The following is a 144,179-nucleotide window of genomic DNA, read 5'->3' as shown; positions in this document are numbered from 1 at the left end:
ATATATATATATATATATATATATATATATATATATATATATATATATATATATATATATATATATATATATATATATATATATATATATATATATGTGTGTGTATATTAGGGCTGTCAAACAATTAAATTATTTAATCGAGATAATCGCATTGTTCATAGTTAACTCAAATTAATCGCGATTAATTGCAGATAGGTATAATTGTTCTTCATTAATAAGTGTACCTCAGACAGATAATGTTCAGTGGGGTGGCTTCATATTGCTGCATGACTATGTTTTAACCTTTCCAATTATTTAATAAAATGTAATATTGCGCCTGCTAATCACTCTGTAATTGAGGACTCGACCACAACATGTTATAAAATAATTTACACAATATTTCAGCCAGTCAGACCCCCCCCCCCCCCTATATTCCTAAACTGATGTACTATAATTTCTTTAGGTGCAAATATCCCAAAATAACATTACAAAACATCTCTGACAAAGCATGATCATGATGTAAGACATTTTTATTTTCTTAATATAAATTGCCAAAATACCTGCGGTGTGGGGGCGTGGTCGATATGACATCATCGCATGATTTGCTTTGATCCATATATTCCTTAGAAAGGCAAAAAAAAATTGACTTGACATTTAAAACAAATCAGTTATTATTAAGTATAGTATTAAGATACCTTTGGAAGCTGATGAAGGTAGCATGGCAGAAGGGAGTGATACCGAAAGCTTGGCGAAGAGCAGGAGGCATCCTGATCCCCAAAGAGAAGGACTCGTCATCCATAGGCCAGTTTCGCCAGATCAGCTTGCTGAATGTAGAGGGGAAGATTTTCTTCAGTGTCCTTGCCCAGAGGCTCTCTACGTTCCTGCAAAGAAACAGCTTTATTGATACATCGGTGCAGAAAGCTGGGATCCAGGGTTTCTCAGGATGCTTGGAACACGCCAATGTGATCTGGCACCAGATACAAACTGGAAAAAAAAAGAACGGAGAGACCTACATGTGGTGTTCTTAGACCTTGCCAACGCCTTTGGGTCAGTCCATCATAAGATCTTGTGGACGGCCTTCAAGTTCTTTGGTGTACCTAACCAAGTCACTGAACTGGTCAAGAGTTACTTTCAGGATCTCCAGTTCTGCGTAACAGTTGAGGGCAACACCACCTCCTGGCAGCATCTGGAAATTGGCATCATGGCGGGCTGCACAGTTTCCCCTCTGGCATTCGTCATGGCAATGGAGCTGGTCATACGGGCATCCCAGTGGGTAGTGGGAGGTGAGAGGACCAAGAGTGGCCTACGTCTTCCGCCAATTAGAGCCTTTATGGATGACATGACCGTCATTACAACAACAAAACCATGCACCAGACACTTGCTGCAGAAACTCCAGGAAAACATTCAGAGGGCACGGATGGACTTCAAGCCAAGCAAGTCACGCAGCATCTCCATCATAAAAGGCCAACTAACAGGTGAGCGGTTCCACATCAGCGAGGAACCAATTCCAACACTCCTAGAGAAGCCCATCAAGAGCCTCGGAAGATGGTATAATGCAGATCTCAGAGACACCCAGCAACTTGAACAACTGCGGCAGGGCACGGCTAACGGCCTCAGGCAGATTAATAGCACTGCACTACCAGGGAAACTGAAGCTCTGGTGCCTGCAGTTTGGGTTGCTACCCAGACTCCGGTGGCCGTTAACTATGTATGAGGTCTCAATATGCCATGCTACTCGCTTGGAAAGGCTAGTGAAATCGCATGTAAGGAAGTGGCTCGGACTTCCAAAGTGCTTCAGCAGCGTTGGACTCTACAGCAACGGAGCCCTGTCGCCGCCAATTTCTAGCCTGGTCGAAGAGTTCAAATGTGCCAAGGTGAGGCTGGAGATGTCCCTCACTGACTCCCGGGACCCTGTAGTGAGAGCCGCCGCTCCTTGCCTCGTTACAGGGCGGAAGTGGACCACAGTCACAGCTGTGCTACAGGCCAAATCAGCTTTGCTCCATCGTGACGTATTGGGCCATGTCCAAGAAGGCAGAGGAGGCTTTGACCTTGGAACCGTAACTCCTCTCTGGCAAAAGGCATCTGCAACCGAACGTCGAACTATGGTTGTAGAGGAAGTGCGTCGTCAGGAGGAAACAACCAGACGTTCCAAAGCCGCAACACAAGCCAAACAAGGCCGATGGACAAGTTGGGAAGGTGTTGAAAAAAAACCTCACGTGGAGCGAACTTTGGGGCATGGAATCCAACAGGCTGAGTTTCATCGTTCGAGCAACATATGATACGCTACCATCTCCCATAAACCTACAACAATTGTTTGGAAAGGACCCATTCTGTCCCCTGTGTACAACCCCAGTAGAACCAGCCTCACTCAAGGCAGATATACGTGGAGACATAACCAGGTCCTCAGATGTCTAGCTGACAAACTTGAATGCAGGAGGATTTCCATCAATGCCCAACCCATCAACAACCAGGATGTGTGCCGACAACTACCAGCGTTTGTTCAGGAGGGGGAAAAGCTGAAGACGAGACCTTCAAATCCTGATCTCAGCCCATTGAATGCAGCCAGTGACTGGCAGATGCGAGTCGACTTAGATCAGAGGCTCATTTCCCCCCCGGCGATCGCAACGACCACCCTGCGTCCAGACCTCGTCCTATGGTCTGAAACATGCCATACAGTCTATATTATTGAACTGACAGTTCCGTGGGAGGATGCCATCGAAGAAGTGTATGAACGCAAGAAGCTGCGGTACTCCAACCTTGCAGCTGAGGCAGAGGACAGAGGCTGGAGGGTAAGGGTGCGCCCAGTGGAGGTGGGCTGTAGGGGCTTTGTAGCAAGCACAACAGCAAAGCTCCTTAGGGAGGTTGGAGTCAGGGGGCAGGCTCACAGACAGGCCATTAAAGAGTTGGCCAACACAGCAGAGAGGACGAGCCATTGGTTGTGGTTGAGGAGGAGTGACACCAGCTGGGCTGCTAAGGCTAACACCTAATGGGACGCACACACCCAGGGATTTGATCACCCTGGGGTGGGTCCTTCCTCGGCAGAGGGTGTCTTGTGGTAAACCCCGTGACGCTGAGGCACACAACTGAAGATGTGTCCCAATGGTGGAAAAGCCTCCCAGCAGTGTCACCTAGCCTCATTTAGGTATGCGGTCAGGTGCAAGCCTGGCTCAGGGAGGAGGATGCCCCTGCCATGCAGAGTCCCCAGGGATTGTACCAACTAGTCCTTTCAACGAAAAAAAAAAAAAAAAAAAAAAATATATATATATATATATATATATATATATATATATATATATATATATATATATATATATATATATATATATATATATATATATATATATATATATATGTATTGTTGCGTTTGACCAGATGTTCCTCCAAGTGGGATGTAAAACGCTGGTCAGTCCCAAGTTACTTAGATGACACATAAACTGATCTCCAATATACACCAATCACAGAATAGGTATTTTACAAATTTTATTGTCAAATATTTGAGAATAGAGACCAGCCTCGAACAACACATCCAAATGCGTAGCCCAAGTTGATCTGGCATTCCACAGGCCAAAAGCAACTCTTTTCACACAAAGAAAGCCCGCCTTTCCCCTCCCCCCAACACTGATAAGAAGAGAGACTTGGGGGTTGTGTTCACATTCCTGATGGTTTACGACCCTATCTAACCAGGCAATCTGAAGACAAAGAGAAACTAGTATACAGAGTAAAATTAAGGAAAGAAATGAGCTGATTCAAACATGATTATGAATAAAGAAATAGCTCTTAAACATATGCATTATCTACAATCCCCCTTCAGATCTTATCCAAAAGATCTCTCCTACGAGAGCAACACCTCTAAAGCACGCCCCACATTAAAGTAGGTGCTGTAGTTTTTTTTTTTCTTTGAGCAAGCTAGCAATAAAACAACAGCATATTTACATGGATGACAGATGGAGGGAGTCCACGTCAATGTCGTCATGGTCAGGGAAGGAAATCAACAATTCTCGAAAGTCTCCATTTTGCTTGACCCCCTTCAAAGACATAACGAGCCCAGAAACAGGGTGGGGTTGACCTTCTACAGCTCTAACAATGATGCGGGTGCATAGAGACTTAGCACAAGGGGCGATAAAGCAACCGCAAGAGGCTATAATGGCCAAGAAAACTCCAATGGAGACCAGGACAGACTTAATTAGGTCAGTCCACCTGCCAAATGTGCTTTGGAGCCAATCTTTAAAGGGGTCAGAGACCCCTGAAACTTCAGTAAGTTCCTTAGACAGGGCCTGGAGGCCCTCTAAGGCCCTCTGAACTGAGCCATCTGGTGCAGTGTTGTTAGGAATGAAGGTACAGCATTGGTCACCAAACATTGCACACACGCCTTCTTCCTTGGCTAGGATGCGGTCAAGGGCTATGCGGTTCTGGATGGCCATGAGAGAGGTCGGGGCAAGTTGTTCAGCAAGTCCCTCAACGGCGTCACGAGTCAGGTTGGTCAGTCTCAACAGATTATAAAAAACATAGTTAATGCGTTCAACATTTTTAGTAGCAGTCACAGGGAAAATAGCACCAATGATAGGAAGGTTCTCGAAACCTGCACAGGATTCACACCACAATTTGTGTTGTGAGGGGACCCCTCTTGGTTGTCCAATTGCATCAAAGTAAACACCATCAGGGTTTCTCATCAGATCAAAGGAGCCCTTTACACTCCTTCGAGATAAAACATGGCGGCGTCGGCGAGAAGTTAGAGAGGCCGCTGAGACAGGAGTTACAAGGGGAGTTAATTTGGTACCCACTAGGGTGAGTGGGGTCACCAGTCTAACCATAGCACAAAGCCCTACGGATGACTTTGGGATTCTAATGTACAATCTGTGCTCCCCACAATACCAGAATAAGTCAGCTCGTGCCCAAGGGCCTATCCTTGAGCCATCTATCAGTGTGGTGCACCAGGAAGGGTTAATATCACCCAATTTGTTGGGGGACGAAGAGGGTCCTTTGAATTGAAAACACGTGTAATTCAGCTTTTGGGCCACAAATGGAAGAAGTCGGGTGGAATTGTCAACAGGAGGGTACACACTAGCCAACAAATCGCACCCTGGTGGCGTGGGTTCAGAGAACAAGGAAATAAGACAGTTTGAGCCATTTATGTCAGTCAACTTAAAAGGGGCGGGGTAAGTGTGGGGAAAAGAACGTCCGGCGGAACAAGCAACACAGTCACCCAGGTTTTGGCATCCACCTGAGCCACAGGTTTACCTGTACCCGCTCCTAAGGTCAAAGTTACCAGGCCTTCGGTGGTGATGTCATTAGCACGCACAGATGTGAGAGCCTTTGAAACACCACCAAGGTGGGGTGGTACTTTAGGTGCTACAGAGGGTGTAGAGGTAGTTAACGCCCTCTCAAGGACATTAATTTTAATAATTCCTTTAGAGTCTGTATCAGTCAGGTCAACCCCCAAAACAACATAAAAGGGACGATGGGCACCACTTACCAGCGTATGTTGTCTGCATCCGACACCAATGGTTCAGGGTTGAGTCGTCACAAATATAGAGGTTATTACCACGGTAATAGCTATTGTGTACCCCGTAATTAATCACACTGCACAGGTCAAAAAATAAGTCTTGCTATCCCCTTTGATCCAGTCTATTTAAAGTCCGCTGTTTGTTCTTAGACACTTGTCAGTCACTGTCGTCAGGAAGGATGAACTGAGACACAAAAACAGTAGAACACGCCCAAGCACCAGTCCGTCAGGGAACACTACCGGGTGTAACCCTGCCTTTCGTCTATCAAAATCAGAGTAATTCAGGTAACGAAACGGGGATAAACATCAAACTTTTCACTTAATATAACGACACAGATAGTTATGCTGAAAACAAGCAAGAGAAATTGGATAACTTCGAGTATAAAGGCTGGTCTCAAATAAGGATATACAATATAGAAGTTAAAAAGAGTAATATAGGTAGAAAATCTCTCTCTCAGCGTCGTCTTCTGGGCTGTAAGATTATGTGTGTGTAATTAAAGCCTCGCTCTTCTATGACCTAGAGGGGGAGAGGTTACTAGCACGGTCACCCCTTATGTGTGTTACTTCGTTAACACACACACTAAAAATGAGTCGTTTTCTGCTCCCGTTCTTCTTCAGCTGCCTCAGGCTCAAAAGGCACTGCTAGGGGGTCGAGTGGGGCAGATGATGTGGCTATGTCAGCAATGACATCCGCTGGTGATCTGTCAGGTTCTTCAGCAGGAGTGCAGAGGGAGAGGTGGTACCAGGTGTCCCCTTTACCAGCTAGTCGAAGGGCGTGAGACGTCCGTTCCACGACCTTGAAGGGACCACCTGGGCTCCGTCCACTTGCGTTTGATGACCTAGATCTTGACCCTCTCAGCGGCCGGAAGGGAATCTGGAGTGGCGGGCTGTCATCCTCGTATCTGTACAGAAGAACTGGCACACAAATTCTGCATTTTTTGTGTAAAATACCATTTTGGTTTTACGCTGAGTCCTCCTTCCATGGCGGCTGCTGGTCCTGTGAATGGCTGACCTGTATGCAGCTCATAGGATGAAAAACTCAAAGGGCGGTAAAACAGTTTTATTCACGGACCTTCGAATGATCATTAACGCTAATTGCAACATGTCAATCCAATTAAATTTGGTCTGTGCACAGATTTTAGCCAATTAGTTTTTAATATTCTGGTCCATCCTTTCAACCTTATCTTGGGACTCAGGATGGTACCCCAAACCTGTGTTCTAGTCCGAAAGCCTTTTCGACCAAGGCTAAGTGAGGTTTTTTTTTGTTTTTTTTTAAATGGTTGCCGTTGTCTGACCTAATCTTTTTGGGGAAACCATGTCGGGGTTCTAGGTCATTCACAAGTCATTTAATTACTGATATTGCATCCTCTTTTGAGGTTGTTGTTGCTTCCGGCCAACCACTGTGATTGTCAACACAAGTCAGTACGTACCTTTTCCCTTGTACCGTATTGATCATATCAGTGAAATCAAAGACTATACATGGTTCACCCTCACCTCCTCCATATTCTAAATTTGATCTACTAAACTACTATCGATGTGTAAAATTGTTATTTTCAAATGAAAATTAGTTATAACTTCTTACCCACGGGAAAAACGTTAAAACTATGGAATGTGTCAGAGTCGGATTATTGTCGATTTTGTTCCAAGGAGTCTGTATCCACCCTCACTCACCCCCTTCTGTTTCTGAAAAAGGACTGTGTTAGTCATACTATCACTTTCAGAAACATCTAAGAAAAAGGTCAGCTAATAGTCAAGTAGCGGAGGACAAGTCATGTTTGAGGTCAATGATAGTCTCTTTAGCCTCTGTGGTCCACTGGGGGGTGGTGTTAGGGTAGGGGACCCCTTAGCAATATCACAAATAACTCAAACTCAACTAAACCCTAACTTTTATGTAACTTATTCAATATGGTGAAAGTAACAACATATGCTCATATTTATATTGTCACAAATACAAGAAAAATACTACCCGTATGGCGGATGCTTTATCAATAGTATTTTGAAATTTTACCACACCTGGTGGCCCCAATAATTCATTAAGTCAAGCTCATGTTGTAGAAAGTTGAATGATGCGGACACGTTTGTTACTGAATACTTTCTATCAGACTTCTGCCATGGCAACTTTGTGTATGTAATGAGCAACTATAATTATTTGATATGCTTAAATGTGTAATGTGTCGTTTTAGCTCAGCTGTTGTGTAGCTGCTAGCTCCTCGTAGCCTACAGGTGTCTAAAGTGCAGCCCATAGTTATGTGTTTAACACAACTATGTGCTAAACCTAAACAATTGAAAAAGTGGTATTTGGGTGTCGGTGTAATGTTTGGCAGCTACGCCGTGTCTTATCATTGCACCTAAGTTCTTTGGTTTTGTAGGCGAGACAGAGAGCAAGTGAACAATGTGGGACACAATTGTGTCCATCTTATACCATGCTAGTTGTTTCAAAGATAGGTCAACATGAGCAACCACACCTTGAGTTCCAACATATATAAATATACAGAGGAGTTAAAGGTCTCCTGGTATGAGTGTCTAACTGGTGATCATAACATATGGCGAGTCGGGTGGCAGAACACACGGAAGCATCTCAGTCAGTCAGGGTTTTCACTGTTAGAGCAGTTGGATGTCAGCCATTCCTGTTGTTTCAGGCTGTGGTATGAGCTCATGGAGGAGCCTTGGTAGTGGTGTCGCAGCTGGGTGGTTGAGCCGTCAGGTAACACCAGGAAGGTTCCTTCTGTGCGATATTGAATGTCAGGGTACAGTCTGTAAAGGAGGTCATTACCAATCTGGCAGGGTGTGTGCAGGTCAATCACGAAGGGGTGCTTTAGTGTGTGTCCCGCAATCTGAACCGGAAGTGGTTTGGTGACAGGTAACCTTCTTGTGACCCCTGCGAAGCCTTTGACCTTTAAAGAGGAAGCACACAGTTTCTTTGGTACCTCTGCATTCAGAATCGAATGGGTGGCACCAGTGTCAATCACGAACTGATAACATTGTCCGTTGACACTCATGTCCAGCAGGGGGCCAGTCTGTATCTCCTGCTGGGGCTCCTGCGGTGGGCGTCCTTTGCCACGCTTTTGTGTTCGTTTGTTGGCACTACGGAACATTTCCTGTTCGAAAATGTTCGGACAGTCACGACTCCAGTGACCAGGCTGGTCACAGCCGAAACAGTTTCCACCCCGGACTGGCTTTGAAGCACCGTGTTGTCCACCACCCGAGTCCAACCGTCTGGTCGCACGTCTGTTGAGGATTCTTTCCTCCACCTGTTGGAACTCAAAAGCAAGTTCACCCGTTGCCGAATACACTTTAGCAGATTTGTGACCTTTAGGGTCTTTAGACATTTTTTCTACATCAATTTGTAAATTAAGGAGTTGTTTCCTTACTGCTCTGTCCTCAGCCTTATCATTTTCATCTTGCTTAGTCCAATTCTGCATGTGGTGGATAAGGTGCCTCTCCCAGGTAGCACCGTCAGCTCCTGGTATATCAGGATTAGCGTCCATCCTTTTTTTCACCACAGTTGGCATTGCGTCAAGTACGGCCCGTCTAAAAAACTGTCGGTGTTCCCCTTCTTTACTGGGGTGCACACCTGTAGCACGTGACCATTGCTCTTTAGCTTGGCTTATGAATACATAAGGTGACTCACCATCTTTCCACTGATAAGTGGGTGTGGCATTTTGACACGGAAGAGGAAAGAGACTGCGCATAGCAGTAGCTATGTCGTGAATGTATGGTGTTATTGGCAGGGTCTGAGGTTCAGCCATTAATCCTGCTTGTTGTTCCATATTTTGGCCATCTTGTGTGGAAACACAACGATACAAAATGCCCCTAAAGTCTCCTACTGAGAGTGTGTATCCTGCTGTTAGTTTGTCTAACGTATTAAGCCAAAGACTCCCACCTTCAGACACCGGTGGAAGTTTGTCAACAATGGCTTGCATGTCTGCCACAGCAAAAGGCTTATATTGGAATCTGCCGCTATTATCAGGAAAAAGTGGATATGCGTGTCCCTCCAGCTTTTTTGAGCGTATGTTGTATGCATGTGGTTCATGTGGGTGTTGGTCAATGTAGTCTTCCATTGAGCCATTAACAGTTACAGGAGACCACAAAGTCTTGCTCTGTTGTGTATTGTTCAAGAATGTCTGATGTGCACGTGAGAGACTGTCATCTACTGGGGGAGGGCATTTGTTTATGGCAACAAAATGGTCTGGCGTGTAAAGTGAGGAGTTTTGCGTTGACTCATGCATTATCTGCTGTCTAGTAAGATTAGGCATATTCGGGAGGTTTTCCGCTGGGTGGCTGTTATTTTGGGGCTTAGGCACCAGAGGTGATTTACACTCAGGAGACAGCATTAGTTTTGGAGGAGGGTTCAATCTTAGAGAGGCTGTGTGAGCACCGCCCTCATTTGTCACAGGAGTAGGGGGTGGACCAGAGAGCTTTGTTTCTGTTTCGACCACCAGGGCTCCTCCTGTGACTGTCAAAAGTGGGTATAAAGACGCCTCCGGCTTTACGTCATAGGGCGGTGGCTTAGTCAAAGTCTGGGCGGGTCGTTTGAATTGTCTTACGCATGCGCGGCAGGCAAAAGACCAATCAGTCAATTCTGTCATTAATCATCGGTTCTTTCGTTGCATTTCGTTTTTCCACGTAATCCCCGTTTACTTTTATCATACGCCAAACTCTTAAATTCTCGAGCACCAACCCTGCTCTTTTTTCCTCTTGACCATTTTCACCAGTGCACACACACACACACACACACACAAGCACTCTCTCTGCGTTTCACTTTACCATAAAACTTCCAGTTACTTTTTTATTTTATTTTTTATTTTACCAGACGTTTGAGGTCACAACTTTTCGAGTATTGTAAACTCCCTCTTAACCCTTTCAAGGAACGTTCTCTATTCGACAACCGTCCATTCAATTGATCATTACAAAGTAATGACTAATCACATTTTCCCCAGCCGCCATCACATTCTTGTCTGTCACACTCCTTGGCCATTGTGTCCATTTTTTTTTTTCAGGGGCCTCAAACCCCTGAACCATACGGCGGCCTTTAACCCCGTACTTTTATCATACAATACGCAGCTAGAGCCTCTAACTCTAACCCGTGCAATTTATCGTACAATACGCAGCTAGAGCCTCTAACTCTAACCCGTGCAATTTATCGTACAATACGCAGCTAGAGCCTCTAACTCTAACCCGTGCAATTTATCGTACAATACGCAGCTAGAGCCTCTAACTCTAACCCGTGCAATTTATCGTGCAATATGCAGGCCTCTAACCTCCATATCATACGAGGGCCTTTAACCCGTTACTCTTTTAGGCGGCGACCAACTACCCAGGGTGAGCCACACCCAACTATTAGTTCACTCGTCAATGAAACTGCCCGTCACGGTAATCGAGACACAATGACGTGAGTGGTATTCACAACTTTTATGCAATGGCGGCTACGGCAAAATGCAATCAATCTATCAAAATCACCATTCTGTGTCTGGGGTACAAAGCAGTGTTTAACTTACAGACTTCTGGGCAGACTCCTAATGCAGATTTTATCTAAAAAGAAAGTTTCTGCTTACCTTGAATTATGTTTTGGCCATGTGAGTCTGTCCAGAAGATTGCAAGAGAAGGTCCAATTGTCAGCGTGTCATCCCGGACGAGCCCCCAAATTGTTGCGTTTGACCAGATGTTCCTCCAAGTGGGATGTAAAACGCTGGTCAGTCCCAAGTTACTTAGATGACACATAAACTGATCTCCAATATACACCAATCACAGAATAGGTATTTTACAAATTTTATTGTCAAATATTTGAGAATAGAGACCAGCCTCGAACAACACATCCAAATGCGTAGCCCAAGTTGATCTGGCATTCCACAGGCCAAAAGCAACTCTTTTCACACAAAGAAAGCCCGCCTTTCCCCTCCCCCCAACACTGATAAGAAGAGAGACTTGGGGGTTGTGTTCACATTCCTGATGGTTTACGACCCTATCTAACCAGGCAATCTGAAGACAAAGAGAAACTAGTATACAGAGTAAAATTAAGGAAAGAAATGAGCTGATTCAAACATGATTATGAATAAAGAAATAGCTCTTAAACATATGCATTATCTACAGTATATATATATATATATATATATATATATATATATATATATATATATATATATATATATATATATATATATATATATATATATTTGTCTTACATAATATCATTCTGTTCCATTTTGAAATTGTTGCTGCCTATTGTACTATGTACTTTTTTTTTTTAAAGATATTTCTCCAATCCTTTTTGTCACTTTTCTCTAATAAAAACGATTGGTAAAAAATTTAGCATCTATTTGTGGGTGTTATTGGCGATTTAGAGACTCTGTTTAGATTCTATTGCTCCATGTCCGGGACAAAAAGCGAGCAGAAAATTGGGTAGAAGGGTCAGTGTAAATAAGCACAGGTGTGCCGGTAAACAGATCTTTAAGTAAGCAAAAGGCATTTTCACCACACCACTTTAAAAAGGTATTTTTGTAGAAGTGATCACAGTTAGAGCGTCTATAAAAATGTGCTAAACTTTTGCAATTGATTTTTATACTTAGGCGAAGGCCACTAGACCACAGCCGGGATTTTGGCTGGATCAGCTCTAAATTGGCCCTTCTCCACAATGTAACCCAACAATTAAACAGAACTCACATCATGGTACGGGTGCCTGAGAATATATTTTCAGGCCAAAACTTAACAGGTTGGTGTCGGTAAAGAAACGGCAGAGCGAAGACACTGTGAATGACAATATGGGCTCCAATTAGTTATGACGGGATTAATCAATCAATCACCAATCAAAGTTTATTTATATAGCCCTTAATTAAGTGTCTCAAAGGGCTGCACACGCCACAACGACATCCTCGGCTCAGATCCCACATCAGGGCAAGACAAAACTCAACCCAATGAGATACAATGAGAAACCTTGGAGGGGACCGCAGATGTGGGGACCCATCGCCCCATCCTTGTTTGTGAATGACTGAGCATTTTATGGAAGCTTTATTTTATACCCAATCATGGCACCCACCTGTTCCCAATTGCCCGTTGACCTGTGGGATGTTCCAAATAAGTGTTTGATGAGCATTCCTCAAATTTCTCAGTTTTTTTTGCCAGCTTTTATTTTTAAACATGTTGCAGCCATCAAATTCCAAATTAGCTAATATTTTCAAAAAATGAAAGTTTTCCAGTTCCAACAATTAATATCTTGTCTTTGCAAGTCTATTCAATTGAATATAAGTTGAAAACGATTTGCAAATCATTGTATACTGTTTTTATTTATCATTTACACAATGTGCCAACTTCACTGGTTTTGGGGTTTGTATAATGCTTTTACTAGAAACTGTGCTCCCAACAAAGACGTGCGGTGAACTATACACCAGGTGAGGCAAAGATACTTTTAGAGGTTTTTTTTCTTCTTTTTTTTACTTAAATTCATATGTGTAGCTCTAATCATTAGGTTGCACATTAGAATAACAAGAAAAAGAAGGGATTTATTTGCTTTCATAAAAACATTATTATAATGATATTATGATATGATAAATGGGTCCAAAAGTAATTGATAAAGTTGTTATTAAATACTTTTTGGTCCCATTTGGTTTTAACAAAATAAATTAAGTATAGTGAGTGTATCTTACCTTTCTGTACTTGTATCTGAAGCAGCAATAGCTATCATCCATGAAAACCTACTTTGTATGATCACATTCATTTTGCCTTAAAGTCCAGTTTAGAGAAGTATTTCATCTTGGATACAGTATATAATCCTCCATATTGGCAGACACATTCATTTGATTTAATGTTATGGGTGAGGGCCGACATCCGGGCAACTGAGCTACATACGGGTTCTTCGAGCCATAGCAACCAGACTGGCGTTGAAAACAAACCGTTGCCATTACTCTTTAACCTGTCGACCTACGCTGGTTAAACCCGTCATTCTGCCTCCAAAATGCCGAAAAACTGTGTTGTTTTTGGTTGTGCTAACCACAACTGGAAACAGGGAAAACAGAGGTTGTATTTTGTTCTGCCAAAGCGCGATAAAAGCCCACAGAGACGAGACAAATGGCTCGCAGCTTTACACCGGGAAAACGAGGACGGTTCTCACTGGAGTCCCCCAAAGTCCCGGGTCGTGTGTTCGGATCACTTCGTTTCTGGTAAATATAAGGAACAAAAATCCACCTTCTTAACCACAACTTGGCTATACCGTCCGTGCTAATGTTGTACTTGTTGAATTTTTACCTTATAACGTTCGACAGCTGAAGTTGTTGTTGTACAAAAATAACATGCGGTATATACTATATAGTCTATAGCCTAGCTAGCTATTTTCGAAAACCGGACAACGAGAGGATACCAAAGGCAGCGTTAAGATGGACACCACCGGGAAAACGTAAGCCAGGGCGGCCAAAGAACACCTGGCGAAGAACAGTTGTACTTAAACAATACATGTAGCCCTCAAATCTCTCAATATTTTATACACTAACACTTGATCTTGTTGTTGATAACTTCCGCGTCTCTTTCTTAGTAGCGCGCAGGCTAAGCTAACTAGCAAGCTAAGCTAAGCCTGAGAAGCTTTAAAGTTCACTGAGACGAGTCTGACGCAAATAATACATTTTCGTTTTTTCACACGATATGCGAATAAGTAAAAATGCGTAAATGAAGGATTTAACGCCGACTTCCGAGCCACAACGCTCGTTAAATGCTTTTTCTGTCAATGCTGCTTTCGCTGTGAGCTGGTTTGTTTTCAACGAATTCCCGGTTGCTAGGGGATTGGTAGGCGGAAGTGACGTAGGTCCGCCCTCACCCATTGCAAGCAATTAAACAATATTTTTGCATCTGACAAAACACACCCACAAACGCTGGTTTACTCTAATAAAAATGCCATGTTTGTTATAAATAAAGTTTTGAAAAAAATGAAAAAAAAGGCTGGCTTCCCTGGAGAGACATGTGTCTGCTCGCACTTCTCCCAGTGTGGCGAGTCAGCGTACTGCTAGCTTGTTGTCACTTATTCTGCAGCCGAATAGTCTCAAGAATGATCCCTGGGATCACTAGCGCCCTCTACCATGAGGCGGGAGAACTGCGTGCCTCACCCAGTGCGTCTTGGCAGCCGTTTTATGATTGCTCAGCACAAGAAATACGTTACACACATACAGTTGTTGACAAAATACACTGTACATTATATACCTCAGCTAACTAAACTATGGAAATGTATAATATAATTCATATAGCAATACGGTCTCACTGCACAGCAGGCCAGCAGTTAGCCGAGTCATTGCGCAATCCATGGTGAGGCTCAACTGGCTGCTGACTCACCGCAAGTCTCTTCTCAGTATTTGAATGGCAAATGTGAAAATTCAGCGATTTTGAATAAAAATAATCTAAAACTGGTGAAGTTAAATGGAAAATAACTTTATAGTATAATCACTGTATACATATAACAATTTAATTGTTTTTTTTTCTTTTTACATTTTTTTTCTTTCCATGATGGCACGTGAGGCACTGCCTCACCTGCCTCCCTGACTGCATGTCACTGGCTCCCAACTCCCATAACATCATTAACCAACTGCTCCCTTGTAATTCTGGGCCAAACCCTCACCTTTTTAGATTAAATCAACCAATATTCTTTACAATTACCAAGCCCAGTCTTTTTAATTTGCATAGTACAGTAATGCATTACACAGAATTTAATATGTATTACTCAAGTCTGATGAGTCAATTGTTTACCTTGGTTTTAGATATTACTATTATTATTATTATTACTCCCACTATTGGAGTAATAATAGAGGATGGTGCCTTCACTTATAAATTGTACACCTTCTCTCAAGGACTTTCTCCCCATCAACTAATCTGCATGGTGTCCACTTTGGCGCCATGTTTTACATCAGCTGTCTTATGGTGTGTGAAGAGAACAAGCTCTGACATGAACCTCCTTCTTGTATGCAGCTGTCACAGACACGGCCTGTGTGGACTGAATAAAAGGTGGGTTGAAAGCAGACCCAGCTGCAGAAAAACATTCATGGGGGGGGCATTACATTTTTTTCCAAAGTGGCCCCTGACCAAAATTAAATCCCGTTGCGTGAGCACACAAGCTTGTTAAAGCTGCACTGCTGGGGCTTTGTCTGTCCACAACTGATTACTACATGTAAAACACTTATATTCGTGCTTATTGTAGTGATATGTGTTTGGGATTATTTAAGCCTTTATCGTGTCCAAAAAATTGAAAGAGTTGGCTATTTCTATGGTATTAATGAGATTGTAAAGGACTGAAAGTGTTTGCATGTATTCATTAAATCAATGTATTCTTGGTTGCCAAAAAATAATTCAAATAATATTTTGATATTGACCCATCTCGTCATCTGTGCATAGATTACTACAACACCACAGAGTGTGCATTATACATATATTTTTATTTTAAGATTTGTATTTTTATTATTATTATTATTATTATTATTTGCACTGACGTATGCATTGACCGGATCACTGACTGTATAAAAAAACCTGTGACGCCTGTCAACTGACTATTTGCGGTTAAGTTTGTACCATTGTTAGTATTTTGTCCCTTACCATTGTTGGTATGTTCATTCTTCCGACATTGTTCATACACATTATTGTTACAGTGTAATAATTATTGTTACCTGTGTTAATACCACTATGATACAACATTTGTATTATAATCCTTAAACAAAGTAACAGTGAAACTCAATTTATTAATCACTGAATTGAGAACTGGGGTGGGATTAAATAAATTATCTTCTTCCCACTCCCTTTCATGCTTACATACTGTACATTACCTTTTGCATTATATTATATTACGTGCTGTCTACCTTGTACTTTTTTTTAAATGTCATTGCCTAAAAAAATTCATTAAAAAAAATAAAATAAAATTTAAAAAAAGTTAAAATAGCATGTACTAATATATTAATCTGTGTATATACTTGATTAGTACAATAATTTTGTGTAATTAATCACACTGGTTAACTCTTTATTTTTGACAGTCCTATTTTTTTTTTTTTTTTTCAAATTAGTTTTTCATTAATTTATCCAACAAAGTCAGTTTCAAAACTGGTCGACCTCTGGCTCGTTTACTCTTAAAAAAAAATCTTAAAAGACGTAATGGAAATGAAATAAATGAACTGCTGGCAGTGAGGTTAAGAAGTTCAAATTAAAGTACCACTGATAGTCACACACACTAGGCGTGGTGAAATTATCCTCTGCATTTGACCCATCCCCTTGTTCCACCCCCCCGGGAGGTGAGGGGAGCAGTGAGCAGCAGCGGTGGCCACGCTCGGGAATCATTTTGGTGATTCAACCCCCAATTACAACCATGCTATGGGCAATGTGGGTACCTCACCAAAGTCGGCATTTTTTATATAACGTTTTCATGTTTTTCATCGGTTTTCTAATGCCCATTTGCAGGGGCAAGCACCCCTTTCTGTTGCTGCTGCTGAACTGCATGCTGGCGTTCAGACAACGAATGTCCTGTTTCATACATTTCTAATGAATATCAGTGGAGCTTGGCTGAAAGTGCAGGCTGCCTGTTTTGCTGGCCCGTCCAAACTAACAGGCAACGGCCTTCCGCTCTGCAAATATGCAAATAGCCTTTTCCTTCTAACGAGGGCCACAATGCATTTTGCCGGATGACCCTCTTCCCCTCGACGCTCATTATAAAAGTTGTGCACAACTGCAAACGTTCACCTGGCAATTAGGGTGACCTGCCGTTCTTAAGGGGAGGACTGAAAATCTCAACATTTTTCCAATCCCGCCATACCTTCATTAATTTAGAGTCTAACCCCATCGCTAACCCTAATTCACAGGTTTAAACTTTAACCCCAATTGTGTGTCTTTTGTGGCAATATTTAACCGTAACCCTCACCTTCATTCCAATCCTAACCAGTAAGGTTATATGCTAACGTCTTCTTAAAGGCCAGAGCCTAACCAAAGGTGGTGCACATGCCTAACCCGAACAACCGTCTTGAATGATCCAGAGAAGGCTTGGTAAAATGAGAGACCAAAATGGAGCTCTTTGGGTGCTTAGCAACCCCAAATATGAGCCTCAATAACTTTATCCCTACTGACAAACATGGAGGTGAAAACATTTGTGCTTGGGGCTGAAGGATTTGAATATTTGTAATCCTAACTACATATAATGCTAGCATACACATAAACCTAATGAAATGATGCATTGATATTCCCGTCATATTTCTGCATGCTAACAATCATATACGGTTATTATTATACAAAATCCAGAACCAGTGAAGTGGGCATGTTGTGTAATTCGCAAATAAAAACAGAATACAATGATTTGCAAATCCTTTTCAACTTATATTCAATTGAATAGACTGCAAAGACAAGATATTTAATGTTCAAACTGAGAAACCAATTTTTTTGTGTGCAAATAATCATTAATTTAGAATTTAAAGGCAGCAACACATTGCAAGGAAGTTGTCACAGGGGCATTTTTACCACTGTGTTACATGGCCTTTCCTTTTAACAACACTCAGTAAACGTTTGGGAACTGAGGAGACACATTTTTGAAGCTTTTCAGGTGGAATTCTTTCCCATTCTTGCTTGATGTACAGCTTAAGTTGTTTGACTCAAATTTTAAGTTCGAAAAGCGTCGTACAAAAAAGCTTTTATCAACTACGCCAAATAGCGGAAGTAAAATCCGTTTCTGTCAGGACATGATCTTGAGAAATTAATCCACGCCTTTATCTCGACTCGTCTTGACTACTGCAATGCCCTGTACGTAGGCATTAGCCAGGCCTCCCTCGCCCGCCTGCAGCTCGTGCAGAACTTTGCTGCTCGTCTGCTAACACAGACCCGCAGGCGTGAGCATATCACCCCTATACTAGCGTCCCTTCATTGGCTCCCTGTGTGCTACCGAATCAACTTCAAACTCCTACTATTTGTTTTCAAATGTCTAAACACCCTCACTCCCACATATCTCTCCGACCTCCTTCAGCTTTACTGCCCCCCCCCCCCCCCGATCCCTAAGATCAGCCGATCAGCTGTTGTTGACGGTCCCTGACACAAGGCTGAAGCTTAGAGGTGACAGAGCTTTCGCCGCTGCTGCTCCCAAGCTCTGGAACGACGTACCTTTGAGTGTTAGACAGGCCTCCTCTCTTCCTGTTTTTAAATCGCTCTTAAAAACACACTTTTATTCCATGGCCTTTAAACATCTGTGATCTCCATCCTGCTATGGCGTCCCATAATGCACCTGCTGTGAACCTGTTTCTATGTTTTATTTTTTTATCGTGCTCTGTTTGTGTTGTGTTGTGTTTGCTCGTTTTTTCTTGTGTTATCTTTTAACCTGCCCATTGTACAGCACTTTGGCTACCCCTCTGGTAAATTTTAAATGTGTTTTATAAATAAAGTTGATTTGATTTGATTTGATTCAACAGTCCGGGGTCTCCGTTGTGGTATTTTAGGCTTCATAATGCGCCACACATTTTCAATGAGAGACAGGTCTGGACTACAGCCAGGCCAGTCTAGTACCCGGACTCTTTTACTACTGATGACAGAGCTTCTCACCCTATCTCTAAGGGAGAGCCCCGCCACCCGATGGAAGAAACTAATTTTGGCCGCTTGTACCCGTGATCTTGTCCTTTCGGTCATAACCCAAAGCTCATGACCATAGGTGAGGATGGGAACGTAGATCGACCGGTAAATTGAGAGCTTTGCCTTCCGGCTCAGCTCCTTCTTCACCACAGCGGGTCGATACAGCGTCTGAAGACGCCGCACCGATCCGCCTGCCGATCTCACGATCCACTCTTCCCTTACTCGTGAACAAGACTCCGAGGTACTTGAACTCCTCCACTTGGGGCAATATCTCTTCACCAACTTGTGTAGCAGCAGCAGTTGAACTGAATACGACAGCGTGTCATAATTACGTCAGTCAGCTGGATAAAAAAAAATCCAGAATCTTCACATCTTGGACGTATCCTTGCTCATCCATGCGGACTGGACACTGGCCGAAAGTTGGTGGGCGGCCGAGGGTGGAGTCGGCTCTCTTGGTTGCTTTGTTGGGTCTGCTCCTGTCTCTGGCCATGCTCCCCCCACCCCAGCAGACGATGGCGTGGAACACCGCAGAGGCCACCAGTTGTTGTTGTTTTACTTTTGTGGCTGTGTGTAGAAGTGGCTGGTTGCATCAGCTCTGCTCTTTTAATGTCTTTAATGTCCTTTGTGTTCTTTGATGTTTCCCTCTCACACACATGTTTATCTGTGCTATGGCTATGAGGTTTTTTTTCCCTTGGCCTCAGTCTGGACCCCCTCTCCAGGTGCCCACGCTTAGACTGACAGCGTTTACCTGTTTCTCCCCTTTTTTGTAAGGGGCGCCGGATGTTGGCAGACCCGTCAGTGATCCTGTTCAGTCTCCCTGTAATGTTTGTCTGCTCTTGAATGGGATTGTGCTGAAAATCTTAATTTCCCCTCGGGGATTATTAAAGTATTTCTGATTCTGATTCACGGTCCTCATGGACCGACCTAATTAGGAACTGGGACTCGGTATACATCTCTGGTCATCACCCGTTAGGACGTTTAAAAGTGTAAAATACGGTCCGCCTTGAAAACAGAGTAAACCGGATCATTTATTTTGTGTTTGTGCATGACTTCCTGTCCAACACAAGCAGATGTTTTCTAAATTGAACAGATTTTTTGTGGCGTCCGGCAAAAAAATAGAAGCTCTGCGCATATTCAGCGCTAGGATGTGGAATGTCAACGGCATGTCGGTGACGTTGCACAGGCGGTGGAAACGGACACATTGACTTGAATGAAAATGTAAAAAGTCCGCCGCCGTGGCGACGACGTTAAATGGGTTATACTTGTATAGCGCTTTCCTACCTTCAAGGTACTCAAAGCGCTTTGACACTATTTCCACATTCACCCATTCACACACACATTCACACACTGACGGCGGGAGCTACCATGCAAGGCCCTAACCACGACCCATCAGGAGCAAGGGTGAAGTGTCTTGCTCAAGGACACAACTGACGTAGCGAGGTTGGTAGAAGGTGGGGATCGAACCAGGAACCCTCAGATTGCTGGCACAGCCACTCTCCCAACTGGGCCACACCGTCCCCCGACCAAGAAATCCGGTGTTAGGAGACACGCTTTGATGAGCGGATGGGCAACTTACAAATGTTGGAAAATAACTTCCTGGCCTCAGCCTGAAGATGAGTCGTGGATTGTGCTTCCAACAGGACAATAAGCCAAAGTATGCTGCCAAATCAACAGCAAGGGCCTCAAAAAGAAGCACTTTATTATGCTACTGCACTTTCTGACAGCATCTATTGATGCTATTGAGCGTGTGACTTGAAGTTCTCTGCCTCAACGCTTAGAGACAAGGTTTTCTTGACAGGGTAACAACCACAGCTGTTGTTGACCAGATATCTTACTTCCTGTTGTGACTAGCAATGTGGACTGCGACATCAGGATTGTTGTTGGTGCTGGAACTAATAGTTCAGAACTAACAGTTACAAAGGAGGAGGCGAGGAGACAAAGAGGACAGTCGAATCAGGAATCCTTGTAATGAGGCAAAGAAGTGTTTTATAAGTGAGAATACCAGCCGATGTATTTAATGAGACACTCCTCAATTATCTGTTTGGTGGGTTTAGAAATGGTGCTTATGGGGGCAGAAAGGAGATACCCGGAAATGACGTGGCTAAAAAAAATCAGACCAAACAACTCTGCGAGGTCAGAGTTTTTAAGGATGTGCACATCAAGGTTCGTTGTAGAGGTTTACAGGGGGAGGAGCAAGCTGGTGTTGTTTTGTAGAAATACTTGAGTATCTGAACAAATCTCTAGGCCTTAATCTCATTAAAAAATATGTGGAGGGTGCTTGAATTTTCAAATTACAAAGCGACAACCTTGAAACCTTCAGGATTTGGAGACTAGCGCATTGGTCGCAAGACAATATCCTACGGATCCACTGATCCAGAAACTGTTTGATTATACCGGCAGACTCTACCGCGTTTTGTTGAACAGTCAAGGATCGGGTCAACTGGGAGATTGATTTAAACCTGGTCACCGGTAAATGTTACAGCGTTGGTCTCAATACTGCATAAGCATCTATCAGTCAGTCAAGAGCACGGACGAGCCTCTGCAAGAATGAGCGTTGATAGGGAAGCATTCATCCTCTTTATGGGACAAGGGCAGACAAGTCCAGTGTGTACAAAGTTCAGTGATGGTGGCGACTATTTCTGGAGTTGGGGGGATGCAGCTGGAAAGGTTGAGTTGCTTGGTGATTTTCAAGGTTTATTTTGGAAATAAAGATGTGCATTTAAAACATTCCTGATGTTGAATTTTGTATATATTTTACTATGACCTTTTTTTTTTGGACACATGTGAACTTTGTTATTGCAATTTAATGCTATTTAATCCCTACAAGCCTGTTTCTCAGGTTTCCCTGCTCTTCAGAGGATTTTATTAAAATATTTTATTAAATCCCCTGAAGAGCCGGGAAACCTTGTAGGCTTGTAGGGATGAAATAGCCTCTGTGTTTTTTCCTGACCTAACGTCAGGAAATATATATATATATATATATATATATATATATATATATATATATATATATATATATAAGGGGTGCGGGAACAAATAGATTTGAATTCAAATCGTGATTCTCACGTTGTGCGATTCAGAATCGATTCTCATTTTTAAAAAATCAATTTATTTATTTATTTTAAATTTTAAATTTTATTTATTTATTTATTTTTTTTAATTAATCAATCCAACAAAACAATACACAGCAATACCATAACAATGCAATCCAATTCGAAAACCAAACCCGACCCAGCAACACTCAGAACAGCAATAAACAGAGCAATTAAGAGGACACACAAACACGACACAGAACAAATCAAAAGTAGTGAAATAGAAATGAATATTTTCAACAACAGTGTCAATATTAGTTACGATTTCAACATAACAGTGATTAAAAATCCTTCATTGACATTATCATTAGACATTTATAAATAAAAAAATTTAACAATAGTGTCACAGTGGCTTACACTTGCATCGCATCTCATAGGCTTGACAACACAATGTGTCCAATATTTTCATAAAGATAAAATAAGTCATATTTTTGGTTCATTTAATAGTTAAAACAAATTTACATTATTGCAATCAGTTGATAAAACATTGTCCTTTACAATTATAAAAGCTTTTTACAAAAATCTACTACTCTGCTTGCATGTCAGCCGACTGGGGTAGATCCTGCTGAAATCCTATGTATTGAATGAATAGAGAATCGTTTTGAATCGGGAAAAAAATCGTTTTTAAATGGAGAATCGTGTTGAATTGAAAAAAAAATTTTTTTGAATCGAATCGTGACCCCAACAATCGATATTGAATCGAATCGTGGGACACCCAAAGATTCACAGCCCTAATATATATATATATATATATATATATATATATATATATATATATATATATATATATATATATATATATGCAGGTGCAAGCTCTCATAGGATGCGGTAAGAAGGGTGAGGGGTAGAGGTTATCTTGCACAGGCGACCTAAAAGTGGCTGTGAACGTGCTCCTTTTGAACCCACTCATGGCAGCAAAAATTAAGTCATCTATCAAAAACACAAACGACAGGGTTGGTTTGGAGGGAGCTTGAAAAGAGGCAAAACTTCTCCTCGATTCGGCCATCAGCGCCAGAATCCTGTCAAGCCTCTCCGCCATAGAAATCTTTGCGGGGTTCGTATTTGGCTTGAGGATTCTGTCGGGAATTGTTGGTGACGAACCCCAAGATGCATAGACAGGCGTGATGCGGGAAAACATGACTTTAATGTCCCAAGGAAATGCAGGAAAACAGGAATCAAGAATCAGGAACCAGGATAACAGGAACACAGCATACAGGATACAAGGAGAACTGGTGACAGCAAACAGCTAACAATCCTCAAGCACTGACTGGAGGGCGAGGCAGGCATAAATAGCAGCCGGCTGATTGACACCAGGTGTGGCCCGGCTGCCAATCAGTAGCAGGTGAGGGGACACAGAGCTCAGGGAGACAAGCAGGAAACAAAACCAAAATAAGAGCGCTGACAGGAAATAAACACAAACACAGAGAACACCAACAAAATGACATGATGCAGCAGCCATTTCTACATTCAGCTACAAAAGTAAAAAATAAAAATAAAAATTAAAAAAAATTACCAATAATATATATTGCACACACACGATTGCCCCATGCATAGACAAGCAACCAAACAAAAACATGATTTCAACACCCACACACACTGTGGTGGCCTCTGCGATGTTCCACGCCATCGTCTGCTGGGGTGGGGGGAGTATGGCCAGAGACAGGAGCAGACCCAACAAAGCAACCAGGCCGTATAGTATACAGTACACCATTCTAAAAAATATGTATAAAGCACATAGAAAGTCTACCAAACAACATTTAAAACAGTTTTTTTTAAAGAGAAAATAATTTAAATCTAAAAGGATCTGTTATTTTTAATACATCTAGTTTTAGTAGTGACAATGGAAAGATACATTTCAATCAAATGACAGCGATACAAAACAATGTAAATCTCTTTCTGTATTGTTTGTTGAAAAACAATAAAAAACATAATGATGATGATTATGGTGAAAATATATGAGTTTAAGTAAACTGAAGTTTAAAAAAAAAAGGTGTATGTTATGAAATAGAAATATGGCCTTAATACAGAAGTCTTCAGAGTTAAACAGCGAATGTTGTGTTTGTTTGTTTTCTTATTTATTTTGCTTTTAAGGGAACTGCAGTTTAATTAAAAACAATAAATATTTCATTCACAATTATTTTGTGGGACAAGCACACGTTTTTCTTTTTTTTAATGAATTCTAACTCGTAAATAAACTGAACAAAAATCAGCTAACAATGGAGCCAATAGGAGTCTCTCTATTCTGCCTATTTAACGCTCTAATAAACATCCGAAAACCTCCATCAACGTTTTATACACACGCTGTAATGTAATGTAGTGACAGGAACATTCATAATAACATAATAGCACATTCATTTCACCGACGCATCACGTTTGCTTTTCACTTCAACAATAGCAACTATTACTAATTATTGCAGACTTCATGAGAGCCAACAACGACTACTTTGAGACAAATGACGATCCAGAACATTACACTTATGAGCCTGAATATACGGAGGATGAGCCACAAGTTTTAGACGCTATGTGCTAAACAGATCAAGCTTCAGTGAAACACTAAGCATAATGCTGCAGTATTGCTAAATGCTTAACAAGAAATACAAACTATGGATATAATAAAACAATCACTTACTGTACAATGTCTGCTCTCACTTGGATGCCGACTGATGAGATGTTCATATCACCCTGTTTTATATGAAGAATAAATCATAATCCTCATGCAGGTTTTTTTTTTAACCCTTGTGTGGTGTCCGGGTCTGTGGGACCCGTTTTCGATTTTTATTCAAAGAAAAATGATACAATTATTAAAATTTTCAAACTGAGACTCACTGGCTTTGGCTCATTTTCTGTGAAGAACATATATCAGAATACATATTTAATGAACACACACCATACACCCCCCCTACACATTTCTATTACATATAAGGTGTTCGGGTCCACTGGACCCGGGGCTAATAGAAGTGTGGAAATTGATGTTCTGTGTACCACACACACACACAAACACACAGCAGGCCTAGACAGGAGGAGGACAGAGTGTAGGTACACAGAACATAAGAGGGTCAAATGTGCGAGAAAATAAGAGCAGACAGTGTTGACAAACAATGTTGCAATCTTGTGTGGGAACCGCAGGTGCACAAACACAAAAGAAGAATCCCTGTGGGATGCAGAAACTGGCTGAGAAATTTCCATGCAACGTTCATATTGTTGTTACTCAGCCAGTGTTTGTGGGTCTTAGACTTGGACTTAGACTTACTTTTTATTGTCATTCAAATTTGAACTTTGCAGTACAGATAAGAACAAAATTGTGTTGCATTAGCTCATGGTAGTGCAGGATAAAAAAGCAATAAGGTGCAGATATAAATAAATAGATTACTGTACAGATAAATATATTGCACTTTTGCATATGCATCCAGGTTTATGGATGTATGTTATATTGTCTTTATATTCCAGTGAGTTAATCCATTTTTGGGGGGAATTGAGGGGATTATTATGATGCGTTCAAGAGTCTTACGGCCTGAGGGAAGAAGCTGTTACAGAACCTGGAGGTTCTGCTTCGGAGGCTGCGGACCTCTTTCTAGAGTCCAGCAGTGAAAACAGTCTTTGGTGGGGTTGGGAGGAGTCTCTGCAGATTTTCTGAGCCCTGGTCAGGCAGCGGAATTTTGGGATCTCCTGGATAGGAGGAAGAGGAATGCTGGTGATCTTTTCCACCGTCCTCATCACTCTCTGCAGAAACTTCCAGTCTGAGGCATTGCAGGCTCCAGTCCAGACAGAGATGCTGTTGGTCAGCAGGCTCTCTATAGTGCCTCTGTAGAATGTGGTGATAATGGGGGGAGGGAGCTTTGCTCTTTTCATCCAACGCAAAAAGTGCATGCGCTGCTGAGCTCTTTTTACAAGGGACCAGGTTATATTGTCAGTTATCTGCACCCCCAGGAACTTGGTGCTGCTTACCATCTCCACCGCTGTGCCGTTGATGAAGAGTGGAGCGTGGCTGGACTGGTGCTTCCTAAAGTCGACCATGATCTCCTTGGTCTTGTCGACGTTCAGGACCAGGTTGTTGGTTCTGCACCAGTCAACCAGATGTTTCACCTCCTCCCTGTAGTCCATGTGGTTGTTGCCACGGATGAGGCCCACTACTGTCGTGTACTTCACAATGTGATTAGTAGTGGACCTGGCGCAGCAGTCATGGGTCATCAACGTGAACAGCAGCGGACTCAGGACGCAGCCCTGGGGGGAGCCGGTGCTCAGGGAGATGGCACTGGAGGTGTTGTTGCCCACTCTCACAGACTGTGGTCTGTCTGTGAGGAAGTCAAGCAGCCAGTTGCATAGGGGGTACTGAATCCAAGGGGGGCCAGTTTGCTCACCAAGTGCTGCGGGATGATGGTGTTGAATGCTGAGCTGAAGTCCAGAAACCACATCCACACGTGTGTGTCCTTTCCTTCCAGATGTTCTAAGCTCAGGTCGAGTGCAGAGAAGATGGCGTCCTCCGTGGAGCGGTTAGGGCGATAAGCAAACTGGTATGGGTCGAATGTGCGGGAAGTCTGGAGACAATGTATTCCTTTACCAGCCTCTCGAAGCACTTCATTGCAGATGTTTTTTGGGATAAGGTAAACATCTGTTCAGTATTTTAACATAAAAGTGTTTGATTGTGAGGCATTAAAAGCCACAAAATGCAACGGGTCCATCAGACCCACAAACACTGGCTGAGTAACAACAATATGAACACCACACAAGGGTTAAGTTGCCGCAAACGAGCATCTTTTTACGCCATCTCCGTGTCTGATTTGGATGTCAAAGTTGACCAACTTCTCAGTTTATGGCCACAACCCTCTACTATCCAGGTGAAATGCCTGATTTATAATCTATAATAAACTTTCCCCACATCAGAGGCGATGCAGCAGCTCATGTGTAAATAGCTGCATAAGATAGTTAGCTTTCTGTGGTAAAAAAAAAAAGTAGTTCTTCTGCATAAGCGCTTATAATAACAAATATCGCTAATACTTGAATAATATTCAGGTCACAAGATGTAAATGGAGTATTGTTGGCAGTCTTTATGTTCGGAATAGTTTACTCCTGTTATATACATTGTTAGCCACCTCGTACTTGCCATACTTTACGACTCAGAATGCATGGACCCCCCCTTCCCAAAAACAAAATAACAAACAAAAAAAACCCGTAAGTTTTCTTGTCTTACATAAGGATTGAAATTGACATGCAAAATAAAAATAAAAAAGTGCAGTTCTCCTTTAAATATACATTTCTATAGTCTATATTCTAAAATCTCCAATACAAATTAAATCTAAAAAATAAATCAGATTAATCACACTTTCAAATTTGGATTAATCACAACTAATCACAGTTTATTACTCTCTGGCATAATTTTAATTAATTTAAACTGCATTTAGTTTAGGTAATAATGAGTCATATATTGGAATATGGGATCCATTATTTAAATTTGTTTTAACTAATAACCTAATATATGACTTATTGTATGTTTGTGGAAAATATTGGCCACAATGGGTTGTCAAGCTTATGAGATGTGATGCAAGTGTAAGCCACTGTGACACTATTGTTCATTTTTGTAATGTTTTTATTTTATTTTTTATGAATGGCTGTGATGATAATGTAAATGAGGGATTTCTACTCACTGTTATGTTGGAATTCTTATTATTATTGATACTGTTGTTGATATTATTCTTTCTTTTTTTTTTTTTTACTACTTATGGATTGTTTTGTGTCTTGTTTGTCCTCTCAATTGCTCTGTTGATTGCTATTCTGAATGTTGCTGGGCCGGGTTCAGTTTTGGAATTGGAATTATATTAATATGGTATTATTGTGATTTATTTTGTTGGACTGATTAATTTAAAAAAAAAAAATCTAAAATCTCCAATACAAATTAAGTCTAAAAAAATAAATCAGATTGATCACACTTTCGAATTTGGATTAATCACAAATAATCACAGTTTATTACTCTCTTGCATAATGTTAATTAATATAAACACAAATTTAATGTTATTGTCAGAATGTCATACTGGAACATTTTTTAAAATGTTTTACTTAAATGCACGTCATTGCAAACTTGGTAACAGTTGTATCTAAAGCCCAGTATTTTGGAGTGAAAAAAAAGCATGTACGGTCAAAACAAATTGTACAATTAATCTGCGTGTGTACATGATTAATCACGAGTTAACTCGGGGGTCAGCAACCTCTTCTTTAGTGCCGCCCTCGTGGCTCCCTGGACCTCTTTCAGAGATGTGTGAAAATGGGCAAAGATGAAGAAAAAAATATATTGTTTGTTTTAATATATTTTCTTTAGGAGAACAAACATGACACAAACCTTCCTAATTGTTAGAAATCCCACTGTTTATGTTACACATGCTTCACTGATGAGAGCATTTGGCAAGCACCGTTTTGTCCTACTAATTTCAGCGATCCTTGAACTCATTGTAGTTTGTTTACATGTACAACTTTCTCCAACAATGCCACAGAAAGACGTGTTTTATGCCACTCCTTTTTTGTTTTATTTTGGCCACCAAACGTTTTATGTTGTGCGTGAATGCACAAAGGTGAGCTTTGATGATTTTATTGATTTGCTGGAGTGCTTATCAGGCATATTTGGTCAATCCATGACTGCAACCTAATCGATGCTAACATGCTATTTAGGCTAGCTGTATGTACAGATTGCATCATTATACCTCGTTTGTAGCTATATTTGAGCTCATTTAATTTCCTTTACTTATGTCCTCTGTGTATTTAATTTATATTTGCATGTCTCATGACACATTATCTGTATGTAATATTGGCTGCATTTCTCATAGTTGTTTGTGTGCCATGTTGTTCCAGACCACGGCAAACATTACCTAACTTGCCAAAGATTGTAATAAATCCATTAGAAGAAGACAGCCTGCCGTTTCCTTAAACTTGGACACACACATCTAAACCTTTGTCCTATTCTGAGCCAGTCATTTCCAGAAGTTATCTCATCCTGTGAGAAGCCTCCATTTTACTAATGATTTCCAATGTTGCAAAAATGTGTAGAATAAAAATTTAAATACAACATTTCTGTCAACAAAGATTTGATAGTAGGCTAATATCAGAATCAGAATCAGAATTAGAATCAGAAATAAATTTATTTAATAATACCGAGGGGAAACTAAGATTTTCAGCACAATCCCATTCAAGAGCAGACAAACATTACAGGGAGACAGAACAGGATCGCTGACGGATCTGCCAACTTTCGGCACCTCTTACAAAAAAGGTGAGAAACAGGTAAACGCTGGGGGGAGGGTATAATCGGGGGGTGAGAAAAAAAAATGCAGTCTAAACCTGGGCCCCTGGAGAGGGGGTCCAGACTGAGGCCAAGGGGGAAAAAAAAGCCATAGCACACATAAACATGTGTCTAAGAGGGAAACATCAAAGAACACAAAGGACATTAAAGACATTACAAGAGCAGAGCAGATGTAACCAGCCACTTCTACACACAGCTACAAAAGTAAAACAACAACAACAAAAACATTTAAATAAATTTTAAAACAAAACATATACACTGTGGTGGCCTCTGCTGTGTTCCACGCCATCGTCTGCTGGGGTGGTGGGGGGCATGGCCAGAGACAGGAGCAGACCCAACAAAGCAACAAGACAACCGACTCCACCCTCGGCCGCCCACTAACTCTCTGCCAGTGTCCAGTTCGCATATATGAGCGAGGACGCGTCCAAGGAGACAGAGATGTCCAATACATGCTCATTCAGGCTGATATAATATAGCTAATATAGACACTTACATCATGTGTTGCCTTCATTATAACACTTGAATAAGGCTTTTAATTTTTTTGCGACTCCAGACAGATTTTTTATTTTTGGTCCTATACGGCTCTTTCAACATTTTGGGTTGCCGACCTCTGAGTTAACTTGTTCTTTTTGACAGCCCTAATGTATCTACTGTTACCAAGCGGCCCCTCCAAGGGCAGCAATAAACTGCAATAAAAATGCGTTTTGACACTACTTTCCGTTATGATCATAGGCGCCGATCCCGACAATGCCGAGCACCCACGTGGGATTGATGGCAACTTTCATTGTTTAAATAACTTTTGACAAATCAATGTTGATGTTGTTAATTTTGAGACGAGTTTGGTCAGATTTACATAATAATCATATAGATTATCAAATACATTAACAAAGCCTAAGCAAAATTTAATTGCGCACAATATTGAACAAATGACACAATCATCATGACCTAGAACATACTGCACACGAGCGAATGAAGGGCATACTTAGTCAACAGCCATACGTCTCACACAACACTGTCATATACATGTGCCATATAGTGAAACCACACTAAACAACAACGACAAACACATTTTGGAAGAATATTTGCACCGCAACACAGCATAAACACAACAGAACACATTCCCAGAATTCCCTACAGCACCAACTCTTTTGGGACGCTACGTATCTAGTCGATACTACTATGATTACATCCATATTTTTTAACATCACAAAATCTTCTTTCGTTTAAAAAAAATATATATTATGTTTATGAACTCAGGAAATATGTCCCTGGACACATAATGACTTTGAATATGACCAATGTACGATCCTGTAACCACTTGGTATCGGATTGATACCCAAATTTGTGGCATCATCCAAAACTAAAGTGTCAAACAACAGAAGAATACATTATTATTACATTTTAACAGAAGTGTAGATAGAACATGTTGAAACAGAAAGTAAGCATATATTAACAGTAAATGAACAAGTAGATTAATAATTCATTTTCTACCACTTGTCCTTAATAATATTGACAAAATAATAGGTAGATAAATGACACAATATGTTATTGCATATGTCAGCAGACCAATTAGGAGCCTTTGTTTGTTTACTTATTACTAAAAGACAAGTTGTCTTGTATGTTGACTATTTTATTTAAGGACAAAATTGCAAAAAGAAACACATTTTTAATGTACCCTAAGATTTCTTTTGTTAAAATAAAGACAATAACGTGGTCCCTTTTATTTAGAAAAGTACTGAAAAGTACCGCAATACTTTTGGTACCGGTACCAAAATATTGTTATCGGGACAACACACACACCGAGCACTCATGAATTGATTAAAGTGGACCCCGACTTAAACAAGTTGAAAAACTTATTCGGGTGTTACCATTTAGTGGTCATTTGTACGGAATATGTATTGTACTGTGCAATCTACTAATAAAAGTTTCAATCAATTAATCAATCAATCAATCAATCAATCACTCAATCAATCAATCAATCAAAAAACCCACAGGCAGAAATGTAGATCGGCGCCTATGGTTATGACCACATTGTGTGAGTGCTGCTGTAATAATACCCTCCCTCACCCCCTCCATAGTGTTGGCACCAACAGAAGACAGTGAACGCATCACTGGCAGCGAGGAGTGCGCAGGAGCGAGCGCGCAGCTGAGCAGAAGTCAGATGGAAAGAAGGAGCCCCAAAAGGGAGGCAGCATCCTCGGATATTGTGACGGTGTCGTTTGCCTGAAGGAAGAAAGTTTTTTGTTTTTTTTTATGTTTCTTTATCGCTGCTCGGACACGGAAGAGACTCCTCACTGCTTCCCTCCGCCCGTGGGAGGAACAAAAAAAAGCTTTTATTTTCTATAATGATGGAATTTAAACTTGCGTGCTTCAACTTTCTGAATTCTCGCAGGGCTTTTCAAAGTAGGCGCACACCGGCGGTTGTTTAATGGCTGAGGGGCGCAGCCGCCAGAGTCGTGCGTGGAGGAAGAGGACAGAGTGAGCGGGAAAACCGGCGCCCTTTTTTTTTTTTTTAATTTAAATTTTATTTTTTTTAGCATTATTATTTTCCTCCCTGCATCTTGTTTCTTCCGGAGTATGTCTGCACTCCGAAAGAAATTCGGGGACGATTACCAGGTAGTGACCACCTCATCCAGCGGCTCCGGCTTCAACAAGCAGGCGCCCGCGGAGAAGAAGCGCAAGAGGCAGCGCTTCGTGGACAAGAACGGCCGCTGCAACGTGCAGCATGGCAACCTGGGCGGCGAGACCAGCCGCTACCTCTCCGACCTGTTCACCACGCTGGTGGACCTGAAATGGCGCTGGAACCTGTTCATCTTCATCCTCACCTACACGGTGGCCTGGCTCTTCATGGCGTCCATGTGGTGGTGCATCGCCTACATCCGCGGGGACCTCTATCGGGCGCACAACGACAAGTACACGCCGTGCGTGGCCAACGTCTACAACTTTCCCTCCGCCTTCCTCTTCTTCATCGAGACCGAGGCCACCATCGGCTACGGCTACCGCTACATCACGGACAAATGTCCCGAGGGCATCATCCTCTTCCTCTTCCAGTCCATCCTGGGCTCCATCGTCGACGCCTTCCTCATCGGCTGCATGTTCATCAAGATGTCGCAGCCCAAGAAGCGGGCGGAGACGCTCATGTTCAGCGAGCACGCCGCCATCTCCATGCGAGACGGCAAACTGACGCTCATGTTCCGGGTGGGCAACCTGCGCAACAGCCACATGGTCTCCGCGCAGATCCGCTGCAAGCTGCTCAAAGTAAGTTGGGCGCAACATGCACGCATCACACCTGGCTCCTGTTCGGAACTGGCTGCACACAACCCAAAATGTTGAAAGAACCATATTGGACCAAAAATACCAACTGATGGCAATAATAATACAACAATAATAGTAAAGTAGTAGTAGGGGCGGTATAGCTCGGTTGGTAGAGTGGCCGTGCCAGCAACTTGAGGGTTCCCGGTTCGATCCCAGCTTCCGCCATCCTAGTCACTGCCGTTGTGTCCTTGGGCAAGACACTTTACCCACCTGCTCCCTGGTTTAAATGTAACTAAGATATTGGGTTTCACTATGTAAAGCGCTTTGAGTCACTAGAGAAAAAGTGCTATATAATTATAATTCACGTCACAGTAATATTCAGGGTTCGTACGGGTGCTTGAAAACCTTGAAAATGCTTGGACTTTAATGTTGTGTTTTCAAGGTTTGAACAATGGCGCGGTATATGGCTCGGTTGGTGGAGCGGCCGTGTCAGCAACTTGAGGGTTCCAGGTTCCATCCCCGCTTCCGCCATCCTAGTCACTGCCGTTGTGTCCTCGGGCAAGACGCTTTACCCACCCGCTCCCAGTACCACTCACACTGGCTTACATGTAACTTGCCTTCAATGCTTGGATTTTGGGTGAAGTGCTTGTCCACCCTGAGATCAGTAGGTTGTGAGTTCAAACCCCGGCCGAGTCAAACCAAAGACTATGAAAATGGGATCCTGATGTGGGATCTGAGCCGAAGATGTCGTTGTGGCTTGTTGAGACACTCGTGATTTAGGGCTATATAAGTAAACATTGATTGATTGATTGATTGACCCATTGGGGTCTATATAAATATAAAAATAATTTAACTTCAATGCTTGGATTTTGGGTGAAGTGCTTGTCCGCCCTGAGATCGGTAGGTTGTGAGTTCAAACCCCGGCCGAGTCATACCAAAGACTATAAAAATGGGACCCTGACTTGTGATTTAGGGCTATATAAGTAAACATTGATTGATTGATTGATTGACCCGTTGGGGTGGCGTGACTCGTCTGATAGAGCAGCCGTGCAAGCAACTTGAGGGTTCCAGGTTCGATCCCCGCTTCCGCCATCCTAGTCACTGCCGTTGTGTCCTCGGGCAAGACGCTTTACCCACCCGCTCCCAGTACCACTCACACTGGCTTACATGTAACTTGCCTTCAATGCTTGGATTTTGGGTGAAGTGCTTGTCCGCCCTGAGATCAGTAGGTTGTGAGTTCAAACCCCGGCCGAGTCAAACCAAAGACTATGAAAATGGGATCCTGATGTGGGATCTGAGCCGAAGATGTCGTTGTGGCTTGTTGAGACACTCGTGATTTAGGGCTATATAAGTAAACATTGATTGATTGATTGATTGACCCATTGGGGTCTATATAAATATAAAAATAATTTAACTTCAATGCTTGGATTTTGGGTGAAGTTGTTGTCCGCCCTGAGATCGGTAGGTTGTGAGTTCAAACCCCGGCCGAGTCATACCAAAGACTATAAAAATGGGACCCTGACTTGTGATTTAGGGCTATATAAGTAAACATTGATTGATTGATTGATTGATTGACCCGTTGGGGTGGCGTGACTCGTCTGATAGAGCAGCCGTGCAAGCAACTTGAGGGTTCCAGGTTCGATCCCTGCTTCCGCCATCCTAGTCACTGCCGTTGTGTCCTCGGGCAAGACGCTTTACCCACCTGCTCCCAGTGCCACCCACACTGGTTTAAATGTAACTTAGATATTGGGCTTCACTATGTAAAGCGCTTTGAGTAACTAGAGAAAAGCGCTATATAAATATAAAAATAATTCACTTCAATGCTTGGATTTTGGGTGAAGTGCTTGTCCGCCCTGAGATCAATAGGTTGTGAGTTCAAACCCCATACCAAAGACTATTGTTACATACGACAAGGGGAAGGAGACGGCACAACAACAGGAGGTCTAGCTCAACGGGTTTTATTTGAGATTGATGATTACGTAGGGTGTGTATACTACTATGTGTGTGTATGCAGGGCTATGTGTGGAAGTTAACCAAATATAAGTTACCAGCGGTTGTTGTAAGTGCGTGTTGGTTGTGGCAGCAAACAAGTCCAGAATGGGCGAAGCAAAAGAGGTTTGGGATCCAAGCGAGGGGTCGAAGGTCGAGGAAGGCAGTCAGAGTCCAGGGGGAAGATCGGCAGGTGAGGCGCACAGCTCACTGCGGAGACACGGAGGTACTGTGGGAACAGGAGATGACAAGGACAAATAAGGACTAGGCACGAGGGAGACAAAGTGAGCAAAAGAGAGAGACACAGGTGAGGAGCCAGAGACGTGAAGCTTACTGAATCAGAGCTTATCAAGGCAGGTCCTTCATTACGTGCAGGTGTGCTGAAAGCCGGTGATCGTTTGCAGCTGGCGTCTGTCGCGGGGCGGAGACGCGCACGACGCGCTCCTGGATGTGCGCGCTCGTGGGCGTGTCCCAAGGTGCGCTCGCTGGAGCGCAAAGACAAATGGGAGGCGTTGGCAGGAGTCTGAGCCGTAACAGTACCCCCCTCCTTATGGACAGCTTCCAGATGTCCTACTGGTCGTACCACAAACAAAAACACAGAAACAAAAGTCAAGGGCGGGCGGAGGGGTGAACTGGTGGTGGGTCGCCGGCCCAAATGTCCCCGAATCCACCGGGGACGAGTCTGGTGGCGGCGGCGAGTAGAATGCCGCTGAGGCCGGCGAGGCGGGCGACCAAGGTACGGCCACCATCTTGGCCGTCGGAAAGGCGGACGGGAATGGCGCCATGGTGCGTCTCGCCGGAAACGAGGATGAGACGTCATCGGCGGCGTGGAAGCGACAGACGTCTTCGGCGGCGTGGAAGCGGCAGACGTCTTCGGCGGCGTGGAAGCGGCAGACGTCTTCGGCGGCGTGGACGCGGCAGACGTCTTCGGCGGCGTGGACGCGGCAGACGTCTTCGGCGGCGTGGACGCGGCAGACGTCATCGGCGGCGTGGAAGCGGCAGACGTCATCGGCGGCGTGGAAGCGGCAGACGTAATCGGCGGCGTGGAAGCGGCAGACGTCATCGGCGGCGTGGAAGCGGCAGACGTCATCGGCGGCATGGAAGCGGCAGACGTCATCATAGCCGGAGACGAGGAGGGCAGCTGAGGAGCTGGCCGAGGTGCAGAGGTCGGCGCTGCAGGCCGAGGTGCAGAGGTTGGCACTGCAGGCCGAGGTGCAGAGGTCGGCGGTGCCGGCCGAGGTGCAGAGTTCGGCGCTGCCGGCCGAGGTGCAGAGGTCGGCGCTGCCGGCCGAGGTGCAGAGGTCGGCGCTGCCGGCCGAAGTGCAGTGGCCGGCGCTGCTAGCCGAAGTGCAGTGGTCGGGGCCAGCCTGGGAGCTGGAGGAGACGTGGGGGTCAGCCTGGGAGCTGGTGGAGATGCGGGGGCTATCCTGGGGACTGGTGCTAGCTCGGAGGCTAGCGAGGGACTGGTGCTAGCTTAGGGGCTAGCCGAGGGGCTGGTGCTAGCTCAGGGGCTAGCCGAGGGACTGGTGCTCGCTCAGGGGCTAGCTGAGGGACTGGTGCTGGCTCAGGGGATAGCCGAGGGACTGGTGCTAGCTCAGGGGCTAGCCATGGGTCTGGTGCTAGCTCAGGGGCTAGCCAGGAGGCTTGTGGCTGTGGCTGGGAAAAACAAAAAATAGGTGGAATTAGTCTGGCCGGGGGTAGCCCGTCTGGTTGCGGCTGCGCCACCCCATCAGCACAGCCACCAGTACTATCCCCCCCCTCCGAAAGCGGATGCCAGACGCTTCTAGCTGGCTGAGGAACAGTCACTAAGGGTGGGAGAAGGGTGTCCAGGCGGCGGGTGAATTCTTCCCTGCTGATATCGCTGCTAAACATGCCTTTCCATGACATTTCAGCAGGACACGACAACTCCTCAGGTGTGAAGCGAAAAAAAGAAAAAGCCATGGTGAATGGGGCAAAACGGAGGGGGAAAAAAAACAGGTTTTATTTGAGCTTGATGATTACGTAGGGTGTGTATGCTACTATGTGTGTGTATGCAGGGCTATGTGTGGAAGTTAACCAAATATAAGTTATCAGGGTTTGTTGTAAGTGCGTGTTGGTTGTGGCAGCAAACAAGTCCAGAATGGGCGAAGCAAAAGAGGTTTGGGATCCAAGCGAGGGGTCGAAGGTCGAGGAAGGCAGTCAGAGTCCAGGGGGAAGATCGGCAGGTGAGGCGCACAGCTCACTGCGGAGACAGGGAGGTACTGTGGGAACAGGAGATGACAAGGACAAATAAGGACTAGGCACGAGGGAGACAAAGTGAGCAAAAGAGAGAGACACAGGTGAGGAGCCAGAGACGTGAAGCTTACTGAATCAGAGCTTATCAAGGCAGGTCCTTCATTACGTGCAGGTGTGCTGAAAGCCGGTGATCGTTTGCAGCTGGCGTCTGCCGCGGGGCGGAGACGCGCACGGCGCGCTCCTGGATGTGTGCGCTCGTGGGCGTGTCCCGAGGTGCGCTCACTGGAGCGCACAGACAGATGGGAGGCGTTGGCAGGAGTCTGAGCCGTAACAACTATAAAAATGGGACCCGTTGGGGTGGCGTGGCTCGGTTGATAGAGCGGCCATGCAAGCAACTTGAGGGTTCCAGGTTCGATCCCCGCTTCTTACATCGTAGTCACTGCCGTTGTGTCCTTGGCAAGATGCTTTACCCACCTTCTCCCAGTGCCACCCACACTGGTTTAAATGTAACTTAGATATTGGGCTTCACTCTGTAAAGCGCTATATAAGTATAAAAATAATTCATTTCAATGCTTGGATTTTGGGTGAAGTGCTTGTCCGCCCTGAGATCAGTAGGTTGTGAGTTCAAACCCCGGCCGAGTCAAACCAAAGACTATAAAAATGGGACCCTGATGTGGGATCTGAGCCGAGGATGTCGTTGTGGCTTGTGTAGCCCTTTGAGACACTTGTGATTTAGGGCTATATAAGTAAAAATTGATTGATTGATTGATTGATTGACCCATTGGGGTGGCGTGACTCGGCTGATAGAGCAGCCGTGCAAGCAACTTGAGGGTTCCAGGTTCGATCCATGCTTCCGCCATCCTTGTCCCTGCCGTTGTGTCCTCGGGCAAGACGCTTTACCCACCTGCTCCCAGTGCCACCCACATTGGTTTACATCTAACTTAGATATTGGGCTTCACTATGTAAAGCGCTTTGAGTCACGAGAGAAAAGAGCTATATAAATATACAAATAATTCACTTCAATGCTTGTATTTTGGGTGAAGTGCTTGTCCGCCCTGAGATCGGTAGCTTATAAGATCCAAACCCCCCGGGCCAGTCATACCAAAGACTATAAAAATGGGACCCTGATGTGGGATCTGAGCCGAGGATGTTGTTGTGGCTTGTGCAGCCCTTTCAGACACTTGTGATTTAGGGCTATATAAGTAAACATTGATTGATTGACCTATAGGGGTGGCGTGACTCTGACTGAAAGAGCGGCCGTGCAAGCAACTTGAGGGTTCCAGGTTCGATCCCCGCTTCCGCCATCCTAGTCTCACTGCACCGCTAGCACCACAGCTAACGTTACCCATGCAGCTACCTCTCTGCTCCAAGAGAGCGTATGACGTTCCACGCGCGACTGTATGTGACGAATGTAAGAAGGTGTGCTTGTTTTATGTCTCTGTGATATATCGAGTATATTCGATATATCGCCCAGCCCTAATTGCATCATATTTGCACATACCTATAGATTAAAGTAATTTATTATCAACTACAAAGTAGTCAATGCGGGTTAAAGTGTGATGACCGTTAGAGAAGAAAGAGTATAGCCTTCTAGAGGGATCAAAAAAACGCCAGACATCTGAAACAAAAAATTATTCCATAATCGACTGTTGATTGACACATTCTTTTTTATATCACAAAAGAACAAATGCATTATTTCCTGTGCATACGCTCTTCCTCATGGAGTATAAATGGTTAGGACTTTGGCACCAAGCACTCAGACTAGATCTTTCCAACAAAGTCTATGAGCATGAACTGATGAAAACTACTCGGATGAGAGGCTAAATGTTGGATCAATTGAATGGCATGAAAATAACAATAATCTGATAAATGAGAACGGCCATAGGCACATTCATCGTTAAGTATAAATCAAACCCATTCCATAAATGTGACATGCTTCCAGTGTTTGCACATTTGTAAAACACAACATATATCCCCAAATATACGAAATAAAGTAAAAAGGCAAACACATGTCAAATGTCAAATATATTTATTTTCCGCAAGTCAAGTCAAGTGCGGGTTCTCGGCAATGGCTTGACTGGGGGGCGGGACTTCCGAGACAAGAATGAAAAGTAACGTGTGTTGTGGAGGTGAAAGGTCATTTAAATGTTGCCGCAAATGAGAGCAGCACATAGAGATTGAGCCCGTTGTATGGGAATGTTGCGTTTTGTGAAATAAACGAAGACAAACTAGGAATCTGTCTGAGCTTGCATTGCCTGGGATGTTACAATATTGACGGACAGGACGGCACAGCACAGAGACTGTTCGTGGTGTTGACGTTATGTATCTTGTGGGTAATTATTTGTTGGGCAGCCGAGACTCGCGCGTTGTTTTAAAGATAAACTGTCTACTGATTGCTAGTCTCGCGCGACACCCAGTCCCTGTATCTACAACTATTCATGTCTCCAATTACGTAAGTAACGTAACAAGCGCTAGACTCTTTTTACGGACAACCCTGGCTCTTGTGTTGTTTTAAAGACAAAAACCGTCAACGGATTTGTAGTTCGGCACAATAACCTTTTTTGTGTCTATACTCAATAAACCTAAGGAATCAAAGCTGAATCATATCGATTAAGACGGGCTGGTACCGACGTAGCCGAATCGGCCACTTCTCAAACCTGATATCCGGTCGCATCGATTTATTGTTTACAACCCTACTATTAATGAACATTTTTATTATTTTCATCACTTATCCAATTTTAAAAAAAGAATAAACCACATTGGAACGTACCAAAGAAGGTTATTTTTTCTAAATACATATGGTACATTATCAATAAGCATTTTTTTTATTATTATTTGCATCATTTCACTCAAATTTAAAATTATCCAATTAAAAAACGAATTGACCAAATTGGAAACGTACCTAAAAAGTTATAAACATATTTTGCATGACTATTTTGTTATTAATAAGAATGATGTTTTATTATTATTTACGTTTCTTATTCCATTAAAAAAAAGAATCGACCAAATCTGACCTAAAACATTGTCAAAATAGTTTCTAATAAACATTTTAAATGATATCAATTCATGAAATACATGATAGATACAAATAATACATTTTTGGGGATATTTTTTTTAAATTATTTGTGTTATTTATCCATTTAAAAGAAATAATTAACCAAATTGGAATGGACTAAAAATAATTGTAAACATGTTTTCATACAAATGTTATGTTAATAATATGATTTTTTTCTATCATTATTTGCAGCACTTCAGTCCAATTTTAACAACGCTCAATATTTTGAACCTATTTTGTATTATTAATATTATTATCCTTATTGTGGTCATCATCATCATAATCATTATTAACATTATAATTAGCATCACTTATTAAATTAAGATACATAATCAACCAAACTGCAAAGATACCTAAAAAAGGTTTAAACATATTTTTAATAAATATTGTATGTTAGTATTAAGCATGTTTTTAATTATTATTTGCATTACTTATCCATTTTTTTTTTAAATCGGCCAAATCTGACCAAAGCAGTTGTCAAAATAATTTTGTTATAACATTTTGTAATTTTTTTAATATTACATTTTGTTTTTAATGCCTCAACACTGCCTTCACCATGTTTGACACATGACACATGGCCTCTAACATGTGTTGCCGTATGCTCCCTCAGTCTCGTCAGACCCCCGAAGGCGAGTTCCTTCCGCTGGACCAGTTGGAGCTGGACGTAGGGTTCAGCACGGGAGCCGACCAGCTCTTCCTGGTGTCGCCGCTCACCATCTGCCACGTGATCGACACCAAAAGCCCCTTCTACGACCTCTCGCAGAGGTCCATGCAAACGGAGCAGTTTGAAATCGTGGTGATACTGGAGGGCATCGTGGAGACCACAGGTGAGGGACCTCGAAATGTGCTAAGTGTGCCCAAATCAAATCCCATTAATGCATTTTTTTGTTTTGTGGCATCTATTTCTGACTGTTATGAATGGTATTGATCTTTTTCATCTGTTAACAGCTGACAGCCAAATGGGCTCGTTATTGAGCCCCTGATTGCGTTTTATTGATTGTTGCTTCTGCGGCAAACATAGCTTGTAATAGTAGCAGTTAGCCTTTATACATCACAGCCCATTGATTTTTGGTGAGTAGTAACATCATATGTATTTCAACACTAGTGAGTGATGAAATGGAGCTCAGTGTAAGTGGACACTCGAGGGTGGGGGGAATATCGATGTAGCGGTATATCGCGTCGGTATAATGTTACACTATGAGTGATGGAAAATGATGATTGTTTTTCTATTAACATTGCAACTTTACTCGTTTAAAATTGATTGAAAAAATATTGTTTTTTTACGGGTAATTTAGTTATTTTACTCTGTCGTATACAGTGGTACTTTGGGTTTTTGTCAGGTCAGGTGAAGACCGAATTGTGCAAAACTGAAGGAATAGTTGCAGAAAACAATTTGATATATATATATATATATATATATATATATATATATATATATATATATATATATATATATATATATATATATATATATATTAGGGGTGTAACGGTACGTGTATTTGTATTGAACCGTTTCGGTACGGGGGGTTCGGTTCGGTTCGGAGGTGTACCGAACGAGTTTCCACACGAACATATTAAGCTAAGCTAAAGTCTTAACAAGCTGCTCCGCTTCATTCTGCCTGTCTCTGTCAGTACACAGCACCCAGCATTGTCCCACCCACACAACCATCTGATTGGTTACATACAGAGCGGTAGCAGCCAATCAGCAGTGCGTATTCAGAGCGCATGTAGTCAGTGCTTAGCGTTTAGCAGGTAAGCATCAGGCAGCAGACTCTCCCCAAATGATAATAAACAACGCCCAGTCAACTACTAGTAACATCACTATGAGCCCGTTGACGTTCTAGAAATATAAACTGCAGCTCAGCTAGCTCGCAGTCCTGGCTTGAGGTGAAGGCTAATTCGCTTTTAGCGTAACGTTAGCTCATTTTGCGGTGTGTGTGTGTGTGTGTGTGTGTGTTACGGACAGCAAAGCCCTGTCTCTCTGTTATTTCACTTTACCTTTTTCTGTGTTGATTGAGCTGTGTTGAAGCAGCAAAAAAGGACATTATGTTAAATGAAGAGTTTCTATATCTGATAGTTGTTATAATAATGTAATTGCATCATAAAGCCTACATGAAGTCCAACGACCATGCAGCCCATTTTTTCTTCAAGAGCCTCCTTATTGTGCATCTTGAAACAGCGACACCACAATTTTTCAGAGAGTCCTGTATTTCAGCTGAAGTTATTTGTGGATTTTTCTTTGCATCTCAAACAATTTTCCTGGCTGTTGTGGCTGAAATCTTTGCTGGTCTACTTGAATCCCTCATTGTCCACTTCTTAATCAGCGTTTGAACACTGCTGATTGGCATTCTCAATTCCTTAGATATCTTTTTATACTCCTTTCCTGTTTTATGCAGTTCAATTACCTTTTCTCGCAGATCCTTTGACAATTATTTTGCCTTCCCCATGACTCAGAATCCAGAAACATCTGTGCAGCACTGGTCTGTCAGAAGCCCTGAAACTTACTGACCTTTTATACACACACATTAATTACAAAGAAACTTACTGACCTTTTATACACACACATTAATTACAAACAAACAGGTCACAGGTGAGGATTGGAACCTTGATTAGCCATTCAAACCTCAACTTTTGTGCATGTTATCAGATCAAAGTCACTGGGGTGTGTAAACTTTTGATCAGGGTCATTTGGGTACTTTCTTTTGTCATTTTGATTTAATAAGAGTAAGCACAGTTGTTTGCAAGCTTCACACAAGTAAGAAAAAGAAGAAGAAATGTGAAAAACAACACAAATGGAGACACGTTTGCAAACACCAATGACATTGTATAGTCTACAGAAACACTGCTTCATTTTATATGCCCCATTAAAAGCTTTTAATGCCTGGTATGAAACCCTGTATGTACTTTACCTTAAGACGTTATTTTAAACTTGTTGTGCGCCAATGATGACAATGTTTTTCACTGTAATGCCAACAAATTACCTCAGTTTGATTTTAAGTTCCATTGGAGTTTGTTTTGAAGTGAAATTGGCTGCCTCTCATAACTTTTCTTTGCACCATGTAAAAATAGGCGCAAACTTCCGGGTTTACGTGTGGTCATAACATAACTTAGTTCACTGGAACTAAGGGGCCAATCCCAACTCCTGAAAAACCAACCCTACACCATAATTCCTCCTCCACCAAATTTCACACTCGGCACAATGCAGTCTGAAATGTAGCGTTCTCCTGGCAACCTCCAAACCCAGACTGGTCCATCAGATTGCCAGATGTAAAAGCGTGAGTCATCAGTGCAGAGAAGGCGTCTCCACTGCTCTAGAGTCCAGTGGCAACATGCTTTACACCACTGCATCCCAAGCTTTGCATTGGACTTGGTGATGTATGGCTTAGATGCAGCTGCTCGGCCACGGAAACCCATTCCATGAAGCTCTCTACGTACTGTACGTGGGCTAATTGGAAGTTTGGATCTCTGTAGCAACTGACTGTGCAGAAAGTTTTTGCACTATGCGCTTCAGAATCCGCTGACCCCTCTGTCAGTTTACGCGGCTTACCACTTGGTGGCTGACTTGCTGACTTGCAATCAATCAATGTTTACTTACATAGCCCTAAATCACGAGTGTCTCAAAGGGCTGCACAAGCCACAACGACATCCTCGGCTCAGATCCCACATCAGGGCAAGAAAAAACTCAACCCAATGGGATGACAATGAGAAACCTTGGAGGGGACCGCAGAGGGCGACCGGTGCAATGGACATCGAGTGGATCTAACATAATATTGTGAGTCCAGTCTATAGTGGATCTAACATAATAGTGAGAGTCCAGTCCATAGTGGATCTAGCATAATATTGTGAGTCCAGTCTATAGTGGATCTAACATAATATTGTGAGTCCAGTCTATAGTGGATCTAACATAATAGTGAGAGTCCAGTCCATAGTGGGGCCAGCAGGAGATCATCTTGAGTGGAGACAGGTCAGCAGCGCAGAGACGCCCCCAACTGATGCACAGATGAGTGGTCCACCCCGGGTCCCGACTTTGGATAGCTAGCGACTCATCTGTGGTCACCGAATCTGTGCCCCCCTCTCCTTCGTGGGGGGCAGAGCAGAAAAGAAACGGCAGATCAACTGGTCTAAAAGGGGGGTCTATTTAAAGGCTAGAGTATACAAATGAGTTTTAAGATGGGACTTAAATGCTTCTACTTAGGTAGCATCTCTAACTGTTCCTGGGAGGGCATTCCATAGTATTGGAGCCCGAATAAAAAACGCTCTATAGCTCGCAGACTTTTTTGGGCTCTGGGAATCACTAATAAGCCGGAGTTCTTTGAACGCAGATTTCTTGCCGGGACATATGGTACAATACAATCAGCAAGATAGGATGGAGCAAGACCGTGTAGTATTTTATATTATGAAAAATATGTAACTGCCAAAAAGCAGAGGACTTAAAGGGGTGACTTGAAGAGCGCCTCAGTTATGTAAATCACAAGTTTGGACCCCAGTGTTCTATGTTTGCTAGCAAAGTTAAAAAGTCAATGCAAGGATCTGCCAATGTGTTAACAGTAATCCAAGTTCCCCTATAAAACAGAGCACTCTAGTCTTTTTAGGAATTTAAATTCCAAAATGTTTGTCTCCCAAGTTTTGAACTGAACTTGGGGGCTGGTATGGTGTCATTCCTGGGCCAGATTTGACCCTCCGGGCCGTCAGTTGCATAGTTCTGCACTACAGTATCGATATCCACATGTACACACGTGATCACTATTTTTTACAGTTCTGGACTATAAAGCGCACTTAAAATCTTTTTTTTTCTCAAAACTCGATAGTCCGCTTTATAACCCGGTGCGCCTAATGTACGGAATAATTCTGGTTTTGCTCACCGACCTCGAAGCAATTTTATTTGGTACATGGTGTAATGATAAGTGTGACCAGTAGATGGCAGTCAAACATAAGAGATAAGTGATAAGAGGTATGATGGCAATATGACTCAAGTAAACAACACTAACATTTTATATGTTCCATTAAAAATATAGATCATTACACACGGCGCTCAAAAATCTTTCAAAATGTTTTAGTACGACTTTGGTAAGTTATGAAGCCGCTCCGTTTGGTGGACTGTAGGCGCATTAAACATACACTATATTGCCAAAATTATTTGGCCACCTGCCTTGACTCACATATGAACTTGAAGTGCCATCCCATTCCTAACCCATAGGGTATGATGTCGGTCCACCTTTTGCAGCTATTACTGCTTCAACTCTTCTGGGAAGGCTGTCCACAAGGTTGCGGAGTGTGTTTATAGGAATTTTCCACCATTCTTCCAAAAGCGCATTGGTGAGGTCACAGACTGATGTTGGTCGAGAAGGCCTGGCTCTCAGTCTCCGTTCTAATTCATCCCAAAGGTGTTCTATTGGGTTCAGGTCAGGACTCTGTGCAGGCCAGTCAAGTTAATCCACACCAGACTCTGTCATCCATGTCTTTATGGTCCTTGCTTTGTGCACTGGTGCACAGTCATGCTGGAAGAGGAAGGGGCCCGCTCCAAACTGTTCCCACAAGGTTGGGAGCATGAAATTGTTCAAAATGTTTTGGTATCCTGGAACATTCAAAGTTCCTTTCACTGGAACTAAGGAGCCAAGCCCAACTCCTGAAAAACAACCCCACACCATAATTCCTCCTCCACCAAACTTCAGACTCGGCACAATGCAGTCCGAAATGTACCGTTCTCCTGGCAACCTCCAAACCCAGACTCGTCCATCAGAAATTTGACAACTGGATTTGTTGCACAGGTGGCATTCTATGACAATTCCACGCTGGAAGTCACTGAGCTCTTGAGAGCGGCCCATTATTTCACAAATGTTTTAGAAACAGTCTCCATGCCTAAGTGCTTGATTTTATACACCTGTGCCAAGTGATTTATTTATTTATTTACATATATTGATTAGGACACCTGATTCTGATCATTTGGATGGGTGGCCAAATTCTTTTGGCAATATAGTGTATGAGTATTATTATGGTGTGTGTATAAGGTAAGACATATTATCTGGCGTTTTGTTTCGCAATATTATGCAAAAGCAACTTTTCTTACCTTCTGGTACTCGCTGATCTGTATTTGGAATCTGCATAAATCCTGAAAATTTGCGCGTGTCCGCCTTTGTAGGTCGTGCCGACTCCGTAAGCTTCTTCTTTTTCTCTATCTTCTTGTTATGTGACATTCATCCTCCACTGTTGCCATTTCTAATAAAAAGTAGTGTAAAGTTCTTACTTATATCTGTCAGTAAACTCGCCATGAAAGCGCTAAAACATACCGGTGTAGTGAGTTTACATTATTCACCCAAGGAACTTTAGTTATCAGAGTTCCGGTCGGACGTTTTTTCACGGGACACATTTCTGGCCTTGTTGTTGTTTCCGGATGAGGAGATCCTGCTCCGTTATTGATTGAAGTAAAGTCTGAATGTCATTAAAACAGTTAGCTCCATCTTTTGACACTTCTTCCACACCCGTCCTTGCACGCTACACCGCTACAACAAAGATGACGGGGAGAAGACGCTGTCGAAGGTGAGCCACGTAAATAAGACCGCCCACAAAACGACGCATCCGGAAGCGACTGTCAGAAAGTGGCTTGAAGATGATCTGCAAAACATCATCTATGCAACTATTTGACCAAAGAACCACCATTATATGTTATGTAGACCACAAGGAAGTGTTTTACATTTAGAAAAAAAAAAAAAAGACTCCTTTAATGCGCCTTATATGAAAAAGGATCGAAAATAGACCAATTCATCGGCATAATAAGGTGCGCCCTATGATCCGGAAAATACGGTAGTGTAACTGTTTGTTTTTCATCTTCTTGTGCTCACTTAAAACACATCCTCCAGTCATGGTGGTTGTTTTCACTGGGGGATAATTATTTACTTTCTCAGGTCCCTTTGGAATAAGGGGTTTCCTTTTCTACAGGATGAGTAATACCTCAAGTGAAATTCTCCGCTATGGTCCCGTTATACTCTGTGTGTGCTGCAAGAGTGTGAGGGAACACTTTAAATGCAATAGCTTGATGATGAGGAGATGGGACAAGAAGGCTTACTAGCAGACTTTTTTAAATGGAAATTAGCCATTCAATTCCTAATGGAATGTTTTCATAGTAAGTTAATGCACTTTCATTAGCACCCGAGACAGCGTGCACTCCCTTTTAGGGATGATACTCGTAACCGGTTTTCTCGGTTGTTCGATAAGAAAAGAACCGAGTCCTCGGACTCGAATCCCTTTTTGAGAACCGGTACCCGTTATCGAGACCACTATAGTAAAGAAAAGAGTTGGTTCTTTATTCGAATCCCTGGGAACGAATCCCGTCCCGACCAGAAATGCTCCGTGTGACATCACAAGAAATGGCGTCACGTAGCTCAGTCATTAGGCGCAGATAGGGAAAGCAGGAAAAAAATGGACGGAAAAAAGCGCTCCAAGGTGTAATAAAGTTCAAAACAAAAGGTATAATCCAATGAATAACTTTACTGAGAGATTTGAGCAGGGTACAAACACATGACCAACACTTTTACGACCAACCGGAAACATAGCAACCAGGTTAGCAACGCACCTCCTTTACGGCAGCTGTCACAACGTTCTTAAAGCAACCGCAGCACATACATATATGACATCTCCCTTTTTTAACTTTTGTTTTTCTTTCCTTGTAAACAAAACAAAATCACACTGTATATGTGTTGTCTGTCTAATTATAAATAATGCAGACGAGGCGTGTTGGCTGAGTTCTTGACGTTTACTTTCACAGCGTGCTCATTCTTAGCTGCCGGGTGACGATATGCAACAACACTTTTCGGGGCTATCGCCTATCGCGCATGCTCGTCACTCCCGTTGCATGCTGGGTAGTGTAGTTGTTATATTTGCAAACAACTTTTCTCTTCATAGAATTTTCTTTCAATAAAGATATAAAGTGCAAAAATGTCAAAGCATCATAACAAACAGTTATGTCAAATAGCAGCAGAAGTGCACTTTTTGGAAAGCTGTATTATTTTCAGTTTTGTGCCCAAGGGACTGATTTTATTTAACACTATATTATTATTTATACACCTATAGTGATCACAGAGACAGGTTGTTTTTGTGTTACTGTATATATTTGTTTTTCTGAAAAATCCCACTTAATATACTTTGGGTAACAACAGTCAATATTTATTTATTTTATTTTATTTTTTTAGGGGGGTAACAGTCAATATTTATTTATATATTAGATTAAATTGTTTTCTTATATAATAAAAGTGAGCTTTTGTTAAACCAAATATTGTGTGTTTTTTTCCATATACAACCACCTATCTGGACTCGATAAGAGAATCGATAAGGAATCGGTTCGATAAGAGGATTCGATAATAGGCTCGAACTCGATAATTTCTTATCAAACATCATCCCTACTCCCTTTTATTTGCACCTTTTACACCTCAACTTGTTTGTGTGTGCTTGTGAGCGCGCGCATGCGCGTGTGTGTGTGTGTGTGAGTGTGTGTGCGTGTGCACGTGTAAGATTGTGGAATAGCACTGTAATGAGAAATGTCACACGGTCAGTGGGGGGTGTAATATGTCAGATAACTTGCAGCACACTTCCTGTTTGAAATAAGGAAGACTAACATAAATGTATTTTGTACACCTATGTGTTATCCTCTCAATCTAAACATTGTGTGACCTTTCTTGTAGAGGGCTCAACTTCATTACAACCTCCACCCCGTCAGAATACAAATAATGACCATAATATAATGATATAGTAATTATATAATATTATATTATAATTAAATTAATACTAATACAAATAATAATAAAGAAATGCAATTAAAATGCATTTTTGTACTTTTATTTTTGATAAATCCAAAATGACAAATGACATTTGTGAAAAAAACCCTGCATATTACAAAGCCTAATTTTACACAAAGTGTTAAGTGAGAAGCATTGTGTGAAGTGAAGTGAATTGTATTTATATAGCACTTTTCTCTCGTGACTCAAAGCGCTTTACATAGTGAAGCCCAATATCTAAGTTAGATTTAAACCAGTGTGGGTGGCACTGGGAGCAGGTGGGTAAAGTGTCTTGCCCAAGGACACAACGGCAGTAACTAGGATGGCAGAAGCGGGAATCGAACCCGGAACCCTCAAGTTGCTGGCACGGCCACTCTACCAACCGAGCTATGCCGCCCCAAACTGTCACATCAGGTCTCACATGTTGTCATGTTTCCTTTATTGTTTCCTACTTCTTGGCGCTCCGAGTTGAGCTCTACTTCCTATATGTCTCCCTGAGCGCTTTTCCCCCCTCACCTGTCGGTGATTGGCAGCTTTGCACACCTGGATGTAATTGCCAATAATACTGTTATAAATGCCTGCTTCGCTATCTCGTCAGGGTTTGAGCATTAACTTGTGTGACGGACTTTACTTTACAGTGTGATAATTAAAATATTTGTCTTACCTGCACGTCGTCCACCTGTATCTGGCATCTTGGGGTCACAACTACCGCTGACATGCGAGTTTGTCTACAGATAATTTATTGGACTTCATTCTTGGTTTGTGCTCTGCCATGCACTGTCAAGGTGGGACCTTGTATACAGACACACACTATATTGCCAAAAGTATTTGGCCACCCATCCAAATGATCAGAATCAGGTGTCCTAATCACTTGGCCCGGCCACAGGTGTATACAATCAAGCACTTAGGCGTGGAGACTGTTTCTACAAACATTTGTGAAAGAATGGGCCGCTCTCAGGAGCTCAGTGAGTTCCAGCGTGGAACTGTCATAGGATGCCACCTGTGCAACAAATCCAGTCGTGAAATTTCCTCACGCCTAAATATTCCAAAGTCAACTGTCGGCTTTATTATAAGAACATTTAAGAGTTTGAGAACAACAGCAACTCAGCCACAAAGTGGTAGGCCACGTAAACTGACAGAGAGGGGTCAGCGGATGCTGAAGCGCATAGTGCAAAGAAGTCGCCGACTTTCTGCACAGTCAGTTGCTACACAGCTCCAAACTTAATGTGACCTTCCAATTAGCCCACGTACAGTACGCAGAGAGCTTCATGGAATGGGTTTCCATGGCCGAGCAGCTGCATCTAAGCCATACATCACCAAGTCCAATGCAAAGCGTGGGATGCAGTGGTGTAAAGCACGTCGCCACTGGACTCTAGAGCTGTGGAGACGCCTTCTCTGGAGTGATGAATCACGCTTTTCCATCTGGCAATCTGATGGACGAGTGTGGGTTTGGAGGTTGCCAGGAGAACGGTACATTTCGGTGTGAAATTTGGTGGAGGAGGAATTATGGTGTGGGGTTGTTTTCCAGGAGTTGGGCTTGGCCCCTTAGTTCCAGTGAAATTAACTTTAAATGCTCCAGGATACCAAAACATTTTGGACAATTCCATGCTCTCCACCTTGTGGGAACAGTTTGGAGCGGGCCCCTTCCTCCTCCAACATGACTGTGCACTGGTGCACAAAGCAAGGTCCATAAAGACAGGGATGACAGAGTCTGGTGTGGATGAACTTGACTGGCCTGCACAGAGTCCTGACCTGAACCCGATAGAACACCCATACTTGCCAACCCTCCCGTTTTTAGCGGGAGAATCACGATATTCAGCGCCTCTCCCGACAACCTCCCGACAGAGATTTTCTCCCGACAAACTCCCGGTATTCAGCCGGGGCTGGAGGCCACGCCCCCCCCAAAAAAAGTCTGCCGCAGCTGCGATTGAACCTGACCAGCCTCCGGGTACAAGTACTGGAGTACCAATTGCTTGCCAGGGAAGATCTTCCCCAGGAAGCAAGGATTGACCGGTTTTGGGCCATGCTAGGGAGAGATGGAAGATTCCACACTCTCGTGCATTTGATGAAAGCACTTTTGTGTGTGCCACACAGCAATGCATCATTAGAGAGGGTGTTCAGCATGGTTAGAAAAATAGTGACAGAGAATAGAAAGAGGATGGACAATTCAACCCTTAACAAAGCATTGTACTTTCAAGTACAACAATGAGTAGATGAGTGTTGTGTGTGTGTGTGTGTATGTGTAAATAAATGAACACTAAAATTCAAGTATTTCTTATATATATAATAAAATAAATATATATATATATATATATATATATATATATATATATATATATATATATATATATATATATATATATATATATATATATATATATATATATATATATATGTAACGGTGTAGAAACAGACGTTCATTATGCTTGATTAAATTATGAATGAAGTGTTGCAACAGCGCCTGTTGCTGGCGAGAAGTGGTATGTACTTTACCTGCGGGAAGTGCTCAGAACTGTGACGCCTTCCAACTGATAATCCCGTGACCCAAGTGGACTCACAGTCTCACAATTTGCACTGTTGTGCAGGACACTGTAATATATATATATATATATATATATATATATATATATATATATATATATGAAATACTTGAGTTGGTGAATTCTAGCTGTAAATATACTCTCCTCTTAACCACGCCCCTAACCACGCCCCCCGCCCCAACCACGCCCCCCCCCCCGACCAAGCCCCCCCTACCTCCCGCTATTGGAGGTCTCAAGGTTGGCAAGTATGAGAACACCTTTGGGATGAATTAGAACGGAGACCGAGAGCCAGGCCTTATTTGTATAATACATTTGCAAATATCCATAAAACGTTTTGTTTTTTACATTGTCATTATGGGGTATTGTGTGTAGAATTTTGAGGACGGAAATACATTTCTTCCATTTCGGAAAAAGACTGTAACATAACAAAATGTTGAAAAAGTGATTACTTTCCGGATGCACTGTATATTCGGAGTTTTTAGATGCAAGCTTATATCATACTCCTACTTGTATTCAATACATTTTGCCTGAAAATTAGTGACACATACACACGTATAGTAACATCACAACCAATCACCGGTGCTTCATTTGCCAGTGTGACCAAAGGCAGTATAAAGGAGGACTGTGGTAATGAAATCCTGATCTTAGTTTTTGAAAATGTCAAAGTGTGCGTGTGTGGACCGATTTAGTAACTGTGATGATGTCATTAAACTTTGCAGGCAAAATCAATATGAAGGCTGAGCTAAAAGATGGGTCAAAAGGTCCAAATGAACATTTACTGTAAACTTGTGATTCCTTTTAGGATCGTCTCTTACAATTTAGTCACATTGCTTCTTTGTTTGTGTATAACGCAGGTGACTAAATGCTTTAATGATAATAGACCTGACGGTAATAACATGCTATGCTACTGTTTTATTTTACTGTGGTTTAGTGTTATCTGTGGCTGGGTGATGAAGTGTTGCCATTGTTGTCATTTTTTACACAGTACATCTCAATATTACTAATAGTAGTTTTTACACAGACAAGGCTATATTTTTCATAAAAATTGAAAGTTGACAATACATGAAAGACCCAGATGTCTCAGCTTAGCTCCCAGGCAACTCAAACATGAAAACTGAAAATAAGTAATAATAAATACATACATAAAATATAAATAAAATAAATTATAAATGATAATTGAATATCTGAAATCTAGGTCAAAATACTTAATTTTGACTAAATAATATTTCATTTCTCACTACATAAATGTTTGTAAGTATTGGAGTACAAAAGACCTAATATAAGCAAATTGGTCTGACTTTTTATTAAAATATTTCTGTTTTACCTTGGGATGAGTACCTTTCACATTTGAATCGATATGGTACCAATTCCTGGTACGTACGAATTGATACTGGTACCTCATTAAAGGCCTCACCTTTTCTCCTCCAAACAGCTCAATTTGTGTTTTATCTGACATCACATGGACAAAGATTAGATCTTCTGGAGGAAAGTTCGGTGGTCAGATGAAACAAAAATTGAGCTGTTTGGCCACAATACCCAGCAATATGTTTGGAGGAGAAAAGGTGAGGCCTTTAATCCCAGTAACACCACTCCTACCGTCAAGCATGGTGGTGGTAGTTTTATGCTCCGGGCCTGTTTTGCTGCTAATGGAACTTGTGCTTAAAATGGGAGAATGAAAAAGGATGATTACCTCCAAATTCTTCAGGACAACCTAAAATCATCAGCCCGGAGGTTGGGTCTTGGGCGCAGTTGGGTGTTCCAACAGGACAATGACCCCAAACAAACGTCAAAAGTGGTAAAGGAATGGCTAAATCAGGCTAGAATTAAGGTTTTAGAATGGCCTTCCCAAAGTCCAGACTACAACGTGTGGACAATGCTAAAGAAACAAGTCCATGTCAGAAAACCAACACATTTATTTGAACTACACCAATTTTGTCAAGAGGAGTGGTCAAAAATTCAACCAGAAGCTTGTGGATGGCTACCAAAAGAGCCTTATTGCAGTGAAACTTGCCAAGGGACATGTAACCAAATATTAACATTGCTGTATGTATACTTTTGACCCAGCAGATTTAGTCACATTTTCAGTAGACCCATAATAAATTCATAAAAGAACCAGAATTCATGAATGTTTTTTGTGACCAACAAGTATGTGCTCCAATCACAAAAATATGAGTTGTAGAAATGATTGGAAACTCAAGACAGCCATCACATTATGTTCTTTACAAGTATATGTAAACTTTTGATCGCGACTGTATATGTATGTATTATTATATGTATATTAGGGGACGGTGTGGCACGGTTGGGAGAGTGGCCTTGCCAGCAACCTGAGGGTTCCTGGTTCAATTCCCACCTTCTACTAACCTAGTCACGTCCGTTGTGTCCTTGAGCAAGACACTTCACCCTTGCTCCTGATGGGTCTTGGTAAGTGCCTTGCATGGCAGCTCCGGCCATCAGTGTGTGAATGTGTGTGTGAATGGGTGAATGTGGAAATAGTGTCAAAGCGCTTTGAGTACCTTGAAGGTAGAAAAACGCTATACAAGTATAACCCATTTACCATTTATAAGTGTATTTATGTGTGTATTATATGTATATATATATATATATATATATATATATATATATATATATATATATATATATATATATATATATATATATATATATATATATATATATATATATATGAGTGTGTGTGTGTGTGTATATATATATATATATATATATATATATATATATATATATATATATATATATATATATATATCGATTTATTATACTCTTTTTGTCAGTTTTACCCCATAAATACTACTTTTTTATTTTATTATTTAAGTAATATCTATCATATCTGCACTTACGTATTAATGTACAGTTTTTTTAGATTCAACATTTTTACTCCTTCATTTTATTATGTTTTTGTGGTATAAGCTGAACGACCTGTCTTCCCCCCCCCCCCCTGAAAGAAAATGCTAACTTGGTATAGTACAAGTTAAACACAGGAGGTCAACAGACTGTCAGTAGTTGTGCTGCAACACGGAGAATGAGTAGGCTTACTTAAACCCCACTTCTTACCACTCCTTCTCAAATGTGTAGAAGTATGCAAATGTAAATGTGATGGTCCGGAAATGTCTGCTGACGCTCGCAAAAGATAAGTACTATCTTTCTATATGTGTGCTTCTAATTGTTTTACAGCTTTCTTTTTTCCTTCTCAAACATATTTAGTAGTCTTATCAAACTAGTTGCAAAGCACCCACTCTCTGTCTCACTGCCCTTCTCTCAACTCACTAGCTGCTAAGCTAACGAAGCTAAGCTAGTCGCGACTCAAAGCAACTACGCTCCGAAGACGTCTGCTACTCTTCGCGTATTGCTCCGAAGACAGCAAAAACTCGACTCGGTGAAAGAAAAAAACAAGCCAGCTGCTAAGCTAACGAAGCTAAGCTCTTAAGCAACTACGCTCTGAAGGCATCTGCTCCCTCACGCTGCGGCCACTTCTCCGGAAACAGCAAGAACTCTACTGGGTGAAAGAAACAATGTAAGTATGGCTCCGTGCTCTTTGTGCACCGTTCTCATGGATAATTTGGTCCTACTAGAGGACCGTGTTCGCCAGTGAGAGCAGAGTCATTTCGTAACTTTAGATGCTGCGGACACATTTGCTAGTGTTAGCTGTCGTGAGATGACTAACCCAGCTTGTATTAGCCCTAAGCGCACTACAAGCTACGGTGAACCAGTTGAGACGCATAATAGATATAACCCTTTAGTTAGTTCTATACCTCAGTCTACCGGGCACCACAGCTTAGTCACAGGAGACTCCATCAGCCGGAACATACAGTTTAGTAAACCAGCCATAATTAAGTGTATTCCCTGGGCCATAGCACCTGACATTGTAGCTAATCTTAAGGAGCTGACTCGCAACAGTCCTAGTAAACACGTACGACAGGCTAATCGCACCACTATCTACACAAACGTAGTTGTACACGTCGGCTCCAATGACACTAGGATGAGACAGTCAGAGATTACAAAGAGGAACATAGCTAGGACTTGTAATCTCGGCATCGAGTACTTTTCTTTGTCCCCCTGCCTGCGAGAGGCAATGATGAGAATTATATCAGATTAGTCTCATTTAACAAATGGCTCGCTAGTGGGATCTGAGCCGATGATGTCGTTGTGGCTTGTGCAGCCCTTTGAGACACTTGTGATTAAGGGCTATATTAATAAACTTTGATTGATTGACTGATTGACAGTTTTTTTAGAGAACAGGGATTAACGTTTATTGATAGTTGGGCCTCTTTCTGGGGCAAACCGGGCTTGCTTAGGAGGGACAGACTTTACCCTAACCAGAAGGGCGCCATCACTCTCTCCAGAAATCGAGACTACTATTTGAGTCAAGCTTGACTAACTACTCTAGAGCAAGATCGGACACAGGCAATTACAGTGTCAGTTAGTCCGGGTGAGCAGTCAGTTAAACTAGAATTTATTCACGCGTTTGTTACATCTCGTCTCGATTACTGTAACATATTATTTTCGGGCCTCCCTATGTCTAGCATTAAAAGATTACAGTTGGTACAAAATGCGTCTGCTAGACTTTTGACTAGAACAAGAAAGTTTGATCATATTACGCCTATACTGGCTCACCTGCACTGGCTTCTTGTGCAGTTAAGATGTGACTTTAAGGTTTTACTACTTACGTATAAAATATTATACGGTTTAGCTTCATCCTATGTTGCTGATTGTATTGTACCATATGTGCCGCCCAGAAATCTGCATTCCAAGAACTCCGGCTTATTAGTGATTCCCGGAGCCCAAAAAAAGTCTGCAGGCTTTAGAGCGTTTTCTTTTCGGGCTCCGGTACTCTAGAATGCCCTACCGGTAACAGTTAGAGATGCTACCTCAGTAGAAGCATTTAAGTCCCATCTTAAAATTAATTTGTATACTCTAGCCTTTAAATAGACCCTTTTTTAGACCAGTTGATCTGCTGTCTCTCTTTTCTGCTCTGCCCCCCCTCTCCTGCATGGAGAGGTTTTCAGGTGACCACAGATCAGCCTCTATGGATAATGTGCCAGCTGTTCAAAGTTGGATCATTCCTCTTTGCATCAATTGTTGACGTGTCTGCGCTGCGGACTTATCTCCATTCAAGATGATCCCCTGCTGGTCTCCCAATGGACTGGACTTTCACATGAAGTTCGGACCACTCCTTATGCATCAGTCAGTGACGTCTCAACGCCCCGACGTGTCTACATGCAAGAGGATCCCCCGCTGGTCCCACTATGGACTGGACTTACACATTATTTACTGTATCCACTGGGCACCCATTTTTTCTTGCCCTGAAGTGGTATCGGAGCTGAGGATGTTGTGGCTTGTGCAGCCCTTTGAGACATTTGTGATTAAGGGCAATATAAGTAAACTTTGATTGACTGATTGATTGATTGATTGGTCCTTAATCTTACCTTGTTTAGCGTATTTTAAATGTAAATCAAACCAATACCAAAAATAAGACATTTGTTCTTGATTCCAAATAGTTGTTTTTGCCTGTTTTTTTGTTGCCTTACTATAAACCTATAAGCAGAAATTGCATGTAATTGGTATTTTGTTTAATCCAAGGTTACAGTTGTAAAATGTAATTAAATTATGGCTTACTGTGAGGACGCTCCAATTATAATCGTAAATAATTATTTTTGGATACGAAGAGCATGAATTATTGCAACTCATTTAAGTCCCAGCTTGTATCGGGTTTGGGTTAGGTTATTTTACTCGCCCTTGTTTACATTTCTGCACTACTTTTGCCCGTCCGACGTCGGTGTAAAGGCAGAGTAGCGGAGGAGGCTGTTGTAGAAACAATGTACACTTAAAAAAAATGATGTACAGTGAAAGTCTAAATCCTCAGACGCTTTCATTTCTGGCCAATGCAACTCTGTTTCCATGGCAACCTCTCCTTGAGTATGCAGGCTTGCAGCAGTGCACCTAAACTTAGGTTGTTTTATTCCTATCATATGAGGATGATAACAGGGTTTGTGCAATAAAGCAGATGCTGCAATGAAATTGCTGTGTTAACATGAAGAAGGAAAACACACCCAATGGGACGGAATAAGATGTAATATGTGGAGTATGGTGTTTATTGGTGAAGATGCTGAATTTCATGGCATCACGGTCACACACTGCTAGCCTCAAAACACACGCAAATAGATCTACACTTTTTTAATTACAAAATATCTTCTGATTGAAAGTATGCACACAACAATGTGTAGGATTCTTCTATTTGGCTCTGTCAACCGTTGTACTCTAGAAAGAAGTGAGTCGTCCTTTTCTGTAGTAGCCTGAGGTGTTTTTGCTCATGTTCACTTCAAATAAGGTGTGTAGGTTTTCGGATATTGGTTCCTGAAACAACACCAGGAGTGCCTTCATTGTGTCTTTTTGTCGTTGTTTTGTTTTCCTGCCGCTGCAAGATGATGAATGTTTTGCATTTGTGTTGCTCAGGACGTATCGGTTGTTGCATCACAATGCAATTAGGAGAATGTGGCGAGGTTTATGCACAGAAACGGACTTGCAGCGAAATTAGAAAAAGTCTCTTCTAATAAAACTTATCGATGATTTTAACTGGGGGGGGGGGGGTTATCTGGTAAAGAATTAAAAATAAAACACGACACAGCATGTTGCTTTCGAAAAAAAATTAGTGTACGTATGTACAGTATGTGTATACATTTGGGCACATTAAGTACACTTGCATAATCAATATGAGTTATATTAATGAATTAATAATATTAATATTGATACAATTATATCTTTAAATTTGAATCCCTCGATGGTAACATTAGCATAACAATTCCTCCTCTGTTGTTTGCTAACTTGCTCAACTTTTGAGAGACACAGTGTTCCCTTAAACAGTGACAAGAAAAAAAAGCCCAGACGTTGTTTGGCACTACCTGTGTCTCTCGACCCTAAATGTAAAACGACCGGTCTTATTCAGACATTTTTCCAAAGTAAAAAAATGCTATTTTATATTTGTTGTCTGTATTGTTCCTGAGAGTTTGGTCATTTGTTTGTGTTTTCCTTTGTTTTGTGTTAGTCTTAGGCTCTTATTTTTCAGTTCCACTTTCTGTTTATTTGTCCTGCAACACTTCTTTGTTTGCCACCGCACCTGTTCGCGTTTGTCCAATCAGGTCTGTTCCGTTTCAGCTGTTGCTGCTTGATGGTTGCTGGTTCATTGTAATTGTTTGTTCCCTGCTTCCTGTGCACTTCCCTGTTGCCATTAAATATACTTTTAACAGCCCGCTGTCTGCAGTCCTCTGCATCTTGGGGTCACGTTGCAACGAACGCTCACCTGAGCCGTGACAGAATGAACCAGCCAGTGCATGACCCCGCAGCGATTTCTATCGCCCAGCGACTTAACAAACTCCTTGCCTTGATCGCCACAGGGAAGCGTTCTCCAGCTCTTTCTCAAGCTACCTCCCACCCATCCCTGTCATTTGTTGGCCTCTCTGTGGGGACATCTAGGATCCGTTCGTCCAAACATTTGGGTCATTACAAAAATACAATTGACCCATTAGCATACAAATGAATAAGGAATTTGCACTTAAATCGGACCTATGATAAATTAATTTTTGACGAATAAAAATATTTCCTTGTGGTCAGAGGTCTTCAACAGGGGTCCGCGACCCTTAGGGGGTCTGCAAAGGTACTTAAAATATATTATTTTACATTTCACCTGCCATTTTTTCACAAATTAAAATGTCTTTAAAAACACATTAACATTGTTTATTATTGACAGTGACATGGTCACCCAATATTATATAAAAACATGAAAAAATAACTATATTGTATTATCATAATAATCCAGCTAGCTATTAGCGCTCAAGTTGCAAGCTAGCGAGTAGTGGTGTTAGCTGCATCTTGTGCGAATGCCACGATTAGATGAAATAAATAATTTTGCCTATCTTTTCTTCTGTTTTCTCAAACCAAGTCGTAATGTCGCAATGGTGCCCTTTTTTCCATCGGAGTCCAATGTAAAATGTTGCAAACAAACACAAAATTTAAATTTCATAGACTTTAAGAATAACACTGAAGGCTCCAGGCATCGGCACGAGAGAGCTGCGAGGAAGAGCCTGGCAGAGGGAACTAGAAAATGCCTTTTTAAGCACGTTTGTCAATCTGTGATATCACCAATGGCCCACTGTTAAAAAATGACTGCAAAACACAGCGTTCTGGAGCATCCAAAACTGCAGACAATATATGAACCTTGTGATTTGACGCTTTGGCATTGTTTAACACGAATATCTAACATTGTAACATTTGTAAGTCAGAAAAGACGTCATCATAGGCCCCCTTTCTGTGTAAACAAACCAAAGCACATTTAAAACATAAAATAAATATTGCTACAAAGCACTAGCACGCTAACAGATTAGCTCATTAGGGCATTACTGTCGTTAACAATTAAGAACACAGTATACAATTAAACATGGAAACAATTAAACATTTCTCCCTTACTTGTCACATTAACTAGAACAAACTTACCACCTCAGAAAAAAATACCACCATAATGACCAGCATTAAAAAACAATAGCGTAGTAGGTTTAAGTGTTCATTAAAACAAAGTAAAGGTTTTATTTACCAAGTATATATATTATTTTTGGTCACTGTAACACTACTCACAGTTTGAACAGTTACACTGTTTTTGAATATAGGAAGATAAAACACTATTTTATTAAGGGATTGTTTGGCATACCACTAGATGGAGCCTACATACCACTGGTGGTACACGTACCACCGTTTAAGAATCACTGAACTCGAGATTATACAGGCTGGTCCCAATATCAATAATTTGGTACTGGTAACAAAATGTATATCGGCACTTTTCAATACTTTTCAAAACTTTTCTAAATAAAGGGAACTACAAAACATTTCAATCTTGGCTTTATTTCAACTGAAAATCTTACAATACACTGAACATATTTTTCTTAATCGTCCAAGAACAATTTTAGATGGCTACAAATTAAAGGGCATTAAAGACATTGGGCTTTTCTTGTTGCACTCAAAGAACAATTTACCATTTTCTATATTAATTATATTCTGCCATAATCAAGGATTAGGTTAGAATATAATAAAAAGCTTTATTGACATTATATTAACTGCTTCATGTTTTATGGTTGCCAATTGCGGTCTGTGCTTTAAGAAAAATACAATTATTAGTAAATAGTAAAAACAAAGCTATGGCTTAAAGTAGCAGGTAAAACACACATTGTTAAAGATAAAACACAAATTGTAGGAATTTGTTACAAAATTCTGTCATTTCACTTGCATTAGTTGACGCTAATTGGGTGGTTTTAACCGCTAATATTTGGCATCAAGCCAAGCAGCTGTGTGCGGGTCTACGTATCTACATGTTGCTACTATATACCGTAATTTCCGGACTATAAGCCGCTACTTTTTCTCCTCGTTCTGGTCCCTGCGGCTTATACAAGGGTGCGGCTTATTTACGGCCTGTTCTTCTCCGGCACCGACGAAGAGGATTTCGGTGGTTTTAGTACACAGGAGGAAGACGATGACACAATGATTAAAGACTGACTTTTCATATACCGGTAGGCTGGTTATTTTGATAACGTACAGGCGAGCACTTTGTATTACTTTGCACCGTCGTATTATTTGTACTCTGCACGAATGCTGTTCGCCATGTCAAAGATGTGAAAGTTTGATTGAATGATTGAAATATTTATTGTTAATAAATGGGACGCTTTGCGTTCCCAAACAGTCATCTCTGTCCCGACAATCCCCTCCGTGGTAGCAGGAACCCCTATATACTACGGTAATTACACATCAAAACCCTGCGGCTTATAGTCGGGTGCGGCTTATATATGGAGCAATCTGTATTTTCCCCTAAATTTAGCTGGTGCGGCTTATAGTCCGGACATTACGGTAGGTATTTTTCAAAAGCAGTACAACACAGTTTCCAATTAATTAGTACTTTGGTACTTTATTAGTACCGGTATACCGTACAACCCTATAGAGGCAATATCAATATGTAGTGTTTTAAATAAATCAATCCAAAATTAATACAATATAAAATAATTTAATAAAAAAATAAGTAAATACAATTTAAAATTATTAAATACATTATTCATTATTATTAATATTGTGAAATATATATATATATATATTTTTTTTTTACATTTTTTTTTAATTTTCATTATTTTTTAAATCTTATTATTTATTTGTGTGTGGCGTCGCACGGGTCTCACTTCCTATTGGGTGGGGTCCGTGCCCGTGTGGCCCGACCTTGCGCTGTGGGGTCTCTGTTGGTGACTTGATGTGGTGGCGGCGCGGCCCCCATGTCTGGTCTGGATGCTGTGTCTCGGTTGTTTGGGCGGTGGTGTGTTTGTGCGGGTTTGGGTTGGGGTGGTGGGGTCTTTCGGTGGGGGAGGTGTTGGTGTCTCTTGTTTGCATGTTGGCGTTTGGGCTGACTGGCGGGCTGGCGCGGGCTGGTCTCCGTGATTCTGTTGGCGTGTGGTTGCCGGTCGCAGTATTTTTGATCGCTTTGATTTGATTGGGTGGTGCTGGCTGTCTGGGGGTATTGCAGTTGCTGTTTGTGGTGTGGGCGCTCGTGGCTGCTGGGTCTGGTGCAGGGGGGGGGGGGGGTGAAATTGTTTTAAAAATTTGTTTGATGATTTTTTTTAACGTTGTGTGTAGGTTTGGACGCAAGTGTGCAGAGACGACAGGTGAAGTGCAGGTAAAAATGTATTTCAGGACAAAAACAAAAAAGGCTAGATAGTCACAAGAATCTGAGGGAAAGCTATCCAACATGGATGTTGTCATGAACGGCTTAGCCTCAGTAAGACCCTAAAGCAGTGCAAACAATAAAACATAATAATACCAAAAGGAGCACTCAAAAAGGATTGAGGAAAATATAACTAAAGATGCACACTTAAGGTATAAGATACAGAAATTGCACACAAAAGGTGTGGAGGAGTAATAGTTAACACTGCAATGCCTGGACTGAGCCATAGGGAATGAGAAGCGTGAGTGTAGCCAAAGAAGAGGAGAAATACACAACTGAAAGGGTGAATCATCAGGATTCTACTGGCACCGAGTGAAGGGACTGAAAGCTTAAGTTGTCAGGAGGAAATAAGTATCAGGTGTGCATGACCCAGAAACCAGGCACTGCAACAAAAAGAAGATAGGCGGCAGATCAATACAGAGGCTGGCATAAAAAGCATCTTCGATTGGCAACCAGGAACAAGTGTGTCCTGATTGCCAATCAGGGACAGGTGAGGGAAACAGCGTACACAGACAGGAGAAGTAGAGACAAACAGGAGATGAAAACCCAAATAAGAGCGCTGGACAGGAAATGAAACCAAATACCAAAAACAAATAATTGTCATGACAGCTGATGACACTTTTAAAGTGTTTCACACCTGTGTGACCTGACCTTTAGTACTCTCCTCCCCTTCAGTCATTCATGTTGAGAGACATTGTGAACAGTAGTTTAAGTGTTGTAATGTTTCAGTATTAACAGTGTTTAACTTCTTTTTACACTTTAAACATTGCCCGTACAGTTAATACAAGCTTGACTCTGGAACAGGTCAATGTCATTTTCCTTGTTTCAATGGGGGAGCTATTTCTAAATATAATTTGGACTTGGAACAGCATTTCAAAGCAGTTGAGCAGTGAATGTAATGCAATGCAGTTGCAATGAGTCGATGATTTGCTGAGTGTGCCAAAATAACACAGCACTTTCCTTTTGAATTGACGTAATAACACAATTATCTGCAACAGTAGCTCCAGTTTATGTGCAACCAATTTATGGTAAATGACACAAAGTTGTGATCCTTACGCATGGGGATGGTGAATAGCATTACAATTGAATTGTTAATCAATTGTGAATTTCTTTGTTTTTAATCTAATGGTTAGGTCGGCACTCTGCAACCTGCAGCTCTTTAGCGCCGCCCTGGTGGCTCCCTGTAGCTTTTTCAAAAATGCATGGAAATTGAAAAAGATGGGGGAACAATATATTTTTGTTTTAATAGGGTTTCTGTAGGAGGACAACATGACACAAACCTCCCTAATTAAAGTTAAAGTACCAATGATAGTCACACACACACTAGGTGTGGTGAAATTTGTCCTCTGCATTTGACCCATCCCCTTGTTCACCCCCTGGGAGGTGAGGGGAGCAGTGGGCTGCAGTGGTGGCCGTGCCAAGGAATCATTTTTGGTGATTTAACCCCCAATTCCAACCCTTGATGCTGAGTGGGAGGTAATGGGTCCCATTTTTATAGTCGTTGGTATGACTCGGCCGGGGTTTGAACTCACAACTTACCGATCTCAGGGCGGACTTCTAACCACTAGGCCACTGAGTAATTGTTAGAAATCCCACTGTTTATATCAAACATGTTTCACTGAGAGTATTTGGCCAGCGCCGTTTTGTCCTACTCATTTTGGCGGTCCTTGAACTCACTGTAGTTTGTTTACATGTATAATAACTCTCTTCAACGATACCAGAGAAAGACGTGTTTTATGCCACTCCTTCATTGTCTCATTTTGTCCACCAAACGTTTTATGCTGTGCGTGCAGGCACAGAGGTGATCTTAGTTGATGTTTTTGACTTGTGTGGGGTGCCTATCGAGCATTTTTGGTCAGTGCATGACTGCAAGCTAATCGATGCTAACATGCTATTTAGGCTAGCTTTATGTACGTATCGCATCATTATGCCTCACTTGTAGGTATATTTGAGCTCATTTAATTTCCTATGTCCTCTGTGTATTTAGTTTATATCTGCATTTCTCATGACATATTATCTGTATGTAATATTGGCTGCATTTCAGATAGTTGTTTGTGTGCCATGTTGTTCCAGACCACAGCAAACGTAACCCAGATTGTTATAAATCCATTCAAAGAAGACAGCCCGCCATTTCCTTTAACGTGGACACACCCATTTACACATTTGGCCATTCTAAGCCAGTAATTTAGAGGAGTTATCTCACCCCCTGAGAAGACCCCGTTTTACTAATGTTTTCCAATGTTGTAAAAATGGGTAGAATAAATATTACAATTCAACATTTCTGTCAACGAAGATCTGTGTCAGCCTGTGACAAATAGTCATTTTGAGAGTAGGCTAATATAGTTAATATAGACACTTATATCATGTGTTGACTTCTTTATATCTGTTATAGAAGGCTTTTAATGTTTTGCAGCTCCAGACAGATTTATTTTTGTATTTTTGGTCCAATACGGCTCTTTCAACATTTTGGGTTGCCGACCCCTGGGTTAGGTAAAAAAAATAGGACAAGTATAGAGGAAGCGCATAGTTAAAGCTGACATTTGTGTCAGAAGCAACATATAGAAGTGTTGAGGTTGCAGGATTGTCAGAAAGATTTCTACCGCTGGCAGAGAGGCAAGCGTCGATAGCGTAGATGTGCCTCTGACATAAAGTGTTCAGCTTATGTGAATGTGCTGTAAGATCCCTGGCAGGCAGCTGCGTGTGTGATTAATGATCTTATTACGGCTCATAAAGGCAACATGGTGTTTTTTCCCTGAAACATGGCCGCATGTGAGCAGCAGTGCAGTCACTGTTACTGTGAGTCACGGCCCCCTTTCACACGTCTTCACAACAGAAAGAAAAGAAAGTGGAGGAGTCTTCTATGAACTGTTATATATGCTTAAACCGTAGGTTTTTTTTTTTTCAATTTTTTTTTTTCTGAGGACCTGTTTGTTGATGAAAGTGAATTACAATGTACGTTCTACAAACCCCGTTTCCATATGAGTTGGGAAATGGTGTTATATGTAAATACAAACGGAATACAATGATTTGCAAATCATTTTCAACCCATATTGAATTGAATGCACTACAAAGACAAGATATTTCATGTTCAAACTCATAAACTTTATTTTTTTTTTGCAAATAATAATTAACTTAGAATTTCATGGCTGCAACATGTGCCAAAGTAGTTGGGAAAGGGCATGTTCATCACTGTGTTACATGGCCTTTCCTTTTAACAACACTCAGTAAACGTTTGGGAACTGAGGAGACACATTTTTTAAGCTTCTCAGGTGGAATTCTTTCCCATTCTTGCTTAAAGTACTGCTTCATTTGTTCAACAGTCGGGGGGTCTCCGTTGTGCTATTTTAGGCTTCATAATGCGCCACACATTTTCAATGGGAGACAGGTCTGGACTACAGGCAGGCCAGTCTAGTACCCGCACTCTTTTACTATGAAGCCACGTTGATGTAACACGTGGCTCGGCATTGTCTTGCTGAAATAAGCAGGGGCGTCCATGGTAACGTTGCTTGGATGGCAACATATGTTGCTCCAAAACCTGTATATACCTTTCAGCATTAATGGCGCCTTCACAGATGTGTAAGTTACCCATGTCTTGGGCACTAATACACCCCCATACCATCACAGATGCTGGCTTTTCAAATTTGCACCTATAACAATCCGGATGGTTCTTTTCCTCTTTGGTCCGGAGGACACGACGTCCACAGTTTCCAAAAACAATTTGAAATGTGGACTCGTCAGACCACAGAACACTTTTCCACTTTGTATCAGTCCATCTTAGATGAGCTCAGGCCCAGCAAAGCCGACGGCGTTTCTGGGTGTTGTTGATAAACGGTTTTCCCCTTGCATAGGAGAGTTTTAACTTGCACTTACAGATGTAGCGACCAACTGTAGTTACTGACAGTGGGTTTCTGAGGTGTTCCTGAGCCCATGTGGTGATATCCTTTACACACTGATGTCGCTTGTTGATGCAGTACAGCCTGAGGGATCGAAGGTCACGGGTTTAGCTGCTTACGTGCAGTGATTTCTCCAGATTCTCTGAACCATTTGATGATATTACGGACCGTAGATAGTGAAATCCCTAAATTCCTTGCAATAGCTGGTTGAGAAAGGTTTTTCTGAAACTGTTCAACAATTTGCTCATGCATTTGTTGACAAAGTGGTGACCCTCGCTCCTTCCTTGTTTGTGAATGACTGAGCATTTCATGGAATCTACTTTTATACCCAATCATGGCGCCCACCTGTTCCCAATTTGCCTGTTCACCTATGGGATGTTCCAAATAAGTGTTTGATGAGCATTCCTCAACTTTATCAGTATTTATTGCCACCTTTCCCAACTTCTTTGTAACGTGTTGCTGGCATCAAATTCTAAAGTTAATGATTATTTGCAAAAAAAAAAAAGTTTATCAGTTTGAACATCAAGTATGTTGTCTTTGTAGCATATTCAACTGAATATGGGTTGAACATGATTTGCAAATCATTGTATTCCGTTTATATTTACATCTAACACAATTTCCCAACTCATATGGAAACGGGGTTTCTATTAATAAGACATGTAAAGAGCCTACTGGCCAAAAAAGTAATACATTTGTATTTCTGACACTACTGTATTGACCTAAACCGGAGGTCGGCAACCCAAAACGTTGAAAGAGCCATTTTGGACCAAAAATAAAAAAAACAAATCTGTCTGGAGCCGCAGAAAATGAAAAGCCTTATATAAGTCTTATAATGAAGGCATCACATGACGTAAGTGTCTATATTAGCTTTAATAGCCTACTATCAAAATGACTTTGTGTCGCAGGCTGAAGCAAATCTTCGGTGACAGAAATGTTAAAATTTGATATTTATTTTACACATTTTTACAACATTAGAAACCTTTAGTAAATCAGACGCTACCCAGAGAGTGAGGTAACTCCTGGATATTACTGGCTTTTAATGGCCAAAGGTATAGATGTGTGTGTCCAAGTTAAAGGAAACAGCAGGCTGTCTTCTTTTAATAGATTTATGACAATCTTTGCAAGCTAGGTAATGTTTGCTGTGGTCTGGAACAACATGGCACACAAACAACTATCTGAAATGCAGCCAATATTACATATAGATAATATGTCATGAAACATGTAAAACTAAATTATATACAAAAAAGGATAAAAGTAAAGGCTATTAAATGAGCTCAAATATACCTACACATGAGGCATAATGATGCAATATGTACACACAGCTAGCCTAAATAGCATGTTAGCATCGATTAGCTTGCAGTCATGTACTGACCAAATATGCCTGATTAGCACTCCAACAAGTCAATAACATCAAAAGAGCGCACCTTTGTGCATTCAAGCTCAGCATAAAACTTCTGATGGACAAAATGTAAACAAACTGTTGCATCACAGTCCACACTATGGTGAGTTCAAGAACCGCTGAAATTAGTAGGACCACACGATGTTCACCAAATACTGTCATCAGTGACGCATACACACAAACATATTAAACAGTGGGCTTTCTAACAATTGGGAAAGTTTGTGTCATGTTTGTCCTCAAACAAAAAACATACTAAAAAAATATATATTTCCCCCCCCATCTTTTTCCATTTTCAATCCTTTTTTAAAAATGCTCCAGGGAGCCACTAGGGCGGAACTAAAGAGCCGCATGCGGCCCGAGGCAGCAGCTCTCTGACCCAGACCGAAACGTAAGACATGCCCGCTTTAAAAAAAAAAAAAGACATATCTTAGTTTTTTAACAACTTATTCATCATAATTTTTTCTTTTTATTCCTTTCATGAAAATGCATATATACAAGCCACGTACAGTTGACAATTTCATTGTTTTTTGTTTCTTGTACATTGCCATGATCAGAAAGGAGCAGATGGAAGAATACTATTCTTATATTTATCTGCCCCCTTTTTTGACACAAATTATTTAGATGACTTTATCACTGTTCCCTCCACCAACACCAAAACTCCAACATACTTTTAAATTTTTGTTTAAGCATTTTCACAATGACACGTCTAATTAAAATCAAAAATCAGTTTGATATAATTACAGTTGTCTCTTCTTGTAACTTTTTTTAAATTAAAAAATATTCTTTCAACTTTTTAAAGGCCTACTGAAATGAATTTTTTTTATTTAAACGGGGATAGCAGATCCATTCTATGTGTCATACTTGATCATTTCGCGATATTGCCATATTTTTGCTGAAAGGATTTAGTAGGGAACATCGACGATAAAGTTGCAACTTTTGGTCGCTGATAAAAAAAAGTCTTGCCTGTACCGGAAGTAGCGTGACGTCGCAGGTTGAAGGGCTCCTCACATTTCCCCATTGTTTACACCAGCAGCGAGAGCGATTCGGACCGAGAAAGCGACGATTACCCCATTAATTTGAGCGAGGATGAAAGATTTGTGGATGAGGAACGTTAGAGTGAAGGACTAGAGTGCAGTGCAGGACGTATCTTTTTTCACTCTGACCGTAACTTAGGTACAAGGGCTCATTGGATTCCACACTTTCTCCTTTTTCTATTGTGGATCACGGATTTGTATTTTAAACCACCTCGGATACTATATCCTCTTGAAAATGAGAGTCGAGAACACAAAATGGACATTCACAGTGACTTTTATCTTCACGACAATACATCGGTGAAGCACTTTAGCTACGGAGCTAACGTGATTGCATCGTGCTTAAATGCAGATAGAAACAAAAGAAATAAGCCCCTGACTGGAAGGATAGACAGAAGATCAACAATACTACTATCAGGAGACACCGAACCAAACACTGGACCTGTAACCACACGGTTAATGCTGTGCTGCCTGTCGAAGGCTAGCAATGCTGTTGCTAACGGCGCCATTGAAGCTAACTTAGCTACGGGACCTCGTCAGAGCTATGATAAAAACATTAGCGCTCCACCTACGCCAACCCTCATCTGCTCATCAACACCCGTGCTCACCTGCGTTCCAGCGATCGACGGCGCGGCGAAGGACTTCACCCGATCATCGATGCGGTCGGCGGCTAGCGTCGGATAGCGCGTCTGCTATCCAACTCAAAGTCCTCCTGGTTGTGTTGCTGCAGCCGGCCGCTAATACACCGATCCCACCTACAGCTTTCTTCTTTGCTGTCTCCATTGTTCATTAAACAAATTGCAAAAGATTCACCAACACAGATGTCCAGAATACTGTGGAATTTTGCGATGAAAACAGAGCTTTTTGTATTGAGATACAATGTGTCCGAATACTTCCGCTTCAACCATTGACGTCACGCGCAAACGTCATCATACATAGACGTTTTCAACCGGAAGTTTCCGGGGAAATTTAAAATTGCACTTTATAAGTTAACCCGGCCGTATTGGCATGTGTTGCAATGTTAAGATTTCATCATTGATATATAAACTATCAGACTGCGTGGTCGGTAGTAGTGGGTTTCAGTAGGCCTTTAAGTCTTTCTTTAGAGAATTCCATGCTTTCACACCAGCAACAGACAGGCCCAATTGTTTCAAATGTGTTTGCACTCTTGGACGTTTAAAATCATACCACCTTCTGTGGTTCTCACCTTCAGACGTGAGCATGAATAACTTTTGTAAGTCCTTCGGAATAACTTTATTTCTAGCTTTGAACATCACTAATAGAGTATGCAATTCTACAATGTCTTTTAGTTTTAATAATCCTGCCCTAATGAAGAGTGGATTTGTGTGGTCTCTACATCCTACTTTAAAAATAATACAAATGACTCTTTTCTGTAAAAGAAATAAAGGCATTATGTTGCTGTGATATGTATTTCCCCATGTTTCTGCACAATAATTGAAATAAGGTAGAATAATTGAGCAATATGACATTCTCATTGTGTTATACGGGAAACTGTATTTCCATCCATCCATCCATTTTCTACTGCTTATTCCCTTCGGGGTCGCGGGGGGCGCTGGAGCCTATCTCAGCTACAATCGAGCGGAAGGCGGGGTACACCCTGGACAAGTCGCCACCTCATCGCAGGGAAACTGTATTAAACCTTGTTAAAAAAAAAAAAACTTTTAGATACCATCTTATTGATGACCACTAACCTAAAATTTGCATCATAACTCCACTTCTTGTTTGTTATATAACTGTCCTGTAATATTTAATAAAATAAAATAGCTTTAGTGTCATCCAACATGTCTTTGGGTGTCTGGAACAGATTCATTGGATTTGCATTATCTCTTTGGTTTTCATGAGACCTGATCGAAGGTAATTACTAACAAAAACAGAAGTCAAACTGTACAGTATTTGAAAACCATGTCTTACATTTGCATCAAAATGTTTAGCTTCAGACAATATTTTGTATATGATGAATTAATGGACGCTGTAATCATTTGCTTTTCTTTTCACTAACTCAGTGGTTCTCAAACTTTTTTCACCAAGTACCACCTCAGAAAACAGTTGGCTCCTGAAGTACCACCATAATGACCAACAATAAGATACAGTAGAGTAGTAGGCAATAAAAAAAGGTGGAGGCTATATTTAACAAGTACATTTGATATTTTTGGATCACTGTAACATTACATACAGTTTGAACAGTAACACTGTGTGTTTGAATACAGGAAAATAAAACCTCTACTTAAATAATGAATCAAGGATCTTCTGCTATGGAGGTTCACACTGACTGACGCTGAGTGGGTCACTATGTTAGTACACGGAGAGCCATGTTTTTTCTGAGGTGGGACTTGGTATAAAGATTTGAGAACCACTGTCTATCGAAGCAGTAAACGATTCTTCCAAGAAATATAGTATGCATTGTTTTTAGGATGTAGACAAAATTGTGTCCAATATTCATGCTATTTTGGTAATTGTTTTCCTAGAACAGTGTTTTTTTTCTTTAGTTATGAACTGTTGCTCTTGCAGTTATGCACTACTAGTAGCTGTTAAGTAGGAGTGTTGCTGTTCTCTATGTACTTTTCTCTATACAGCTGACCTGGCCTTGATTTTGCGTACTTAGCACCCAGCTCCCATAATGCACGTGTGTCATGAAAATAGAATTTCTTCACCGCCCGCACTCTCGCCCTTTAATGCACTGGACTCCTAAAGTAACTGTGGTGTGGCATTACAATACAAGCACATTTTGAAGCAATTAACCAAATGAAAAAAAGGACAACATGTATATCAAATTTGAATTGTAAAGTATTGTCAATGTTCTGAACTAATATTTCCAAATCAGTGTTGTATTGATTAGGATAATGCTTCCTGTTTTTCGTGGCTGACTTAAGGTCTGATCTACTAAGATCCAAATAACAAGTGCCCAACAGCGTGTGCAAACTATAAAATTGGGTGTAGTATTAGTGGACGTGTTGCGTGTGATCTACAATTGATAATAAGTGCAAGAGTGGTGCAGACTGTCCTATTTAAATGAGGATTGTGCATGTACTCGGCGCCGTGGCTGTCACCATGGAGATGGTCATTTCCATCCACATTCATGTTATCATGATCCTACCAGTGGCATTTTGCAGTAGACAACTATAATATGTATGTATCACTTTTGCAGTGCAATCTAAAGTGGAACCCACTTTTTAAGAGACGCTGGCACTAACTGCAAGCATGCGCTGGAGTGATCGACGTGCAAAAAAGTACATATTGCCCAAATATTTTTTTCATATGGGAGCTGTGTAAATCATTGATCTGTTACGTTGTCTTTTCTGCCGTTGTAGGTCTGCACCTCAGGATGCAGAACAAGGAAGGTGAAGTGCAGTTAAAAGCCTTTTTTATCAGAGAAAAAACAAAGAAAGGTAAATAAATACATAATATATATATATATATATATATATATATATATGTACAAGTGGTAGAAAAGTGCCTCTACATGTTGCAGCCAGGTAGTGCATTTTGACTAAACGACTTAATTAATCATAAACGTATTTCACAAAATAGTTGCAAAGTTTAACTTCCTCACACAATTACTTAAATCCAGTGGCGGGCCGTGCGTTTCTCACCTAGGCCTTCAGTGATGTCCTACTTAGTCCGACTTCACCTCTCAAAATATCGTAATTGATGTCACCACATGGACACGGCTGGAGATACTATACAGAAACTCACTTGCACACTACTGGCCATTGAACCCCCTCAATAGTGTACAAAAAACATATCTTACCTGGTACTGTCAAAATTAAAAGAATTGTATAAAACAAATGAAACATGAAAAAAATTAAGAAATAAAATATTTAAACTCACAATTTGTAGAACCCATCCGACGCCGTATAAGCCAGTGGTACCGCTCGAAGTAGTCGGTTTATCGTGTGAAAGTCACCAGTATTTCCCCATTTTGCCGTCGGTGTTGTGCCAAAATGTGATTGCCTGCTAAAAATGTATCAATGCTCGCTAAACCTGCATTGCTTGGCTACGTCTGTCCACAGCAGATTACTAGGTGTAAGACAAACACTTTATCTTCGTGAGTTTTTTGTGGCTTTCTATGGCTCGTATGGTTCCGGTGCCACTTCCTGTTTTTGCAACTTGTGGTTGGATACTCACTTGGGACTGCCAAGTGAGTATCCAATCACAGCGTTAGGCCAGCCAGAAGGCCTTACTGACAACAACTCGTGATCTGATAGGCTATCACAATTGTCTATCACCTGTATGTGTCCGTTCGCTTACAGTACAAAGGGCAGCTTTTGTACAGCATGGCAACATAAGCTAGCTGAATTCTGATTGGATACAAAGTCTAAACTAAAAACAACACCATTGGAAGCGGCATAATATGACATTAAGAGAATATGAATACTTTTAGATATTTAGGGAAAGTAAATAAAAAAATACTTTTATCTTTAAATATGATCATGATTTCTGGTGATGTTAGGCCAGCAGAGAAGGCACACCACTGCTTAAATTTTTATATTCCATCCATCCATCCAGCCATCCATTTTCTACCTCAGACATTTGAGGCAGGTTTTTAGATCAGAAACAACATGGACAAAAAACAATATTCATGAGAACAAAACTGCCTGTTCACTTAAAACCTTTGGTGATTTAATGCATGCAAATTCCCTGAGACTGAGCGTTGGACTTGGACGTGCAGCAAAATCTAAGAAAGCCTTTAATAAGTCATATTTACATGTTGTAATAAATTAGTCATGAAGTGTTTACTTGATAATAAACTCATTTTAGTGCATCCCAGGAGGCTTCACTGATGGCTGTAATCCACTCTTCTGCTGAGACAGCAAATAGCATGCAAACGCTGTGATAATTCCTATGTTGGTGATGCTCTATTCACAATGCTCCTTGCATGAAAAGACCGCACTCTGCCTCGGTTTCGCTTTTTCGACTGTTTACGAGGCAACTGGTGGCCAAAAGATCAAAAGGAGGCATTGTTTCTCTCTGCAGATTCCACGTTATTATTGTTGTCGGCCCCCTCTTTCTCATACTGCCGCACCGCTTCCCTGTGAATCAGAGCTAGAGAGAGAAAAATAGAATATCTGCTCATTTGAAAGTGAGCGTGGGTGGCAAGTGAGATAGACTGGCTCAACTGGTCATGTTTATTCATAAGAGACAGCAGTTTTAAAGGATGATTCTGTACATACTCCTAATTATACGTTGTCCAGGGGTTCATTGCTTAAAATCCATTAGCAGAGATGCATTTGTGGGATTTACGGTACATCATGATCGTAACCACTTCCAAATCCTGATGGCGCCACACCGGTGGAAAAAAAAAAGGAAAAATACAAGACAAAGTGAAGAAAAAAACTTGTGTATGTATATAAAAGGGCTGGTGATTTCACAATCATTTTGTTGACCAAGGCTTTTGTTGACATGGCTGTACTGTAACCGTGGTAATGTGAGAGAGGGCAACAAACTGGATTAAAATGGATCATGCAAAATAAAAAAATCAAGGCAATGCACCAAGACAAATTGTACGCTATTCCAAAGACTCGCTACCTCAAACAAATAAGTTACATTGGTCGAATTGATCCATATAAGTATGTCCAATGGACAGGAGATTTGAGTAAGCTGTCGCCATGGTTGAAGCCAAACTTAGACAGAATATATATATATATATATATATATATATATATATATATATATATATATATATATATATATATATATATATATATATATATATATACATACATACATACATACATACATATATATATATATATATATATATATATATATATATATATATATATATATATATGTATGTATGTATGTACAGTATGTATGTATATATATATATATATATATATATATATATATATATATATATATATATATATATATATATATATATATATATATATATATATATATATGTATGTATGTACAGTATGTATGTGTATATATATATATATATATATATATATATGTATGTATGTACAGTATATATATATATATATATATATATATATATATATATATATATATATATATATATATATATATATATATATATATATATATATATATATATATATATATATATATATACACACATTATATTGCCGAAACTATTTGACCACCCATCCAAATGATCAGAATCAGGTGTATAATATCAAGCACCTAGGCATGGAGACTGTTTCTACAAACATTTCTGAAAGAAGGGGCCGCTCTCTGTCATGTCTGTGTTCATGTTTTTGTTTGGCCATGTGCTGTTTTGTTTTTTGGACACTTCCTTAGTTCCTTGTTTCACTTCCTGGTTTTGTTTGTCACCATAGCAACCATTAGTTTCACCTGTTCCACGTTTGGACTCACACACACCTGTCTCACGTTTTCACAGTCATGTCACGCACCTGTTCACAGTTAGTCACGCACCTGTTTTCACTTATCATGTCACTATATAGGCTTTTCTGTTTCTGTTGTTCGTCCTGGCGACATCACATACATTCATGCCATGTTCACAGTTCCTTGTCACGTAAGTTTTTGTTTAATGTTCATAGTTCTCCGCCATTGTGCGCGCCTTTTGTTTTGTCATAGTCAAGTTTTTTTCCTCTGCGGTGAGCGCTTTTTGTTTGTACCTTTTGTTTGAGTTAAAATATTAAACATGTCCACACCTTCACGCCACGTATGGTCCAACTCATTTGCACCACGGGAGAGCAAACCACGCCAAAGACCAAGTCTTGACACTCTCAGTGATTTCCAGCGTGGAACTGTCATAGGATGCCACCTGTGCAACAAATCCAGTGGTGAAATTTCCTCGCTCCTAAATATTCCAAAGACAACTGTCGGCTTTACTATAAGAAAATGGAAGAGTTTGGGAACAACAGCAACTCAGCCACGAAGCGGTAGGCCACATAAACTGACAGCGAGGGGTCAGCGGATGCTGAAGCGCATATTGCAAAGACTTTCTGCACAGCCAGTTGCTACAGAGCTCCAAACTTCATGTGACCTTCCAATTAGCCCACGTACAGTACGCAGAGAGCTTCATGGAATGGGTTTCCATGGCCGGGCAGCTGCATCTAAGCCATACATCACCAAGTCCAATGCAAAGCGTGGGATGCAGTGGTGTAAAGCATGTCGCCACTGGACTCTAGAGCAGTGGAGACGCCTTCTCTGGAGTGATGAATCACGCTTTTCCATCTGGCAATCTGATAGACGAGTCTGGGTTTGGAGGTTGCCAGGAGAACGCTACATTTTGGACTGCATTGTGCCGAGTGTGAAATTTGGTGGAGGAGGAATTATAGTGTCGGGTTGTTTTTCAGGAGTTGGGCTTGGCCCCTTAGTTCCAGTGAAAGGAACTTTGAATGCTCCAGGATACCAAAACATTTTGGACAATTCCATGCTCCCAACCTTGTGGGAACAGTTTGGAGCGGGCCCCTTCCTCTTCCAAAGCAAGGTCCAAAAAGACATGGATGACAGAGTCAGGTGTGGATTAACTTGACTGGCCTGCACAGAGTCCTGAACTGAACCCGATAGAACACCTTTGGGATTAATTAGAATGGAGACTGAGAGCCAGGCCTTCTCGACCAACATCAGTGTGTGACCTCACCAATGGGCTTTTGGAAGAATGGTCGAAAATTCCTATAAACACACTCCGCAACCTTGTGGACAGCCTTCCCAGAAGAGTTGAAGCTGTAAAAGCTGCAAAAGGTGGACCGACATCATATTGAACCCTACGGGTTAGGAATGGGATGGCACTTCAAGTTCATATGTGAGTCAAGGCAGGTGACCAAATACTTTTGGCAATATAGTGTATCTCTTCAACGAAGACAATTCGTTTCATTGTCCTCCATTCAAATTGCGCTTAATCTCCTGTCTGGCTCCCTTTACCTGTCCCCGATTCGCAATCAGGACACACCTGTTGCTCGTTGCCAATCAGGGTGCTTTTAGTGCCAGCCCTGTATTTTGGCTCATTGTGTTCTGTACCTCCATGTTGCATAGCTTTCCTTATGATTCCTGTGACTGTTTTTCATTTTTGTTCACTTCCCTGCTGCACTATTTTACCTGCGCTTTGCCTGCTGTCTTTGCATCCTGCGGTCACAATCAACTCTTACTGAAAACGTAATAGTTGGAATATTTACAGAAACACACTTTTAATATTGCAAAAAAAAAAAGTCATATTTTTCAAGAATCCAGGTATCAACAATTTGAGAAAAACACAACGTCATTTTACAAGAAAATCATCAAAAATGTTATAATAGAGAACAATATTGTTCTTAAATATCGCAACTTAATTCTCATATTACATGTGGTAGAATTAGTTCTTTTGCGTGTGTTTTTCAGTTATTATGTTGAGAAACAACATATATTCAATAAGAAGACGTACTAAGCATATTGAAGCTATCCCTGATACTGTTCTGTTTTAACAGCGTCTCCTATGAACATGAGCTAAATGAAAATAAATGACCTGTCTATGTGTTGCATAGAAATAATACGTCCTAATGATACAATGCTACCTTTGCTTGTTATTGTCATTGTGCAAATTCAAATTAAAACATGGAATTACGACTAATTGTTGCAATGCAAATTTGTATTTATTTTTTGGTCCGGAATGGAAATCAGCCAGTATAATTAATTAGAAACATTTATTGCAGTTGATTAGCAGAGCAGCCAATGTCATGGCCTGATCCACGCTTTTATTATCAGCACTCTTAATTGAAAAGAAAATGGAGAGGTTCCGTTGCGCACAAGGCCTAATAGTTTCAATTAGGACTAAGAGCTGCTGTCCTCGTGTGAAAAAAGCTTTCCTGATGTCTTAACTTGGCACAATTGGACTTGGATATGAGGCGATTGTCACTGTCTGCACAACGTGACCCGTAATTTATTACGGGTCACCACATGGAGCGTGTCCTCTTCTCTGTGTCAAGTCTCCTCATCTCGGGGGGTTAAAGTGGGTTCAGAGGGGAAGTATTAACTGCAGATCAGGAGTGTGCCGTGGAATCAGATGTGCTCTGGGTGACGACTTAGGAGAGTAGAGGCTGGACATGCTGAACTGATAACTGCTATCCACCTGCATGCACTTACATTACATTGCCATTATTACTGGAACAGACAAGCAGAGACTTTTTCTGTCACATTCATGAGCTTTGACTAGCATTTTTGCAATACATTTTCAAAAACAGCAGAGTGGTCCTGTCATCTAGAGGATCTTTGACAAAGAGATTTAGTGAAGGTCCTTAAACTGCAAAGTTTTTCGTGTCGTAGAGGTTATCAGGGGATGTGACTCTTACAACAACTCACAATTCCATTACAATTTTTGGATAATGATCGAATTCAGAATCGATTCTCGATTATCACAAATCTCAATTCAATCACATTCTCGTAATGTATTTTTTGGTATTAGGATTATAATGAAATCTTTTAAAAACAGGTTACAGGGTACAAAAGCTTTTTTTTAGCTGCTGACGTATACCAGAGGTCCCCAAACTACAGCCCGCCAGTGTCCACAATCTGGCTCGCAGGACGTCCCAGGTTAAAATAAAATTAATACAAAAAAAAAAAAAAAATATATATATATATATATATATATATATATATATATATATATATATATATATATATATATATATATATATATATATTTTTTTTTTTTTTCTTTCCCCACCCTTGCCTTCTTTTTTTTTCTTTTCTTTCTATTTGTAGGGTCAAGATAAAAAAAAATAAAAAATAAAATATATATATATATATATATATATATATAATGAAGACAAGGGTGTAATTGTAGGGACAAGACAAACAAATTATATATATATATATACATTTATAAATGATGGCGTGGCGAAGTTGGGAGAGTGGCCGTGCCAGCAATCTGAGGGTTACTGGTTCAATTCCCACCTTCTACCATCCTAGTCACGATCGTTGTGTCCTTGAGCAAGACACTTCACCCTTGCTCCTGATGGGACTGGTTAGCGCCGTGCATGGCAGCTCCCGCCATCAGTGTGTGAATGTGTGTGTGTGAATGGGTGAATGTGGAAAATAGTGTCAAAGCGCTTTCGGTTCCTTAAAAAGGTAGAAAAGCGCTATACAAGTACGACCCATTTACCATTCACCATAAAAAAGAAGACAAGGGTGAAATTGTAGGGACAAGACAAAAAATTATATATATATATATATATATATATATATATATATACTGTATATATATACATTTTTTGACCATATATATATATAGATATACATCATACATCATATATAAATAGTGTGTGTGTGTGTGTGTGTGTGTGTGTGTTATGGACAGCAAAGCCCTGTCTGTCTGTTATTTCACTTTACCTTTTTCTGTGTTGATTGAGCTGTGTTGAAGCAGCAAAAAAGGACATTATGTTAAATGAAGAGTTTCTGTCTCTGATAGTTGATATAATAATGTAACTGCATCATTAAGCCTACATGAACTCCATGGTGTTCAGGGATGAATAGTCTCTCCTATTGCTATTGTACTATTTTTTCAGCTATAGTTACATTAATCATTAGTAATGGAGCAGCCTAGTTTTGAATGACAGGGTCCCTGCTATCACATGTTGATAAAACTATAACATTTACATAATAACAATCAACTACAGGCTTCCCAAATGCTGTAATAAATTAAGCATGATGAGTTGACTTGAAACTGTTTAATGTTGCACTTTTTATATGTAGAAGAAACATTTTGTCATTTTAATTAATCTGAGCAACAACTTGAGGCAGTATAATGTTGATTAACGTGGGCAGAATTATTATAGTGTTCCAAATGTTATAAGGATAAAGCCATTGTTTACAAATTTGGTAAATAAATAACCAAAAAATTTATATATATATTTTTTTACTGTACCAAAAATTAACCGAACCGTGACCTCTAAACCGAGGTACATACCGAACCAACATTTTTGTGTACCGTTACACCCCTAATATATATATATATATATATATATATATATATATATATATATATATATATATATATATATATATATATATATATATATATATATATATATATATATATATATATATATATACCGTAATTTCTGGACTATAAGCCGCACCTGACTATAAGCCGCACCAGCTAAATTTAGGGGAAAATACAGATTGCTCCATATATAAGCCGCACCCGACTATAAGCCGCAGGGTTTTGATGTGTAATTAGCGTAGTATATAGGGGTTCCTGCTACCACGGAGGGGATTGTCGGGACAGAGATGACTGTTTGGGAACGCAAAGCGTCCCATTTATTAACAATAAATCTTACAATCATTCAATCAAACTTTCACATCTTTGACATGGCGAACAGCATTCGTGCAGAGTACAAATAATACAACGGTGCAAAGTAATACAAAGTGCTCGCCTGTACGTTATCAAAATAACCAGCCTACCGGTATATGAAAAGTCAGTCTTTAATCATTGTGTCATCGTCTTCCTCCTGCGTACTAAAACCACCGAAATCCTCTTCGTCGGTGTCGGAGAAGAACAGGCCGTAAATAAGCCGCACCGTTGTATAAGCCGCAGGGACCAGAACGAGGGGAAAAAGTAGCGGCTTATAGTCCGGAAATTACGGTATATATATATATATATATATATATATATATATATATATATATATATATATATATATATATATGTATATATATATATATATATATATATATATATATATATATATATATATATATATATATATATATATATACACATACTTTATTATTATTTGTTTTTTATTTTTTATTTTTTTTTAAAATGATTAATTGATTTTAAATTGTAATGAATGAAAACAGAAATTGTTTTCAGCACATCTATTTCAAAGAGTTCTAATCTTTTTTTAAAAAGGTAAAGAATGTTTTTATATTGTACAAGTTGTCTGTTGGTGCAATCCCAGAATGCAAAGAAGTATAGTCAAAATGCAAGCAGGAAGTGCCTATATTGTGTACCAGGCAAAACACATGTAACTCATGTCTAGCAGGAACTCTGAAAGCAACAGCACACTATAGCATTGACATGATAATGAGCCTGCACTGAAGTAGGGAACCAGGTGAGGGAACCAAGTGGAACTAAAAAGAACTAATTAACAAGGGGGAACAGGTGTGCTGGCATGACAAGGAATCAGAAAGGAAAGGTGATGCAAAACAAAGAGACCAAACAGAAAGTGTTGACGAAACAAGAAAATGATGCTAAACACAGGAATATAACCAACAATGTCCAAACTGTCATGTGGGACCATGACACATGCAGTGGGGAAAATATGTTGGATTGCTGATTCTGTACAATCAAACTGTCACACAGATATGAATAGTAATGAGAGAAGAAGGAATATATAAAGAAGAAGGTAAAACAAAATTAAATTAAATCATTCACAATCCTTATGTGAGACAAGAACACACGTCCTAAATTGTTAAAAAAAACTGCTGGCAAGAGGCAACTAACTATGCAGGTAATGAGGATATTATCTATTCCGTGCATTAAGCCCCCTAAAAAAATATCTAAAAAATAACCATGCCATAACCTGCACATTAACCAAGCTATTTCGACAATGTTATTATAAGATCTAACACAGAGGAACTGATTTTTGTAACACATATATTGTAGCTACTAGGCTGCTGCTGAATGGCCTCTCAGTTTGTAAAAGTCAATGTTAGATTATCAATCACGCATCACACTTTTATAAAAGAAGGTTGTGACCTTAAGCCAAAAAGTTGGTCAACTTTTAAATCAACTTAGACCGGAATACCTTGCAGAAAAACACGGCAAGATGCTCGTTATATTCCAACCATTATTACCTGAGGATTATGATGAATTTATCATGTTAACGGGGAACACAAGTTGAGTGCTGAAAGATATAAACATCCCATCAGTTGGTATACCAGTGAGAGCGAAAATTGTATAATAAGTGTTTGTTTTATTATGTTCGTATATTGATTGATACAGCGACAGATCGATTTATATTCCTACGTTTCAAATATATCAATCTGTGTTCGACAAGTTTGCCTTCCAAAAGATAGGTATTGATCCAAGATTGTCTTATAAGGGAATCGATCGATTTTATCAATACTCGAAAACCTAAAACATTGGATTTAAAAACGATAGACTTTTATATGAAGTTTCGCACTTTTAATAATAAAGATGTTAAGGTTTCTTTCTTTCTTTCATTTATTTAATTGGGACAGTGCACAGCTTGAACAAACAGTGTAAATGCGCCGGACTTAGCATAAATGCCAATTTTCAGCCGTAGTCCCAAGGCAGGTTTCTAAAATAACACAATGAGACACGTACGACTTTAAAACCACGATGACAGAAATAAGAACCAAATAAGTAAGACATCATAAAACAGACAAGACAAGCAGTTGCAATACACAATTACAAAACAATAGACCAGGACAGACAATTCACTCACAGCTTCAAATACGCTGGCCAGAAGCCCACTGGAACGGGCTGGAGTCTGGAAACAGTGTTTGATGGTTTAAGGGTTGCATGTCTGATTTATTTTTAGCCAGTGTTTTTAAGTTTTTTTTATTTTTTAAAGTGGTTATCACAGTCTCTAATGTGTGTGGGCAACTTATTCCAGGATTGCCAATCCTCCTACAGAGGTGACCATTTGACCAAATTTTGTTCTACGTCTTGGTGTATTGCAATCACCTCTGGACAAGGCACTAGTTCTCCGTCCTTCACTGTATCTCCTCTGAATGAATTCATCTAATGGTAGGGGTGAAAGCACATTTAAAACTTTGTAGATGAGACAAGTATCCATAAAGATCTGGGGCCGTATTTATCAAGCTTCTTAGAATTACTCCTAAGAAGTCTGCTAAGAGTTGACTTATGAGTAAAGAAATTATTCGCTGAAAGCTGCACTTAAAAGTTAGTTATCAAGCGCCTTACTCACACTTTCAGCGAAGTGTAGGACTGAATCTTAAGTGTCACACTCAGAGCTGAATTACGACATTACTATGTGCCGTAAACGGAATTTTAGGTGACGTCATTTCTGTGTCCATAGAAATGACTAATCACGGAAGGGAATCCCTTGTCTAAGAATAAAGAAATATCTTAGAAATATTTAAGTGGACAATGAGAGTGTAGATTTTGACAATAAACTACAAAATAATACAAAACAAACAAACAATATTGGCAATGAATCAAAAATAAATGTTTCCTTTTCTTTCCAATTCATTACTTAGGCAACTAATTTGAAACTGTTGTGGGTGGCTCTATATACACTAGCCCACTGCAGCCACATGCAGAAATCAACATCGAATCGAAAAGAAAACCAAACTGGAGAGATATCGAAGCATTGTGATGACCTTTAGTTCTGCTGTGAAAACTCTGCTGCGTGATGTTGCTGATGAGATGACGCCCCTTATTAAATCTGTGACAAAAATAATACCCGCTCTGTCTAAACGATACCGTTTGATCAGCTGCTCGTCATCAAACAAAGTCAGGACATCCTTCTGCTCCCTGAACGTTCGCGCACGTCTCTCTCGCCTCAGTGCCATCCCCCGCTGGCAACTCCTAACTATTTAGGACACCTCTGAAGGTCTCTTAAATATTGTGGAGAGTAGGAGTGATTCTTAGACTTAAGAAAGTTGATAAATAGCTTTTATTCTTAAGTTTGAGAGTATGACTCAATTTCGCAAATTCTCAGGACTTAAGTGTAAAATGGCACTCTAAGACCCTTGATAAATACGGCCCCTGGTAGCCAAGTCTATTTTCCTGTCTGTGGCATCATCAAAACAAAAATGGCGGATATCTCCGGTGGTCGAGGAAGGTCATAACAAATGCAAACGACACAACACATTAGTGTAAAATTTGTGACATGTCTGTCTGTGTGTCTTCATGAGGTAGTGCTGTTGTGTCAGACGTGTGCAATATTGGCATGCTAGCAGAGTAGCATTTCAAAATCATAACTTTCAGCCACAGCACAATTGCAAAAGCCACAATAAATACAGACGACACAACACAACGATGAAGCCGCAACACAACTTTAAACCACTGAAGACATGGCCAACACAATGGAAGTGACAGTGGTGCAAGGGGAAGTCATTTGATGAGAAATAAATAAATAGAAGAGATGGATGAAGGAGGTTATAGAAATTAGAAAGCGAGGGATATGTTACGTACTGGAGGAGTAGACGGCACAGACCACAAGGGGGCGTAGTAGCTCCATGATTTATTATATATATAAACACTATATATATACATATACACGTATATATGTATATATATATATATATATATATATATATATATATATATATATATATATATATATATATATATATATATATAAAAATATATATATATATACATATATACGTATATATATATATATATATATATATATATATATATATATATATATATATATATATATATATATATATATATATATATATACATACATATATATATACAGTATGTATATATATATATACAGTATGTATATACAAGGAAGATCTCCATCGAGACAGAGAGACTTTTAAAACTGAAAAAAAAAAGGAAGACTCACCAGCCATGAACCTCACCGCACGTCACTGATATATACTTACAATATTTATATAAAATGGTGTTGGAGGGTTTTGGATGGTTTTCCTAGAGATTGCTATTAAATGTGCTTTTAAATAAAGTTGATTTGATTTGATTTGATAGGCGGAATAGATCGAATCCCCATTACCTACATTGTTGGCCGCTTAGTACTTTTGATTTTAAATCTATATTTGAGACTCCGGGGTCCCCATGTAACAACAGTTGCATGGCTTTTCTACTAAAATGAGACTTTAGTTCAAAGTAAAAATTAATATCTATTAAAGTGTTTGCACACACATGAATCCAAAAACATTTTTTTGTTACAAGGCAATCAACTTGAAATCCGCCACAGTAACTTGACGTTAACAAGTTGCCTAATTGGTTGCTATGCAACAATTGAAACACTATGTCGGGAGAGGACTTGAGCGCGGGAAAAGTGTGTATTTAGAATGCAGGTCTATAGCGCGGGGTGGTATATTGCCTTTATCCAATAATCATACGAAATAAATGGCTGAAGGAAATAAAACAAAAAGTGAAACCAATGCATTTCTATGGGCTTGCCGTGCAGGATTTTAGAACAGTTTTCTAACCCTCCGTGGCAGTCGCATGGCAGACGTTTCCATTGGGGTTTGCTCCGTTAAAAACAATGGAGTTCTAATGTTTTGTATAGTCGCTCCGCGTCCGGTCGGCGTTGGCCTTAACGTACCCCCTACAATCGGGTACGCGTACCCCACTTTGGGAAACACTTGTCTAATTGAACTTTTTTGTAACACAGTGAATGAAAGGCACATTTGTAGTTGTTTCCCATATTTCTACACAGAAACTCAGATATGGTAACACTTGCGATCAGTAGACAATATGAAGTGATTTTTGGTCTTAGTGTAAGCGCTTTACCAAAACTGTTTTTCAATTCTACTCATCTTTGACAAAAAGCTGCGGTTAATTGGAATAACATTCCATGTTATGTTCAAGAACGATCTTTGAATGTGATTATTATACTGCAGTGTGTTGGTGATGTGTGAACTCCAGATAATGGTCATGGCAGCGGCACACCAGCCATCCTGGATTCATTATCCCTTTTAGATGAACTGCACTGGCTTCCCAAGAGGGAACACGTTAATTGTGTCTTTAGGGATTTGTCGAGCCCCCGCTGGATGGTAATAAATCACTGATACACGAGTTGTGGGGGCAGACCCGGGATGAACCTGTGTGACAGAGATCCGTTCAGTGCCGATACAAGTGTCTTTCTCTTCAGGCTAGCACGGCATTTACAAGGTATTAACAAAACAAACATGGGGCAGCACGGAGGTTGCCATCGTAGACGGGCACTCAGGGCAAAGTGCTACATGTTCTGTTACTGTGATAATATTGGCAGCTCGGCTTGTTTGAGAGCTTGTGAGGCACTAGCAGTTTTGGTCACAAGGCAACATTGATCGGTAAAGCTGCCACCGTCCCTGAAGTGCAAAGAATCAATGGTGCAGCCTAAACACAAAGTGACATGAATATGTTGTTCTTAAGGCAGGAGCCTCCTCTGGGATTTTCCCTTTCTATTCTTGTCACTCGGGCATGCTCGCAGTCGATGGACTTACTTGCTTTGTGCAAATCCAGCTTGGAAGAAAAAACAATCAAACAGTTGATTCCTTCTCTTTAATGCCTCTCAAGGATTAAAAAAATCAAACTCTTATTCATGCCAATACATGCAATCAGAATTTCACGGGAAAAAAACATATCTGTTTCTCGGATGTGGTCCGTATAGGCCAAGCTCAGTTGTGATACACTTTTCCACCAGTAATGACGATATCAAACAAATAAGAATTTAGCCAAAGTCATAGAGAAGTTTCTTAAGTGCAAACTGTCAGGTTCAAACACTGATGACATCTATTAAACCGGACAAGAAGCAAGGAAATAAACAGAGACAGAATTCAATTTGGCTCAATTGAGGAGAAACGTGTCGACCTGTAACCTCTTACAGTGTCACCCACGCTCTGGCGAAAGATTGTACGCCACTTCTTTTTATTTGGTTGAATGTCCGGAAACTTTCTGCCCCTTTGCAACCGTATTTCCAATATATTTCTGTGGATTTCTATTTCCATTCTAAAAGTTACGTATTCATATTTTGTACACTATTTCAAACGTAGATACACTAATGTTAGCTTTTTTGGTCCAACTTTCCATGCGTAAATACATCGGTTATTGCTAACTACTTACTGTATGTAATATGACTATGTGCAATAACACCAGCACTTTAACTTACCAGGCCAAAGAAGATGTGTATTTTCTACCTTCAGCACAATTATTATATGCAACAATTTAGCACTTCTCCTTAACTACTATGGTCACTTTGTTCCTGATCTGCCCTGATCTTAGGTCATCAACCTGCCGCAGACTTCAGATGGAGCCTAGCTTTTGACTACGATTTGGCCCCTTTAGATTATATATGTTTATTAATGTGCATTGTAACATGTAACAAAGATGTCACAAATATAGCAACTGGCGACTTCGTATCAGGAGTTTTATAACACATCTATGATCAAGCTTATTGGTGTGTCTGGTGGGACTGACAAAAGTTAAGTATGAGAAAATGCGGTCGGTTATAAATTAATGAATGTCTCTGTGCGGCCCGGTAGAAAATGTGTTACGGACCGGTGCCGGTCCTCGGACCGGTGGTTGGGGACCACTGGTTTAGAGTACTGTAGATTCATGCAGTGCTGTTCAGTAACTGGCAATGTTGAGCACTGTCTCCTCTTTCCCTCTCCTTCCTGTGTTAATAACCTGCAGCCATACGTTCCTCGTCACCCTGCCCGACTCCCCACCTTGTGTGGGGATGGCTGGCAGCCCCCGCTCACATTCCCTTCCGTTCCTCTCCGACAGCATCCCCACACGAGCCTCCGCATCCAGGCTCTCCCCTCCCCCACACAGCCGTGCACTTCCCCTGCCTTTTTCCCCCACTTCCCATCCTCCTCCTGCTTCTTCTCGCTGTTAAGCCGTCAGTTCAGGAGCACTAAAAGCTCCGTGCTGCCAACAACTGTAAGCTACTTTTGCAAACGGATCGCACATTTGGACACAATTTAAACAGCACGAGGGACTTTCTTCCGTTTTGGAAAAGTCAAACTAAGAAATAAGCCGTGTAATATTTTTAGATGTTCTGCTTTGTACTGCGTGGTCACCATAGAAACAGCTGGTCTGGCTGGTCTATTGAGCTCAATGATGGCTTTATATTGGATCTGACTTTTAAATATGATGCAATAATATCACAATTATAACAACACTGTGTTTGTGATGGCTCAGCTTTCCCCCACTCTTCTTCAGTTTAAGTTTAAGATCCTATTCAGTAGCTTTGAAATCAATAGGCATCACGGTGTGTTTTAAACATCCATTAGTCTTGCACAAATTGTTTGAAAAGTTAAAGTACCAATGATTGTCACACACACACTAGGTGTGGCGAAATTATTCTCTGCATTTGACCCATCACCTTTGATCACCCCCTGGGAGGTGAGGGGAGCAGTGGGCAGCAGCGGTGGCCGCGCCCGGGAATAATTTTTGGTGATTTAACCCCCAATTCCAACCATTGATGCTGAGTGCCAAGCAGGGAGGTAATGGGTCCCATTTTTATAGTCTTTGGTATGACTCGGCCGGGTTTTGAACTCACAACCTACCGATCTCAGGGCGGACACTCTAACCACTAGGCCACTGAGTAGGTATGTGATTACAAATATGACATTTTAGAGTCAGCATCATGTATCCTTAATTGAGTTGAAGTTGAAGTAAATAGTTAATGTATAAAAAACCACAACACCCTAGTGGTTAGAGTGTCTGCCCTGAGATCGGTAGGTTGTGAGTCATACCAAAGACTATATAAATGGGACCCATTACCTCCCTGCTTGGCACTCAGCATCAAGGGTTGGAATTGGGGGTTAAATCACCAAAAATGATTCCCGGGCGTGGCACCGCTGCTGCCCACTGCTCCCCTCACCTCCCAGGGGGTGAACAAGGGGATGGGTCAAATGCAGACGACAAATTTCACCACACCTAGTGTGTGTGTGACAATCATTGGTACTTTAACTTTAACTTTAACTTTAATCGCAGCCTAAATGTGAAAGGAGAAGTTATGTTTACTTTTTAGCAGCCAGCATGGGTGAAAAAGGTGTCAGAAGTTAGGTGGTTGTAAGTCTGTTAGTGGCATGCCAAGTAATAAGTACTGATATGGTCACTGGGCAGGATTTTCAATCCAATAGACCTGAGTTCAGTTCTAGGTCAGTTGGTACCACTCCTTAGAGTAGAGAAATGATGTCAGAAGTAGAATGACTAAGACTGAGTTCATCTGATAGTCAGTTCAAAGGACCTTTGGGACGGGTGGACCCTCTGTGATTCGGACAGTGCACAGGTTTGTCCGACACCATTGACCCATGTTTGAATCTAGTTTGAGTGTCCTACTCCCCGTAGTTCTGACAAATGGTGTCAAAACTGCGATAATTACTTTGAGTTTGTCTGATAATCAGTTCAAAGACCCCGTAGGACTGGTGACGGATTTAGGCAGTGCACACATTTTTTTTAACAGTGTAAGTCAAGGTTGTGGTAAAAAAAAAAAAGTAAGTTCCAGTGTCAGAAATTGGATGGTTACCCGTTACTCTATCTTACTGTCAGAAGTGCTTAGGTCTTTGGGCAGGTTTTTTGATCCGATAGACCCAAGTTCAACTCTAGGTTGGTTGGTACCACTCCTACCATTGTCCCTGTCCCCAAGAAAGCACGGATCACAGGACTAAATGACTACAGGCCGGTCGCGCTGACGTCTGTGGTCATGAAGTCCTTTGAGCGCTTGGTCCTGCCCCACCTCAAGGACATCACCGCCCCCCTCCTGGACCCACTACAGTTTGCCTACAGAGCCAACAGGTCTGTGGAGGATGCAGTGAACCTGGCCCTCCACTTCATCCTGGAGCATCTGGACTCCCCAGGAACCTACGCTAGGATCCTGTTTGTGGACTTCAGCTCTGCCTTCAACACCATCCTCCCTGGACTGCTACGAGACACGCTCTACCAGCTCAGCGTGCCCGACTCCCTCTGCAGTTGGATTAATGACTTCCTGACAGACCGAAGACAGCACGTACGGCTGGGGAAGATTGTCTCAGACAGTCGAACCACAAACACTGGTACTCCTCAGGGCTGTGTACTCTCCCCCTGGCTCTTCTCCCTGTATACAAACTGCTGCACCTCCAGTCACCAATCCGTAAAACTGCTCAAGTTTGCGGATGACACCACCCTCATCGGGCTCATCTCGAATGGCGATGAGTCCGCCTACAGGAGAGAGGTGGACCGGCTGACGTCCTGGTGCAGCCTCAACAACCTGGAGGTGAACGCCCAGAAAACAGTGGAGATGATCATGGACTTCAGGAAAGTCACAGCCCCAGCATCCCCCCTCACCCTGATTGACTCTCCCACCCCCGTCCCCATTGTGGACTCCTTCCATTTCTTGGGCACCACCATCACCCAGGACCTCAAGTGGGAGCTGACCATCAGCTCCCTCATCAAGAAGGCCCAGCAGAGGATGTACTTCCTGCGGCAGCTGAGGAAACTTAAGGTGCCGACCGAGATGCTGGTGCAGTTTTACTCAGCCATCATAGAGTCCATCCTGACCTCCTCCATCACAGTGTGGTTCCCTGGCGCCACAGTCCAGGATAAGAATAGACTGCAGCGCATCGTACGTGCTGCTGAGAAGGTGATTGGCTGCAAGCTCCCATCCCTCCAGGACTTGTTCTCCTCCAGGACCAGGAGGCGTGTGGGTCGGATCACAGCTGACTCTTCTCACCCTGGACACACACTATTCTCCCCTCTCCCCTAAGGCAGGAGACTACGGTCCATCCAGACCCACACCTCCCGCCACCTGAACAGTTTTTTCCCCTTGGCCATCAGGCAAATGAACAATAACTCCTAACAGCAGCTCCTTGAATTCCTTGAATTCCTTCTAAGTCTATCTGATAGCTCAGTCACAGCTCTTTTTATTACCAAATATGTGTTATATGTGTTTTATGTCGCACGTTTGCACCAAGAAAAATTCCTAGTTTGTGAACCCGTTCTCAAACAATGGCAATAAAACTATTCTGATTCTGATTCTGATTAGAGTAAAGACATGGTGTCAGAAATAGGATGACTCTGACTGAGTCCATCTCATAGTAAGTTTGAAGGAGTTTTGTCAAAGGTGAACCATGTGTGATTTAAACACAATTGATCTATGTACAGTATAAATGTAGGTTGAGTGTACTATTCCTCAGAGTTATATGATACATTGTATCAGAAGTGTAATTGTTTCATTTAAGTTCATCTGATAATCAGTTCAAATGACCTGTGAGACAGGTGGCCCTTGTGGGATTTTGATAGGGCACACGTTATTTAAATGTTGTATACATCTTGTCAGAAGTGGGATGACTATGTTTGAGTACATTATTATATGTTGCAAAACAAAACTGCCAGGCAGAGTGTGGCGCGAGGCAGGAATAAGTAGCTCTCTGATTAGTGACCGGGAACAGGTGAGCATCCCGACCACTGTTCAGAGGCAGGTGACAAAAAATCAGCACAAGAATATTGGAAAAACAACAACTAAGAAAACAAATGAGGGTGCTGAAATGTAAATAACCAACAAAAAAGGAAATACCAATATAAACAAAACATGACCCGGGCAACGGATCCTGACAAATTGCAGACCCATTTTTTTTAATCAAATAGAACCAGTTAAAGTCTAGATTGGCAGAACTCTTCTTCAAAGATCTGGTGTCAAAAATAGGATGGATACCTTTCTGTCAGGCATGTCACTGACAGTTTGGTTATGTTTAGTTTTTTTCCTCTGTTTTTGTGTTTTATTTCCTGTCAGCGCTCTTATTTTGGTTCAGTTTCCTGCTTGTCTCCCTGAGCGCTGTTTCCTTTCACCTGCGGCTGAGTGGCACACTGGCCACACCTGGTGTTAACCAGCCGACTACTATTTATACCTGCCTTGCCCTCCAGTCAGGGCTGGAGTATTGATAGCTGTTTGCAGTTTGCTGTCTCCTAGCTCCTTGTTTCCTGGTATCCTGTTCCCTATTTGCTGTCTCCAGTTTGCCTGGTTCCTGGTTCCTGGTTCGTGTTTTCCCTGCATTTGTTGGACATTAAAATCATGTTTTCCGGCATCAAGCCGGCCATATCTGCATCTCGGGGTTCGTCAACCAACACCGCCTGACACTTTCACTCCATCTGAAAGTCAGGTCTTTTGGTCACTCAACAGAGTTTTTCAATCCAACAGACCTGGGTTAAAGTCCGATGTGTGTCCCAATTGGTGTCAGAAGTTGGATGTTTGGATGACAGGTGATCCTCATTGCTTTTCTCTCTTTTTTTTAGCATTTCTTTTTATATATACCTCTTAATCCTTCTCCAGCCCTGAAAGCTTGTCAGGGGACTCTGTTGACAGCACAGTGCTACTGAGTGAGTGTGCTAGTATGTGATTATGTGTGTGTGCGTGACTGTGTGGAAGAGAGAAGCAGATAGAAAGAGACAAGGGGAAAGGGATGAAGAAAGTACTTTGTGAGCTCGTTTCTAAATAGAATAAAGAACTCTCCGATGCCTGAATCCTTTTAAAAAACCATTTTCACAAACAAATCAATTTCATTATTGCGTTTGATGAATGAGAGTATTGCATTTAAAGAGTGACACGAGATTGTCTCCAGGGTGCTCTCAGGCCTGTACTGTTGATTGGTCTCCGAGAATATGACCGAGCCAAATTAATATCCTCCACATTCTACAATGCTGACTAAGCTAGATCAGGACAGGGAAACAAGTCGGTGAAAACCACTCACATTTCCTTTCAACTGCTATCAAGGCTGGCTGAGTTCACAGTGCTTTTCTATTCCACCCCCTCTAAAAGAACCCATTTTATCTTTGCTGTCACTGTGCTGACTCTGTGACTGCATACCTCTATTAGACCACGGAAGCTGTGCACTATTAAGAATAAAAAGTGCATTTATTCAAAGCCCTAAACGGAATCAAAACATTAAAGTTGTCTCTTCTTTTGTTTTGTCAATAATTGAAACATATGAAACAAAACCCAAAGCAAATAATACAAAGCATTCAGCCCTGGCCTCCACTTTAATAGACACCATCTCTCAATTAATGGTGCGTTGTCATCCACTCGAAACAAAAAAGCAACTTTCCACAAATAGGTGCCCCCTTTGCCACTCAGTAAAATAGCCTCAGTTTGTTGACACTTTTTTTTTACACAGTTAGCTGTTGAGCCCATTCGAACACTTAAGCTTGGTTTATAATTCTCAGTAGTAACCGTTGTATGTGCGTTGGGCTTGTACACTGACTGACAAGAACACCAAGGCCACGGAACAGAGACACACGGCAGGCTTACACACACACACATGCATCACCAAAAAATATACGCCACACACACATACCCCAACCCCAATCCAACGCCCTTGACGTGAATCCCTTTGGGGTGATGGACGGCTGGGCAGCGCCTGAAGAGCTGCAGCCTGCCACCGTAGACCCCTATCCCTCCCCTCTGTTGCAAGTCTCCAGTTGTATGTTGTAATATGTTTATGTGCTTTGCTATGGATTTTTTTTTTCCCTCCAGACTGGGCCCCTCTAGGAGCCCAGTCTAGATTGTATTTTTTTACTCTCCTCCCCCAGTGTTTACCTTTTTCCTATCTTTTTCCTGTTCTGTAACCCTGTACACTGTTTGTTTGTCTAATCTTGAACGGGTTTGTGCTGAAAGCAAAGTTCCGTTGCACTTCTGCAATGACAATAAAGACCTACCTACCTACCTACCTACCTACCTAACACGTGGCGTGCAATTTTCTGCCGAAATGCTTGCTAGGATACCCTCTGGATAGCTAGAACAGTCTTTCGCTTCCCGTGTGATTAACCCCTAGTGGTGAACAATGGCGACTGAAGACGGAAAGTGTTATTACAGTTGGAGCTAATAGATGTGTTACGGCTGTTTTGTTTCCCAATATTATACCAGAGTGGACAATAACGTACCCAGCAAGCTCGGCCAGACGGTACCAATGCAGGCAACAAAAGACATGAAGTCAATGAGCTATAAACATGTAAGGAGGGAAAACAACATGAGTGATCATAACAAACAGAGCAGGTAGGCAGAATATGACAACAATCACTTTTATTGTGAATATTGATCAGAAATCAGAGGAGAAGGGATCCTTGAACATTGGCTTCACAGTGAATGAGGCGGTGTGCTTCAGATGGTAAAGCCGTCATCCGGAAACTCGAGGTTTCCTGATACAAATCCAGCTTCCGCCATCCTAGTCACTGCCGTTGTGTCATTGGGCTTCACCCGCCTTGCTCCCAGTGCCACTCACACTGGTGTATTAATGTTTGGTGGCACAAATATGCAGCCACGTTCCCGTTAGTCTACCCCAGGGGTCGGCAACCCAAAACCTTGAAAACAAATCTGTCTGAAGCCGCAAAAAATGAAAAGCCTTATATAAGTCTTATAATGAAGACAACACATGATGTATATATTAGCTATAATAGCCTACTATCAAAATTACTATGTGTCGTAAATGTTCGTTGACAGAAATGTTGAAATTTAATATTTATTCTACACATTTTTACAACATTAGAAACCATTAGTAAATCAAAATCTACTCAGAAGGTAAGATAACTCCTGGAAATTACTGGTCAAAGGTATATGTGTCTGTCCAAGTTAAAGGAAACAACAGGTTGTGTTCTTCTAATGGATTTATTACAATCTTTGGCAAGCTAGGTAATGTTTGCTGTGGTCTGGAACAACATGGCACAGAAACAAATATCTGAAATGCAGCCAATGTTACATACAGATTATGTGTCATGAGACATGCAAATATAAATTATATACAACGAGGATAAAAGTAAAGGCTATTAAATGAGCTCAAATATACCTACACATGAGGCATAATGATGCAATATGTACATACAACTAGCCTAAATAGCATGTTAGCATTGATTAGCTTGCTGTCATGCATTGACCAAATATGGCTGATTAGCACTCTAACAAGTCAATAACATCAACAAAGCATCCACGCACAGCATAAAACTTTTGGTGGACAAAATGAGACAAAGAAGGAGTGGAAGATTTTACATGTAAACAAACTGTTGCATCACAGTCCACACTATGGTGAGTTCAAGAACTGCCGAAATTAGTAGGACAAAACGATGTTCACCAAATACTCTCATCAGTGAAGCATACACACAAACATATTAAACAGTGGGCTTTCTAATGAGTGGGAAGGTTTTTTGTCATGTTTGTCCTCAAACAAAAAACATACTAAAACAAACAAAACATTTTTTCCCCCATCTTTTTCCATTTTTAATCATTTTTAAAAAATGCTCCAGGGAGCCACTAGGGCGGCACTAAAGAGCCGCGGGTTGCTGACCCCCGGTCCACCCCCAGGGCAGCTGTGGCTACAAATGTAACTTACCGCCATCACCATTAAAATAATGAATCTCGCTGTTAAGCGCTTTGGGTGTCTATAAAGGCTCTACATAAAATTAAATCCATTGGTATTATTATTTTTATTATTAATATTAGTACGATTTTTGAATAATTTGTTTACAAACTGGAAATGTACCAAAAGCTGATCAATCAGCTTTTAGTACATTTACTTCATTCACATACATACACTGTACATTTTGTACAGTCAATTCAGAGCTTCTGCTCTGAATTGCCACAATGCAAGTTTAAAATGTGTTTTGTTTCCATCCCAGCGCTCTTACTATCTTGTTAACTTCCTGTTTGTCTTTCATTTCCTTCCACTTCTCATGTTGCCTGCCTCTCTCACCTGTCCCTGATTGTCAGTCATGACACACCTGATCTTGAGTGCCAATTCAGATGCTTTTTATGCCAGCCCTGTCCTGTGGATTATTTTGAGATTGTGCACTTCCTCGCTGTACAAGATCACGTAGCTTTTCTCTGTTTAGTGTTTGTCATACCGAGGCAGGTGTTGCTTCTTGTGCACTACCTAGCTGCACTAGTCTTTCATTAGATATACTTTTTACCTGCATTCTGACTTCCGTCTCTGCGTCATTGTGTCACGCTGCAAGCAACTCACTTAATGCGCCATTGCCTCAATGCAAAAACACAGACCAAGCTTAATTTTGTTTTTAACCAATTTTGTTGGTTAAAAGTGACACAATTGTGTTGAGACATGAATTAAAAAATATATATTTTTATGAAACATAATTTTTATACAAATTATATAATTAAATAGAATGTTGCCAGAATTCTATTGAATTGCGCAAGTGAAAATATAAAATTTAAAAACAATTAAAATTGGGATTTTTTTTTTCATTCGTATTTTTTAACACAACTTTTCACTGTATTTTGTGTTATTGTAATATGTAAATTCCAGCCAGAAGATGCACATTTAACACATGAAAATTCCCTTCAAATCCAAAATTGTCTAAGGTTAATCATTTTAGCCCAAACAAATGTTATTATAATCTATTATCTATTTGCTAAAAAATATAAACATACATAGCAACACATTGTATCATATTTAAAAGATGCCTTACTTTGAATAGAGTAAATAAATGCATCCAGCTACTCAATAATTTAGCAATTTCCTCATGCACGAGAAAAGTATCTTTTAAAAAAGTGAACTCAGCACAGGATTATTCTAATGCTGTTAGTTCTGTCACATGGATAATCCAAATGAGAGCAGTAAACTGCTGGGTGAACCTCATATTTGACAGACCTCTGCAGGCTTGTCACACTTTTGCAAAGTTATTAGCATAAAATGCAGAGTAGCAAGGCAGAAAAGAGCCTTTAAATGACTGGAAAGCCTGGATATCCTCATTACTGGAGAAGGACTAGGCTTTTTTAAAAAAAATTAAATTGACATGATGGTTTAAAAAAAAAAAAAAAAAATTATGGGCAGATGTAAAGGAGTCTTTTCATTTCCGATTCAGCGTGTGAACATTGGATTGGCATGCTGCAACCTCATTTAACATGATTGTATCCAATGAACAAAACAAACCAGGTTTTTTGACAGCTAAAGAGCTACGCCCATTTGTTGTTTCATAAAGTGGACAAAATGCACTAAGCATAATATTTAAGTGAGCTGCTACACTGACCACTGGTGTTCGGAGTAGCCACTAATAGAATTGATCTATTTTTATTTTGTACGGCTGCCAGGTCGTATTTAATTTTGTTTGGGGTCTGACAGATGCAGGTTCAAATCCACACTAGGGTTAATTGAGTTGATGTCAGAATTGGGATCATTACCAGTGCGGCCATCTGTGCCATAAAGTCTGTACGTTTATACAACTGAGTAAAGTGAGCTTTCTTAGGCTGGCAAAGTTGGTACATCGGTTAGTTTAGGGGACTCAAAAATATTCGGTTTATCAGTCCATGGTCTGCTTAAATTTTTTGAGAGGTTTGAATCAATAATCAATCAATTGGGGAAAAAAAATCAGTCTATGGGTGGGAGGAGGGGGTCCAGACTGAGACCAGGAAAACAAACTCAATAGCCATAGCACACACAAACAAGTTACAAAGAATACACAAGACTTGCAACAGAGTCAATTTAGAAAATATCTCCTTTTTGGGACCACCCTAATTTTGATAGATTTCACCACCAGGAGTGCAAATGAGACATTCTCTATTAGATGCAATGGTTTTCTGTATTGGACCACGGTCCTCATTTCGAAGGCACTTTTCCTTGTTGATGTCTCAAGAAGAAATCACTACAATGATTACAATACAAAATTAAATGCATTTTATCTCGTTAGTTAATCTTCTTTGTGTGCAGCTGAAAGGAGGGTGTGGGGTGGGGCAGTGTCGACAACGCTGTGGATACCTTCGGAAAGTTTTAAACCACACATCGCTTGTCTATTGCTTTTTTTAGACTCATATTAAGCAACATTTTGTAAATCCAGGTTCCCATGTATTATTATAATATCACATCACAATAGATGACACATTTTTACACTTGCTCAACAGTTAAGAATGTTTTTGATGGCGACAGTTCGATCCTGGAACAGTGGAACAGATCATTTGTATTTTCATTATTTCCTGTCATTGTGTTCCACTGTAGCTGATCATACACAGTATATGATATAGTCAACGTCACAGTGGCAGGTACTGTATACATTTTTGGCTGGTTTTAGTGTGGGACATCTTGGTGGCTGAACACAGCGGATTTGTCATACAGCCGAGTGGAGAAATAAGGGAAAAATATATCTCATTATGGGACTCTTGTTTGAGATGGGCCACCCCGTCGAGGATTGAAATGTAATGGTATTGTCTTATACGTAGTAGTCACAGAGGCGAACACATTACCATTTACTGAAAGAGGGAGTGTAATGGATCCACAGTTACAGAATTCTCACCTCGCCAGCTGAATGAAGAATGGCTCAGTCGGAGAATCCAATGATGTTGTCTTCCCTGCAGGTTTCCTCAAACACCTTTTCTCCGGCGTTGTAATTTCCACATATTTATGAGTTGAGCTATGAAGGTGCCTGTGTGCGGGTTCACTGTTATTGCCTTGGATATGAGTAGGGTAATTATGACTTACGTGTATGAAATGTCAGAAACTAAGTTTAAAAAAGCACCAAAGCTGTGTTTGAGTCCCAGTTGATGTATTCAAATTGCTTTTTTACCACCCACCATCTATTTAGACTCAAACAAATTAAATTCTAGTGGGAAAGGTAGCAAGTTTTCATATTTCAAAGGGTTTATGACTGTCTTGATCCGCATTACAGATTGACCTTATTGTTAGGTTTCTTTTGTTTTGCATTATTTCTTGTTTTAGACTCTTATTTTGTATATGTTTTTCCTGTTTTGGGATTGTATAAAGCAGGGGTCACCAACGCGGTGCCCGCGGGCACCAGGTCGCCCGTAAGGACCAGATGAGTCGCCCGCGGGCCTGTTCTAAAAAAAAAAAAATTTGAAAAAAAAAAAAAACATTTTTTTTTTTTTTTTTTTAATTTAAAAAAAAATTAAATCTACATAGAAAAAACACAAGATACACTTTCAATCAGTGCATCAACCCAAACAACCTCCCCCATGCACACTCATCCACACAAAAGGGGTTATTTCTTTCTGCTGGTTCCCACAACATAGACAACACATCTGCAAGGGACACAGTCCCTGAAGCACACATGATTGTATAGGCTGCTGGTCCACTAACATTTTCATTAATTACTATTTTTTATGTAATTATTTTTATATTGTTTTACTTTCTTTTTTATCCAAGAAAATGTTTTTTTATTTATTTATCTTATTTTATTTTATTTTTTAAAAAAAGGGCCTTATCTTCAACAGACCAGGTTGTCAATGAAATTAGATTTTTTTAAAGGGTTTTTTAAACCAGGCCCAGTCCAGATAATGTCCAAGTTGGACTCAGCAACACACACCTTCATTCATGTACACAGAAAAAAATTAGGGAACACAACAAATTGCATATAATTTATAAACAAAACACTTTGCTTTCCATTCGAAAGGACGTTCCCTTTAGATTTCCGATCCTTAACATTTTACATTTATCATAATTAAGCTTAAGGCCAGATTGCTGTGAAAATATGTCCAAAAGATTAAGAAGGTTCCGCAAACAATGAGGAAAAATCTTATCTTTGTGAATCAGCCTTTTCTGACATAAACTCCATCAAGAACAAACACAGAACACGCCTCACTGATGCACATCTGCAAGACTCACTCAGAGTTGCAGTGTCAAGTTACACACCAGAGTACAACACACTAGTTAACAGCATGCAATGCCAGGCTTCCCACTAACTGACAAAGAAACAGATAACAGATTTGGTGTCCAGTTCAAAGTGTGACATGATTTAAAAATTTGAGAGTTTACTTTTGTATTTTACATGAGTTATTATTTGTACAAACATGGTGCAAAGTCATTCATGATTTGTTAAAAAATGTTAGTGGCTAGCTAGTTAAAATGGGATATTGTGATTTCACAAGACTGTCTTAGAAGTGATCATTTGAAAATGTTCAATTTGAAAAATGTGCACTTAGAGAAAATATAAAAATAAAGTGTTGCATATTGATATTTATCTGTGTCTATATATATTTATTGTGAGAAATCATTAAGATGATCAGTGTTTCCACAAAGATAAATATCATTAATTATTAATAATAACAGAGTTAAAGGTAAATTGAGCAAATTGGCTACTTCTGGCAATTTATTTAAGTGTGTATCTAACTGGTAGCCCTTCGCATTAATCAGTACCCAAGAAGTAGCCCTTGGTTTCAAAAAGGTTGGTGACCCCTGGTATAAAGGATTCCGGTTAGGGTATGTTGATTGCCCAGTGCAACTAGTCGCAGCTGCATCATGTCTCTACTATGGATAGGCAATATATCGTAATATATATATATATATATATATATATATATATATATATATATATATATATATATATATATATATATATATATATACACTACCGTTCAAAAGTTTGGGGTCACATTGAAATGTGACCCCAAACTTTTGAACGGTAGTGTATATATATATATATATATATATATATATATATATATATATTAGATATATATAGCGCACTTTCCGCGCGTGCGTTGATGTCACGTTATTGATGAGAAAATGCATTTTTAGACAATATGATTTGCCTGAGCGGCTAGGAGACACTGTGAGTAGCAAGCGGTACAAAGTGGATAAGAAAAGACAGAAAAAAATAATATATACTGTATAAATATATACATTTTTATTTTTTTTTTATACTTGGGACTTCCCGCGGGCCTGATTTTGGACGCTGGCGGGCCGTAGTTTGGGGACCCCTGGTCAACAGTATAAATATGGAGGTGACATTGGGTCACAGTAGCAGTTAAAGTGTCTTTAGTGATCAAAGGTGAAAAGTGTCTTATTATCGTGTATTTCCAAATTATTCCACGTGATACACAACAAGAGTGATTATCTGCAATGTGCAAGTCACGTTTTGTCAACTCCGCTCTAGCTTTAATTGACTATAGTTGACTATAGTTTTCTTTTCAAAAACTTTCAAAGAGGGAAAGAAAAGTGTGACTCTTCAAGCTTTAGAAATACTTCGACCTTGCTTTTTCATATAAATCCATTTTTCAAAAGACGTTTTGTTGTGGAATGTCACTGCTAGTTTAGAACAAGCAGTGAGAAGGCTTATGACTCTAGAGTACACAGATTCCTATAGTTGGTTTCCATAGAAACACAGAGTTCTGAGCAAGCTTGTCTTGGAGTTACATAAGGTGTTGCCCATAATATGAAAATCAACACAGATGTGGGCTTTCTCTTTTGTCTCAATTCCTATTTTTTGGGGGTTGAGAGACAGTAAAACATAGGTATATTTTGTGTTACTATGTTGCTACAGTTTGTGTGTTCTCGTGCAGATATCTCACAATTTGAACTGCTCTGGATGCCTCATTGCCACCACTTTGTGTGTGCTTGTTGCCCCGTTGAGAATTAAACATAGATGACACAGATGTGATTATACCATGGCCCCTGTGTCAGTCCTTTTACAAAATACAGCAAAACAAAAGAAAATGATTAACTATAATAAAGTGTTGGATTATCCCCTTTCAACACGATTACTGTATTCCTGAATGTTTTAGTGAGTGGGGGGAACTTGCAAAGCGTGGGTTGCAAGAGCCTGGGGCGTGTCAGATATTTGCATGGCATGATTTTTGTTTTCTTTTTTCGCCATAATACACTATATTGCCAAAGGTATTTAGCCACCCATCCAAATGATGAGAATCAGGTGTCCTAATCACTTGGCCCGGCCAAGTGATTAGGACTAAAGCACTAAAGCATGGAGACTGTTTCTACAAACATTTGTGAAAGAATGGGCCGCTCTCAGTGATTTCCAGCGTGGAACTGTCATAGGATGCCAAGTGTGCAACAAATCCAGTCCTGAAACTTCCTCGCTCCTAAATATTCCATAGTCAACTGTCGGCTTTATTACAAGAAATTGGTAGAGTTTGGGAACAACAGCAACTCAGCCATAAAGTGGTAGGCTACGTAAACTGACAGAGAGGGGTCAGCGGATGCTGAAGCGCATAGTGCAAAGAGGTTGCCAACTTTCTGCAGTCAGTTGCTACAGAGCTCCAAACTTCATGTGACCTTCCAATTAGCCCATGTACAGCACACAGAGAGCTTCATGGAATGGGCTTCCATGGCTGAGCAGCTGCATCTAAGCCATACATCACCAAGTCCAATGCAAAGCGTGGGATGCAGTGGTGTAAAGCACGTCGCCACTGGATTCTAGAGCAGTGGAGACGCTTTCTCTGGACTGATGAATCACGCTTTTCCATCTGGCAATCTGATGGACGAGTCTGGGTTTGGAGGTTGCCAGGAGAACGCTACATTTCGGACTGCATTGTGCCGAGTGTGACATTTGGTGGAGGAGGAATTACGGTGTGGAGTTGTTTTTCAGGAGTTGGGCTTGGCCCCTTAGTTCCAGTGAAAGGAACTGTGAATGCTACAGGATACCAAAACATTTTAGACAATTCCATGCTCCCAACCTTGTGGGAATAGTTTGGAGCGGGCCCCTTCCTCTTCCAACATGACTGTGCACCAGTGCACAAAGCAAGGTCCATAAAGACATGGATGACAGAGTCTGGTGTGGATGAACTTGACCGTCCTGACCTGAACTCCGATAGAACACATTTGGGATGAATTAGAACAGAGACTGAGAGCCAGGCCTTCTCGACCAACATCAGTGTGTGACCTCACCAATGCGCTTTTGAAAGAATGGTGGAACATTCCTATCAACACACTCCGCAACCTTGTGGACAGCCTTCCCAGAAGACTTGAAGCTGTAATAGCTGCAAAAGGTGGACCGACATCATATTGAACCCTATGGGTTAGGAATGGGATGGCACTTCAAGTTCATATGTGAGTCAAGGCAGGCGGCCAAATACTTTTGGCCGTGGTTCATCCACACCAGACTCTGTCATCCATGTCTTTATGGACCTTGCTTTGTGCACTGATGCACAGTCATGTTGGAAGAGGAAGGGGCCCGCTCCAAACTGTTCCCACAAGTTTGGGAGCATGGAATTGTCCAAAATGTTTTGGTATCCCGGAGCATTCAAAGTTCCTTTCACTGGAACTAAGGGGCCAACTCGACTTGCTTTACACCACTGCATCCGACGCTTTGCATTGGACTTGGTGATTTATGGCTTAGATGCAGCTGCTCGGCCATGGAAACCCATTCCATGAAGCTCTCTGCGTGCTGTACGTGGGCTAATTGGAAGGTCACGTGAAGTTTGGAGCTCTGTTGCAACTGACTGTGCAGAAAGTCGGCGACCTCTTTGCACTATGCGCTTCAGCATCCGATGACCCCTCTCTGTGGCCTACCACTTGGTGGCTGAGTTGCTGTCGTTCCCAAACTCTTCCATTTTCTTATAATAAAGCCGACAGTTGACTTTGGAATATTTAGGAGCGAGGGAATTTCCCGACTGGATTTGTTGCGCAGGTGGCATCCTATGACTGGAAATCACTGAGCTCCAGAGAGCGGCCCATTCTTTCACAAATGTTTGTAGAAACAGTCTCCATGCCTAAGTGCTTGATTGTATACACCTGTGGCCGGGCCAAGTGATTAGGACACCTGATTCTGATCATTTGGATGGGTGGCCAAATACTTTTGGCAATATAGTGTAGGTGTGTTTTGGGATTCCATAACGTTGCAGCGTTGTTTGGAGTATTCAACAAAGCCGACTTGTGAGTGATGAACAGAGTCCACAGTTTTAGAGGCTCACAGTTTCCAATCATTCCTAACTACCAATCGCGCCGGCCCTTTATTTCTTATTAGTTTATCCATTAGCTTCACTGCAGCACACTTCCATATGCTAAGGGCCTCGGGACTCAGAGGCAATTGTGCAAAAGCAATACTGTGAATAGTCCAAATGCTCCATCTCATACACATCTGTGCTCGTGTACTGTAATATCATTCACGACCTTCAGAACTAGACGCAGACGCCGCCATCCTTTTCAATCATGACATCTCTGCACCGCCGTCTGACTTTGGACTATCACAGGCATTAAGATGGTAATTAAAATGTCTGATAATAACCCACTGCAGTCACCAATTTCCTAATGGATTTGGAACAAACCTTGACACGAGTGCCCCTCGGCCATTCCTTCATGCTAAAGAGGACTGATACGAACCAATTTAGTCTTTTGTTTTAGAAGCAAACTCAATTATAGATTATTTGAAAGCCTACTCACGCTAATACAATAAATAGGTTTTACAGCACGCTCAAGACGAGGCGCGAGCAAATTCTGTGATGTAATGCGAGAGGTTATAATGGCAGCCACTCAATAATGCTGATGCAGCGTCCCTTTTTTATTCCCAATCTATATTTAAGGTTCAAACACACATTTTTTTGGTTTTTACTGTATGTGAGCTGAAAAATGACCATTGATGTGGTTACGTCTCGCAACGGAGGAAAGCATCTCTGCCGTCGCCATGACGACCCCGGATCACCTCCTTAAGTGGTCGGTAATGTGACTGTGTCGAGTTCCGCGCAGTGCTTGTCGAAGCCAAAATGATCAAACGGGAAGATTAACACATGCTTTGTGTAACATCGCTGCAGATTGACTTATGAGATTCCCTTTTTGTCCCATTAATCAGCGCCATCACTACCATCAAACGAGAGAGAGAGAGAGAGAGAGAGAGAGAGAGAGAGAGAGAGAGACCTCCTTAAGGGTTTTCGCCTGCAGCCAATTCTCTTGTGTTCTGCTCCTCCAGCAACCAACTAATCCTTTATCTTCTTTAGTCTGCTAAACACAAGGAGCTCAGAGGACCTGGATTTCCTTCTACTTTAGTACTTTTTCTTCTTCTGCACATCTCCAACCGTGTTCTCGAATGTTTATGTACCGTATTTTTCGGTAAGGCGCATCTAAAATCCATTAATTTTCTCAAAACTCGACAGTGCGCCTTATAACCCGGTGCGGAATAATTTTGGTTGTGCTTACCGACCTCGACACTGTTTTATTTGGTACATGGTGAAATGATAAGTGTGACCAGTAGATGGCAGTCAGACATAAGAGCAACGTTCCCTCTAAAGTGCGCGCCTGCGCAATTGCGCACTGCTCAAGCGTCCTCTGCGCACAGCAAATATATGCCGTGCACCAAATCAAATCCCATCTGAATTCTAAACAAAATAAACACATTTATTCTGTGTAATTTTGCAATGCAACTCTGAGTGACAGTGACAACAAGCGGCCCTAACGGTGTTCGTCAACACCGTACAATTGAACACCGTTCAATTATTGTAACGTCTATCGAGATGCTTCGAGGACAGGAATTATATCGATCACTTTATTGAGCAAAACTGTTTATATTCGGCCATAACCACACCAAAAACATGAGTAAAACACTTCTATATAGAAAAACTAGTCATTTTCTGCCGTACAAACCAGGCCAAAACCAACTTGTCATCTGTCACCAACACGCATACCACTAAGCCACTGGTGCGTTTATGGCCACACAAAAAGTCGGACAACTCAAACATCACACAAAGTTACACTATGACTCCTCAGTCATACGTGTGCTTATTCTACTGTCATTTATTATTAATGTTAATTTATTGATATTAATCATGGAATGCTGTTATTAGAGAAAGTTAAAGGAATGCACACTTCATCCTATGCTTACATTTCATTGTGCAACATGAGGATGTTTAAGGGGAACTAAATGTGATCTCTGAAGGGGTACAAATGATTTCCAAAGCAGGACCCCCACCCAGACATATTGTATAATACTAATCCATAGCTTATGAAAAACAAGATTCATTTTATTTTCATTACAAGTGGGCCAAATCACTAATATTACTAAATAGTCTCATGAAAATGACTCCTGTCATTTGAGTGTTATTATAAAAGATTGGTTTGAGACGGGTGTGCTGCTGGTATTGCCACATGTGATGTTGCTCACATGTGCTCCACTGAATGCTCAGGGAGTTTTTGTGTTTGCTCAGACACATGAACAATTAGAGGGAACATTGCATAAGAGATACGTGTAGACTGCAATATGACTCAAGTAAACACCAAAATTGTACATGTTCCATTGAAAATATAGAACAAAAACAAAAATCTATCAAAATGTTTTAGTACGACTTTGGTAAGCTATGAAGCCGCACCGCTTGATGGATTGTACTGTGCTTCAACATACGTGTGACGATCTGTCGCTTCATTTCTGGTTGTGCTTCCTTGTTTTGTGTTTATTTCCGATCAGTGCTCTTATTATGTTTCCATTTTCTTGCTTGTCCCGCTGAACACTGTTTTTACCCTCACCTGCCGTTGATTGGCAGCCGGTCCACACCTGCTGCCAATGAGCATGTTTCTATTTATGCCTGTCTCGCGCGCGCCTCAGTGCTCGAGGATTGCATTATGTTTGGACCTTTTATGCCCGACTGCTTCATGTTCTGTTTTTTGAATTCAAATTAAAATCATCTTCGTCCTCCTGGTTCCTGCATCTTGGGGTCACAAATATGGCAGCCATGCGAGTTCCTAACAATACGAGTATTATTATGGTGTGTGTATAAGGCATTTTGTTTTGCAATATTATGCAAAAGCAACTTTTCTTAACTTCTGGTACCTGCTGATCTGTATTTGGGATTTGCATAAGTCCTAAAAAATTTCCGCGCATCCGCCTTTGTAGTCGGTGATGACATTGTAGTCGATAAGCTTCTTCTTTTTCTCTATCTTCTTTGTTATGAGACATTCATCCTCCGCTGTTGCCATTTCTAATATAAAATAGTATAAAGTTCTTACTTATATCTGTCAGTAAACTCGCCATTAAAAAGCACTACAACATACCGGTGTAGTGAGTTTACATTATTCACCCAAGGAACTTTAGTTATTAGAGAGTTCCGGTCGGCGTTGTTGTTGCACTAGTGAGCCACGGATTATTGATTGAAGTAAAGTCTGAATTTCATTAAAACAGTTAGCGCCATCTTTTGACACTTCTTCCACTCCCGTCCTTGCACGCTACACCGCTACAACAACGATGGCAGGGAGAAGACGCTGTCGAAGGTGAGCCACGTAAATAAGACCGCCCACAAAACTGCACATCCTGAAGCGACTGTCAGAAAGCGGCTTGAAGATGATCTGTAAAACATCATCTATGCAACATTTTGACCAAAGAACCACAATTACATGTTATGTAGACCACAAGGAAGTATTTTACATTTAGAAAAAAAAAAGAATCCTTTAATGCGCCTTATAACTCCGGTGTGCCTTATATATGAAAATAGACCTGACTAGACCCATCCGGAGCACCCTACGGTCCGGTAAATAAGGTATTGTACTTCCTCACATAGTTTTAATGTTTTTAACATTTTTCACATTGATTTTGTTAAGCAATGTTAATATTTTTAACGTATTTGGTTTATTGCAAACATGAATATTAATTAGGGGTGCACATAAAAATCAATTTACATCTGAACCGCGATTCTTATTCATTCCGAGTCGCATCATAATTAAATTATCGCCTCAACTCCCCCCAAAATGGATTAACTCGCTGGAATAAAAAAGACAATATAACATTCATCCATAAACGTGGACGCATGTGAAAAAGTGCAATATATTTATATGTACAGTAATCTATTTATTTATTTATATATATTTATTTATTTTATATATATACAGTATTTATATATTATTTATATGTATATATTTATTTATTTATATATGCACCTTATTGCTTTTGTATCCTGCACTACCATGAGCTTATGTAACGAAATTTCGTTCTTATCTGTGCTGTAAAGTTCAAATTTGAATGACAATAAAAAGGAAGTCTAAGTCTAAGTCTAAATGGATTCATAATTTTCAAAAATCGATTAAAAACATTTATTTTAAAAGGGGAACTGCACTGTTTTGGAATTGTGCCTATAATTCACTACCCTTATGAGAGACAAGAACATATGTCATTTTTAATGCACTCCAACTTGTAAATAAATGTAAATAAAAGTCCACTACAATGGAGCCAATGGAACCATGCGTCTATTCCGCCCATAAAAACCAATAAAAGAACATCCAAAAAGTGCCAACAATACTCCATTTACATATCCTGACCTAAATATTAACCAATTATTAGAGATATTGTTATTATAAGCATTAAGGACCTACATTTAGCGGCGCGTTGGTCGGAGAGAGATAACTTCAATTATCCTGCTATGTTGACATCATCAGCTGTTAAGATGCTTTCTTGCCTTGGGCTCGTAAAAAATAATTCTAGATTATAAATGATGTATCCCACCTCGTAAAATGATATAGACATAAACCCTGAAGTTGGTAAACTTGGACAGCCAATTTAGACCCGCATATGGCGAAAAAGACACGCAAAAGGTGCCGGTTTCCACCAACTCCTTTTAATTAACCTTCCGCCAGGATTATGAGTCATTCTTCATCTAAATGGGAATATATTCACATCCTCACAGTCGGCATCCCATTGTACAGTAAGGGATGTTTGCATTTTTATTGTTGGCTCTCATGAATTCTGAGTGAGAAGTAATCAGTGATGTTGTCAAAGGAAAAAGCGAGTGTGAAATGAATGCTTAAAATTAGCAAAATATGTAAATAATAAATGTTATTTTAAATGTGTCTGTTACTACATTACATGTACAGTGTGTATATGCAACCTTCATGGAGGTGTTTTTCAGCGCTTTATAGGCAGAATTGGAAGCAAACTTTTGATCACACTACTTAGAATGCATGAAAAAACAATAGAAACGTGTTCTTGTCTTATAAAGGATTGTGAATGATAGGCAAAATAAAATAAAAAAGTGCAGTTCCATTTTAAAAATATATATTTTTGGGCTAATCCCATGCAACTGTTTTGAAAAAGTTGAATTATAATTATTATACAGGGTTCGTACGGGTGCTTAAAAACCTTGAAAGTGCTTGGATTTGAATGTTGTGTTTTCAAGGTTTGAAGAAGGCTTGAATTTTGGATGAAATGCTTGGAAATGTTCATCATATTTCTTGGCAGTCTGACTCAATAGGCTAATTATAAAATGGAAAAAAAATAAATAAAAGTTTCCTTAAAATCTAAAGCTACACGCTTGATCTGTTGGCTTTGCACGAGCCCTTACATTAGGTTGTTGTCATGCCAGACTTTGTGTCGCTCCCAAGAGGACAGTGGTCCATCATGCCGGGAGGTTGTCGTTTTAATGAACATGACGTATGCCTGAATTATGATACAAACAGACAAGTAAAGAATAATAATTAATGTTATTTCTTGTAAGGAATGATGTATACATGAACGATGATGATACAAACAAACAAGTAAACAACGTTTGCAAACACCAATGACATTGAATAGTCACACTGCTTCATTTTCTATGCCCATTCAGTTCATGATAACTGCTGGTTCAATGTTAGGCTTAGGTTTTAGAGGATTTTCCGTATTTTTCCTCCAGACAGCAGTTGGTGACCTCAAACAACAAGGCTATGGATTGATTCACACTGGTTTTTGCCTTTTGAAGGGTACTGGAAAAAGTGGATCTTGAAAGTCCTTAAAAAGTGCTTGAATTTGGCCATGGAAAAGGTGTACAAACCCTGATTATTCCAAATAATACATTGCGAGAATCTATTTGAACTGAGACTGATTTTGAATCGAGAATTGTTTCGGAATCAAATCGGAATGGAATTGAAACGTTAGGTGCCCAAATATTCACACTCTTAGTATTACTCTTAGTATTACCTTCTCCTCCGTAGGCGCCTCCGAGAGATGCTGACCTCAGCAATTGTCCATATGGCCCGTATATGCACTGCATATTGCACATATAATAATTAATGCTGTCAAATGAATTGTTTTAATCAGATATCTCACACTTTTTTATTTGGATTAACCTTGATTAATTACGTTATTACCTGCATTTATAATTAAAATTAACTTTAAAAAAAGAGCCCAATGATTGCACACAAATGCAATTTTACTGTCATAATGTATACAGCAACACTTTTACAATGTTTTATTTGAATGCACATCATATATTTGCTCAAACATTGCTAACAGCTTTAAATAAAGTCGAGTCAGGGTGTATTTTGAAGTGAAATTTGCCAGCGGCACAATAGTCGTTGTCTCCTCACTCATCTTTGCACTGACGTATGCTTAGACCTGATTACTGACCACAACCAGGCAAGGTAATGGAACATGTAAGGTCAAAATAAATTGGATCAATAATCTCTGTATTTACAAAAACTGAGAAATATTTTTTTTTTTTTGCAAATAATCATTAACTTAGAATTCAATGGCAGCAACACATTGCAAACAAGTTGGCACAGGGGCATTTTTACCACTGTGTTACATGGCCTTTCCTTTTAACAACACTCAGTAAACGTTTGGGAACTGAGGAGACACATTTTTTAAGTTTTTCAGATGGAATTATTTCCCATTCTTGCTTGATGTACAGCTTAAGTTGTTCAACAGCCCGGGGGTCTCCGTTGTGGTATTTTAGGCTTCATAATGCGCCACACATTTTCAATGGGAGACAGGTCTGAACTACAGGCAGGCCAGTCTAGTACCCGCACTCTTTTACTATGAAGCCACGTTGATGTAACACATGCAGAATGTGGCTTGGCATTGTCTTGCTGAAATAAGCAGGGGCGTCCATGAAAAAGACGTTGCTTGGATGGCAACACATGTTGCTCCAAAAGCTGTATGTACCTTTCAGCATTAATGGTGCCTTCACAGATGTGTAAGTTACCCATGCCTTGGGCACTAATACACCCCCATACCAGCACAGATGCTGGCTTTTGAACTTTGCGCCTAAAACAATCCGGATGGTTCTTTTCCTCTTTGGTCCGGAGGACACGACGTCCACAGTTTCCAAAAATTATTTGAAATGTGGACTCATCGGACCACAGAACACTTTTCCACTTTGCATCAGTCCATCTTAGACGGGCTCGGGCTCATCAAAGCGTTTCTGGGTGTTGTTGATAAATGGCTTTGGCTTTGCACAGTAGAGTTTTAACTTGCATTTATAGATTTAGCGACCAACTGTCGTTACTGACAGTGGTTTTCTGAAGTGTTCCTGAGCCCATGTGGTGATATCCTTTACAAACTGATGTCGCCTTTTGATGCAGTACCGCCTGCGGCATCCAAGGCTTACGTGCAGTGATTTCTCCAGATTCTCTGAACCTTTTGATGATACTACGGACCGTAGATGGTGAAATCCCTACATTCCTTGCAATAGCTCGTTGAGAAATGTTGTTCTTAAACTGTTGGACAATTTGCTTAGGAATTTGTTCACAAAGTGGTGACCCTCGCCCCATCCTTGTTTGTGAATGACCGAGCATTTCATGGAAACTGCTTTTATGCCCAATCATGGCACCCACCTGTTCCCAATTAGCCTGTTCACCTGTGGGATGTTCCGAATAAGTGTTTGATGAGTCTTTTTTGCAACTGAAGCCAGATTCTTTTAAACATGTTGCAGGCAGCAAATTCCAATTACGCTAATATTTGCAAAAAAATTACAAATTCAACCTATATTCAATTGAATATAGGTTGCAAAGGATTTGCAAATCATTGTATTCTGTTTTTATTTACCATTTACAGTACAATGTGCCAACTTCACTGGTTTTGGGTTTTGTACATTAATGCAATACATTTTTGTGATTAAACACCTAAGTTATTTTTTTATTTTTACAGCCCTAATAATAGTAATACAATACTTCTACTTACTTTCAAGCCTACCCATAACCATGCCCTGCCATGTAATAATAATAATAATAATAATAATAATAATAATAATGGAATAGATTGATGTAGCGCTTTATTCCAGTGACTCAAAGTGAGTGACACCGAGGACTCATCATCACCCCTGGCTGTCAATCTGATGAACGCTGTGAAATAAATCTGTCACTGCGAATGTACTAACTCATGTTCACGTCATCATCTTTTTGCTCTTTGCCCTATTCACCACTGCACTATTATTTATTAGCCTTGGACATAGTTATTTAAGTACCAGTTTGTATTTTTCGTTATTGTTAATGGTTATTGTTTACATTGAACAAAGAGACCACAGTCGACCAAGTCTAGTTCCTTGTGTGTTAAACATACTTAGTAGGGGTCTAAACATGATTTGGTACAAACCGATAACCGAGTTTAACTTTAGAGATATGAGTACATCGTTTGGCGAGCCGCTGGATCGATCGATCTATATATAGTATGGATCCGGTCCGGTTGGAAAGTCATGAATCTGTTGCTTGTAGATCTACTATGAAATATGGCCGCTCGAATCTTGCGAGATTTCTGTGATGACATAATGCGAGAGTACTGTTCTCATTTGCGACTGACGAAAGAGCAACATGGAAGACGGCACCGAAAGAGTTTACAAACAATGCACATCCGAGTATTAAATCTAAAGTGTGGTTAATATTTGGATAAAAAAAATAAAAATGGATAAACGTATGGTCATTTTTAATGTTTGTACCTGTTGTGATGGCAACGAGAGACTCAAGCCAGGGTTGAGGAAGCTAGTGATGCTAATGTTAGCAGACCTACTAACTGATTTGAAAGACTTCCAGACCGAACTTAGCCACAACTTTGCGAAGTAATCACATCAACAACTACACTGTTCATTAGGGATGTATACCTAGTACCAGTATATTTTAGTACCGGTTTCTAATGGGGTCAGTCCGTCTGGATCGTGAAGATACTGCTTCTGGTATTTTTTTATCCAGCTGATTGTCGTATTTATGACACACTGTCACATTCGGTTCAGCTGCCACTGCATACACATGACAAATCAGCTAGGAATAATTACAAATAAGTAGCAACACCACACAAAAGTTTGTAACACAACAATTTGTCCTCAAAGGTTTCAAGTGAAAGCCACTTAAAGGGCAACTAAATGTTGCCTATTGTTCACAATCATTATTATTATTGCGACGTTAGGCTTATTAGTACATTTAGCACACCCCTTATGGTTGAGGAATTCACATTAGTCTAATACTTTTGGTCTTGACCTCTGTATGTATGATAAGATTATTCGCAGATCGTCAAGATGCAACCTTTTAATCAAATTTGAATAATAGGATATTGAGACTGATTTTGTGGATTTAAAAATCCCTTTTTTATTTAGAAATGAAATTGTAAATGGGTATTTGGTGGGTAGATTTTGAAATGTATTGTATTTTGTATATTATATGATGATGAATATTTTAACTAGGGATGACCTTTTTGCAAAACAGACTTTGATATTAACAAAAGAAAGAATAATGTAATACAAAATTATGTCTGTCTGTAAATAAATAAATACAAAAAAAATACAACAATTATAAAAGAAGTGACAACGGATGTGTTTTTTAAAATTAATTCGAAATAAATTAAGTGTTTGAGCTTCTACACTGAAGCTGCTGTTTAGTTAACGTGGTGGCACCTAATTGTATCTTGCACTTGTTACTGTGGTGTTATAACACCTACGTGATGCACAGCTTGCTTTTCTCTGTATTTAATAGTTGCGACCTGAGCAAACAACAGTAAATACCTGGTAGCTTTTCCAAAAGTGTTTTGTTTTTCTTTTCTTTAAGTTGCAATGCCTTGAAGTTGATAGTTCTACTGTTTGCTCATAATTAATACAGGCACCACCTGTTTTATATGTGTCTATTTGAAAAATAAACACGTGACATTGTTCTGACATGATAATTTAATTTTCTTTTCACCATACAAAGTACCTTTATCTGCAAATTGCATTGAATTAGAAGAATTAGAAGAAAATGACCCCTGTGGAGCCCATCAACATCCAGGGCCGGGAGGTGGCAGTAGTGGGGCAGTGCAAGTATCTGGGAGTCCACTTGAACAGCAGACTGGACTGGAAGGACAACTGCAAAGCTGTATACAAGAAGGGCATGAGCAGACTCTTTTTCCTAAGGAAGCTTAGGTCCTTTAATGTGTGCAGCAAGCTTTTTTCAGTCTATTATGGCCAGTGCCCTGTACTTTGCAGTGGTTTGTTGGGGGACCAGCACCAGCAAAAAGGGACTTAAACCAGATTGACAAACTGATCCGGAAAGCCGGCCAAACTATTGGCACGCAGTTGGAGGTGTTTCTGTCAGGGAGGGACAGGAGGACACTGGACAAACTGCTGGCCATCATGGACAATCCTGCCCACCCACTCCACCAGACAATTGAGGGACAGCGGAGCTCATACTCCAACAGGCTCCTTCAGCTTCGTTGCCAGTGTTCGATTGAAGTACTCCTTCATTCCGCACTCCATCCAGCTGAAAATCACTGACCATACAGCAGTAGATGATATCTGTCTATTACCTGACCGCTTCTATGTTAGCTACCTCTCTTTGTTGATAATGTATATTTTCTGCTGAATCTACTCTCTATTTTATGCTGCCCCTTGAATGAGTGATGGGTTCTTAAATGATTAGGTTATTACTATTATTATTATAGTATCCGTATATAATCGATAATCAGATCAATATTTATTTTTTATTTTTCTTATCATTACAAAATACTTTTTGGGGATTTTTCAATCAATCAATCAATCAATCAAACAATCAATCAATCAAACTTTACGCGGGCAAATACTGCGGCATGGTCATGCTGGACCTTCAGAAGGCCTTTGACACCGTTAACCACGCTATACTGTTGGATAAGCTCAGAGCAATCGGATTTAACAAAACCTCTTGGAGCTGGATGCAATCTTACTTGGAGGGGAGGGAGCAGGTGGTAGAGGTGAACGGCACCGTGTCCCCCCCCCTCTCGGTGAACTGTGGAGTCCCCCAAGGCAGTATATTGGGACCTTTACTGTTCCTAATATACATAAACGACATGTCATCGGCATGTGACTGTGAATTGTTTTTGTTTGCGGATGACTCTGCCCTGCTGGTATCCGGCAAGGACAAGTCACAGGTGGAGAAAATCCTCAGTGCTGAGCTGTGTAGAACTTGCACCTGGCTCGCTGACAACAAGCTATCCATCCACTTGGGTAAAACAGAATCCATCCTGTTTGGGTCCCACATCAAACTTAAGAGAGTCAATCACTTCACCATAAAAGTAGGTGACAGTGTCATCACCAGGAAAGATGAGGTCACCTACCTAGGTTCCATTCTAGAGGCTAACCTTTCCTGTGATAAAATGGCAACCAAGGTAATCAAAAAGGTTAACCAACGAACGAGATTTCTCTACAGAATTTCCTCTCTGGTCAACAAAAGCACCTTGAGGATTCTGGCGGGAACTCTCGTTCAACCCTTTTTCGATTACGCATGCACCTCCTGGTACCCTAGCACCTCCAAAACCCTCAAATCTAAACTCCAAACATCTCAGAACAAGCTAGTCAGGCTACTTCTAGACCTCCACCCCAGATCCCACCTCACTCCTACCCACTTCTCTAAAGTGGGCTGGCTCAAGGTGGAGGACAGAGTTAAACAACTTGCACTGAGCCTAGTCTATAAAATCCGCTACACCTCCCTGATACCGAAGTACATGTCAAACTACTTCCTTAACGTAAATGACCGCCATAACCACAACACCAGGGGGTGCTCCACTAACCACGTTAAACCCAGATTCCGAACTAACAAAGGTCTTAACTCATTCTCTTTCTATGCCACATCAATGTGGAATGCGCTCCCAACAGGTATAAAAGAAAGGGCATCTCTATCCTCCTTCAAAACCGCTATAAAAGTTCACCTCCAGGCAGCTAGAACCCTAAACTAACACCCTCCCCGGATTGCTAATAATCAAATGTAAACAATCAAATGCAGATTCTTTTTCTTATGCCTTCTGATCTCTCTCTCTCTCTCTCTCTCTCTCTCTCTCTCTCTCTCTCTATGTCCACTACTTGATGTCCATATCCCACCCCCCCCCCCCACCCCCCCTCCACACTCCTGATTGTAAATAATGTAAATAATTCAATGTGATTATCTTGTGTGATGACTGTATTATGATGATAGTATATATGATAGTATATATCTGTATCATGAATCAATTTAAGTGGACCCCGACTTAAACAAGTTGAAAAACTTATTCGGGTGTTACCATTTAGTGGTCAATTGTACGGAATATGTACTTCACTGTGCAACCTACTAATAAAAGTCTCAATCAATCAATCAATCAATTCATAAAGCGCTTTTTATACATAAAATAAATGCAACGCAAAGTGCTTTACAAAGTTAAAAACAATACCCCGGTGACCCATATCCGCACGGACACACACACACACACACGCACACACACACACACACACACACACACACACACACGCACACACACACACGCACACACACACACAACTATATGGACCAATGAGTGCATGGCAGAGTACAGAGGACACATGTGAGCAAACACTATCACAGGAGCCATCCGCACCATTTTTGTTACTGTTTACACAGTCAAAGAGTAAGTCTCTGGATACAGGAAAGCTTTGAGGGCAAAACCCAAATGATTAAAATGGGAGCCAATGGTACTTTTTGCTTTTGTTTACTTATTTATTCTGTTAAAAATTGTATGCAGCATTCAATATCAGAAATGTAATGTTTCATCTGATTAAGAACAACCAGCAAATTCTACATTTGAGTTGCGTTGAGTTGAGTTTGTGTTTATTTCGAACATGCATACATACAACATGATGCATCACACATGCATGCATACAACATGATACATCACACATGCATGCATACAACATGATACATCACACATGCATGCATACAACATGATACGTCACACATGCATGCATACAATATGATACGTCACACATGCATGCATACAACATGATACATCACACATGCATGCATACAACATGATACATCACACATGCATGCATACAACATGATACATCACCATTTCCAGTTTCTCTATTCAACATGTTCGAAAAGGAGCAGGAAGAAGCAGAGCTTATTTAATCCTACCCCTTTTCCTTTACATAGCAGTTGCTGAGACTTTTATTCACTTCCTGTTCTCAATTTATTCACAATATACTCCATAAGTAACAACAATACAAATAAAAAAATAATAATTGGTGAGGTAAGTTATATTTCATATGGTGAGATGAGTAAGATTATCTAGAAAATGAATGGATGGATGAAATAAATTCAGAATGTTTATCATGGTTCTTCTTCTTTGTACTTTGTAAACACTTTAAGTGTGAAGAGTTTCTTGAAGTGGATCACATTAGTACATTGTTTGATTTCTTTGCCTAATCCATTCCATCATTTAATTCCACATACTGATATGCTGAAGGTCTAAAGTGTTGTACAGGCGTACAAATGTTTTAAATTCCATTTTTCTCTAAGATTTTATTTCTCCTCTTTTGTTGAGAAGAGTTGTCAGAATTGTTACCTGACTAAATCGTCATTTAGTCATGTAAGCTTTATAAAAAAAAATGTATTATTGTGTTTAATGTAGTTACTTGCTTTAAAACATTTTAAGTTCTGTGGATCGGATCTGAGGCCAACAAATCGGATAGGGATTGCGGGCCAAATATTTTCAACGGCACATATCTTATTATTATTATTTTTTTAAATGCATGAATGCCGCTCTAATAACACCTGACATTCTCTGCAATATACAAGGACATATGGTAAATGGGTTATACCCGTATAGCGCTTTTCTACCTTCAAGGTACTCAAAGCGCTTTGACACTATTTCCACATTCACCCATTCACACACACATTCACACACTGATGGCGGGAGCTGCCATGCACGGCCCATCAGGAGCAAGGGTGAAGTGTCTTGCTCAAGGACACAACGGACGTGACGAGATTGGTAGAAGGTGGGGATCGAACCAGGAACCCTCAGGTTGCTGGCACGGCCACTCTCCCAACGGAGCCACGCCGTCCCCCTATATAAAATACTGTATACTAATGCAGTGTTTTTCAACCTTTTTTGAGCCAAGGCACATTTTTTGAAATCATTAAAAAAACGAAACTCAGTTGACAGTAAAAAGTCAACCATAATAAACCATGCATCACTATAGCTCTTGTCTCAAAGTAGGTGTACTGTCACCAGCTGTCACATCACGCTGTGACTTATTTTGAGTTTTTTGCTGTTTTCCTGTGTGTAGTGTTTTAGTTCTTGCCTTGCGCTCCTATTTTGGTGGCTTTTTCTCTTTTTTTTGGTATTTTCCTGTAGCAGTTTCATGTCTTCCTTTCAGCGATATTTCTCACATCTACTTTGTTTTAGCAATCAAGAATATTTCAGTTGTTTTTATCCTCCTTTGTGGGGACATTGTTGATTGTCATGTCATGTTCGGATGTACATTGTGGATGCCGTCTTTGCTCCACAGTAAGTCTTTGCTGTTGTCCAGCATTCTGTTTTTCTTTACTTTGTAGCCAGTTCAGTTTTAGTTTCGTTCTGCATAGCCTTCCCTAAGCTTCAATGCCTTTTCTTAGGGGCACTCACCTTTTGTTTATTTTTGGTTTAAGCATTAGACACCTTTTTACCTGCACACTGCCTCCCGCTGTTTCCGACATCTACAAAGCAATTAGCTACCGGCTGCCACCTACTGATATGGAAGAGTATTACACGGTTACTCTGCCGAGCTCTAGACAGCACAGACACTCAACAACAACACATCATTTGCAGACTATAATTACTGGTTTGCAAAAAATATTTTTAACCCAAATATGTGAAAGTAGATAATCTCCCACGGCACACCAGACTGTATCTCAGTGGTTGAAAAACACTATACTAATGGATCCTCTACTTCATGTCTGAAGGAAATCCAAACAACCTTGTGCTAATTTTGGGGATAACTTGTCCTTTTTTTATGAGTCACCCTGCAAAAGCTCGTAAACATCCGCTTTAATAAGTGGAAATCAATCATGAGCTTTTATTTTGGCAGCTGTGTCCGCGATGTGCTGCTGGGTGAAAATGACAATGCCGCTCCAAAACCAAAGTGTGGATTGTAATGGAGGAGTGCCAAGCCTGTGATTAAAGTACCACCGCGTTTAATCATCTCCAAACATTACGCTCTGTTGTGGCAACACAATGGCGGATAATTTGCTGTAATTGTTCGAGGCCTAGAGTCGATCTATCGAAGCAATGCGACGTTTCATCATGTGTTTCTTGCAGGGATGACCTGCCAAGCGAGGACGTCCTACACCGAGGACGAGGTCCTGTGGGGACACCGCTTCTTCCCGGTGATCTCCTTGGAGGAAGGCTTCTTCAAGGTGGACTACTCGCAGTTCCACGCCACCTTCGAGGTGCCCACCCCTCCCTACAGCGTGAAGGAGCAGGAGGAGGCCCTTCTCCTCTCCTCGCCCCTCATGGCCCCGTCGCTGTGCAACAGCGGGGAGAAGAACAGCTCCCTGGACTGCTTGGAGACCCTGGAGGACAATGACAGCACCACCAAGCTGCCCGCCAAGCTCCAGAAGATCGCCGGGCGGGACGGCCTGCCCAAGAAGCTCCTGAGGATGAGCTCCACCACCTCAGAGATGACGTACAGTTTTGGAGACCTGCCCATGAAGCTGCAGCGAATCAGCTCGGTCCCTGGGGTCTCCGACGATAGGCACGGCGGGAAGGTCTCCAAAATAAGCACGGAGCCCATCAGTAAGTCGGTGGCGGACTTGCCTCCTAAGCTGCAGCGACTGGCAGGGGGCAGGATGGACGGACACCTACCGCCCAAACTTAGAAAGATGAATTCAGATCGCTTCACATAGAGCAAGCTCTTTTAACTCCTTACCGTGTTCTCTCCTGACTTTGCCAGTTGAAAAATATTCCTCTTATATCAAAAGATGTGCACAAGCAGCTTATGTCCAGCAGGGTCCCGGGTGTACAGTCGTGGTCAAAAGTTTACATACGCTTGTGAAGAACATTATGTCATGGCTGTCTTGAGTTTCCAAGTTTTGTTTCATCTGACCACACAACTTTCCTCCAGAAGGTCTTATCTTTGTCCATGTGATGTCAGATGAAACCAAAATGGAGCTGTTTGGCCACAATACCCAGCAATATGTTTGGAGAAGAAAAGGTGAGGCTTTTAGTCCCAGGAACACCATACCTACCATCAAGCATGGTGGTGGTAGTATTATGCTCTGGGCCTGTTTTGCTGCCAATGGAACTGGTGCTTTACAGAGGTTAAATGGGACAATGAAAAAGGAGGATTACCTCCAAATTCTTCAGGACAACCTAAAATCAACAGGTTGGGTCTTGGGCGCAGTTGGGTGTTCCAACAGGACAATGACCCCAAACACACGTCAAAAGTGGTAAAGGAATGGCTAAATCAGGCTAGAATGAAGGTTTTAGAATGGCCTTCCCAAAGTCCTGACTTAAACGTGTGGACAATGCTGAAGAAACAAGTCCATGTCAGAAAACCAACACATTTAGCTGAACTGCACCAATATTGTCAAGAGGAGTGGTCAAAAATTCAACCATAAGCTTGTGGATGGCTACCAAAAGCGCCTTATTGCAGTGAAACTTGCCAAGGGACATGTAAGCAAATATTAACATTGCTGTATGTATACTTTTGACCCAGCAGATTTGCTCACATTTTCAGTAGACCCATAATAAATTCATAAAAGAACCAAACTTCATGAATGTTTTTTTGTGACCAACAAGTATGTGCACACAAAAAAAATAAGAATTGTAAAAATGATTGTAAACTCAAGACAGCCATGACATTATGTTCTTTACAAGTGTATGTAAACTTTTGACCACGACTGTAAGTGTACATGCAGGGATGGAAGGCTCTTGTTGGGACGGTATACAATTAGCACAATCAGGCATGTGAGAAGAAAACAGCGCATGTAGAAACCAATCTCAATAATTCCCGGCATGACATTAACCGATGTTTGTAGTAAAAAAAACAAAAAGAAAAACAAAAAAAATGAATTTCATTCGTAAATCTTCTGATGGAGTGAGTGGAAAAAAAATTGCACAAAGCCATATAATTACAAACCGACATGATTCTAATTTGTGGCACTCATTTGTTTTGAGTTTCTTGCTTTGGTTGTTTAATGTGAAGTTGTGATTGCATGCTCCTCTTATTGACTATACAAAAAGGTAATAGACAACGATGTTTAGCCTTAACTATATTACCTTGTTTCCATTTTCATGCTCTTTCAGGAACCTAGGGCCTGATCTACTAAGATCCAAATGCCAGGCGCTAAACAGCGTGTGAAAAAAAATTGCTTGACTATTACTGGGCGTGTTGCGTGCGATCTAGTAAGACAGCGTGTACAATTCACAACAACTGCAAAAGTGACGCAGATCGCCTTATTTAAAATAGTTTTTTTTTTGTTTTTTTTTTACTGCGGCAGCCACCATGGAGACACTCATTTACTGCACATTAATATTACCACGCTCCTACCTGTGGTATTCTGCTGTTTTCAAACATGCAGCAGACCTTTATGCACCACTTTTACTGGGCATTTTACAGGCAGTGTATCAACAAGAAAACCCACATTTTTGAGCGTGCAAAAGAAAATGCATATTGCAACAGTTTATTTTATATATATATATATATATATATATATATATATATATATATATATATATATATATATATATATACCAGGGGTGTCCAAACTTTTTCCACCGAGGGCCGCACACAGAAAAATTAAAGCATGTGGGGGCCATTTTGATATTTTTCATTTTCAAACCATAACAAAATATATGGATTTTTTAAATATATTTTACCTTTAGGGGTTCCGGGGACCATAAAGGGTCTCAGTCATTAAAATTTTAAAAATACGTCAGATTATTATTTTCTTTAATTATTTAACGCTTACAGTAAATCTCTATATCAACTTCAAGTTGATATAAAGTAATAAAAATAAAAATAAATGTTTTATGGCTTTTCTGTCAAAAACAACTTAGTTTTTTTTACAGTAAAACTGAAATATGCAGTATTTAGTAATTAGAGCCCCAAAAGATCAATATTGCAGGACACCATTGATTTTAATTATCTCATATTTTTGAGTAATCACAGTGAAAAGATAAATAAAAATCACTAAATATATTTGGGATCCAAAAAGTGCCCCACTCATAAAGTGATACATTTTTATTAGGTTTTTCTTTTACTTTCAACACTTAAGTTACAAGATCAACTTCAGATATATCTGTCGATTTTATGCTGGAACTATTATTTTGTTTGTTTTATGCGCTTTTGTCAAAGAAAACTTTGATGTTTTTACATGGCTACTACACAATATATGCAACGTTTACTACATAAAACATTTTAAAGTGAAATATTTGAAGTAATTGGAGCCCTGAAAATAATTCATTATAACATGGATTTTTTGTCATTATTTTTTTTTTTGAGCAATGGCAAAAGAAGCAAAATAAAGACAAAAGAAAAAAAAAACAGCCTGCATGGCAGCTTTTGTGTCAACATTGCAACTTTTTCTCGTTAGATTTCACCTCATTCCAATTTTTTTAATGTTCTTTTTTATTTTTACAATAGTATTTCCAGAATAGTATTTCCAGAATGTGTGGCGGGCCGGTAAACAATTAGCTGCGGGCCGCAAATGGTCCCCGGGCTGCACTTTGGACACCCCTGATATATACGAAAATGCAAATGTCATCAAAAAAACACCAGCAGACACCAACTTAATTCGTTTTAAATCAACCTATTAAGTCGACCAGCAGCTATAAAATTAGAAAATTATATTGCTGAATACAACTTTTTTTGACATGCCCATTTATGTTGACAAGCACATGTCGAACGGACCTCGAGTTAGATCACCTCCTTTCTCGCAACCCTTTCTGCCAGTTTGCACTAACATTTCAAACTTGTTAAACAAAGATGAAAAAAAAAAAAGCTCATGCAGATAAATAACAGTGTGTGCTAAATAATTGTATTTGCATTTTCTCCAACAAATATTTAGGGCATTTTGGGCAATATTTTCCATATACATGAAGACAGACACACTAAATGGATTGCAATTCTTATTTTGCTCATTTAAGAGACTCAATCCTAAATTTAGTAAATCAACGTTGCCTGCACTATCAGATTTGGGCATGTTTAGTAGATCAGGCCCCTGCAATTCTGCGGCGTGCGATCTAACCACTTTGTTTGTTTGAGCAAACACTGAATATTTTGTCACACGATCTTTCGTCCGACCTGAAACACACAAAGCCGTTTATTTCATTTCCAAAGGGCTCAGTCCCTGTACTTGATAAGCACAATGCAATTATTGTATATGGTTCTCTCATTATATTTAGCATTTCAGGGCATTTTCTTAGAAATAAAAAAGTTTGGGGGCAGTCGATCAAGTACTGTACAAAAAAAATAAAAATCGACATAAACTAAAAGAAACGTGTTCGGTAGAGTTAGAAGGTGCATTCTCCTCTCCGTGATGAAAGCAATAATATGAAGACCATCTTTTTAAAGCCACAGCTTGTACCACATCATTATTTACTGAACCCATCCCACCACATTTGGTTCTCTCTAACTGCATTGAAACGTTGTATGATACCTTTCAGGAATAAAGATCTAACAAAAGTGTTTAGCGCTCCTTGACTACATGGTATATGCACGCTGTACCCGTTCCGATCAATTACATGCCTCAAAATCAGATTACAGTTGACAGTTGGCCACTCGCTGGCATTCCGAGCGCTGGTTACCGAGGTAACACAGCCGCTCTCGGTGTCCCATTTTTTCATCTGTCAATCAACAGTGCTCTCGGGTCCCGCCAGCGGTCATCTGGTTTTGCTGTTTGAAAGCGTTCAGTTCCATACTGCCCGAATTTTCATTCTAGCTACATTTTCTCGGCTTTTGTCCACTTGACTCATGGTCAGGCATTATTATCCATCATATCACTTTTTTCCCCCCTGGCGTCACAACAATCATTTGTACGAAAATAAATCAGAATCAGAAATACTTTATTAATTCCCGAGGGGAAATTGAGATTTTCAGCACAATCCCATTCAAGAGCAGACAAACATTACAGGGGGACAGAACAGGATCGCTAAGGCCAAGGGGAAAAAAAACTCATAGCCATAGCACACATAAACGTGTGTGTAAGAGGGAAACATCAAGGAACACAAGGGACATTAAAGGCCTACTGAAACCCACTACTACCGACCACGCAGTCTGATAGTTTATAGATCAATGATGAAATCTTAACATTGCAACACATGCCAATACGACTAAGTGCAATTTTAAATTTCCCGCTAAACTTCCGGTTGAAAACGTCTATATATGATGACGTATGCGCGTGACGTCAATCGTTGAAACGGAAGTATAGGTACCCCATTGAATCCAATACAAAAAATCTCTGTTTTCATCTCAAAATTCCACAGTATTCTGGACATTTGTGTTGGTGAATCTTTTGCAATTTGTTTAATGAACAATGGAGACTGCAAAGAAGAAAGTTGTAGGTGGGATTGGTGTATTAGCGGCTGGCTGTAGCAACACAACCAGAAGGACTTTGACTTGGATAGCAGACGCGCTAGCCGACGCTATTCACGCGCTAGCCGACGCTATTCACCCGATGATCGGGTGAAGTCCTTCGTCCTTCCGTCGATCGCTGGAACGCAAGTGAGCACGGGTGTTGATGAGCAGATGAGGGCTGGCTGGCGTAGGTGGAGCGCTAATGTTTTTATCATAGCTCTGTGAGGTCCCGTTGTTAAGTTAGCTTCAATGGCGTCGTTAGCAACAGCATTGTTAAGCTTTGCCAAGCTGGGAGTTTTTAACCGTGTATTTACATGTCCATGGTTTAATAGTATTGTTGATCTTCTGTCTATCTTTCCAGTCAGGGATTTATTTATTTTGTTTCTATCTGCATTTGAGCCTGATGATATCACGTTAGCTCAGTAGCTAAAGATTGTCGTGGAGATAAAAGTCACTGTGAATGTCCATTTTGCGTTCTCGACTCTCATTTTCAAGAGGATATAGTATCCAAGGTGATTTAAAATACAAATCCGTGATCCACAATTAGAAAAGGAGAAAGTGTGGAATCCAACACTTGTACCTAAGTTACGGTCAGAGCGAAAAAAGATACGTCCTGCACTGCACTCTAGTCTTTCACTCTAACGTTCCTCATCCACGAATCTTTCATCCTCGTTCAAATTAATGGGGTAATCGTCGCTTTCTCGGTCCGAATCTCTCTCGCTGCATTGTAAACAATGGGAAAATGTGAGGAGTCCTTCCTCCGGTGACGTCACGCTACTTCCCGTATAGGCAAGGCTTTTTTTTTTATCAGCGACCAAAATCTGCGACCTTTATCATTGATGTTCTCTACTAAATCCTTTCAGCAAAAATATGGCAATATCGCGAAATGATCAAGTATGACACATAGAATGGATCTGCTATCCCCGTTTAAATAAAAAAAAAATCATTTCAGTAGGCCTTTAAAGACATTAAAGGAGCAGAGCTGATGCAACCTACACACAGCCACAAAAGTAAAACAATAACAAAAAAAACATATACACTGTGGTGGCCTCTGCGGTCTTCCACACCATTATCTGCTGGGGTGGGGGGGAGCATGGCCAGAGACAGGAGCAGACCCAACAAAGCAACCGAGAGAGCCGACTCCACCCTCGGCCACCCACCAACTCTCGGCCAGTGTCCAGTCCGCATGGATGAGCGAGGATACGTCCAAGGAGACCAAGGTGTCCGATACCTGCTCATTCAGCCAAGACACTGTGAAGCTATTCCGTCCCGGCGCTCGGCGCCAGCTCCGCAGCCCTGTCTCTTCATCCGCATCTCCTCCAGTCTCTCCAAACGGACTCTGGTGTGGCAGAGACCCAGCAGCTGGTCTCCGTGGCCAAAAAGCTCCTGGGAGGCAGATCCGGAAGTTCCTGCATCTTGGGGGTCACAACTACAGCAGCCATTTGTGACCTTGTCAATGGCATCGATTTATATCACCTAATCCAAACACAACAATCATTTGTATAAAAATAAAGAATGTAGGATTTACAATATTATAAGGAAACGATAAGAGACATTTCCGTTTGCATTGATTTAAGCAAACTATAGCAAACAGACTGAACAACAACACATAGGGATGGGAAATGATAAGATTTTTCCGGTTCCGATTCCACTTTCGATTCTGCTTAACGATTCGGTTCCTTAACGGTTCTCTTATCGATTCATATTTGGGGGGGCGGGAAATAAAACAAAGGGTAGATTAGCATCGATTTTGTTTCGTTTTAAAGGTGACATCAATCAATCAATCAAAGTTTATTTATATAGCCCTTAATCACAAGTGTCTCAAAGGGCTGCACAAGCCACAACGACATCCTTGGCTCAGATCCCACATCAGGGCAAGAAAAAACTCAACCCAATGGGAACAATGAGAAACCATGGAGGGGACCGCAGATGTGGGGCCCGACCCGGGCGTTGAGTGGATCTCGTTAACAGTGTCCATAGTGGGGCCAGCAGTGGGGTCTTCTTGAGTGGAGACAGATCAGCAGCGCAGAGACGTCCCCAACTGGTGCACAGAGGAGTGGTCCACCCTGGGTCCTGACTTTGAACAGCTAACGCTCATCTGTGGTCACCTGATAACCTCTCCACGCAGGAGAGGGGGGCAGAGCAGAAAAAAGACGGCAGATCAACTGGTCTATTTAAAGCCTGGAGTATACAAATGAGTTTTAAATGCTTGACCTTACAAGGCCTACAGTGAGGTGGCAAGAAGCACATACGTAGTATAGAAGACAAAATATAACAATATTCTTCTGTAGAATTGAATCATGTGAAAATTACACAGGAAAGTAACATGTAATATTAACTAGGGATGTCCGATAATGGCTTTTTGCCGATATCCGATATTCCGATATTGTCCAACTCTTTAATTACCGATACCGGTATCAACCGATACCGATATCAACCGATATATACAGCCGTGGAATTAACACATTATTATGCCTAATTTTTTAAATTTTTTTTAATAATGTCCTGACCAGCTTCTCGGGCAAATTAAATAGCAGATGTAGATGCCCATATCGGCTGTTCAGATTTACTTTACAAAAGAGAAGTGTAGGATACTTCTCTTGTTGCCTTACTTGTATTTTGACTTTATTAAATGTATTTATATTATCATTTGGTGCAGCCGGGCCGGAGCAGGAGGGGATAGAAAGAGAGAAAAAGGAAGACAGAGGGGGGAATTGTGGGGACAAGAAGGGGATTAGACAGAGAGACAAAAACAACAACAGCAAACACAACAACAACAACAGAGCAACATCAGCAAATACGACATGTACAAATATGATGGTAAAAGTAATAGCAAATAAGCAGTTAGCGAAAATAAAAATACAGAAATGACAATGAGCATTATTACACTAAAAGTGGAGCAATATGAATACCAATAGAAATAGTGCTATTGATAATAAACAATACCAATCATTTACCTTTATTATCAACAATACAATTGTTCAAATGCAACAATACATATACGTAATGATAACTTGAGATACGAAAGAATGCAGAAAAATGGAGGGGAAGAAAGAGAAGCAACCTACATTAACCTTGTAGATTGTTATAGTAACAATAGGTTAAGCTTTGTCAGTGTGCCATGTGTTATACCCAGTTTACCCTAGGGCAACAATGTTAATATATGTTTGATGAAACGTGATTATGTGCATGAGTGTATGTGTGCATATGTACTTGTATATGTACAGTATGTGTATATGTGTGCTTGTACAGCGAATGTATATGTACAGTATGTGTATACAGTATGTGAGTTTGAACAGTGAATGTATATGTACAGTATGTGTATATGTGTGTTTGTACAGTGAATGTATATCAGTGGAGGCTGGTGACTTCCAGAATTGAGGAGGCCATTTTTTTCCGCTTGCTCACTTCACTCGCGATGGAATGTTCCCTGTTCTCTTATCTGTCTTTGTGCTGGCCAAAGGCATACTATTTGGAGTGTAAGCTACAGTCAGAAAGTTCTTGCTGATGCAATTCATTGTGCAGAGCTTAGCCTTGTGCCTTCCTGAAGAAATTACATTGCTGTAAGTCTATGAGCCTGCCTGATAATTAAGCTGAGAAATGACATTTGGATGTTATATAAACGCCAAGTGAACATGTGTAAAAGGCAGGAATTTTAATTATGTAGTTAAAAACAATTTTGTTTAGCTTACATTTTTCATTCTTCTACAGCTTCAACATGTAATCACCAATTTAATCAAGTTTAGCATATAAAAAAGATAAGATAACACTTTCTTTATCATATGTAGTTTTATTCAATATATTTAATATAAAATATGTAAAAATATGGTTCCAGTTGGCTTTATCTGCTGAGAAACACAGACAAAATGGAGTGTTATTACTACTGAGAACTAGTGGTGTAACACTGGTAGAGACATCTAATTAGTTCAACTCACATCTGGTTTAGCTGAGGGGCGGCATGCTCTCTCCTGGACTCCACTCCACAGGTTGGTGCTGGCTTCATTTACTGAGAAATACAGGACATCTCCAGCCCAAGATCTCAAATTGCGCCAGAATCTCGCCGATTTCCGAGGTCGTTTTAAGCAAAAGTATTTGGCTATATGAGCTATAAACTTCACGGATGATAGCCAGGGGTGTTCTCTAAATTTCCTGAAAAGCACAAGTTGATAGGACACTCGTAGCCACTATGGCGAGTGTTTGTTTGACTGAAGTGGCTGGCGAATTCTTAAAATGGCTTCTGTGTTGATTAGGAAAGGAAAGGATTGATTCCAAATGAACCAGTAGCATGTGATTGGACGAACAAAATGTCAATCTTTCAGCCCTGGACACAATGCATGGTGAGGCCAGGCCTCCGTTGCCCACCCATTTTCAGTGATCTGGCCAATCACATATTGGCATGAAAAAGCATGCATTACATTGACTTCTATGAGAAGCTAATTTCCTAGGGGAGGCCTGGCCTCCCTTAATACAAACTGATAGGGAAATCTGGCCTGTTGCTTTACAATTGCAATATTGGGTTTTAGCCATGGGAACATTTAGATTTATGAACAAAACTAAAATAATATGAATATAAAAAATAAAAAATATGTTTTTTGTTAAAATAAATAAATAAAATAAATATATTTATTGTTTTTTTTAAATCTCTCTCTTCTCTCAAATTATTGGGGAGGCCAGGCCTCCTCCACCTCTATGGAGGAGCCTCCACTGATGTATATGTACAGTATATGTATGTGTGTGTTTGTACAGTGAATGTATATGTGTAGTATGTGTATGTGTTTGGCTTTTAGCCCAGTCTGTGAACTGTTTGGGGAAATAATGGATGGGGTTGCCGTACATTGGCGCAATCGAGACGGGTTGTGGCGTGCTGTGTTCCGGAGGAAGAGTCTCAGGGAGCGGCGCGTCCTGACAGCGAAGCGAAGCCCTTTTGGACGGCTTCCGTCTTCGCTGGCGCGTCCATTACTGCTGTGTGGCGGCGTCTTCGGGGGAATAGCGGAGCGTCTTCGTCTCCATCACCTTCCATAACATCCACGTACCTGTGTCCATCTCCTCGATGCCCGTTGAGGAGGAACTGTGAGCTGGCTTCTTTCTGTCACGTGGGGGTCGCATCTTTATGCGGGGTCCTTCCTCCAGATGCAAAACGGACAAACTCCGGACAAAAACGTGAAGGTAGGAGATGATTTATTAATCATAAATCATACACCGTCGATACACGCAGACAAAAACAAGAATAAACAGAAAAGTGGGCCGATAGCATGGGAAGCTATGGTGAAGCTTAGCGCAAGAACACGAAACAGGAATCACAGGAATAACTAACGTAACTTGTTGCGTGGTGCAAACAAAGAAGCCAGGACGAGTGATCAGAAAGGCATGCTTAAATAGTGTCTCTTGATTACAAACAGGTGAGTGTCCCAAACAACAGAGGCAGGTGAAAATCATAAGTAACCATGGTGACTAAACTCAGGAGGTGCATGAACAGGAACTAAAAGGAGTCCAAAACAAACCGATAACACAAAACATGATCCAGACCACGGATCATGACAGACAGAAAGTGCTTTATTATTTTTGCAGGCCATGTAAAATTAAAAGGCAAACCACATATATGATGTGGCGGGCCTCTTTGAAGAATGTGGCAAGCCACTGAGATGACGTGTCGGGCAACTTAAAATAATTTTAAAGGCCACATTAAATGACGTGACGGGCCAGATCTGGGCCCCGGCCTTAAGTTTGATACCTGTGCTCTATGGGTTGTGCTCAAAAATGCATTCAAATACATGCCAGCATACATGAAATACAGAAGGTTTTATGATCACGAGACAAATTGTTAACGACTAATGATTAGTCGATAAGTTCCACCCGTGCAAAGTAATTTGGTTGATGGCGTCAGTTCCTTTAAAATTGCACACCCTAGAGTTGCAGTGGGTGTTTTGCAGTGCACTATGTGAATTTTTTTAACGTCAATCTGTTTAAAAACAACGCCACCATTGGGTTTATTTGTCCAAGATATGTTAGCACAGGCAACACAACAGAGGTGCATTTTGAGCAAAATGTCTCACCTTTCATGTATAGCATCGTCATTTTTCATTTTCTCATCAAATTTAGTCAGTGGCGGGCCGTGTATTTCCCACCTAGGCCTTCAGTGATGTCTTACTTAGTCAGACTTCAATAATAACCCCTCAAAATACAATCATTTATGTCGCCACATGTCCACGGCTTGAAAAATACTATACAGAAACACACTTGTGCACTGCTGTGCATTGAATCACCTCAATTTTGTCACTGGTGTACAAAACGGGCACATTTAAAAATCAATAAACCCGCATCAAACGTGGTACTGTCGAAAAAATAATAATTGCAAAACACATATTGAATGTGAAAAAATATATTTGAACTCACAATTTGTAACGGTCATTTAATGTCGTATAAGCCATTGGTACCGTTCGTAGTTGCTTGATTCGAGTGGAAGTGGAAGCCAAACAATTTCACCGCCAAACCAGCTTAACTAGTTTCCGGGGTCGGCCGACCCCATCTCACAAGATCGAGTTTCTCTTGAAATATCCTTCTTGAAAATGCCCTTGCAAGTATATATGTGCCACCTAATCAACGTTTTGCTCTGCTTCTTTGTTGATTAAAAAAGGTAGTACCGCTGATTTCTCCGCTGGCCGGGTATGGCTCCGGTGCCACTTTCTGCTTTCGTAAATCACAACTTGTAATTGTATATTTGGGAGTGACAAGTGAGTATCCAATCCCAGTCAGGTTCAACGTAAGGCCACCTAGATGGGCTACTGTCAACAACTCGTGATCTGATCGGCTAACGCAACTGTCTGTTAACTGAATGTCCTCCGTTCGTTAAACTGCACAATCGCCGCTAATGTTGGTTCAGAAGGCCTCTGGCAGAATTCTCACAGCACTGGCAACAAGCTAGCTAAATTCGGATTGGATAAAATCTCTAACTTAAAAACAGCAACACTGGAGCCTAATATGACATGAAGAGAATATGATGAATACTTTTATTTATTTATAAAAATTAAATTAAAAATAAAACTAACTTTTATTAATTTATGATCATGATTTATGGCAGGCCAACAGAGAAGGCCTTGCTGGCCCTGACGGCACACCACTGTATTTAGGCCCCGTTTTCCAGGGTAAATCACACCTAACCTTATCCGTGTCCACACACAACAATGCCACCGTTTAAGACCCCCTCCGTCCGCCGTCCGCCGGCGCAACGCGACCTAATACGTATGCGCGGAAAATATGCACGTCATAGTCACCTCTAGTGTTGCTTTGTGCGCATGTTCTTAAGTTTAACTTATCTGAACAATATCCAGTGTTGTGGTATTTCAATTAACTGGAATCCAGTGTGCTGTGGGGCCCTATTGTAGTGAATCACACCTGAGCCATCATAAATTAATCAAATCTTTATTAGACACATAAACAATGTGATAAAAAAACATTTAACATTAATCAATCTAGGGATCTCTAGATATCTGGTCAGGACACTCCTCACTCTTTTGTCTTCAACTTCATTGTCCATTCGTTTTTGGTGACTTTATATACTCTGGACCTAGACGTTGAGTCTGCGACATACATGGCGGACAATAACTGATAGTCTGCTTTGCCAGTCCAAATGCATTCGCCGTTTTCCGTAGTCTTCCCTCGACGGCCAGGTAATACAAAGCACACGCTACCTTTTTTTATCACATCCACGGGAGCTCGCATTCTCGTTGTCTCTCCTTCGACAAATGGACAAAGTTTTTCGCGCAGTAGAATCACAGCTGACCCGGCCGGACATTGGAAAGTTCTCTTGCCGTCTGAGAAGTGTTGTATCCCAAATAGCTGCAATCGCTTTCTCTTAAGGTATTCATGTTTGATTATCCACAAGTGTCTGTACACGTAGAAGAAGGAGAAACACGGGCATGTCTGGATGACTCACCTTAATATTTCCAGTGAACTCTGCACAAAAAATCATCGGCTGCCCCCTCCTCTACCTGAAGGATTTACACAACTCCAGCTGCCTCAACAGAGCAAAAAGCATCACCAAGGACAGCACACACCCTGGCTTCCACCTGTTCGACCGGCTACCATCGAGCAGGCGCTACAGGTGCATCAGAGCCAGAACAAACAGGCTCAAAGACAGCTTCTTTCACAGAGCTGTCACCATCTTGAACTCAAACTTGTAATAAATAATTCACCCCTATACAATAGCCTACCCTAATACCCTACTGTGCAATATTACCCTTCTAGTGCAATACGTTCGACACTGATTGTTATTGTTACTCTATTACTCTGGTACTCTTGTTTTGTTTTGTATATTGTTTTGTATATTGTTTTGTATATTGTACAGGATTGCTTATTGTTTTTTTTTGGATAGTAGTCTGTTTATTTCAATTCTTATTTTTTATCTTTATTACTACTTGTGTGATTTATGTTTATTCCATATTTGTTTACACTATACCGCACCTTAAATTGGAGTCCTTCATCTCATTATATGCAAATATAATGACACTAAAGTCCATTCTATTCTATTCTTTAGCTCCGAGCTACCGAAACCGCTTTATTATGAAGCTGGCTGTGTTCTTTCTGACGTCACTTCCTGTGCGGGCGAGGTCTTTCTGGAGTCACTTCCTTTCCGAATTAACTTTGTAAAGGATCAATGAGTCCATACAAAGCTAAGTGCCGGAGATTCAAGAATTACACGGCTGACTTACCCGTGTAAAGCTTTGTCCGAGGAGGGGGACCTTAAACAATGGTTTAGTGTGGCTGAAACGGGGCTTAGGCTAAATAAGTATTCGTTTAAGGGGTTAAACGACTGAGTGTAGACATAGCCTTAGTGTGCATCCAATTGTACTGAGATCAAAGAGCATAAACATTTCCAGAAAGGATAAAATATGATGGTCCACAGTATCCACTCCACACTGATCCTGAACATGTGTTCCAGCAGATAACAAGAACACAATCCTCTGTCAGGTATATGAGTAAAATACATTATCATTGTTTTTGCCTCACTGACAACATATGCAGAATGCTGCAAATGTATGCAAAATATGTTTCTAAATCAGGGCCAAAAGTATGTCAGATAAGGACTTCTGCGCCAATGAAAAGGCAGTGTCACTGCCAGGAAAACTGTTCCTCTGGCACTTTTATTGTTTTGATCATACCTTGTGAAATCAGTGCTGCGGTTCATAATTCAAAATGCACTCCTTTTCTCTCTGCCACATACAATTTTTTTTTAAAGCAAGGCCTTGTAGGCCTTACGGAGATAAAAATCAAGGCTGTGAAAGAAGCACCAACAGCTTAGTCAATGTGTGTCTTTAACCTTGTCCTGTGAATCTTGAAAGCAAACCCAATCAGAATAGCAGAATTGCTGCAGCCACAAAAGTGGAGCGTTCATCCCGACCGACCTGAATCAACATTTGCTCTGCCAGAATACACTACCCCTTTATCGCCAAGGACATCTCTGCTGCCTCGTATTCTTTTGTCACACAGGCAGCCACATGTCTACAGTACAGAAATGGAACTTCAATATTAAAGTCGTTGACGCAAATACTGACTCAAAATGGAAAAGATATGGCCATCAATGAAATTGTGGGCGATATATATATATATATATATATATATATATATATATATATATAGATATATATATATATATATATATATATATATATATATATATATATATATATATATATATATATATATATATATATATATATATATAGATATATATATATATATATTTTTTTTTTTGTCCTGTCCAGCTACTCAGGCAAATAATATTGTTGATGTAGATGCCTATATTTGCTATACAGACATTTACCTTACAAAAGAGAAGTGTGGAATACTTCTCTTGTTGCCTTATTTTTATTTGACTTTATCCAATGGATTTGTATCAAAGTTTGGCGCAGCCGGACCGGAGCGGGAGGGGATAGAAAGAGAAAAAAAAGGAAGACAGAGGGGCAAAATTGTGGGGACAAGAGGGGGATAAGACAGAGAGACAACAGCAAACACAACAATAACAACAACAACAATAATAATAGAACAACAACAACACATAGGATATGTACAAATATGATAGTAAAAGTGATAGCAAAGAAACAGTTAGTGAAATAAATATTAATAATACAGAAATGACAATGAGCATCATTGCACGACAAATGGAGTAATACAAATACCAATAGAAACAGCACTATTTGTAATGAATAATGACAATAATTACCTCTATTATCAACAATACAATTGTTTAAAAAAAAAAACAATACATATATGTAATGATAACTTGAAATACAAAAGAAAGCAGATAAATAGAGGGGACGAAAGAGAAGTGAACTGTAATAACCTTGTAGATTGTTATAGTAACAATACGTTAAGCTTTGTCAGTGTACCGTGTCTTACCCAGTTTCCCCTGGGGGAAAAACGTTAAGATATGTTAAATGAAACGTGATTATATGCATGACTGTATGTGTGCATATGTGCTTGTATATGTACAGTATGTGTCCTCCGCCATGCTGCACAAGACAAGCGCAGACTAAGAAAGGAGCAAGCATCCACCAAGCAGGCCCAACCCAAGCCCACCACCACTACATTCCCTTGTCCACATTGCCCCAGAATAATCGGGTCCAGAATCGGCCTCTACGCCCACCTGTAGACCCACAAGGACCAGGAAAGAGGACAGTCATACTCGACCACGAGTGACCGCCGATGATGATGACAGTATGTGTATACTGTATGTATGTTTGTACAGTGAATGTGCATGTAGATGTATGCACCGTGAGTGTGTATGAATGTACTGTATTTGTGTATGTATGTGGGAGTGTAGGTACCTATGTATGTGGGTAAGTACCAATGTGTGCGCCTATGTATGCATTAATGAATGAATATACACGTGTGTATATATGGACGTATAATTGTATAACAGTGACAGGAACTACAACGTGCCGCTCAGCAGGGCCAGCGGCATAAAGGGACGCACAAAGCAGAGGACAAGGCACGGGAGAAGCAGGGAACAGCCAGCACCCAGGCCAGCTGTCTGCCCACCCCACGCGGGCAGAAAGACGGGACGCCCCACCCAAGTTAGCCACCGCAGGACCGCCCAGCCCGGGGCCACAGGACCCACCCACCCCACCTGCAGGGACCCCAACGATGGAGATGGAACATCCAGCAACTGCCTTGGCAGATCCTCCCCCTGAGGGAAGAGAAAGAAAAAAGAAGATCACAGACACGCTGACACACAGGGTCACTAACCCAGCAGCTGGCCGACTTGCAGCACTGCGGAATACTCTGCAGCGCACCGAGCTGCCGCGATAGACGCGGGGACTAGACCCAGCAGGCCCCAACCAAGACGGGCATCGGAAAGGAGTGGACCGTGGGACCCAGGGGCCTCAGAAACACAGCCCGACTGCAGTAGCCTGAGGCGCTGACACCCGCCAGACAAGTAAGTTCTCTTTTTCTGGCCATTTTAATTTTGAGCGTTTAATTGACCCCACAAATGTGATGCTCCAGAAACTCAATCTGCTCAAAGGAAGGTCAGTTTTGTAGCTTCTGTAACGAGCTAAACTGTTTTCAGATGTGTGAACATGATTGCACAAGGGTTTTCTAATCATCAATTAGCCTTCTGAGCCAATGAGCAAACACATTGTACCATTAGAACACTGGAGTGATAGTTGCTGGAAATGGGCCTCTATACACCTATGTAGATATTGCACCAAAAACCAGACATTTGCAGCTAGAATAGTCATTTACCACATTAGCAATGTATAGAGTGTATTTCTTTAAAGTTAAGACTAGTTTAAAGTTATCTTCATTGAAAAGTACAGTGCTTTTCCTTCAAAAATAAGGACATTTCAATGTGACCCCAAACTTTTGAACGGTAGTGTATATATATATATATACACACAAATAAATGGTTTTTGCTTCTGTCTATTTATGCATACTATTGACTTTGTTTTGATCTAATACAGGCAGCACGGTGGAACAGGGGTCAGTGCATGTGCCTCACAATACGAAGTTCCTGAGTAGTCCTGAGCTCAATCCCGGGCTCGGGATCTTTCTGTGTGGAGTTTGCATGTTCTCCCCGTGACTGCGTGAGTTCCCTCCAGGTACTCCGGCTTCCTCCCACCTCCAAAGATATGCACCTGGGGATAGGTTGATTGGCAACACTAAATGGTCCCTAGTGTGTGAATGTGAGTGTGAATGTTGTCTGTCTATCTGTGTTGGCCCTGTGATGAGGTGGCGACTTTTCCAGGGTGTACCCCGCCTTCCGCCCGAATGCAGCTGAGAGAGGTTCCAGCGCCCCCCGCGACCCCGAAGGGAATAAGCGGTAGAAAATGGATGGATGGATGGATGATCTAATGCATGTATGAAATAAAAGAGAATAAGGAATTTGTTTAAATATTGTGTTGATATTATTAAACCGCCAATATCACTCACAATTAATTGAAAAATGTACAGTTAATACATGTGATTGGTATCGGCCAATCTCACTCATGGATGATCGTATTGGAATCAGCAGCAAAAAACCCTGATCAAACATCCCCAGTGCCAAGTAAAAGACTGTACACAATATATATTATGAGAGAGACTTCCTTTTACTGTCATTCAAATTTGAACTTTACAGTACAGATAACAACAACATTTCATTGCATTAGCTCGTTGTAGTGCAGGATAAAAGAGCAATAAGGTGCAGATATAAATAAATAGATTACTGTACAGATAAATATATTGTACTTTTGCATATGCATCCATGTTTATTGATGTATGTTATATTCTCTTTATATTCCAGCGAGTTAATCCATTTTTGGGGGGGAATTGAGGGAATTATTTTAATTTTCTGAGCCCTGGTCAGGCAGCGGCTTTTTGCGATTTCCCGGATTGGAGGAAGAAGAGTCCTGATTATCTTTTCCGCCGTCCTCACCACTCTCTGCAGAGACTTCCAGTCCATACAGAGATGCAGTTGGTCAGTAGGCTCTCTATAGTGCCTCTGTAGAATGTGTTGAGAATGGGGGGAGGGAGCTGTGCTCTTTTCATCCGACGCATGAAATGCATGCGCTGCTGAGCTATATTTCCAAGAGCTCCGGTATGTAGGGACCAGGTCATATTGTCAGTTATCTGCACCCCCAGGAAGTTGGTGCTGCTTACGATCTCCACTGCTGTGCCGTTGATGTAGAGTGGAGTGTGGCTGGACTGATGCTTCCTGAAGTCGACGATGATCTCCTTGGTCTTGTCGACGTTCAGGACCAGTTTGTTGGTTCTGCACCAGTCAACCTGGTTATATTTCTTAACTTCAATGTTTCAGTGTATCGATGGCATATTAAAGTGAGGCCTCAACTTAAAAGTTTACACATTACATTATATAAACATAAATTCTTCAACAAACTTCTAAAAATGATTTCATTTCCATGTTTTTCCTTTGAACACTCTTTGAACACAATTTCTCATCTTCTGCAAGGATTTTTCTACCCAAAAAGTGAGCCTTGCTTATATTTCCAGGATTGGTGAAAGCATTAAATAGACCATTTTCTCCTTGAGTACACAATTGCTTGTTAAAAGAGTCTGAAGTGGGCCCAAAAATGTTGTCCATGCTATCGCTTATAATCCACCCAATAATCAGCATGAGTGGGCCTATTCATAACTACATTATGAAGCATCAGTATTCCACTGAGTGAAGTGGATATCTTTTTTTGTCTTTTAGTTGCTGTTAAATTCTTTGTTAAAGCATATCATTCAAGTGAACTTTGACAAAGTAATGATTGTAATATTCACCTTTTTAATAATAAATTGAAATGACATGACATTTGTCTGTTATCAGCCATTAAGCAAAAGCCAAGATATTACTTTGCTGGACTGCAAAGATATGTTTTCTAATATCGTAACCTTTAGCTCATCCGAGTGTTGTGCCATGAATCAATATAACAGGAACAAAAGTCAATTAAAAAGAAAATGGGTGTTCTATCATGTCATCAAACGCCAGTAGATTAGTATCGCTCAGTCACTAGTCTGCTCTTGAATATCAATGAGTGAGTAAAGTTAATTCTGGGGAGGACTGACACTAAGGGGCAGATTAAAATGCTTGAGAGTATAAAAGTGAACACCAGAGGCAAGCGGCTAATGTTCTTGTCAGAATCTGTCAGGACTTGTTTTACAATCAAACACACTTCCTTAGATCCCTCAACTCCTGCTGTCACAGCTGATTATCTGGGCTTTGTTGTGTATCGGAAACCCAGAAGATCCATATTATTCTGTCAGGATGAAGCCTGCTACATATCAATAGACACCCGCAGGAGTGTCAGTCTCGCTGATCAACTGGAACATGTGTGGTTTTTTTTTTTTTTACATTGGGATCTCTATTAAGTCAACTTTTTAAGGCTCCTCTAAGGCCCCGTTTACACTAAGGTTATCCAGGGTAAATCCCACCTAACCTTATCCGTGTCCACACACAACAATGCCACCGTTTAAGACCCCCTCGCCCCTCCGTCCGCCGGCGCAACGTGACCTAAAACGTATGCTTGGAAAATGCGCACGTCATAGTCACCTCCTGTGTTGCTTTGTGTGCAAAGTTTTAAATTTAACTTATCTGAACAATATCCAGTGTTCTGGTATTTCAATTAACTGGAATCCAGTGTGCTGTGGAGCCCTATTGTAGTAAATCACATCTGAGCCATCATAAATTAATCAAATCCTTAATAAACACGTAAAAGTACACAATGTGACAAAGAACATTTTACATCAATCAATCTAGGGATCTAGATATCTGGTCAGGACACTCCTCACTCTTTTACCTTCACCTTCATTGTCCATTTCTTTTTGGTGACTTTATATACTCTGGACCTAGACGTTGAGTCCGCGACATACATAGCGGACAATAACTGATACAGTCTGCTTTGCCAGTCCAAAAGCATTCGCCATTTTCCGTAGTCTTCCCTGGTCAAACAGGTAATACAAAGTATACGCTACTTTTTTAAATCACATCCATGAGAGCCCGCATTCTCGTTGACTCTCCTTCGACAAATGGACAAAGTTTTTCGGTAAGTAGAATCACAGCTCACCCGGACATTGGAAAGTTATTTTGCCGTCTGAGAAGTGTTGTATCCCAAATAGCTGCAATCGCTTTCTCTTAAGGTATTCATGTGTGATTTTCACAAGCGTCTGTACAGATGGAAGGAGAAACACGGGCATGTCTGGATGTCTCGCCTCCATATTTCCAGTGGTTAGCTCCGAGTTACGAAACCGCTTTATTATGAAGCTGGCTGTGGCGCGTTCTTTCTGACGTCACTTCCTTTGTGGGGCGCGGCCTTTCTGGCTCACTTCCTCTCCGAACTCAGTTTGTAAACGATCAATGAGTCCATACAAAGCTAAAAGCCGGAGATTCAAGAAATACACGGCGCACTTACCCGTGTAAAAAATTATCCAAGAAGGGGGACCTTAAACGATGGTTTAGTGTGACTGAAACAGGGTTTAGGCTAAATAATTATTCGTTTAAGGCGGTATCCGGCTTAGTGTAGACATAGCCTAAGTTTGAAGCTGTTATAAAGTGGAATTGGTTGGAGGATGCATTCTCTGTGGGTGCATGGAGGGAATGTCAGCACCATAAATCTATACGACAGACTGAAACATTAAAGAAGATCAGACATTTAGAAAAGTATCACTTATACGGGTATGGTTGTATTTTGGCAAATGCTGTCAAAAATAACAAGAAAACTCATGTGATTCGCATTACTGTATGTTCCGGACTATAGAGTGCACTGGTATATAAGCTGCACCCACTAAATTTTAGAGGAAAAAAGTGTTTTCAATATATTAGCCGCACCACACTATAACCTGCAGATATATATACGTTGTGAAATGAATTATTTACACTAAGAGATTTTTTTTATTTTATTATTTAGATACTGTTTTGATATTGTTTCCAAACGGTGCCTTTAACACGGCAGTAAAATGAGGGATCAAATAAAACAGAAGTCATCGTCATGGACACACTAGCTGCCAAAGCTAGCTCTCCAATCAGCTAAACGGACTCAATAACTCCATGGTGACATTTCCGTTAATTGACACAAACACTTGCAAGAGGTGTTAGCATATTAGCTAATGTTAAACGGTGCTAGCGAAACAATCTTATCTTCATTACATTACGATAGCTCATCCGAGCTAAATTGTTGCGGAAAAGTCTGCTGACGCTTGCTGCTGAGGCATCTCCTCCTAACTATACGAGTGCACATATTGCCCGTTCCCTTAAAAGGGGAGTAGGGGTTGCACTTTACACTTTACCTACCTGCTCCCAGTGTAACAGGGTCAATTATGTCTTGTAAATAATGTATTTTATAATGCTTTATTATTGTTATAATTACACAAAATGTGTAAGTTACATGTAAATACCTGAATATTGTTCGATGTTTTGTCAATGTGGAACCATTGTCTCGTTGTCTCTCCTACTGCAATAATTACTGTGACACCTGTCTTTTTACATGCGTTGGACACGCCTTCCAACTTCCCTTTTGTCTACGGTAACGGGAGAGGTAGGCGTCCTTGCAGACGACAGAAAATTGTATTGTCTTATTAAGAACTTAAGTTCACTTTCTTGTTCTGTATTATATTTGTGTAGGGACTCAACGATGGCAAAAAGTTATTGACGACAATTGTATCCTTTGTATTATCAGGTATTTTCATGTAACTTACACATTTTGTGTAATTATAACAATAATGAAGCATTATTAAATACATTATTTACAAGACATAATTGACCCTGTTACACTAGTATCACCCACACTGGTTTAAATGTAACTTAGATATTGGGTTTCACTATGTAAACGCGCTTTGAGTCACTAGAGAAAAGCGCTATATAAATATAATTCACTTCACTACATAGTGAAACCCAATATCTAAGTTACATTTAAACCAGTGTGGGTGGCACTGGGAAAGTGTCTTGCCCAAGGACACAACGGAAGGGACTAGGATGGCAGAAGCGGGGATCGAACCTGGAACCCTCGAGTTGCTGGCACGGCCACTATACCGCACTATAGACTGCAGATGAGGGCAGGAGATGAATAATGTATTTGTCACAGTCCTGTACGTTTGCAAAATGACAGTGATCAAAGTTGTCTTAGGAAAGGCTGGTATAAAAGGAGGGAGATTAAAACGGCTGAGTGAGCGTTAAAGCAAACACCACGGGAGGATGGAGGATATTTCCATCCCTTGACGGATGGTGTCATAACTTGTTTCACATTCACACTTTCCCTCATCATCCCATGGCACCAATCCTGCCATTATAAATAGCTTTAATAATTCGCTTTGAATTGAGCCACCACAACCTGATGGCACCGCTATGGAGACTACTGTACTTCTAATGGGTTTCTCATTGTCATCCCATTGGGTTGAGTTTTTTCTTGCCCTGATGTGGGATCTGAGCCGAGGATGTCGTTGTGGCTTGTGCAGCCCTTTGAGACACTCGTGATTTAGGGCTATATAAGTAAACATTGATTGATTGATGGATGATAATGCAAGTACAAGCTACACAAAATAAACCATCCTCTGTTTGTTTTTGCAAAATGGAAACAAACACACACACACACACATGGATGCCTGGTTTCTGGCGTATTGTATTTACAAGATAACTGTTGTGGGCGTCTGCAAAAAAGCTCATTTGGCACCTGAGTCAAAATCCATCCCCTCTTTGGTTGCCAGCATGGGCGAGGAAAAGGAGGCTGAGAAGGACACGTCTCACTAAACCCACTCGGTGAAGAAATGCTGAGGCTGTGAGCTCCGTGCTCCGTTTATCTCCCGCCTTCCATTTTATGTCCGCCATTAAGACCAATGAGCGACTGTCAAACTCCTTTTCCAGAGATATTGCTCGGAAGGCACAGGAGACAGCTGATCCACAGCTTTTCTGAATGCTATGCATTGGTGAATATGATCCTCAGATATTCACAAGAGACTGAACGGTGTTTAGTCAATGCCATCTGTGTGTGATGTGTAATTGTTGTTGCTGTTCTGTGCTTTAATACAGTGGTCCCCAACCACCGATTGGTATTGGGCAGCACAAGAAATAAAAAAAAAAATATATATATATACACTACCGTTCAAAAGTTTGGGGTCACCCAAACAATTTTGTGGAATCGCCTTCATTTCTAAGAACAAGAATAGACTGTCGAGTTTCAGATGAAAGTTCTCTTTTTCTGGCCATTTTGAGCGTTTAATTGACCCCACAAATGTGATGCTCCAGAAACTCAATCTGCTCAAAGGAAGGTCAGTTTTGTAGCTTCTGTAACGAGCTAAACTGTTTTCAGATGTGTGAACATGATTGCACAAGGGTTTTCTAATCATCAATTAGCCTTCTGAGCCAATGAGCAAACACATTGTACCATTAGAACTAGGGATGTCCGATAATATCGGCCTGCCAATATTATCGGCCGATAAATGCGTTAAAATGTAATATCGGAAATTATCGGTATCGTTTTTTTTATTAGCTGTATCGTTTTTTTTTGTTTGTATTTTTTATTAAATCAACATAAAAAACACAAGATACACTTACAATTAGTGCATCAACCCAAAAAACCTCCCTCCCCCCATTTCTTTCTGTTATCAATATTCTGGTTCCTACATTATATATCAATATATATCAATACAGTCTGCAAGGGATACAGTCTGTAAGCACACATGATTGTGCGTGCTGCTGGTCCACTAATAGTACTAACCTTTAACAGTTAATTTTACTCATTTTCATTAATTACTAGTTTCTATGTAACTGTTTTTATATTGTTTTACTTTCTTTTTTATTCAAGAAAATGTTTTTAATTTAGTTATCTTATTTTATTATTATTTTTAAAAAGTACCTTATTTTCACCATACATGGTTGTCCAAATTAGGCATAATAATGTGTTAATTCCACGACTGCATATATCGGTTGATATCGGTATCGGTTGATATCGGTATCGGTAATTAAAGAGTTGGACAATATCGGAATATCGGATATCAGCAAAAAGCCATTATCGGACATCCCTAATTAGAACACTGGAGTGATAGTTGCTGGAAATGGGCCTCTATACACCTATATAGATATTGCACCAAAAACCAGACATTTGCAGCTAGAATAGTCATTTACCACATTAGCAATGTATAGAGTGTATTTCTTTAAAGTTAAGACTAGTTTAAAGTTATCTTCATTGAAAAGTACAGTGCTTTTCCTTAAAAAATAAGGACATTTCAATGTGACCCCAAACTTTTGAACGGTAGTGTATATATATATATATATATATATAATTTTTTTTTTTTAAAATTAAATCAACATAAAAAACACAATATATACATTATATATCAATATAGATCAATAAAGTCTGCAGGGATACAGTTCGTAAGAACACATGATTGTATTTTTTTATGAAAAAAAATAAAATAAAAAAATAAACACCCCCCAGTCCGTGGGACAAATTTTCAAGCGTTGACCGGTCCGCAGCTACAAAAAGGTTGGGGACCACTGCTTCAATATGAGGCACTGCAGAATCTTCCAATTCGGAGCCTTTATCTATGTTCTCTCTAAAATCACCGTACAGTATTTATATTAACTCCATAAACAACCCACTCCATTTCACCAAACAAACAGAGACTGGCAGTCACATGACCGCACTCATACTCCTCACTGTAAACAGTGACAGCCAGCCGGCACAACTCTTCAACGTTTACTTACAAACCAGGAAAAATTACATTTATATGTTAGGCTGCCATCTGTGTGAGTAAAAATGTTCACATTCCAGCCTCCAAGAATTCCACTTCCAACTAAAGAAAAACATGTTGCGGTAAGTTATAGATGTTTTTCTTATATTTTATCTAATATTATGCTGACATCATCCCTCTTATAAGATCCTAAGTGACTGTAAAATGAGCACTTTTGTGCTGAATTTACCATATTTTCTGGACTACGAACCAATCTGGTATATAAGCCGCACCCACTAAATTTTAGAAGAAAAAAAGATTGTTTTCGTATATCAGACGCACCGGACTATAACCCGGTACAATGTGGAAAAAGATATTTAAATAGAAAGATTTTGTAAATGTTTACTTTAATTGTTTCCAAACAGTGCCTGTAACACACCAATAAAACCGTTGATTATAACAAAATCACTGATGTTTTTAGTCATCCTTCATGAGATGAGTAAGATTATCAAAGTTATTTTCTAAATGGTTTACTTTGTAAACAATTTAGCCTGTGCAATAATCGTGCTGTTTAATCAGCATCTTGATATGCAGGTGGCATGGATTATCTTGGCAAAGAAGAAATGCTCACTAACTTCATACTTGATGTGTATATATATATATATATATATATATATATATATATATATATATATATATATATATATATATATATATATATATATATATATATATATGTATAGATGTGTGTATACATATATACTGTATGTATCCATATCCATCCATCCATCCATCCATCCATCCATCCATCCATCCATCCATCCATCCATCCATTTTCTACCACTTGTCTTTGGAGGTGGGAGGAAGTCGGAGTACCTGGAGGGAACCCACACAGTCACTGGGAGAACCTTTAGCAACTTGGCTGCAGCCAACAACAAGGCGGAAGAAATGGCGTTAATGTTTGGTGAATATAACAGCAACATCATCATCCTTTATGTCTACACCAGGTAAAAAGCAGACTGTAAAAGACTATATTAGCTTTGCATTTTAACTTGCAATAGTTATCATGATCAGCTCGGTTCCTCATATTGTAATTTGTATTGTTAATGTAAAGTTTTTGCTTCACTTTCATTTGTAGTTTAATACTTAAAAAAATAAAATCCAGCTGGCTGAAATATTGTGTACATTTATTTATAACATGTTCTGTTTGAGTCCTGAAATACAAAATTATTAGAAGGCTGAATATTACATATTATTAAATAATAAGGAAGGTTCAAACATTGCCATGCAGCAATATGAAGACCATTAACTTGTTGATGTTGAAACTTATCGTTAACGCGTTATCGCATTTACTTTGACAGCCCTAATGTAAATATATACTGTATATATGTAAGCATCACCCACCTCTGAACGACGCGTGCAGCAGGCATTTGTTGCAGTG

General features: G+C 40.6%; 1 protein-coding gene across 1 annotated transcript; it reads left to right on the top strand.

The window, feature by feature from the left end:
* Window positions 1-31,571: 31,571 nt before the first annotated feature.
* Window positions 31,572-119,588, top strand: kcnj3a (potassium inwardly rectifying channel subfamily J member 3a). The gene is made up of 3 exons (XM_062069982.1): window positions 31,572-32,667; window positions 40,533-40,749; window positions 117,838-119,588. Exons 1-3 carry the CDS (start codon window positions 31,987-31,989, stop codon window positions 118,422-118,424), a joined length of 1,485 nt encoding a protein of 494 aa, XP_061925966.1. The 5' UTR covers window positions 31,572-31,986; the 3' UTR covers window positions 118,425-119,588.
* The last annotated feature ends 24,591 nt before the right edge of the window (window positions 119,589-144,179 follow it).

The sequence above is a fragment of the Entelurus aequoreus genome, linkage group LG14 (assembly GCF_033978785.1).
Source record: "Entelurus aequoreus isolate RoL-2023_Sb linkage group LG14, RoL_Eaeq_v1.1, whole genome shotgun sequence".
NCBI lineage: Eukaryota > Metazoa > Chordata > Actinopteri > Syngnathiformes > Syngnathidae > Entelurus > Entelurus aequoreus.
The sequence above is the reverse complement of the archived record's forward strand: the minus strand, read 5'-3'. Positions and strand labels throughout refer to the sequence as shown.

Excerpts from the sequence above, each read along its gene's own strand:
- kcnj3a (XM_062069982.1), top strand. The coding sequence starts at position 31,987 with ATGTCTGCACTCCGAAAGAAATTCGGGGACGATTACCAGGTAGTGACC. Across the intron at positions 32,668-40,532 it reads TCCGCTGCAAGCTGCTCAAA|TCTCGTCAGACCCCCGAAGG; the intron begins GTAAGTTGGGCG and ends ATGCTCCCTCAG. Across the intron at positions 40,750-117,837 it reads GGGCATCGTGGAGACCACAG|GGATGACCTGCCAAGCGAGG; the intron begins GTGAGGGACCTC and ends TGTTTCTTGCAG.